The sequence below is a fragment of the Indicator indicator genome, chromosome 4 (genome assembly GCF_027791375.1).
Source record: "Indicator indicator isolate 239-I01 chromosome 4, UM_Iind_1.1, whole genome shotgun sequence".
In the NCBI taxonomy this organism is placed as follows: Eukaryota; Metazoa; Chordata; class Aves; order Piciformes; family Indicatoridae; genus Indicator; species Indicator indicator.
The window spans coordinates 26,141,516-26,285,694 of NC_072013.1; the positions used below are offsets into that span (position 1 = coordinate 26,141,516).

General features: G+C 41.6%; 2 protein-coding genes across 2 annotated transcripts; one reads left to right on the forward strand and one right to left on the reverse strand.

Moving 5' to 3' along the window:
• Nucleotides 1-12,578: 12,578 nt before the first annotated feature.
• On the reverse strand, nt 12,579-77,442 carry AKT1 (AKT serine/threonine kinase 1). The gene is made up of 13 exons (XM_054400783.1): nt 77,363-77,442; nt 45,768-45,896; nt 39,140-39,251; nt 35,772-35,919; nt 33,909-34,040; nt 33,684-33,749; nt 31,955-32,023; nt 31,102-31,227; nt 29,719-29,847; nt 24,938-25,152; nt 18,700-18,787; nt 14,269-14,371; nt 12,579-13,562 (listed from the first exon to the last, which is right to left on the reverse strand). Exons 1-13 carry the CDS (start codon nt 77,406-77,408, stop codon nt 13,483-13,485), a joined length of 1,443 nt encoding a protein of 480 aa, XP_054256758.1. The 5' UTR covers nt 77,409-77,442; the 3' UTR covers nt 12,579-13,482.
• A 38,746-nt stretch (nt 77,443-116,188) lies between these two features.
• Nucleotides 116,189-117,622, forward strand: ZBTB42 (zinc finger and BTB domain containing 42). The gene has a single exon (XM_054400587.1). It carries the CDS (start codon nt 116,195-116,197, stop codon nt 117,620-117,622), a length of 1,428 nt encoding a protein of 475 aa, XP_054256562.1. The 5' UTR covers nt 116,189-116,194.
• Nucleotides 117,623-144,179: the final 26,557 nt, after the last annotated feature.

Below are 144,179 nucleotides of genomic sequence, written 5' to 3' on the forward strand. Positions count from 1 at the left end.
GTTTTGTGGGGATTTTTAGCCAAGGCCTTCGTTTTTTTCCCTAATGCTTCACAGCTTGATTGATCTTGCTATAATTGGATTGCTAGTTTGAGAAGGAAGGAGCTTATTTTAAAATATCCCCTTTATAAATGTGTAGCCCCAGAACAAATGTTTCCAAAACTAAACTTTTTTTTTCATCCAAAATACTTTGTACCATTCAGAAATTATAGCCTCGACTAAAATTGGAAAATTTAGTCTGTCTACAAAGATGAAAGCAAAATGTAAAGCCTATGTGTAAATACAAATCAATCATGGTATTTTTTTCTTTGAGGTTTAAGGTATCAGTGTCATAAACAGGGGTATTTATATGCCACACGATATGTAAGTTGCATCACTCTCTTCTTAAAACAATCCCAATGAAACAAAAAACCTTCAAGCACCCACATTTCACATTTCACAGCAATAAATTAGCATATCCCATACAGATTGCTTCTCATAAAGATGTGAAAGAATATGGTGCTCACTATGCCACAGCAGGACTGTAAAGCTGGGCTTTGAAATGTACAGAACTGTGCTCAGTGAGCAGGCTAATATCATTATAAGGCCACTGTCTGTCACTGTTGAATGGCAGTTGGCCACTGGGGAATGGTCCTGGTGGCTGAGAAAAGGTGAGGGTTATGCCATTCTTTGAAGAGAACAATTTGAGGAATTATAAGCTGATCTGTCTGACCTCAAGTCCACAGGAAGATCACAGTGTGAATCCTCATAAATGCTGTGTCCAGCACTACATCCAGGCACGTGAAGGGCAAGAACATAATTTGGAACAGTCAACAAAGATCTATCAAGGACAAATCATGCCTTTTCTGATGAGATAAGCAGCACCAGATAAGAAGAGACAAACAGATGTTGTTCACCTTGTTATTAGCAAGGTGTAAGGTGGGCTTTGCTGGGCTGTGACAGGCAGGGCAAACCCAAGCAGCAGCAGCATTGCTCTGGGGCTGTTACTGGAACTGATGCTGATGGATGCCTTTGCTGATGACTTGGACTATGGGACAAAGCACAGAACCCTTAGGTGGTCCCTGGATGATGCTGGTGGTTTGGGAGCAAACTCAACATCCAAACACCACAGCAAGCCATGGAAGTGAACTGACAGAGGGACTCCTACATTTGGTGAGGGTCAATGTAGAGCCCTGTCCTAGAGACAGAGTCATGCCATCCATAGCAGATGGCATAGCTCCAGATTAAAACCATCACCCCTTGTCCTATGCTGGGTGGTGACTGACTAGAAAACAGCTTTGCAGAAAAGGAGATGGGTGTCCTGCAGGGCAGGCTGCACCTGAGTCAGTGTGTCCTTGCCATGGTAAACTCGGTGGGGCTGCATTAGCTTGAGCAGAGGCAGCACAGTTCCCCTTCTGTGTGAGGTCCAGAGCTGGTGTAGTCAAAGATGGAGGTTCTAGCTGTCCTGAAGACTCTACAGCATAGAGAAAATCTATGGGACCAGAAGCTTGGCAACTTCCAGTTCACAGATGAGGAATGGTTGTGGCCTTTAGAGTTCGTCAAAAGCCCACGTGTTTAGTAACTTCTCTTGGAATTGCAAGGTTGTGTATTCATGTGTAGTGCTTTAGAACTCACTTAGGAATTTACAGTACTGTTGGTACTCTTCAGCACTCTTAGTCCTGGTTTATTCTTCAGTTCTCCTAAGCACTGATTGCTGGTAGCTGTCAGAAATGGGAAACTGGTAAAAGGAGATGTGGTCTGAATATGTCCACTCTTACATCCTGTTTACTCTGCTAGAACTACTGCTATGATGAAACTTACTCATATCCTTAAGTGTTTTAGTGAGCTGTGCTGTAGAATGCAGCACTTCACCGAACATAGATTCCTCAGCCTAAAGAAATAATCACATTTTTCAACCAAATAGCTTAAAAACAAAAGTTAATGCACTTATGTACCTCAGTCTCAGCAAGTTTCAGTTTAGGAGCTTGATTCTCCCACGTTTTCTTGCACTGAGTAATACCTTGCTAAATGAATAATCTGATTGTTCTGATTTCTCTTTCTGTGATAGCAAGATTATTTACTGCCCCAAATGAAATTTTAAAATATTTTTAAACTGAATAAAAACAAGGTTAGAGACATGGGACTGTAGTCAGTTGGAACACACAGTATAAGGAATGAAAGTATGGTAAAATCCAAGTCTGGAAATACATAATCAGAATGCAGATTTCACAGTCTTCTCACAAAAATGTTAAAAAAAGAAAGCCAACTCAAGTGTTTCCTTTGTAGCTTGTTTCATCTTCTGCAGAGTGGTTTAACTCCAGGTTGTTCTGGAAGTCCTCACTTCTCTGAAAACTAGAGAACTTGGTCTCTGATGTAGTCACATCTGTTGCTACTTCCTAGTGGCTATCTTTGTAAGACACCTGGTGTAAGATATCTCTGCGTTTAGGTCAGATTTTCACATGAATGCAAGAGCTTTCTTAGCCATTGCAGAGAGTGAAGAAATTCTACAGAACATGGCTTCACTCCTGTGAGTTTGTATTGGCACCACTGAACACAAACATCTGTAAATCCTGAAATACCGTGTTCCTCACCTATCCAGTACTGGAGTGCCCTGTCTTAGTGAGACCAAAAATTAGAAATTACTGCAAACCAAGTTAGAAGGAGTTTCCCTCTTTGCTGGTACAAGTCTTCCTCTCCATTTACTCGGTGCATGTTCATATATCCATGTATTTTGTGGCTAGGATTGTTGCTGTAATCTTTTTTCTTGTGTCTCATACTAACTTTGTCTCTACTGCGCTGATGCTACTGATAGAGATAAAGCAAGAGCTTGTGCACTTCTGTTCACCTTAACACTAATAAGCTTTCCATTTGTGTACTGCTGTCCTTGCATTGCTGAAGAGATCCTGAGAGTTCATGACACTGTCCCTTCCTTGCTGCTGGCACTTGTAATCCACTGCAAAATGACATGATTTGAGGATCTTTTCTCTTTTCCTTAGTGCCAGGTCTTTGGTTGTGTTTTACACTCAAGTGTAGCTTTGAGCTGTTCCTGAAAGGTCTGTAACACTAATTCACGTGTAGTGAAGTGAAAACTTTCATACTAATGAGTGCTTCAGAAGCACTGTCAGAAATGAGACTGCCCTTTACAGGTTAGTGGCGTTTATCACCAGGACATCAAAACTAGTTCAACCCTCAACACTTGTTCTCTGTATTTCCTCAAGAATTTCAATCCTTGTGAGGCTTTTAACTTTAGTCCTCCACTCAGAATATTTTTCTTAGTTTGCTTAACTCGTGCTACCATCTGTTGTTCAGTAACTTCTCAGAGCCAAGGTGGCTGATGGAGATCTGAGTTCCCTTAGATCAGCACTTGGCACTGTGAGCTCTTTCACAACCCAACAAGCAGTTCCAACAGCTGCATGCATGAATCACTTAAGTTATAGTACCCTGCAGCACCCTGTAAGAATGGAGTTTGACAATCTGGTCAGATGCCACATAAAGAAAAGTGCTATGAACTGAGCTCCTTGGAAGGTCTGACATAAATTTAAGATCATTATTATGATACCTCTTTTAATGTAATGCGCTCTGAAGTGTCATGGGGGAATACCTAGGCTCCACTTAAGCATTTACCATTAAGCACCAAAAAAATTCAGTAGGCTGGAGGATGGGTGTGCATTTGTTAGAGCAAACCATTCTGACACGTTCCCTATGGCATTTAATGTTACTGAGAGACAGTTTGCCCCAGCAGCAGAACTGCTCTTCACATGCTTTTGAGTCAGTCTATATTTAAACCTGTCTCCAGCAGTATTTTATTTCAGTTGTTTTAGTCTGGTTTGCTTAGCCGTGGATACAGTCTTGATTATGCTGTATGTTTGCTGAAAGATTTGCTATCCTAGAATTGCTTCGACTGGAAAAGACCTTTAAGATCAAGTCCAACCATTAACATGAGTCCACTGCTGCACTATGTCCCTCAGCACCACATGTACACATCTTTTAAACTCCTCCAGGGATGGTGACTCAACCATTTCTCTGGGCAACCTGCTCCAATATGCATGTACTGTTATGCAAACACTACAAAACATCATTCCATTCAGAAGCACTTTAAGATTTGCAAGAGGATAGTGTGGATTCCTTTTTGATTTCATAACAGATAGCTGATTGTACTAACACCAAGTCCAAAAGACTGGTGTAATCAGCCTAGGACCCCTGGGCAAACCGAGCTACACAGCTCAGGATCTCATCCTGCATCTAATGTGTGTTATGGTCTAGTGTTGTCATTACTTGTTTAATGATAAGTATTGCTTTGGCCGAGCATTTAACACAAGGCCATTCACAGGAGAATTTATGGAATCCCTGTGTTTGTATTTTGCTTAGCTGCCTAAATAAGGTGGGGAGGGAGCAATATGGAAGTTACCTTGTCTTGATTTTACTTTTCAAGCTGCATCTGTAGACTAGCTGGAGCCAAGCAAGGTAACTATAGGACGGTACAGTATCATCCGGGAACAGGTGTTGAAACTTCTTGGGCAACTTCCACAGAGCTGCCTTGCAGGACTTCTCCAAGTTCTTCTAAGAAAATTCTATCAGTGGGTATCCAGGGGATAATCCGGTATCCGGTGGATAAAAGGAATGGGTGCCAGAGATGGAAAGTCTCAGTTGTTCTGCAGAAATAGGATGGGAATGGACATGATTAAGTCTTGTGTTCCAAGCGTTTAACCAGTTTTGTTGAGTTGGATTGCAAGCCTTTCACACCACTAGAAAAGTGGTGTGAAACAGGTCTCAGGATGTACGGGCTGCAGGCTGAGGCGGTGACCTTGAGGATGCTGAAGAAGGTTGGTGTTGGTTTCCCACAGTGTAAAGAGTTCTTAAGAGCTTGTAAGAGTTATAAAGAGAGTATGTAAATATCTTACATCAGCAGTTTCCAGTTCCTGTCTTATCAGGGATTTAACTCTTTTTATAGAGAACTTTGGATAGGTCAAACGATAGCTCAGATCACAATGAAAAGATAAACTAAAGGGCAGAGAAATGGTCTACTTTGCATCCTCTGGAAACCCACACAAATATAGGGATGCCCTGGAACAGAAATGGATGCCAGGCAGTGAGGGATGACTAGATCTATTTTTTTCTTTAAGGCAACCAACTTCTAACTCTGCTAAAGAATACGTTGCAAAGGTGCTGGGCAGTTGCCTCCTCTTATCCCAGTGATTTCTAGTGATGCTTCTGCAGCAAAACTGGTATTAAAAATATTTAGAAGATGCACTTTTTTCTTTGGTGAGGCCAGTATTCATGTCAAAATATATCAGTCAAGATTTGTCAGGAAATTTGAGGATGTAGTTTTGTATCATATGGTACTATAGGTTTGGGTCAGATGACAATGTTTAACTTGCCCAGCTTCGCTACATTGAGGAACTGCAGTTGCCAAAACAAGATTTCATAAAGAATGAAATTTGATATTATTAGATAGAATACAGCTAATACATCCATTCCTAAAGTCAAATACTTGATCATTTTCACAATTTTGTATCTTCTAGAAAAGTCACCACACCCAGACCAGCAGCATAGTCCTGACCCACACTAGAGGACTTTCTCTTCGTTCATGTGCTACACCAGACAGTGCTGATAGAAGGAAAGACTACACTATAGGCTTTAACTACCTTTCCTCCTTCTGCTCATTAAATCTGCACTCGTCTGAGACAAGGAAAGAGGGTCTTGCAGCTTCCTTTTACCATTTAAGAGGAAGCTTAACAGTATATTTGGTGTCTGAAGTCTCCACAATGACCCAAGAGTATCCAGCATCAAGACACTACCCAAGAGAAAGCAAATATTTAAAGTAAGAGGTATTGTAACAGTTCATAACACACCCTCTAGGAGGGACTGCAGAAGATCAGAAACAGGCTAAGGCAGGTTAAAGAAGAATGAAAGAAGGCAGGAGAGCAGGAAGGAATCTATTGTTTCTTCTCTGCTGGGAAGAGATGGGGGAAGGAAGATGGTGTCATAAAGAAAAAAACAAAAGGCAAAGATAACAGGAATTCAGACAAAACTGACTGAAAAAAGACAGGACAGGATAGAGCAGCCTGGTCTCTACAGGTAACACCCAGCAATCTGTATCCAACCTCCATACAGCAGGAAAGTGAAAGGCCACCTCCCTGTGCCAGCTTTTTTTCTGCTCCCAGGAGAGGAGATATGCTCTGCAGAAGAGACAGATGGCACTGCCATTGCCTGTGCTCCTGTGGGGGATTTTTCCAGATGGGGAGTTGGAAGCTTCTTTGTGCTGCTACAGCCTTCTTCTCCAGCAGCCCTCGAGCGCTCAGGGCCTCCACCAGTCTGCGTACCGGTGTCATCTGCTGCTCAGGCGTGTGCACATGCATCTCAGCACTGTGAGCATGGTAGAGCTGAACCTGTTAGAAAAAGAGGTGTATTTATAGCTAGGGGTTTCTTCATGTTTGAAAAGTACCCTTGTTGCCTTTTCCTTTCTTGTAACATGTGCCAGTGTTTTTTTCATTATCAAGAGATGGCTAATAAAAACTGAGCTACCAGCAGCAGGCTGAAAAGAAAGATGGCACAGCTCTTGCAGAGAGGAACTCCAGAAAACACTGCCTCACTTCATCAGTCTCAGTGCTTCCCAATGTTGTTAGGATACCTCTCCTACCTCTGACAAAGCACAGGTGTGACAAAGTCCTCAGTTACCTGGAAAATCCCAGGAAGCATCACTCAATGAGCTGTTTACTAGAATTTTTTTAAAAGTCTATTTCAAATAAGGAGCAGCCACCTCCCATCTCGGCTTCCTTAACAGCTGAGCAAATCAACACAAAGTAAAACTTTGGAAAGGTAACATGATTTCATGTTTGACAAAAAGTAGAGGGTGATTCTAAGTTTAATCCCTTTATATTACTTATGCATTAAATTTATAACCACCTCACCCCTGTAAATAAGTACATTTTGTTCTGCTCTCTTATACTTCCCCGCCTCTGCAACTTTACAGTCTGCAGTTGCACCAAATGACCTTGTTCTTTCTACTTTGTTTTTACTATTTCATTTTATACTCCTTCCTGGACTCCTGCCTTCCCATTTAGTTTCATTTTCCCCTAATAATATCAGAATAAGGAACAACTGCAGCAGCTGAACCATATGGAAAGCTTCATCTATGCTGCACCACTCTTAAGACTAGTATTACTCCATTTTTTCCATCGTTAAAAGTTGTCTAAAGGGCTTACATTTACATCTTTCTGCACACCCATAAAGCCTTTAAAAATCATTGTAGCAATTTTCCAGCTACATCAGAAAAGTTCATCAGCTATTTCAGGTCACTCAAATGCTGTGTCACCTCCAGGCTTTTGTGTGAGATAAAGGTGTTGTGATTCTTCTCCAGAGTCAGGTTCCACACTTCACTGAATTAAAAAAGTTTCAGGGTGGGAAGCCTCTACAGCTCAGACCTCGCTCTCAAGTCATGCTGGGGCTCCTGACTGAGGCACTACTGACATGTGGTGAGCTGCTGGATTCAGTTCCATCAGGAGACTCATGTCAAACTGGCATTTTCAACAGCAGTCAGCAAACTGGGAGTAAATGCAAATCCACAGGGCACAGCTGTGCAGATCTAGGTAAAAGCTACCTAAGGGAGCTGACAGCTCCAGCCTGTACTAGAAACAACTTCACAGTGACTTGTGTCGTGCAGGTGAAAGGAACATTAAAGGACTCTTACTTTGGGCATGACACTGTGGAAAGGAAAAACTGCAACCACTAAAACCAAGGAGAGATGAAAGTGCCTGGTGGTGATGTTGTTAATGCAGCCTTCCAGAAACAGCCAAAGGATTCTGTTGGAGTGGAAATTCTCATGCAAAGCACACACCATCCTTCACCTGAAACAATAAATACCACTTAGGGTTTTCACTCCTAGTCATGCCAACAGGAAGCCTAGAGCATCCAGCCTCCCTGCACCCATGTCAAGCAATCCAAGGGCAAGTGCTGGTGATCCTGCTAGAGGAATGCACCAACATCTCCAGTTCAGTAAGTGACAATATACTGGACTAAAATGTGCTCTATAGCCCCAAGGGCATCTCTTACTAACTGCAATAAAACTTGTACAGGTCAACAAAGATACTTACTGTTTTAAGCAAAGTATGTGCAGTGACTTGAAATGACCAGGGCCAATGACAGAAAATGAAAGAATGCAGGATCTGTGTTACTGGCAGCATCTCAAAGCAAGGCTGGTGCCTAGTCACAGTGCAGGAAAGTAGAGTGGTTGTCTCAGTCTGGAAGTATGAATACATACCAGAGATGATAGAAAGAAAAAAAACATGAAGAACCTTGTCCACTGAAGCACAGGCTCACAAATCCAGGACCCAAATAATGAAATACACTCACAGAAAAGGTTTGTAGGGACTTCCAGATGTTGTCTAGCTCAGTGCCGCTGCTTACATATGGTCAGCAAGACTTCCCCAAAGGAGTCCCTTTGTTCCAATTGCTGCACTTCAGTTAGAAGGAGGAAGAGCAGTAGTACCAATTTTTCTTTTTTCCAAAATAATCTAATGTTTAAGCACGTTTTATGATTATTTTAATCCAGTTTTGATGAATTTCCAGGCACTGCTGAAAATCACAATCACTATTTTTTGTTCTGATACTGTTTCCTCAGCACCACACAACAGTGTTTGATTAACAGCATCAGTACCGTAAGAACACAACATAACAAGGAAATAGATATGGTAGAGTTTACAAATAACCGAAAACCACAACAGTTGGGGCAGGGGTTGAATCTCCTCTGTGAAGAATTTCACTCTTGTACTCAAAATAATTATAGTATCTTCGTTGGCGTGAAAGTTATGTATTCTTTAAAAACGTGAAGCATTCAAGAGACCCTCAGAACTCAGAAAATACAGCAACTGCTTGTCTGCAATGCCATTGTTCTCTTGAAACTAACTCAAAGAGCTGATGAAGATGCAAAATGCAAGCAATCACGATAATGCATGAAGAAACAGTGTGAAGAAACTCATAAAAATGGAATTTTAGCATAGATAGGGGCTACAGGAAGAAGTTCATAAGGTCTGTCTCTGCAGAAACAGGTAACGAGCAGTAAACAGTGACAACCACATGAAGAGTCAGCAAAGGACAAACCGAGAACTGAGCTACAAGCACATTAAAAAACCCACAGAGGGAAGCAGTGTTTTCACATACCAAGTCCTTGATTGGGTCCTCAAAAAAGAGCTGACCATGCTCACAAGAGCAGAATGGTGACCAGCAGTTAGAAAAATCAAAATAAAAGTGAAAAAAGTGGCATGCAGGAACTACTGTAACAAAATGGTTTGGTTTAAAATGATTTCAGACACAGAGCAACTAGTCATCACCTGATTAGAATGCAACATATGTTCCATTAGGCAGAGCTACCAAACGTCTGTACACTCAGCTGCACTGGGGATAATAAGCTCCCATTTGCTATAGGCACTGTGTGTTCTTTTCGTTTTACTTCTAGTGGCAATTAACCTCCCTGTTATTAAGAAAATTGAGCTAAAAGTGGAAGACAAACACACTCATTTGCAACACTGAAGAAACTAGATTCTTTCCCATTTACCCATTTCTTCAAACATATCTTTACCTCTGAGGCTCTTTTAGATACAAAGAAATAAATCAAACCTTCCTCCTAAATTATTATTTCGCAAACTTCCCAGGCAGAAAACCCACACAACTCCCACAGCTGCTTTACGTGTGTGGGCTTCCCTTCTGCAACTTTATCTCCTTGGAGTTTGCATTCTCACTATAAGCTGTGGCCTCTGATTTGTGACCTCCCCTAAATCTTGCTACTGGAGATTAAAAAAAAAAAAAAATCTTAGCGTATGATCTCTAAAAAACAAAGGTATTTTCTCTAACAAAGGTTTTTAAAATCTCACACACACTTAAAGCACAGAGAACAAAGCACTCTTGTACTGAACATTTAAATGCACCTAAGCAATGTAAAATAGCAGACAAGACAACTTATCCCCAGTTAAAGCAACGATCTTCCAGTTCAAACAATCAAGGAAAGTTTTTACCCTCCAACCTTTAAAAAACCTTAATTCCTTTCTCAGCTGGGAAACAGGGAACAAATTCAAAGAGCAGCTGAGATACTTGAGGCCTGCATGAGAGCAGTGTAGCAGCTGCAGAGCACAGAGTGGTTACCTGCCAGAGGGGGTGACAGTGCATAAAGAAAAATGAAGAAGGATCAGTTTATTCTACAGTAGAGGGTGAGAGGTCACAGGTTGTGCAGAGCCAGGAATGCTATAAACCCCTGTGATCTTCGCACAGTGTAAAGGCAAAACAACCTGCCATATCCTACTGGGATTGTGCTGGATGTTCTAGTTACACAAGAGAACACAAAATGGAATTTGCACAATCACCTGGCTTTTGACAATGCCCCTTAACCCCAAAGAGCACAGGCAGCAGTGTGTCTGTTTTGACCAGTGCCCAGCTGACCTAATCTTCTGACTGCAATCACAGGCACACAGAACTGCACATCACTTAATTTGCTCTTACACAGGTGTTTTTCTTTTCTCTGTTTTTCTTCCATCCTGAGTCTACAGCCGAGTTCCCTGGCTGTGACATACCAGTGTTCTGCACTCTGGATGCATCATCTTTGCTGTCAGGTACAACACCAGAGCAAGATAACATTTGTCAGTGCCAGAAGGCAGAATGAGGTGACTTTGGCTGTACAGACAGAAAAGTTTGAGGTTTTCAAATGAAAGAGCTAAAAGTACGTGCAAGATTCAAGCAGTCTCTGCATACACGATACAAAAGCAAACCGAGGTGAACAGCACTCAGGTCACAAACTTCTGTGATAGGATTTTCTGAGCTAAACAAAAATCTAAACAATACATTTTACGTTTGCTGGTAGACAGCTGTAACACTGGCAATCATTCAATTAGAGACAATGGACAAGGCCTTTTGAATAATCACAGGTGAAACATCCAGAAGACCCTGCGCAGGTGTGGCCCCACAGCTCACAATACTAAGATTCCCAGACATTTTTGGCAGCTTTTTACAAGTTCCATTTTATGTAAGGGAATTAAAACAAAATCCATTAGCAACAACTGGCAGAAAAGTACTACTGAGAGACATAAAATCGACCTCCACTGAACAACCCAATCCTGCATTTGAAACAGCAGATTTTCCTGAGGCGGATTATGGTAACCTTTGCTCATTTGTGTTGCCTATATTTGGATGCATGAAGTGTGTTAGTTCAGAACTTGTCAGGGCTTGTAGATTTGCAGAAGAGTTCTTTGGACTTCATCCCTTGGGTGGCTGGGAATTCAGATGAAAGGCTTGGAAGCAAAGAAGGAAAGCAGTTAGGAGATCCGACTTGCAGAATGGGACAGGCTGTCCAGCATCAGTCTCTACAGAGACACAAATCCCTTTTTTTTCCCACCTTTTCTCAGAATGTGTAGTAAATTGTACTGTGAATTATAGTTTATTTGAACCAAAAAATGCCTTGGATGTTTAATGGCTCACTATAGTCACAACTTCTGTGCTTAGTTTGAAGCATAATGCATTTTTCTTGGATGTTCTTGTATTTTTCTCTGTATCCTTGTTTGTAAGAGGACATTCAGCCTTGTGTAACTACCTCCTAGAAGCAAGTAATATTAGTCCTTAGAAAGTAAACACAGTTTTATACATTGTACACTGGCCCAGGTGACTGGAATAGAAATACCTTTTAAGATTAAGGCCTGAGTAATAGAGTCTCATTGGCATCAGGAGGATAGCAACATGAGGCCTCTCCTCATTCACCTCAAGACAACTATTTTTGGCACAGGGTCTTATTCTTTCAACAAAACATTTTCCAAAACCATCTTTGCATAATTATCAGCACAGAGATGAAACAACTGAGGAGGAGCAGAAAAGCCCAAGTGCCTCAATGACAGGCACATCAAACTTGAGAAACTGGAGCTGTTGCATCTCTACAAATTCAGAAGGCTCCTACCACAAGAAATAAGAACCTAACTTGTTAAAGCAATTTTTATTTAAGTATTGGGAGGGAAACTTTCATATCATGAGTAAAAATAGTAGAGTTGAATGTCATTAAAAAACATCAAGAAGATGGGCTCTCTGTGCAAAGACAGCAGTTTCTGATGGAAAGGGGAAGTGAGGGTTTCATAACATACTCCCTTTCAAATAAAAAAAATTAAACATCAGTTAACTGCAGTACATGTCAGAATTTTTTATACAGTCAAAAGAATAAAAAACAAAAAAAAAAGGCAAATTAAGAGAATGCAACCTACAATGCAATAAATTCATTCACAGCAGAGACAGAATAAGACTGCTTTTATGAAAATTACAAAGAAACATGATACAACAAAAATAGGGTGTGGAGAATTTTCCACTAGGATTAAAAATGAAGAACAACAACAAAAAAAATTCACTTTTTGAACACCATTATTATTCAAACACATATGAAGTTTCAACCTAGGTTTTTTATCTTATATATGGGAAACACTGCTAAATTGAATCTTCAAGAGTGAGAAGGCACCATGAATTGTTGGCTGATACCTTTAATGCACTCTCAAGAATAAAGAAATGGTCTGGCATAATCCAAAAAAATCATTATGCGTTTATATATATTCATATATCTTTTCATAAAAAAAAAAAAAAAGGTGGCAACAAGTCATTACTTCAGTGCCAAAAATGTACTTTTGTCTGGCTGACTCGCTCATTAAGATAATTTCTCACTTAGACCTGTATGATATTTCTTTATACAGTGGTGAAAGTGGGTGATTTTGTGTCACTGCATTTCATATTAGATTGGTAAATCAAGCATTTTCTAGGTTCTGAGAAGCCAATCCTATGAAGTATTCCTAAATTCTATTCAAATGGAACAATTAAATGCACTGTCTAGAATGGAATACTCATCTGTACAGTGTGGCAATTCCACTGGATTCAGTTTGATATGTAATGTCTTGTAGCAGATGTTATAACAAAAATAACTTTTGCTTTTTGAATTACCTCACTGAGGCCATTAATGCTGTTCTAGAGTTGGTTTTCTGGAGATGGATGACACTTCACTGCTGTCCAAAATGAGTTTGAACCTTAACCCTCCAGAGTTTGTTCACTTTGTTGCTTATATTATTGCACTAGCTACTAAAGTCTTATATCTTCCTATATAAATCTAATTGTTCAGAGTGCAGATTCTATATTTAGATAATGAACTGTATGAAATAAATAAAATAAGGGGATTTTCTGGTCAGAGTTGCTGATATGTTGAACATCTTAATTATTTCTAAAGTAAACAGTTTTGGTGTATATTCTTAAAAACCTATGGTCATTCAGCATAAAAGCCTTGACATAATACTTTAAGAATGGATCTGTTTTCCTTCTCAAAAATGCATTGAAGAATTGGTTTAAATACAGAATCTGTGAGGCTTCCTACAAATTCATCTAAATCATAATACAAACACAGTTTGTAATTCAGATAATATAGAAAGTTCTCTAGTGTCCATTGAAGTAAGGTCCTCAAAATGCAGTCTGTTTTGTTTCTGAATGAGAAAACATTGCAAAACATTAAGCGGTTCCACTGGCTGAATAGGAGAACTGAGGAAAATGAGGTCTTCTCTCGTTATCTACACAATCCATGCTGTCGTCTGGGAAGAAAAAAAAGAAAAAAAAACGAGTAGGCAACACTTGCTAACTTTTTGGGTTTAAGTAAACAAACAGTTAAGATAATGCATGGTAGAATTATTTAAGAAATTTCACTGTCACTTTTTTCTGCAACTCAAAAAGAAAATGGAATAGGAAGTCTTAAATCACACCCCATTCAACAGGCATCACAGAAGACCCTGACTGTTGTATGTAAATAGTTGTTCAGATGTCCATTTAAAACTGCTAGGAGTTGTAGCTGTGTAAATCCATATTCAGTCTTCCGAATTTCTGGAAATTGCTACTGCAGAGCATCAAACATGAAAATAAAAGAAATTTTGATTGAATACAGACTTGAGTCCCTACTCAGTTGACTGCTTGCATATCCACAGTGTATGTATGTATTTATGCACGTGGGCAAAACTCAGGGACAGAATTATTTTCTAGTCAGTATCTGGGGATTTGGGAAACACCACAGTACAAATAATTTCAGTTTCTTCTAAACCAGGCTTTTCATTTCCCAAACTAGAAAGATATGTGGAAAGTTTCACATCAACTTACCACTTTCTTCATCAAATACATATATGGAAACCCAGCAAGTTTAAACTGGTGGGTTTTTTTTCACATGGCCTGCAGAGACCAGGTAATGCTACAGCAAATTAGTTCTGGTGGTCTGGAGAACAGAATGGGAAATGTTAGGGAAAACTTTACCTTGGTCAGGAGGAGTGATTGTTATCATCTGTGCTGTAAATTCTTCATCAAAATATCTTGTGTCTGTCTCAGATGTAACTTGTGGCTTAAACAGAGGTACAAGCTATGAAAAACAAAAGAAAATACTGTCTGTTTACAGGTTCTTGCAGTACTGTTTGAAACAGGTAGAATTTGAAATAGTTTTAAGCCACAGTGCCTATTCCTATGTTCCTAGTACAAGTTTAAAAACCATTTCATAAAGAAGGAACCATAAAGTACTTACTTAGGTGTGCATTTCTTATTTACGGGGGATTTAAGGCAATCTGTCTTAAGGCAAATTATACAAAGAAAAACTGGGAATCCTAACATTTCTTCAAGTAATACATAACATTCTTACAAATGTTTAGAAATAATAGGATATTCAGGTTCCCCACCTAATTATATGGAAATTGTCAACTGCACCTAGTCAGATTTCATGCTTGAGGAGGATGAAAGTGAGTAAGAAAGATACTTAGTGAAACCAAACTGAGCAGCTAGATGTGACTATCACCACAAGGGCTGTAATGTTCACCAAAAATATTCAGCTACAGAGCTCCCATGCCCATGAAGCTCTGACTGCAGCTTGCTGTAGGTATAACCAACCTGGGAAAATTTAGGATAAGGCAGAAGCTTTTACACTAAGCTTTTACACTCCTAGTCCCCCCAAAGCAGTTTAGTATCAACTCTGAACTTAGAAAATCTGGAGTGCTTGAAGAAAACCCAAGCACACTTAGCGAGCATCCTCCTTGTGTTACATCATGAGTTGCACTAGTTGGGATTTATTCCTGACACTCGCTTGGGCAGGCAGGATAGAAATTATCCATGTGTACCTAGGCAAGCTCTGGCAAGAGGAACTCCAGATGGAGCAGAGCTGCTTGACTGGGGCTGGAGGAGGACTGTGTCTAGGCATAGGAGGGTGGCATAGCTGGCTGCATACAGATGCAGAGTTGGAAGACATACGATTTTGGAGGGCAGCAGAGCTGGGATTCAGGCCTTGCTCACCTCCCCGATGCAGGATATAGCAGCAAACAGAATGTAAACACTGTTCTTTGGCCTCCCACAGAGGACATGTAATAGCTCTCAGCACAGGGCTTCAGCTCACCCACCACTGGGGTTAAGCATGGTCATCTTTTAATAGAACAGAGTCACCTCAGACAACAATTTGGGAGCGTGATTGAGGAAGTATATGGCTTCCAATCCGAAACTGCAGGGAAAGGTTTATCAAGGCAAGTAGTAAATCGCTCCAACTGGAATTAAGCAGTGACCTCAAGACTGGCACTTCTGCTCTTACAGAAATAACACCACCAAGAGAAATCACTACCTGGAAAACATCAGCAAATTTTGAATGTACAAAACACCTCTTCCCCACACCCATTTTTTCCTTCAGCCTAGATCTGAAGAATCATTTGCTTGGCAATCTGGTAAATAAGAAAAAGCACTAGCTTCAAGCTCCTTATCACCAGGATCACCTTTCAGATCTGTTTTGCACACCTAACAGAATGTTGTCTTGTCTTAAAAACAGCAATGCAATGAAACCCCGTTTGTAATGTAAAGGCTTTTAAGAAATGTAATATACACATATGGCACTATTTCCAAACACAAAGGAACATTTACTGTTTAAAATCAATCTTTAAAAATTAAGGGACATAAAAATTATGCTTATTATAAGAGAGCACAATTACAGTATAGATTCGTAATCAATTTTAATTACTAATGATCCCTTGTGCCGAAGGCTGGCTTAAAGGAGCCTGGCAAATGTTCCCGTCAAAATAATTAGGTCTTCAGAAGTGGTCTTTATGTCCTGAATTTAAAAAGGAAAAGGAAACAGGATATCCCAAAGTTGAGTCACTCTAAGCCTCACAGCCCTCCTGGAGCTACTGAAGAACAAATTCTTTACATTGTAATGTTAATAACTCTATTCCAAAGCAAGTCACACCAGTACATTATACTTAAAAAGCCCGTGGAGGATGAGCATTCCTTCTTCCCCATTTTCTGTCCTCATTCTTCTTATAGGAGGTTTCTGCATACTCCTTAAAACAAACCTCTGTTTGTTTTAGACAAGCTGTGCATGTGTGTATGAAGTTCTATCTGTTCTTTGAAGCTAATGGTGGTTTTGGCACCTATAATGCTCCCAGTTGCTCTGGCTTGCTGTTTGCAGCACAGTGATTTAGGACCTGGGCACTGCAGCAGACACCTGAACTATGCACATCAGAACAACTCGGAGCAGCAATCCCAAGGCAGAACACATGTGTAATGGGCTCACCTCACACTACCTGTATCATTTTCCCTTTTATTTTAGCAACTGTTAAAAGCAACTTGAGACAGGTTATGAAGCACCCGCAAGACTTTTTTTTTTTCCCCAGCTGTCAAATTCAGAACATTAAGCTGGAAACAGAGGGGAAGCCACAGAAAGCTTTAATGTTGGCTTTACCAAGCAAATATATTGCTTTACTGAAAAGCTGTCAACGGAGTATCTCTGCGGTTCAACTAGCAAAGAGGTGCCACTTGTAGCCTCCCACTGCTGCAGACCACCGTGGTACCTGCAGGCTTACATTAGCTTAAGAGACAAAAAAAAGACCAGAAAAAACATGGGATTAAAGTCTCATTGCATATGGTTTGCTTGTGGGTGGGTGAAATACTGCACCACAGACAAACAACAACACTCATCCAGGAGAGTTTAATGAATATTTTAAATTCTTGGGACAACTCCAGTTATTCAAAACTTATAATTCACAGCCAAGCTATTGTTCCAAAAAGCTTAATTACAAAGTAAGTGTTCTCAATTACCCCAAGCCTACACTCATAAACATTCACCATTATCTGCAGATAGTGAGTAACCAAGCTGAGCGCATGAACACCTCTAGGCAGCTGACAAAATTCAGCTTTTGTCTGCCAGGCTGCATTTCAGGTAAATGCTGCGAGATCCCATTTGGACCACCCAGAATGCAGGCAGCAATTATTCACAGGCTTTCTGAAACCTTTCCATTTGCACAGCATGGCTATTTCAGATGCACACACTAAAAGGACAGGAGCAAAACCAGAAGCTAGCCTCCTTGGCTATGCTAAGGTCAGAAACAGCCTCTATTTGCACACTGTTTTCTCCAAAACATCTAACGTTTGGAATTCCCTGGTCGTTTCCACAACAATCCAAGTCAGTATTCCAATCGGAAAGTTTACGAAGGCTTTCTCACTTCTACTTTTAAATAAATTCCCTTCAGCTTGTGACTTCTCCTCCATTCAAGGAACCAGGACTACCATTGAGTAACAAGTAACTAAAGAACACTTGAACCCCATTACCAACTTTTTATCTTAAGTTGCGAAAAAACAGCAGAACCCCAAGTATTCAGCAGCTTGTCAGCTGGGCAAAAATGGGGATAACCTCCTGTTTGGAATTCAGATACACTTTTCACACTCTACCAAATGAAAAAAAATCAGTATGACTGCCTCTTGCCCTAATGACCACATATGGCTCTCTCTCAAGGGATGCTTTGAAAAGACAGAGGACTAACGTCTATCTAAACTTTCAAGGCACAAAAACTTGTTTTATGATTTTTCAGCTCCCTTTAGCCACACAAGTCTGTGAGGAAGCGAAAGAAGAGAAAAAAACAGAACTCTCTGTCCAGTGCCTGGGTACAATTACAAAATCTTCCCACTGCAAGGTCGAAACCAGACTTGCTAGGCCTGAGAACACAAAGCAGAGCATCCTGGAGGAGTGGAATAAGTTAGCAGCAGTGAGGTATAGACAGATGATGAAACACTCATAGCAAAAAGGCTGGGCTCTTTGGCTGCAGAGGCCTAAAAAACTCAGCGGGTCGGAAGGAAAACCAGTGACAAACGCCATGAAGTGCAGACACTTCACATCAGCCCTCTGTCACCAAAACAAAATATATTAGACTTGGATTGACATAAAAGCCTGCACTTCTCTGCACTTGCCCATTCAGTCTAATTTAATCATTTGAGACAGGAAAAATATAAAGGGAACAAGCAGCCCATCAACTACTACTGCTTCTAGGAATATTTGCTTCAGATGCTCAGGAATCAACAATAACTCCTGGGCTCACAAGGGGTATGCCAGTTAATAGCAAGGAATGGGAACAACAATTACAGGAAAATAAAAAGCTTATATACTGTCTAAAGGCGGAAGCAACTTTGGTTACTTCTTATTTATCCAGTCACAGAAATAGGTATCTCATTGAGAGATACTCCTCTCATTGTGAAAAAACCTTTGGTTCTGAAGTAATCCTATTACAGTGTTTTAAGAAACATGAAGCAATTTAGCCTTGTTAAAAACAATTGCAAACCTCTTCTGTGAAGGACTTCTATGTACCTTACAGATGGCAACACAATTTGAAACAATCAGTATATCCACAGCTACAATTCACCTTGGGACAACTCTTGTATTTACAAAAGTACCTTTTTCTCGTATACGTCTTGCCAAACAATGCCAGCAAAGAATTTGTGCTGCATAATCTCCTTGGCATCATCAGGACCGCCACCTAACCTGTTTGGGGCAAAAGAAGTTTGAGCATAGTTATTTTTCTCATACAAGTTTTATGAAATGCTAATCAAGAAATTGTGACTTTATAAAATAGATTTGGGAGATGTTCTAGCATTTGCTTCAAATTTGTGCTTTGTGCAAGGGCTGCAGGGTGGTCTGTTTCAGGTTTCAACACAGTTCCACAAGAAGACTTGAAAACATGCTAACAGACAGAATTAGAACTTTTGTAAACAAACCAAAAAAGTAACAATCACAATTCAAAAGACCTACCCTTCAGTAAACAAGCTGACCTAGACACCACAGCAGATCCTGCAAGTAAAAAGCTCTGAGCCACACATCCTGCTCTCTTGCTATATTAAAAAGTGACTACCCCTTACAATTTTTCAGAGCAGAGTGATGCCAGCAGGAAAACTGAATTTGATTCTGAAGTGTAAGAGAGGCAAGAATTTTTAAGACAAACTGATTTATGCAACCTGATTTAAATTTCCATTAAACAGTTGACATCTGCAGTGATAATATCGTGTTGTATGCAAATCCTTCCCCCTCCTTGGCTTCACAAAAGCACAAAGGGTGGTTTATTGACTTAAGGTCTATCACGGTAAAGCACTTTTATTCCAAAATAAAACCGTCCACACAGCTTATAGATGCAATCAGTTTAGTTGCAGTCTTTAGCTAACAGATGCTTAAATTTTGCTGTGGAGGCTAAAATGTTCTTGAAAAAGGCTGAACTACATCTGCAAGCAAAGGCATGCACTGAGAAAACATACAATGTACCAAGTAATCAGCAGAAGATGTACTTTCAGGTAACAAGGTTAAGATGATGTTCAGGATTTTAACTACAAGAGGTGCCACCATGTCCATCCAGTCTGACCTCTAGAATCCACCTATTCTCTGATTCTTGGTGCCATTGGCAAGTGAAGCATTATCCTGATTTTGAGAGCCTGGAACAGTGGCTCTACATGATCAAGGCCAGAGCTATACCACTACAGAAAAAAGAGCCAAGGACTGTTCTTTGAACGTGAAGCCAAGCCTCTTAGTCAGGCCTCTTCTGTGTTGCACAGCAGCTGGCCCTAAATCACCTCTGGGCCTCACGGTAACCCTACAGCCCTAGCAGCATGATTATTTGGGGATACAGGGGAGGTACAATGCATAGGCTGTGCAAAAGCCCATCAAAGTAGGGTTTTCACAGGTTGAGACTGAACTGCATGCTCTGGGATGTAACTTGAAGGCACAATGTTATGAGGACAGCATTGGACGGTCATTTAGCACAGAGGGGTCAAATATGGTGACCCGTTGTCCATACTGCCTAAGGACTGTCTTCAGAGAATGCAAGCTGGCAGAGGCCACAGTTGAACCAGAGAGAGCAAGGAGCAGAAATGCTTGGCAGTTCAGAGTCCATGCTTGCTTCCTGGCCCTCTTCCATTGAGTGGCACAGCAACCTAAGGGGTTTGTTCCTTTATGCTCCTTCAGGAAATGTGCAGTGTAACAGGTGCCCAGTCTCCAGTAGCAAAGTGTTGGGTGATAGTCTCCTTCCCCAGGTAAATTCTAAGACAGATGAACTTAGGTTCATCCTAGAGTCCCACAGGCCAAATAAAGCCAGACATGGCTCTTCCAGGTGCCTGGCAGCATGTTACACAGCTGCAGAGCCACCTGGAACAGAGACAAACTCCAGGGCAGCCTGGGAACAGAGACAAAATCTGTGAGTAGTCATCTCTCAGCTAGCTCCCCACAGGTCTAGAGGATTTGCCAAATCTCTACCAGGCTCCATGTTGCTTCCTCAGCACAGATTACAATGGTTGGTGAAGAAGAGGGTGGAGTGGATCCTCTATTCACAGATGTCAACAGACTGCACTTCCACACAAGTTCAGGAGTGACTCTGAGCTAAGAAGAACCTCAATCATGTTGCAGAAGCATGCAGGAAGGCTGCTGGCTGCAGCCACGTATGGGTGCTTTGAAGAATATGTTATCTAATAGGAGCCTTTGTTCCATGAAGGGCAGACACACACTCAGGAAGATGCCAAGAAAAAACCCAGATGTTTTACTTACCTTTTAAAAATACTATTAAACTAATCCATTCAAAGCAAGTAGGAAAATGATAGAAACCTGGTATTTTGGATATGGACTTCTTCCAAAATACATTCCTGCTTTTCAGAATTGTTATGAAAGGACCCTCTCAAGGAGAGCAAAATTGAATCAGCACCTAATGCAAAACTCATGGTTAACCACCACCGAGAAGTCAAAGAGCAGCAGATTTGTCTTCCGTAAGGACATGCAACAACTGAGGAAAAATACTGCAGGAATAAAGTCTTGAAAATATTCTTATAAAATGAATTCTGCACATTTAAGTATTCAGACAGAACTAAAAATAATTTAAGTATATATTAAAAGGAAAAGCTACTGAGATATAGAGAGAAATAGAAGAGAAAGTGTGAAGGTCAAAAGGCGATTATAAAAAAAAACAACACAAAACCCAAGAAACCACATCAAAAATCTGTCTAAATTCTTTAAATCTCTTTAAGAAATCTCTTTAAAAAATACTTGCCAAGCAATTTTGGTTATTCATTTAACTACCAGAGACTTTTGTTTCTACATTTCAGCTAAATCCCAAGAAAATTATTACTGAAGAGGCACATCAATATTAAAACTGAAACTATTTCCACATTTTTAATTTTTATGAAACCATGTATGGCTTGGGAGTTCCTTTAAACCCAGCTAGTTGGGACCACCTCCAGACCCTGAAGTCACCATAACTGTCACCTCTATCTCTTCCAACTCCAGCAGCTATGTAGGTTGCAGACCTGGATGTGTCTGAGAGCATCTACCTTTCCCATAGCAGATCACCACAGGCATGCACCTTAACTACAAATCATCTCCGTTCACAAGGAAAAGAAAACAAGGAGCTTGGTTTTCATGCAGGTAAAGGCTTGACTGACCCTGATATTCCTTGAACATCTGGATGTAGAAACCCCATCAGTTCATTCTCTCTATACCCTGTGTGGCTGCAAGGACTGAGCATCAGTTCACAGTGACTATCTGCAGTCACAAAGCCACCGCTACAACTCTGTGAGGTCATTAAACTTTTTAACAGCTGTGAAATGCTGCATTTTCTTCCTCTCATTCCTCCTGAATGGCAAGGTTCAATAGCACTGCAGACACAAGTACATGAAGCAGCTTATGACAAACCCCCATCTTAAAGAGGGTGAACAACCCTGACCTATGAGAGGACACTAAGACATATAGTGAAACCACGTGATCAAAACTCAGATGAAACCACCCTGAAGTTCTCTCAAGTTTAAAACCTGACAAGATTCAGAGCCTGCAAGATACTGAATTTCAGGTCACATTAAAAGGAAATATTTACAGTATCTATTTTTTCCTTCATAGGAAATTTACAGCTCACATTACAAAATTAATAAAATGATATCAATCCCAAAAGAAACTTCAAAATTCCTTTTATCTTACAAAATGGATTTTACATAACCAAATTCAGAAAACAGTCATGATTAAAAGCAGAATGGAATTTATTGTTCTTCTCATTTCCCCCCAGGGAGTTTGAGACTGAACTGGTATTACCAAACACAAGGCATTAAGACTGCTTCCATGTATCCAGCTCAGGTACAAGAGATAATTTTTAAGGTTTAATTCACTGATTCAGGTCCCAGTTCCCTAGCTCCTTGATAGTTAACTTAAAATATCCTCATCACTGAGCTTCATTATATCAGCCTTTTTTGTTGTTGGATTTTTTTGAGGCTTTTACAGGCAAGGTCAACACCTCCTAATTTCATTTTGCTTGTGATTTTGGCTGTCTCCTCCATCCCAGTCTAAAGTTATCAGAAGTTACTAAATACTGCCAAATCTGATGTTTTCTGCCACAGACAATGTTTCAATGACACCAACTTCTGTTCACCACTGAGCTTTGTGCAAGAGGGGATTTCTGTTGAATTCCACAGTGGCTCCCCAAAGCATCATCAACAGGCTAACTTCAAACAGACTACTGCACATTATTTAACTTTTGACTGAATGTATTTTCATAGCTATTTGATTATTTCCCTTCAATATGGCTCCACGAACTCTCTCTGAGTCAGCCACCAACTATGCCAGGTGCCCACTTCAGGACACAGACCACACAGTCCAAAGGACATAAAACTTCAAGGCCAGGACTCAGGACTTCTACCCTTAGTGATCCCAGCTCAGTTCTCTGTACTACCTGAAATGCCACAAAGTGCAGGGAATTTACAGAACATTCACAACTTCAGTTAGAAAGTTGGGCGAATGATGACTGGTGAGAAACCAGTATTTAAGAATGGTCCATGATCCAAAAAGCTCGGGAAGCACCAATGAGTGTAATTAGCAAGCTGCAGGCATGTGTGTGGGTTTGTCTGGTCTATAGTTATTTCTATGAGCAGCATAAAAATCATCTGTCCAACAGATCAGAGCATCACTGGTTCCAAGCCTGCAGAAGATGCATGTGAAGAAGTGGCTATTTGTATAAAATGAGCATTTTGTGGAGTAATTGTTGGCACTGGAAAAAGCCTTGTAATTAGAAACAAGTGGGTGTTTGTTGTTTGTAAACAAATTGCATTTTGGTTCATCAGAGATGCTCCTTTAAGAACAAATTATAGCAGATGCTGCTTGTGTTTCCACTGATTGAAAGGCCCCACCTGAATAAGCTACAGAAGGGTCACAATTGTATTTAACCCAGCACTTGCATGGACAGGAATCCCATTGGCAGGGGCTACAACAACATTTGCACAGCACAGTACCTGAGGGGAGGGCTCTAATCAATTACACAACCTTCTCCTGGAGGTCCCCTTGCAGGCGTCAGGTTCAGGAGGGGTGTGCAGCTGTTGCCACCTAGTATAGAGCTGGCCATGTTCCTGACTACAACTGTTCCCAGTACCCCATGTCACTGCTAAGTTGAATCCTCTGGCAGTATAAACTGTGGATTTGCATTACAAGACCTCTCAGCAGAATTTTCCACCAAAAATAGTGATGGAAATAGCCTACATCAGTGACAAAACCCCTCGCTACAAGTATCCATGTACTGACAACACCCATTTTCCTGCTATGTGCACACGCACACACAGACTAAACAAACATCAGAAAGCAAGCCAGAATACTCTGCTTGAACCTCACATGAAAGATTTCCTATTTGGGGCTCATTTACAGTGGAAAGTTCAGGACAAGAGACCAGGGCAGATTCACAATACTATTTGTTTTTTAAAGTGCCTGGGTTGACACGATGGTAGGTTTTTAAAGTGATGTTTATCTTTGCACGAAGGTCAACATCCGTTTTGGATCTTGTTCTATGTTCTGTTTGTCAGCCACTAAGGGCTTGGACTTTTTGTTTTGGTTTTTTTTTTCTGTTTTTAAAACAAGGGTTACTTCTAAAATAATACAGCATAGCAAAACAAAAGGAGGAAACAGGAAAAGTAGATGAGGCATGGCATAAACTCCACCACAAACACAGTACAAACACCACCACCTACTGCCCAAAGAAGGACGCTAAATCACTGGTACAGATTTAAACAGAAATTCTGAAAACTGACAGCAGCCTGACACTGGGATAGAAGGTGAAAGCACTCAGCATAGAGCAGCTTGTAACCCAGAGCAGGCATGGGACTCATTATGCCCAGCAGCATGGCTGACTCATTCTGTCCCAGGCTGCAGTTGTGTGCTGACAGCAGCCATCACATTCTGAAGTTCAGCCTTCTGATCACCAGAGCTGCTTCCTGTCACTATCTGTTGTGTCAGCTCATGTCAAAAGTTAAACCAAAAATCAGTAGGTCCACTTGCTGCACTCTTGATGGATTACTTTGAATGGATTAGAAACAAAACTACAATTTTGCCTGAAATACTTTCCTCAACTTTAAATAAATGCCTGGCATGCGTGCATGCCAGAGCCCTTTGTGCAGTACCATTTTCAATTGTTTTTCACAGTGATGGCAATATTGGCATTTCATACGGCAGCAGAGAAATGGTCACTTCTAAGCCACTGGTCTTCAAGACAGTTCCCTTTCATAGACATGGTTCTGCACAGCAGTTGTTTTTTGTGAAGCCTTTAACAGAAAATGTTTTTCCTGCCTTTTTTTCCCCTCTTTTTTTCTGAGAGCATGACTGCTTAAAAGTGCAACTATTCAGCAACAGTCTCACCTTTGCTTAGGATCTTTCTTCAGCAAACCTGACAAGAGAGATTTTGCTTCAGGTGACAACGTGCGTGGAAATCTAATCTCCTCCATAAGGATGAGTTCAAAGAGCTTTTCGTGGTCCTGATTGTAGAAAGGGAGACGGCCACACATCATTTCATACATCACAACTCCTAAACCCCACCAGTCCACTGCACGACCATAGTCATTGTCTTCCAGCACCTGCAGAAATATAAGAAAAGACTTTAGGAGACATTCCCAAACCAGGTGTGAACATAGAACTTGAGAGGCAAAATTTACTCCCCCATTTCACACACCACAACCAAATCGACCAATGAAATATTTGCAGAAGATCCATTTGAAAGGAACTGGCATCCATGTCATGGCACTGTGTGAAGAAAGGGGAAAAGGAGACAGTGGGCAGGCTACAACAGCTTCCTTCTCTTCTTCCTCCCATCCTCCCTCACATGTTATGGTCATGGTAAGTACAACCTTCAAAAGTCCAAAGGCCAAGAACTCTTCTCATATTACATAGCCAGCTGTTCAAGTCTCACTTACTCATTACAGACTGTTCCAAATAGGATCCAGGTTTTTTTAGAAAAACCCCAAATCAACAAGGAGCCAGTATGGGGAGAAAAGAACATCAATCTGTACTTCACAAGTGACAAGTCAAACTTCCCCATCATCTTTGCATCAACCTGCACCGTCCAAAGGGTGGCTCTGACCACTCACAAGTACTAAATGCCTAATCTACATTAAAAGCTAAGAACCAGAACGCTGCTTCTAACATTTGACCATCTGTAAGGCTGTAAAATGACAGCCAAATTGTCTGGAAATGTTTCCCCTGCTCCTCTGCTCCTCTCCAAAGGCTCTTGCTTACTAGCTCTAACACTCCTGCCTCTGCTTGGAGGGCTGCAAACTCAGGAACTGTCAATGGGGTGGACTTATGCCAGGTCTCACAGATGAAGCAGCCTAGTACAGTTCATTCTTTTCTTCCCCTGGGCACTTCTACCTAACAAACCCCTGGCTGGCACAGGGGACTTGGGACCCAGCAGCAGCCTCCATCTCTCCTGCTTGCTCTAGAGAAGCCCTGTCTTAGTGCATTTCTGATCCTCTGCACAGAACGTTGCTGAAGGGAGTCAGGAGTGTCTTGTCAAGTGGATGTTATGAGAACGTCTCTAGACTTTGTGTCTCCTACACAGTTGTCTGTAGCTGATGCCAACAGTCTCATGTTCCAGATTCTGTCCTCAAGTTTTAGTTGTCATCTTCATTCTTTTCACGGGTCTGCACTGAACTGCTTATTCTTTTTAAGAGCACAAACCACGACAGTACCACCATTGTGTTTTCTTGTTGCATGGCATCTGTGTGAGCTTTACATTGCTACAGTTCAGAATATTTCACACTCAAAATTAAAAGGGTGGAAGAGCCAAATGAAGTAGGTCAAGTGTAACAAAACCAGGATCTGAACCTTCCTTTTTTGCACGCAAAAAGAAGCATTGAGACACTCCACACAACAACTACTTGCATTCTGCCTTCCTTTATTCACTAGTTATTCCCCTTAATTATCTGAATGAGGGAAAGGGCCTGCAGTAAAAATCAAAAGGGTGCCAGGTATTAGATTACCTCACTTTGGTCTATTTACAGCATCCCCTGCTGCATGATTCACACCAAACGACAGCTGGCTGTGCAGCTGCCCCGTACATGTATACGGTCGACACAGCTGCCGGCCGGACAGGATTCCAGGAGCCGGCCTCATCCTTCCCGAGGCACCATGGCCCTTCAGCTCTCAGGAGATATTGTGTGACAATGCAGTTAACACTCTCTGAGTCACCTTGTTCAATAAGTGCTTCCTGTTCACACTCCCCTACACTTGGGTTACCTAAAATAAAACAGTCATGGGGCCTCCAATTTTATTTTTATTTCTTAAACTGCTGCAAGAGATGCACTAGGAGAGATTGAAAGAAAAAGGAAACCACAAAGGCCTTTGTTGTGTACGGAGCAAATGATATGGGTGCTTTTGAAATGCAACAAATATTTCAAATGTTACTTTAGTCAGCATATTAAGAGCCCGGATGATAAACTGGCTTACTAACTACAACTCTTCACCTCCATTAATTTTAAAGAGAATATAAAATGCTTATCTCTTCTAAGTTCTTTATCACAAAGACCATACACTTCTGACTGCACAAAACACAGCCATGGTCTTAGTATCAAAAATACACTGTAACAAAAAAGGTATTGCACTCATTTATTGCAACAAGCAGGATAGCTGGGGAGCAGTAAAGTAACAAGGTCATTTCATTTCAGTAAGGGATCATTTCCTAATGAGCAGCTCTAGACTGCTGAGAGACAGAATTTGAAATAGAAGGCAGAACAGCTGTAAACATCACAGCCATCGATGTATTTGACACATCAAAGTTGACATGGTTCAGTCACTGTCATCCATGCACAAGATTCCAGTATGAACCTAAAAACAACAATGCAACAACTGTACAAACACACTGCTGTGCCAGATGCAAGTCACAAATGCAGACAGGATTGAGACCCTGCTTTTAAGGATGTTTGACCTTAAAGGTATGGAGTATCGCTTCTGTGTAATTTCCACATATTTTGCATGCTATCAACCAGATGACAAAAGCCTCCAGAATTTAAAACTCCAACCCACAGATAAGATTTGCAAGTAAAAGAGAGAGCTGGGTTAATCAAAAGGATTTCAGGGTTTTAGATGAGCCAACTCATCATAAATATTAAAAAGAAAAATTATAGCAAATAATATAACAGAAACAACGTAACACCTGCACAGGGAATCCCCACATTCCAAGTTAGGAAAAAAACAAAACCAAAACAATAAATACTTTTAGTCTCCTCATAAAATCCTTGATGAGAAACTGAAGCTCAGCAAGTGATTTTAAGAGGGAAGCTAAAATAAAAACTCTGTTTATGAATACAAAACACTCTGTCGTGCTGCTAGTTACTCCCTGCATCAGTAAATCTCAAATTGTGGTGCACGAACCCCAGTTCAGATTCACTGAAGATTTCTGGGGATCCACAGAGAGCTGGCAGCTATCCTGAGACTTGCTCCATCTCCTTGCTGCAAGCTACTTCAACAGGTGCCCACGTTCTTCATTATCATGAAGAGACTTGGAGGCCCTTGAAAGCAGCTGAGAGTTAAAAAAAATACAAACAAAAAACAAGAGCTTGCTGCCACCACTATGCAAACAGAGAGCGCAAAAGTGCTGGTCAGCAAAGAAATCAGCTCTCAGTAGAAATACTCCTCCTCCGCTCTGGTTTACCATACTTTCTACTTCCACATAGTTCTAAGAAAGGTTTGCAATACCCAAGTCTGCCATTTTGGAGAAACGCTACATCCTGGCTGTGCCAATCATGGAATTGTTTCAGTTGGAAAACACCTCTAAGATTAATCACACCCAACTGTTGATCTACTGCCACTATGGCCATTAAACTATATCCCAAAGTGCCATGTCTACACATTTGATTTTTTTTCCACACCTTCAGGGACAGCAACTCCACCACCTCCCTAGGAAGCCTGTTCTAGTGCCTGACAACTCTTTCAGTGAAGAAATTTTTCCTAATATCCAATCTAAACCTCCCCTGATGCAATTAGAGGCCACTTCCTCTTGTTCTACTAATTGATACTAGGGAGAAGAGACCAACACCCACCTCACTACAAACTCCTTTCAGGTAGTTGTGAGAGCAATAATGTCTCCCCTCAGCCTCCTCATCTCCAGACTAAACAAACCCAGTTTCCTCTGCTGTGCCAACCATCTGTAATTTGCTGTCAGGCCAAGGCTTGCTTCTGCCTGTGCTCCAAGCTAGATGGAAGTTTTAATGCCACAGGTAGCAAAGCACCCACCACAAGGCAGCCAGCCCTTCTGTGAGGCACACCACGTTAGCTCAGGCTTGGTGCCCTACTAACATAGGCAGTCTGCTTCCAGACAGCTCCAAGCGTGGGTAGCGAGAACTAGCGTCTGCCTGCTAAATACCATGTACACATCTATCCTCTATCACACCATTTTGCTTTTGATCTGCATGTAACTAACACAGCTGTAACACCACCTGTGTTGCATAACTCTCAGAAGCAACATTTCCAAGATGAAAGTCGAAAGCACACATTTGCATTTTAGACTTTTTAAAAAAAAGTTAGTAAAACAAATTCCCCTAAACGCACAGTTTGGGGACTGAGATCCCCTGCTTGGATTTATTTCTTTAAAACTAAAGAATTTGAATTAATATTAGTCGTAAAACAGAAGGCACTTGTAATGCACACCATGCTAAATACTGCAGAAAAAGCTCGGTCTACCATGTTTCTGAAAATACATCCCCTTTATACTGTCTTCAAAAAAAGTAAAAGGACTGGAAAATGTTTTTACTTCTTAAACAAAGTCCTCTTGATAGCTTTGAAATAGGCCAACACACAGCAAACAAACTGCAAAACCGTCACCAACCCATGATGTAGCATTTGAAGTGACTTTAGAGGTTTATCTTTAAATTCGATTTCTGACACAGGAAACAAGCACTGTTCCAGTAAAATGCAAATATTCCCTGAAGCACAAAGAAGACACTACTCTGCCCAAAAATTATCACATATCATTATGCTAAAGTTATGTCCCAGAGCATGATGAATAAAATATTCTCAGTATGTGTTGTTACATAATAGCAGTTACTGTATGAACACATTATGGCACAGGAACTGTTCTTCCCATCACTACAGCTATCATGGATGTCATTTCAGAAGATAATTTAGTACAACAGGCAACAAAAACATACCTCTGGCGCAAGATACTCTGGAGTGCCACAGAAAGTCTTCATTGTTGCTCCATCCTTGATGCCCTCTTTACATAGTCCAAAGTCTGTAATTTTTATGTGTCCATCTTTATCCAGCATAAGATTTTCCAACTGAGAAGAAAATCCAAATGAAAGACATCACATATGGCATACACCGTTTCTGAGCAAGGCAAGGAGAAACATGAGTTTCTGCAGATCAGTTTTCATACTCCTTCTCACCTGGGGTCAGAAACACAGTAGCTGCCAAATCACATATGATGTAAATATACACTTACATCACTTTCTTTAGGGAACATGAGGTATGTAGACATTGTATTTATGCTTCTAAAATATTACTACCAACAGAACACTAGTTCTTTTAAAAATATATTAAGTATCCCCTCTCACACAACTTCGTATCTGCTTTTGCTCTAAGTGATTTAAAGAAATACCCTGTACCAGTAGAGACAGCGACTGAAACAAAAATCAAATGCAAGGCTAAGGAACGACTTCCAAAGAGATCTTTTACACCAGAGTTATTTTACAGATTTATTACTCAGCACATGGTATTCATCCTAGCCTGCACCACTGATTTTTGAGAAAGCCATTCAGATTTCAGGATACTATGTACAAAATAAAGCACACTTTCAAAGGAATCATGGTGATATGGAAGACATAATCCCAGCAGGAATCCCAAAACGACTTTGATGGAGCCTGAAAACATTACACAGCATGCTTCATTTTAGATTGCTCCTACATGAACTACCTGTATCCCCCTCATCCTTTCCTGAAAATACTTCTTAGGACATAAAAAAAAAAAAAAAAAAAAAAGTCTTGCATTTTCCTCAAGAATTTCCCAAGTTTGTTTGCCCTGAGGTTTCTTCTTGTATTGTTGTTTTTTTTCCCCTTCAGTGCCCACCAAAAAAGTAAGTAACTTGAGGCTTACCCAATTTTCTAACTGCAAGGAGATGCTAAGGAGATAGTGCTGCACAACACACTGCAATGAAGAGCAACCTCTACACAGTATGAATTTTCATCAATCTAGTAAGACCTGGGTTAAAGAACCCAGGGTTATGTTTCATCATGCAGAAATGCCAGCAAAGTTTCCCATAGAACATAAGCAGACAAGTGAAAATGCAACCCAAGTAGCTCAGCACCCCTTAATTTCTCCAAAATGCTGCTGGGATCCTGATAAATGAATTATACAACCTCTTAGACTATAAAGGTGTTTAGATGTTCTCTAAAGTCAAGTCCAACAGCTGCAATAACTGCTATGTTAAAGTTCATTCAGGAAGTAATTTCTTACAATTAAGGCTCATTTGCTTTTGTGACTACACACAAAAAAGCTTCAACCCCCAAAGCCTATGACATTATTTTTCTTTGTACCTTCAAATCTCTATAAACGACGTTCTTCTCTGAATGCAGGTAATCCAGTGCTGAAACAATCTCAGCTCCATAAAATCGAGCCCGGTCTTCAGAAAAGACACGCTCTCTTGACAGATGGAAAAACAACTGCAAGAACAGTAATTTTTTTACCTTTAAATTGCCCATTTTTTACCTTTAGATGCCCATTTCACACTTTTGAAGCCTTCCTGCTTGGAATGTGATATTACCTAATAGAAAACTCCTTCCCGTCTTCACTCAGCTGTGCCCCCAAATGTGTTTTAAATCATCATAAATTAAACAATTAGACAACTGTATCTCATAGTCACAGATGCACACTGACAACCAGTTTGTGTACTGCACATTCTTCTATATATGGAAAATTATGAAAACTCATTTTGATTGAGATACAATTACATATAGAAACTACAGCTTAAAGCATGTTTTAAAGACATGTTAATATTACAATTTCCCTTCTTGACTGTCTAACAGCAGTTTGCTGTTTCTAGTTCTCCCTCTAAAGTAACATGTGCTCACAACACACATTAAAAAGCATTAAAAGTTTTCTGCAGAGCAACTAGAAAGCAACCTTGCCTTCTTGAATTACAAAATGTCAAATTACAGTATGTTTCTGTCATGTAAAATATGACCCTACACCCAAGAACTCTATTTTATAAAATTAGAGTTAAGAGTCTTAATTCTTAATATTAGTTAAATGTGCAAACAGCTCTGTTTAACTGAAACAACTTGGATTAATTAGAATTGCAAATATGGTCCTTAGCTAAATCATGTCAAGCAGTACTAGCAGCAGTATAGGAAAATCCTAAAGTATTAATCATTGTTACAGTTTCCTTACCTCCCCTCCATTAGCATACTCCATAACAAAACACAAGCGGTCATGTGTCTGAAAGGAATACTTTAAAGCCTGAAACAGATTTAAAGCAAAACTCAGAAGACAGATCACACTGATTTTCAGAACTGTAGACAGACATGAAATTTTCTATTTTAGTGGACTTTTCATCCTTTGATCTTATATACTTATACATCATATCTTAGATACATAAACTCCTGTTGTAGATGAGGACTGACTTACCACCAACCTATTTCATTATAATAATTTAATAAAACTTTTTAAAAAAAATCCCTTATAGAAGCTATCAGTAACACTGAGAATGCTGTGAAACAAAATCCTGGCCCATTGATACAAATGTACTGATAGCAGCTCTGAAGTTTCCTCCCCAGGCCACACACAAGCTCTCACAGTTTCATCTCATAGACAAGAGGTGACAACCAAAGCCCAGAGCACAAGGTTTTACCACACTGACTACAAGCCTTCTGATATAAAACACACATATATTTACTAACACCATCTCCCTGGTGTCTGCCTTGCTACCTGCAACTTCTCCCTGCCGACAGCCTGCCAGAGGATTGAGTAATGCTGTCAATATCAATTTGTGAACAAAACCAGACTGGACAGAGGGTGTAATGGAGCATCACAAGATGCCTTTGTACAGTCCTGTCACATGTATTCCTGTGACAAGAGTAACATCAATTAGTTTGCCACAATTTTAAGTTTTTTGGTCATAACCCAGTGTCATAGCTGCCTTCTCAAGACAGCCCTTGTTTTGGATATTTAAGTTTAGGAAAGCATTAAAAAGAAAATATCACATACAGTATCATCATGTTCACTGCTAGGGTGGTCTAAACCAGTTGTATTTTTGCAGAGTAAGGGAAGATCAGGTTTTAGATGCAGCAACAAACATTTACTGGTTGTAACCAATACAGCCAATATTTATTTTCAGAGGCTATGCTTAAAAGGTCTAAATTTCAGCAAAGCCTTTATGTACCTGGACAAAGGAAACAACTGGGATCCAACACAGGTCCCTAACAGAGCTTATGTGGTTGGAAATAATTCAGAGACAACTTGTGATAAATACTATAAACAAAATCTTGAGGTAGAACTTTGATATCTAAACTCAGCTCAAAGAGATTGCTGGCACCAGATGTCTGAACTCAGAGTAAGACGTCTGAACTGAGAGTACAATTTGATTTTACAGCTAAGCCAATCCAAAAGGAAAGGAGTGGATAAAGCAAAGTCCTGCTCTTTCCTGTTCCATTCCATGTTCTCCCACCATTATCTTTTGGCTGGCATAACCAACACTGATTCTGTAGTGACCTGCATCTGGGAACTTCAAAAAACAACAAAGAAAATCAAAATTAAAGGGTTTTACCCCCACTGTATCTTCCCAAACTTGTTTGTCACAAGATCACGGTCACCCTGATCTCTACCACAAAGAGAAGACCAAGCATTTGGAAATAGCAAGACATTAAGTGAGTGAACCATGATGTCAAACCACACCCTGAAACACTGTCTTCAAGACGTTCTGAGTACATGCTCTGCAAGAATCAGAAGAATTTTAAAAGCATTTTAATTTGTGCTTCCCAAAAATGGAAGAGGTACTAAAATACACAGCCACTCTGAAAACACAGATCTCAGATGCATTATATAAACAACAACAACAACAAAAAAGGAAAGTCTTGGTTGTCACAATGTCAAGCTACACTCAGCAGAAAGAGATCCTTACAGTTAGGAATGGATGCCGTGAGTTCTGTAAAACGCGGTTTTCTGTCAGCGTGTGCGCTACTTCATCCTGCAACACAAGCAGAACGGAGTCAGCAAAGGGATTCCCCAGCTGAGGGGACCATTTAAAACGCTAATTATTTACAAGTACTCAGAGAATCCTTGGTATGACTCTTCCTGAAGGCTGTACCAAGAGTGAACCACATTCCCAAGTTTCCCATCTACTCACCTTTGCTACAATCACTTCCTTCTTCAGAATTTTCATAGCATAATACCGTCCAGTTGCTTTTTCTTTGACTAAAATGACCTTTCCAAAAGTGCCTTTTCCCAGTAGTTTAAGGTATTCAAACTCATTCATGGTCTGTTAACAATAGAGATAAACAAGAACTTAATTACATGAACTAACAACAAGTATGTTACTTCCAGACTAAAATTTCTCATTCAGATGAGAATACATTGCATCTGTGGTGGGTTTTTTAACCCTTTTGCTTACTGCTTAGCAGAATTCAGGACTATACATGATACTTACACACTCCCTAAGATAATCAATCAAACTATTTAGGGAAAAATGTAAGCTTTCAATTACCAGAATACTCTTTCAGATGACTCAACACTCAACTGTGCAAATACCACTCAACACATTATTATTATTAATCCATAGACATTTTGAGCATTTTGTCATTGCAGACACTCAATAGAGGGCACATATTGTCCTAATATCAGGGATTTAACCCATACTTTTTTTTCTCTGATGTTGCCCACCTCTCTAAGAGACCAGCATTTCATGGAACAGCACCAAAACCCAGAGGCAAAAAGACTGCCTCACAGATTAGCGATTCATCTTTGTTTTGTCATTAAAAAAAACACATGGAAAATCAGAATCTTGCAAGCTGAGGACAGTCTCTGTACAGTCATGTCAATGACCACTGCCAACATGGCAAAAGCAAGATTTATACAGCCAGAGGCTACTGTAACCTCAACTGGGGAGAAACATTAAGATGCTCCCAACAGCAAACTTCCTCCATATTCTTCCCTAGAGCTGGATGAGAAAAATTTCTGCTAATTGTTCAATACAGTTGATGCCAGGATCCCAAAATCACTGTTTCAGAAGAATGTGCTTATTTGACCGACAAGGTGGTTCTTGCATTTCTATGAAGAGCTGCTTAGCAAGAGTAGTATCTTTCTCTTGCTGAGCATCTACATTCAATCAAGGCCACAGAAGCCTAATGGCAGTCTAATTCAGACTGACATGTAAGTAACCACGCACATCAGTCTAAAACCATTGACATGACACAAGGATGGCACATACTTTGTGGTGACACTGGTGGGTGGCTTTGTGCTTTAAAAACCTTAACTAGTTTTCCCAAAACTGACACATGGTCAGATAAAGACACAAGGAAACACCTTCATACAATCCACAGGGCCTATGTCATGTTGCCATTTACATGGGAGAAGGTTCTACCAGGTGGGAACACTTTGGAAAATGAAAATCCAAACAGAAGACCATGTGGGTGTAAGAGAAATGAAGCAAGGTTGAAGACAGATACCTAACAGGGCTCCACAGAACAAAGATCACCTCTGGCAGATACTCCTTTCATTGAAGGCCATGGTTGAGACAATGCTGTGCCTGATGCAAAACCCCAAGCTGTAGGAACACTATGGACAGACACCACAGCAGCTGTCTGGGAACTACCTTAAACTCTAAATCCAGAGCAGTTAAATCCACTGGACCCATCCTAAATCCTGCAAATCTACTGGAATATCTTTGCACCAGCCTGCAAAGAATTGACACGGCCACATGGTCCATCAGGAGCTATGATTTCAGCCGCTGCACAACAGGAAAATAGGCAAATAAAATCCAGACCTGAGCTGGCCTGAAAGCCATCCAGTAGGTGCATCTGAACTCAGAACCTCAGCAGACCCAGACAAGCTTTGACTCACACCTGCTCAGTTCAGGCAATTGTTTCCTCCAGAAGATGCATCTATAATCAACTGTGTAATTGTTATGGGAACAGATGTGTCTTGATGGCTATTTCTTGTCTACATTTGAAAACACCTAAAAATTATTGTTATTCCTGCTATGCTCACTTACCACTTTGTGTTTTGGCTTTGTCATAGAAACCTCCATTTCTTCAGCACCTGAATTATCACTGGGAGAGCCAGATCTAAAATCCATCATCTCTTCCTCTTGTTTCTTGAGGCTGTCTGCTACTGTTTGGATGGCTTTTGTCCATTCTTCCCTGGCAAAATACAAGCAAAGACATTCATTGCTTATGACTTGATTACCACCCGCCACAGCAAAGGTTGACAAGAATACAGAGCAACTAACGCTCTCTGATGAATCAGTGCAACATACAAAGAATTCTGTGCATTTTCAAGCACTGTAAAATGCACTTTTTAAAGAGCACTTCAAAAGTATATCATTATTAATCATACTAGAAACAAGAGACAACTGAAATTCTCCCAGTCTGGATACAGTATAAGGTTTTTCAGACAACAGAATTTGTAACAGGGATTCAGTCAGCAGCTCAAGATATGACCTGGTAATACAGAGATTTACATAACAAAACCAAAAAGCACAAGGCTCCCAATGCAGCACAAAGCAGTTAAACACAGCTTCTCCATTCCTGTGGTGCACCAAAACACGTATCCAACTGTTGGGGGCACTATGGCACCTCTTCACACACAGATCCTGAATCTTAATGGCAAGGGTATTCTAGGGAAGCTCAGGATACTTAGGTTATTCCTCTGCTGTAAAGATGATGACAGAACTGCAGCAATTCCTGTGTGAATTTTAGTATAAAGTCAGCAAAAGCAGCAACATTTTATCCTAGGCACAGATCTTGGTTATGAAAAAGTTTCCATAACTGTTTCAGCAATGGGTGCTCTAATAGTGACCCCTCAGACTCCCATGGAGACCACTTCCACTCCAGTGTCCTTCGGGAAATTTCACACCTTTGGAAACTACTGAAGTGGAAATTCTTGGTCTTCACTTCATTTCACTGCAGATTTATCGAACGTAAAGCATACAACTCGTAAAGGCTTACAGGGTTTTGGGATGGACTTTTAAGGAACAGAAGGACTGATGACATGTTCGGTGGACTGTGTCAATTTACCATGTTTTACCATCTTTTGTGATCTGTAGGGAATGGGACATAGTGGTTTAGCGGATGTTTTCTGTATGCTGGCTAATCTCTTCTCCCAGGGACACCCCAGGTAAAATACTTTGCTACAAAACAGGAATAGCCAATGCTAAAAGAACACTATGCACAACCTGCAGTGAAGTCATGCCATCCCAATCAAGGTCAAAATTTTCACTGGTTCTATAAAATCATCAAATATAATTTTAAAATCGTATCTGAACATACAAATTTCACTTTGTGGAGAAGAGGCAGATCATTCCCTAGAGGAAGCAAAGTCTACAGGGAAAAAGTACCCAACATAAGATTCTAGTAAAAACGTCACAAATTGCACATAAGGTCTTTCCTGCCCTGTGCATTTTTTGGTTCGGGTTTGGTCTGCATGTGCACTATCCAACCCCATCTAGGGCAGCAAGGTAATGCTAAACATTCTGAACATGCTCCCTATACTCTCAGCACAGACTACTTCATTCACCATCACAAACACATTCCTTCATTTACTAGTCATTTTTCATATTCAGAACAACTACAAAAGAACTTCCTCTTCTGTATTTTTATCTCTCTTAAAAAACAAACGCTGGTTTTAAAAGGCACAGAGAAAGATAAAGGCATATCTACCTTCACATCTCTTTCAAGATTTGCTACTGACTTGGTTGGGATCTAGGCCATCCTGAATTTAGTACCTTTGATTTTTGGGAAACCAGAATTTCACCCTCAGCTTATATGTCTCAAGTGTACACAACAGAGGTGACTAACACTCTGAGCCCTGAAATGTCACAAAATTGACTTAATTGGCTAGGAGGGAACAAAACAAGATTGAAACACGATCTTCCCCCAAATGGAAACTGTTATTCACTCCCTTTAGGGTCACTGACCACAAAGCTACTAGAAGAAACAAGGATCAGTTCCTTTTTCTTTTCTTTTCATCTGATTTTACCTTCTTCTGATCATTGTAATATAATCAAAAGCTATAAACAAGAACTTCCTCTAAAACAGTACCTGTAAAGGTTACAGAATAAAAAAGCAAAGAATATTAGGTAGAATTTGCTGATTAAAAAAAAAAAAAAACAAACATGCCATTATCACATGTAGGGAGGATAAGGGTTTTAAAATACCCCTTCCCCTAGGGCAATGGTACTGGAATAATTTAAGTTCAGTTCCTGAAGATGAAGTAAATATTTAAATACTCGGTAGTTGTAGAATAGCTGTGCTCAAAAACTGTTCTCTCAGGAGGTAAGACATCAATTCTCCAATGATGAGAGCACAGGATGCATGCTCTTAGCTTTGCTTCCTAACAGCTGAAACAGAATCTGCACCTGCAGCAGATAACTATCACTTTCATTCTCTCATTTGCATAAAACATTAGCAATCAGCAATGATACAACTAACTTTTTTTCTTTAAAAACAAGGTGTCTAAAGACTTTAAAAGGTCAGCATTTTGACACAACTCAACTTTGTCTGATTCTCTATTCCACTTTTGTACATCTTTCCTGAAACTCCCAGAGCAGAAAACTTTCATTTCATGTGCCACAACATTTCCAGTGAGAAAACACGGTATCACAGTATATCAGAGGTTGGAAGGGACCTCAAGAGATCATCAAGTCCTACCCCCCTACCAAAGCAGGATCACCTAGGATAGTCCGCACAGGAACACAGCCAGGTGGGTTTTGAAACTCTCTAGAGAAGGAGACTCCACAACGCCACTGGGGAGCCTGTTCCAGTGCTCTGTCACCCTCAAGTTTCTCCTCATGTTGAGGTGAAATCTTCTGTGTTCTAGTTTGAACCCATTGTTCCTTGTCCTATCACTGTGTACCAGCAAAAAGAGCCTGGCCCCCTTCTCCTGACACCCACCCCTCACATAGTTATAGACATTGATCAGATCCTCTCTGAGTCTTCTCTTCTCAAGACTAAACAGCCCCAGGGATCTCAGTCTCTCTTCATAGGGCAGATGCTCAAGTCCCCTAATCATCCTCGTGGCTCTCTGTTGGATTCTCTCCAGCAGGAGACTGAACCTCAAGTTTCCAGAAATAGCTACCTGAATGCTGGTACACACCTGCACCTGTCCATTTTGGATATCCAACCTGGCAATGATTCGTTTACAAATACTACCCAGAATCCACTCTCTGAAATTCTCCTTTAAGGTACCTTCTATACTGCAATACACACTGAAACTGAGGCACTCAAAAATTATCTGTGGCTTTTCAGTCTCGACATACGTCATCTGATAAATAAGAGCTTCGGCAAAGGACTTGCTATTAATGCTGAACACTTGCATCTGCTTTTGCAAGTAGTTTATGTATTAAATATGAATGAAACATACCGCTCCTCTGGAGTCTCCACATGAAATGTTCTTTCAATTACTGTGGTCCACTGGAGGCATCTAATGATAAATGTGTTTGGTTTAGGTCGTTCTGTCTTCATCAGCTGGCACTCTACCACAATCGAGGAAGAAAGAGTCATGGTACATAAGCAGGTTTAAATAATCATTTATCTTTATTCTTATCTAGCAAACTGTTGCGATTAATCAGCCATAGAAATCTCTGTAAGTACTTCTTTAGCAGACTTGAGACAATTTACTCTGTTGATGAAACCAATACATAGTCTGAGAGAGAGTCATCTAAGCAGCACTGAAATCAAATTCTGCTTTGAAAGGCTCCATGTTTTGTTGGCCCATAGAGGTAAGTAGAAATGTGATGTGATGACACAGAAGATGTTCAAGACTCAGATCCTACATTCCAAAGGTCATCCAGAGCAGAGCACATGGACAAAGACAGCTGATAATGCAGCAATTACATCCACTGAAACTTCCCTGACATAAAACCCTGTCCTTGGCTTTCAAGTTGTTGCTAGGGCTTCTGTTTGGTCATTCTGCAGTGACCTAATGAAAATTAGACTCAGCATTTCCAATTCTCAAACACTAGAGGGAACATCACACTGCAGAGGCACTCCCAGAAAAGACCCCATCCAAAATGCTTTCAGGACAGTCAGTCAGATGCTGTACAGACATGCCACTAAGAGCTTCCATCTTTGCCAGTATTGAAGCACAACCTAAACCACTGAAGAAATACATCTACATCCAAACCCACCACTTCCTTTCACAAAAATGCTCTTGAGAGATAAGCCTTAATTTTTAATTTTTTTTTCTAAATCACACCTACTATTTTAAGCTTCATAGGATGTTTTGAGTGTTTATCCTTCAAATATGGGCCTGTAAGTGCACCTGATTAAAAGTACACTAGCTGTACTAGAAAAAAAAAAAAATCAAGAAAATCAATGAAATAACCACCAAAACTCCATATTTTTCAGATCTGCATTAACAGAAAATCTAATGCTAATTAAAAAGCTCCTATATTAAACGAAAGTCAAATTAAGAAATAAAGTAAGCAGAGGTAAAAAAAAAGAGAGAGAGATAATTGGGGATTTTTTTTTAATTACATTAGAGACTCTTCCTTGCAGTTAATGAAACCACAAGCTTGCTATTATTCGGCCTTCAAGTTCTTAACCAACTTCCAAATAAATAAAAAGGCACTATGAAGACAACAAGAAATTTCTGCTTACTGCTAAAGCTATGAATATCCTTTACCATCAGCACTGTGTAAATTGAAGATAGAATCTCACCAGAGCAACAGCACACATTACTTCAGCTACACTGGCACCACTGGGTTAATTTTATTATTGTGAAAATTTAGAATGCTGAGTTTTAAATTCAAGCTCTTAATTAGCACCAAGATAAAATATTTAGCACCAGTTTTTTGGGTGCTGTATTTTTGGCAATATATTTCATGCCTCATTTGCTACTGGGATTATAAGCTTTTCATAGAGTAGCTTTGCATTTTTCACAACAAGAAAATCTAATTTTTCTTTAATAGCATGCCGAGGTTACACTACATCCAACTAAAGTACTGCAATAAGAGAAAGTTTATTAATGAGTCCTGAAAAGATTTTAGTGTGATAAACAGCACTCCTTCATTCACTGAGATTAAAGAATTTCCACACTGTGCCACTGATGTGCTTGCAGAGTGCCAGATTTAGCCTTCCAAATATCTCCATCCTCTTTCACAGAATGGCAATGAAGGCCGAACACAACTGCACAAGTTGGCTCAGCCCATTCAGTCTGGTTCTGATAAATTCAGTTCAAAAGATCTCATTCCTGTTTCCAGATTGCCCACCTTAGCCTAGCTGCTCTGCTTTGTTGTTGGTTTGCCATCTCTCATTTTTGTCTGCTTAATGGGATTAGATTGTGGCTGGGGTTGTCCTCTGAGCCTGCACAATGCAGCCCTATCAGATACTGATTTGGTCTGAAAACCTAAGGAAAAAAATTGGGCTATTTCTAACCTTGTGCTAATCCAGAACTGTTCTCCTATAGTTATCCAGAAGTGTAGCATTTTGAAGAAATAATAGAGAGGTTTTGCTTACTTTTTAAAACAGATTTGAGATTCATATTTAGTGTCTCAGATTAAGTGCTTTGAAGTAGCAGCACAGATACTTAAACCAGCTACAAACTCTAAATTTTCACCATTGAATTTCAGTGTAATAAACTACACAAGGCATTCATTTTCTGTTATAGAAGGGGACCAACTAAACTTTTCCCCTAAACCAGCACTGTCCATTGATATTTGTTAAAGCTTTGCTGATCCAGCAATCTTTAAGGCATACAGCAAGATGAATAATAGAGATTTGTCAGTTAATAACCACTATAATTCAAGTATGTCACATAGAAGTGTTTTGTTTAGAGAACAATATGCTGTCTAATTACCCTGCTCAATCATAACAGCACATATCAAGAAATACAGAAGGCTTTATTTTTAAATTGCTTTATCAAAATGCTGTCCCGCATAGGTTTCAGAAAGTTTGAAGCTACCATTTAGTTCTCCTCATATATGACAATCACATGGATTTTATCAACAAAAGTAGGAGGCTGAAGGTTTTTTCTTACTTTTAAAACAAATTCTGTACTCCTCACTGTAGCTGGCAAGCTAAAGAAGCACCAAACTTGTCTTCTATAATCATGTATTACAACATGCACCACAACAGCAGAGTACAGATGCAGATGCTGTATAACATTAGGTCTGATTCATGGCATGTTTGGGGGTTCTGCTATGAAAGCATTCACATTTCAAATACAGACTGAGGGTCACTTACCCACTTCCAAGACAGTTTTTCCTGTCAAACAGGCCAACCTAAGTATTTCCCATTTTCAACAAAGTAAGTAGTATAAACAGCAGCCTGTTAAAAATGATTTAAATCACTCTAAAGAACCTCTTGATTCTTTCCTGGCCTTTGGTCTTTTAAAGTAAGTAGGACAGAGAAATTGTTCCTAACAGGAATAGACACCAAGGCATTCAAATGTAAATTACCATTTTGTGTTTGAAAGACACTTAGTATTATCCCAATGACTTTCTAAAATGTCACAATATTTGCTTCCACAGCACTTAAGCTAAAAGGCAGATTACTTGCTATGAAAGTGTCAAACTTTGCTCCCTACATAATGACATCACACCTAAAACAATGTCAAGGAAGAATCCTTCCCATCCCTGCCTTGGTTTCTTTAAAGAAAGCAGTGGGGAGGGAGAAAAAAATAAAAAGAAAGAAAAAAATGTGTATCAGATAAATAAAATTTTATAAAAGCAAGGAGGAATATTACGTTGAGGTGCTCCTTATTTGCTAGTACCATCATATAAATTTGCCCCCAACATCTCAGCACAGCAGAAGCAAGTTACAGACCTGGGCTAAGGTGGCCCCTAGTAAGAGCAGACAAAAAAAAAATCCAGCCACTAATCTGGCCACCCCGTGCCCTCTGATAAACGCTTGACCGCAAACACAGTCCTGTCCCAAAAGGAGCACTCATATTGTTGAACAATTACGTTTGCAGCTGTACAAGAAAACCACTACGGTCCACCTTCCTTTTTGACAGTGGGAGAAATAATCCCTTCCAACAGAAACAGCCTCTCTCTCCATGTGGTTTTTCACATATACTGCTCTTCCCAGCGATATGGTTTTAAAGGCTTATAACCTAATAGACAGACATACATGATAATCCAAGATTATAATCAGTATGAGGGCTACTTATCTCTCAGATTTACAACACAGGTTCTATTGGTTATTTATCTGAAGGGTCACTGGAGCAGAACTATTTAGAAGAAGTAAAAAAGCCTGCACCTATCTTACTAGTGGTGAAGAACATAAATATGACTCAAAAATCTCAATTAAATGCTCAGACACCATTACTTGGACATTTTGCTGCCCTTTTTTTTTTCTTTTTATTTTTAAAAAAATCAATCAGCAATAAGTAACTTCCGAGGAAAATGAACTTATTAAACATATCATTAAATCACAAATATAGATATATGGCTATTTTAAATGGAATATGAGGTTTAATTAAACAGAATTTTTTTTAAAAAATGAACCTCTTTTTACCCATGGAGGACCATAGAAACGAGTTTTCAAAGATGGATGATCAGAACCCTCAGACTGAAAGAAAACAACTAATGTAGAGAAAGATGAGACTGTCAAGCATGTGGAAAGCATGCTATTTATTGGTAATATTTTCTTCATACCTGTTAAGGGAAAGATGGTGAATTAAGTATTTCCTACCTCTCACAGGTTGACAAAAATCACTTAATATGAATTTTACACTACCAGTAAGAAGAGTCCCCTAATCATAAAAAAAAAAAAAAAAAGAATTACATCTCCTACTTGCAAAGATAAAGTAAGTCTACATTATTTTACAGCAGAAGAGGGTAAAGATTTTAATCAGAAACATGGGACCACTTCCAAACAACAGACTGACAGAGACAGCCTGCCATCTCATTAAAAAAAAGAAAAAATCTAGTTCACTAATTAACAAAAAAGTCAGGGCTATCACTGTCTCCTGAAGAAAAAAAATATTATTTTTGACAACACATTTCAGCTAAATTCTCCCCATCTTTCACTGGCAGAAGGCTTCCACAGGCTACCTCTGCAGCACATGGCTGCATTCAGGCCTGAGCCTCCTCCACAGGCAGCTCAAGCTCACTCATGCTAACTTGACAAGTTACCCCAAATGAAAGCATCAGGCAAGCAGGTACAAAGGGAAAGCCTGTGGTGCAAAACACATCCATAAGATACAAATGTGGAAGGTACCCAGAAGGGAACTGCACATCAGGTGCTGGCAGCAATGCATGCCAGTGCCTATATAAGAAATTAAATCCTGGTGGGGCAACAGCTGCTTCTATAAGCCCAAAACCCCATAATGACTTCTGGCAAAGAAGCCCTCCCCTAATCATCAAGGCCTTCCCAATCTGCCACTGGTTCACCAGGGAATGCCACTGCTAGGAACATCTTTCCACCCACCACCCTCACTGCAACCCCTCTTACAGGGGCTACACCTTACTCTGTAGGTGTGTGTTGCATCTTTTCAACAATGCTCTGATGCCACAGTAACAATTTATCTAGAGATGCCAAGATGGGCTCAAACTGCCAAAGAAAGCACACCATATTGCTGTTGTGAAAACTCGTTTAAGTCAACCTATTTTGAAGCCAGCTTGGGCAAAGAGAAGGTCATGGGCACATCTTTTTTGTAATCCTTAGCACTGAGCTGCAGTAAATAATTATCTTAAGTAGTGCAGTTAGCAGCAACAGGATAGAACTGTCCTGCAAAAAGTGCATTTGTTAAAAGCCTCCGGCTGCAGACCAAGTACTGAACTAATTTATAAATTAATGGATTTCTGCTGCTTTTCTTTACCTTCTTGATGCACAAGGCGATACCAGTCTAAAGAGAAAAGTAGTGTGTCATTACTGAAATGAAAACACTACCACAATTCTCTCTAAAACTAGACAAAAAGAACCCCAAAGCACTCTTGGCGTCCTGCACAGAGACACCAGGCAACAGCATGTCCATTACTTAATCCCATCGTCAGTCAGAACAGGTATATGTTGCTACCAGCAAGAGGAAAAAAAAAAAAAAAACAAACAAAAAAGAACAAAAAAAACCCCAAAAGAACATTTGCATTAATTCTTAGTGCTGCCCAGCCCTCTTCTGGGCCCTGGGTGTTGCAAAATAAATCTGTTGCCTTAAAGGTCAACTTCAAAGATGAACCTCACATATTTCAAGCTACCCTGTAATGAAGAGGGAAAGCCCCTATCCTTCTCTCTGTAGAGCTTCACTTCCACTAGTGACCAGGAACACAGCACAAACCGTTGTTAATAACAGGTGCCACAATGATCTATTTAAATGGTGGAACAAGACACAGGCAGATCATGAGAAAGGAAAGATTAAGAATAGAAGAATATGAAAGCTGGAAGTATACAGTGAAAGGCTGAAAACATGAGCAAGGAAAGGAAACTATCTTCAGAGTCTTCTATCACATCCTGTGCTGCAGCACCTGAGCAAAGTCAGAAATGTTTGCACAGGACAGAGTACAGAGGTTAGGAGATGTTATTATTTCCAAAATGCTTTTTTGGCTCCAATAGAAGAAAAATGGTTTTGTGTTCAAGATTAAGAAAAACTGAGCGTGCTTCACTAAAACCAGTGCACACTTTGCATTCTCTTATGCTAACAATCAAGTAACTTTGACCTATGTCAATACCACTTGAATCTAGACCTGGTAGCAGAACAGAAGCTGAAACGCTTCAGCTGTGCCTACTTGCCAAGTACCATTACATGCACCCCGGTTGATTTTCACTTTAAAACAACTTGCTGAATAACAGACATACAAAATATTAACAAATAAACTTGTTTTATTCTCTAGCCAGAAACAATAAATTAATAGAAAACTGCACAAAAAAAAAAAAAAGCAAAACATCAAACCTACACATTGCAGTCATTCCTAAGAAACACAAAATGAGGGTTTAGTGTTTGGACACATGGCTCTGGGCAGATTCATGTTAGTGATGCAGCTTAACAGCACCATGACCACCAAGGGACATCAACCCCCAAACTGGACAAGGGAGCAGGTAAAAACACTTACGAGCTACTGAGAAGTTATTTAAAGGTGATTCCCGCTGGTCAACATCTTGTGGTCGTTCCTTGTAGCCAATGAATGTGCCATCGTTCTTTAAAAGGAAATACCGCGGCCTCCAGGTTTTTATGTATTCTCCTGCAAAGAAAAGATGGGCAGAGGAAGAGAACATCAAAAAACACCCCAAAATACTGACTCATCATTATTTTTTTTATTATTGAAACTACATGTCATCCTGACATAGCAGCGGTTTTAAAAGCATTCAATTCATTCTCATACAAAAAGTGGAAAAATATAGGCACTGAGTCAGATACTGCTAGTGATGTTAACCATAAAAATGTGACTTCACAAAAGGTAAACAGCAATGTTTTGTTCTTCCATCCACTCCAATTTCCATTCAAATTCTGCAACATCTGCCTTAAATGCATTTTAAATTTTTTTTAAAAAATCAGAGCAGATGTCCTATGTATTATTTTTGCTATTGTCATTTTTCATACTGACAAGTGAAGAAATTTTTTTCATTTACATTTTGCAATGCAAGTATTTTAAAAAACAATGGGTAATTTACTAATTAGTCAACTGCTTTATCAAACCAACGCTTTTAGAACATAAAAAGATAATTCTCTGCCTAAGTTACATAACATCACTCACTTCTCTCACAACATTTAAAGCATGATACACAAGATAATATATAACAATATGAAGGGAAAAACGTTAGATGATGTATAGCTACCACAAAGAAGAAAACAAACATCTATTCCTTTGTCAGCAAAAACATTCCTAGCTCACAACTGCTCATCTGAGTAACCTGCACAGGTGACAACTCATGTGACTGTTACAGCCATGTTCAAAATGTCCAGCAGTCAAAAAAACAGAAGTCGGTCAAAACCTCAGTTATTTACTGGATTTACTCAGCTGGGCTTCAGGGAAAGAAGACAGAGATTTCACTTGTAGCTCTCTTGAGTGACTTTGTCAATGTGTCTCAGTTTCCGCCTGTGCTCATTGTTCACGTTGTCATTTTCTCGAGACAATCTCTCCAGAAGCTCAAAGAGCTTTATGTGGTGCTGAGGCAGCCCTCTAGATGCTCAAATATACTGCACTAATGTCTCTGTTCAGCTGAATAACAAACACCTCACTCTAGGTGCTATTCAAATCAGGCTATCAACCACACTTTCCCAAATCAGCACACCCCAAGAAAAGGTGGGTAAAAAAAAAAAAAGTGGTCACTACAAAGCACCCCACTGTTGGACAGCAGCTATACTCTCCTGCAGTATGGTTTCTCATTTCTTTGTTCAGCATCAGGGAGAGGACAAGAGAGCCAAACTTCTCTCTGATCTGCTGGAGAAAGAGCACAGCTGCTCTTGCAGTGGCTCTTGCAGTACTCAATGCTCATGGTCTCATAGGCTAGTGAGCTCTTCAAACAGCTACTGAGAGCAATGAGAAGAAAAGGTTCCCCAAATATATATGGTCTGGCAAGCCTCTGCTACGTTCCTGTTTTCCCAAGTTCCACTCGCACCCTCTTTTCCTGCTGCTCAGCTCTTCTCTGCTGGTAATTTCTCTCCCAGCAACGTGCACCCTGCCTCAGGAACTCCCCTGCAGCTGCTTTGCCTCCTTCCTCTTCCCACAGACCTCCTCTCCTTCTGTGGTGCCATTTCAACCTACTTCAGGCACCAGCTGTGTCATTCCTTCTCAATTCAAACTCATACTTTTCTCTGCTGTGTGGAAGCACAAGAAACTCAATAGTTCACATCAAGCAACCATGGGCCTGTGCACCCCAGGCACTGTTTTCACCTGTTTAGTCCTTGTTCGGTTTTAGTTTTCTAATCTACAGCAAAAAAAAGTAAGAGGCAGTGAAGCGGCAAATAGAGTCACACAGAGTTACCTTTCCCACAGCAGCCATGTCTGCAGAAAATACCCATCTGCACTGATGAAACAGGGCATGGGTCAAGAAAGAGGAGAGGAAAAGGAATAAGCACAAACCTTCTCAGTCTTTTAGAGACATCTGTTACGGTTGTGTTATCCTAACCTATAAGGGGTTTACAAAAATGTCATCGCTGCTTTAGGAATTTCAGAACTTGCCTATAGCTGTCATGGCTTAACATTTATAAGCAAGGCAGTAAATGTAGAAGGTTTTGTTATCATCATCTTTTTAATTCTGACCTTAATTAAAAGCTGAAAACTTTCTGGGATGAGTAGGAGATTATGAAGCCTTTCACATTTAAATTATCACTCCAACTCAGTCCAGATCAGTGAGATTACTCCAGTCTCATTAGTGTTACACCACAGATGCGACTACAGGGACGAGAAGACACGTGGCATGCTCAACCTAGCTCCTGACTAGAGGTTCGCTAGGTAAGCAGGTCAGGGAGGCAGCTGTCCAGACGATCATGATTTTGGAAAGCACTGTTACATACCCAACTCATAGATATTTTCTTCTCTTGCACAAAGAAGACCCAGGAGACCAAGGAATGATCACACACCCCTTACTATACCTGCATTTAGGACTTAATTCATATTGGATGGGACTAAAAGAGGGCAAGACAGAGTTTCCATTTCTGTTACTCCTACATCTATGCTACATGTCTTCTCCGTTGATATTCATAGAATCATAGCATTTCTATTTTTTGCAGATTCTGAAATTTTTATCTGGTTATTTTCAATGAAGTATACGTAATTTTACACAAAATTACACTGTACTGTCACAATAGACTCTTCCTCTTAGATCAGATGCTTATGTTTGGCTCTCATACTTCCTCACAGCTTTATACCACCAGTCTGTTTCTCTGTTTGAAACAAATCATCCAACAGGATTAATCACAATCTTTAAAATGGTGCCTTCCACACATATATAGTATCCTCCTCCACACTCTTTCTTCACTCTTTCTGTGTGAAAAATCAAGGATTTCATTAGCGACATGCATTCTGGTAATATCATTCTACTTGGACCTTCCCTTATCCATTGCTTTACTTGGTTCTGGTTCCTGATCCATCTTTTTAAATTTACAAATAACTTGATTTTCAACTTTTTTTTTTCCTTTTTCCACATCTGGAGCTTAATGAAACTCGTAATATGGCAAGCATAGACATTATTGATTATTGTTCTTGCCAAGGATAGTGTGAGGCACAATGCAGCATCTATAGTATAAATTTTATTATGTAACATACTTCCACATCTTGCAGCAAAGTGGCAAGACACTGCCTGGTGTGTTGACTTCCCAATCAGATAATCTCTAAGTATGATTTTACATTCAAGCCTGAGCAAACTGTCATTCTTCTGTAGAACTTCTGAAACATGGATTCATCAATGGAGTCATCAAGAAAACAAAGTGTTTACTGTTCAGAAACAGGTTTATATTTTTGTGATTACCTAAATCACTATACACTTTCTACAACCTGTGAAGAGGACCACATTATCATAACAGCAAATCTGAGTATTTTAGGCAGAAAAGGAGTTTGCAATAAGGACAAAAAATAATGATGTGGAGCCTCTGGGACAAAGCCAACTGAAAAACATTAACACCTTTCCTATCCTCCAATATTCTCAATAAGATGTCATGCCTGAAGAGTGAACTGAGCTGTTTCACGTTTTGCCCTGTGCTTTTTGTTTCTGTTGTGGTTTTGGTTTTAAGAATCATAAGCAAAAAGTTACTTGAAGTCATCAATATTAGTAGTTACATAGTCACACTAGAAAGAATCATACCAAGTGCAGTAAATTTAAGTATGTGTGGCAAATCCCACCAGACAACACTAAGGAAAAAAAAAGATCCACCATGGAAAAGTGAACAATTTACAAAGCAAAACATTTTTTCCTCTGTGATTCATTGCTTGTGTAATGCCCTGGCACAGCCTTCTTTGTTTTCAGTAACAGAATGCTAACACTGCAGGGACAGGAAAGCAGAAGCATGGGTTATAAATCCTACACATAAAATCCTGCAACCAAATAGATTTCTCTGTAGCTTGCTAGCATTATTATTTAAAATATTTATGTACCATTCTGTTTACTCCAAACAATTTCCAAATTGCAAAGATTCCCAAACTGTACATATCTGGAAATACACATGAAGATTGTTAAAGACCAATTTCCCTTTATTGCCTTGTGTCAGCCCCCACACACTGCACATTAAAATACTTAACACACATTTAGAATGTAAATCCATCTCAGTCCAGAAAAGCTTTTGCACAGTAACATGTACTACAAAGTATACTTACACCTGAATATTTCAGAAAAAGTTAAACACAAAACTCTTCTGGTTCATGAAAAGTTAATTCTGCTGAGGATTTACAACAATGCAGGGCTAGCTTATTTTCCTCTCCTCCCCACAACACTATCTCACCGAATCTGGAGCTGTCTACCACTGATAGAGTGTCTAACATCAGAAACAGCTGCCACTCCCTGGGAAGCTCACGGGGTAAGTGGAGAATAATGAGCAGCAAGCACCAGCAGAACAAAAGAAAATCCATCTTTATTTACCAACTGCTGCATGCTTGTTGCTGCATCAAGCTCATTCAAAGCCAACACCACACCCTTTAATTCAGAACAGCCTATATTTAAGAAGCCTCTGACTTTTTTTTTTGTTTGTTTTAATCAACTCATACATACCTATGGTTTGAAGAAAAAAAATCATTAGGTTAACCAAGTCAGCATCCAATGATACCCTTGATATTTAGAAAAGCACTGGACTGTCCATTAACTTTCTTATGCCCCAGAGTAACCAGCACAAGCCCAGGACCGCGAACTGAAAACAAGGTCTCAGTTATATGAAATGTACTCAAGAAGCTCCCACAAATTTATGGATAAATAATGCATTAAACTTTCTACTCTGAGCATCAGAAGTAGTAACATTAATTACACTTAAGGTCACAACTCAAAATATTAAAGCTTTTGAGTTACGAAAGCCTTCTCTACGTTCCCACACCCTCAGAAGATGTATGACATTCCTTGATTGTGCAGCCCTGAACCATCTGAGGGAAACACGAAAGTTATGCCAATCACAGTGTTAATGTGCCACTGGTCAAAGGCGGAATGACTCATTTCTGAGACTTCAATGGCCGTGAGAAGTGGTCTGCATCCTGTCAGACTAATAAGGTTTCAGTGAAACAGATGCCAGCTTCCTCAAAGACGCAAAGCCTTCAGGAGCTGCCATCTCGTGCGTGCTGAAGAGCAGGACAGGGATTTACAGTTAGTTTTTGCTGCTTGAATAAATAGGGTAGGTGTCCACTTGCTTCAAGACCAGCTGAAATCAAAACAGATTTGGAAAAAGAAAGCAGGGCTTGAAAACTGGCCTTTGCATTTCTAAAGCACTTGGAAGCAGCAAGCTAATTCTGGATCTTAATGACTTGACACCAAACAATTAAGTCTAGAGTGACCCAAATGAAAACCCTGCAGTTCAAATATGTTGGGGCTTTTTTAAAAATAGCTGCACAGACACCCACCAGGCTGGTGCAGCACTCTTCCCTTCCCTCCACAAACTGTCAAAACAAGACATTTAAACACAGTGCCAAGTTTTTGGTAGCTTGGGGAAAGGAGAAAGAAAAGAAGAAAAGAGAAGAAAAAAAAAAAAGAAAAAAGGAGGTTATGCTAATGTCTTTCTCAACACTTGCAGAGAGAGGTGGACCTCTGGTTTGTCTGCCTATTCAGAGGCGCAGCAAAGGGGGCTGGTTCTTTGATTTTTTTTTTTTTTTTGGCCCCTCTCTGGGCGCCTCCTCGCCCGCCTCCAGCGTACAGCTGCGGAGGCGACGCCTGTGCCCTGAATCTCAATGAGGTGGCTGGGCCTGCCGCCGGGGCTGCTACCCAGTGGGGAGGTCAACCCATGGCCCTGGGCCTGCTTTTGCCAGGCCAACACTCCGCAGCTCCCAGCCTCTCACCACCCCAAGGCGGGCTCCCATGGTTGCAGTGGGCCAATTCAGGGCATGGCAAATCTGCTCCTGGGGCAGCTGGACGGTCGTGCGGTGCACCGGCTCCCCGCATGGCCATGACTGATGTGACTGCCAACAGGTTAAGAAGAAATGCCTCCTCCTCCTCGGCTCCAGCTTTTCTAAACCTGCTGCCTTTTCTCACGCTCACAGAAAGCTACAACAGAGGGCACCTGCTTCATTACCATATCTTGGGGGAATTTGAGGAGGGAGGGAATGAAGAGGGGAGCTGGAGGTGGGGCGAAGGGGGACAGCTGAGCGGTTTGGCTTTCCAGTGACAAAGGGAGCCCTGCGAGGACTGCTCCCAGTCACCTGACACCCGACATCTGTAAATCAATTTCAGAGAGCAACACACAGCCTTGGTTTAGTGACGTCTACAAAGCTCTATGGGTACACTCTGTAGAAAAATAAGTGTATTGGAAGCTACCTCAGTCTTTAGTTACACAACAGCGCAGATGGGAAATACCTAACGAAGGCAAGGAATGGGTGCTCTGATTCGCAAAGCTAGGCCAGGGGAGAGATCAGAAGTCAGATGATGGAGAAAGAAAAACAGATTCTCACCCAATTACTTTCTCCATGCAAGGAATGGACAGTTACCACATACTCTGATTCCATCTCTGTCAAAGGGTTTGAGATCATCAGCCAACACCACCACCACAGGACACCTCTGTATCTTTTATCACCATATTTCAACTGTATGGTTATGTAAAACTGAAACATAGAGGTCTATCTTTTTTTTTTCTTTTTTTTTATTGCTGAATTTCAGTTTAGAAGGTCAAAAATGTTGCCATATTGCTTACAGCAATCAATTTAAGCAATACCAGATATTCCCAAGGGAATGAAAGAGAATTAATCAGCATGTAAAAAACTCCTTACTCCTACCTTTGGCACAGCTTAGTCAGGCTAGTCCTAACCTACAGATGTCTCCAGTGGGAGAAGATGTAAATGAAGTTTCATTAAAAGCAGCAGTTTTAAGGATAGCCACATAAATTACAGGAACAAATAAAGTGATTTCTTAAGCTACGCTGAAAAAAACATCTCAGAGTGAATTGCATCTCCACTACCTCACAGTGGGAGCAAAAGAACTCAAAACTACTATGAAGTGTCCAATACCATGAGAGAAATCTTTTCTGTAATATGCTTGCAAGCAGCTACAGCATTTTAACAAAAGCAAACGTTCCTGCAACAGAAAGCACTGTCACAGATTCCTTTCCTTTTAAGAAGTGCCCAACTCTCTCATTTTTATAAATAAGGAGGTGTCAGATTCACTGAACTGAATTAAGCATGCTTGGAACAATTATTTCTCCCCAAGTAATTTTTTACATTGATATTATGATGGAAAATAGCACAAGCAGCGAAACAAGGCACTTAGGCTAATAAAGCCTCAGCAACTTTTTCGGTATCTTCCCTTAAATAAGTAACATAAAAACAGCTGTTCCTCGAGCTCAATCTGAAGTTAATACAATCAGTATTTCTGCAAATCAGGCTCTTAAATACACTGCATGTATTTATGTAAAGGGTGTGACTTAATCCTCCAAAGATTTTATGATCCCTACTAAAAATACAAAGAAAAATAAAACCAAAGAAAAAACACCAAACACACCACACCCTCACATATTTGAATAAGGAAGAGCTTATCTAGATATCATCTAAAAGCTGATTTAATTATTTGACCTCTTAGCATAAGCATCCTTAGCTATGATTCTTGCACTCATCTGAACACATGCCTTATTTCAATAGGACATACCCAGTGCTGTTTTTCAGTAAATCCTGCCTAGAGACGGAGTGTAAGAGGACACGATGCAAAGAAAAGCACAAAACCCAAAGCTCTTACAGAGATTACACAAAATAAGTCTGAACGTACAGTTCCTAGGGCTGCCTACACATAGAGGATGTTCAGGAAAAGCATCATTAATTGATTAAAAAATTGATTTTAGGTCCCTTCCCTGACTCTGCCCCATTAAAAAAAGATTAGGAAAGCCAAAGGCTTAGGCAAGAATGATTTTTATGATCCACTTATTTGCTTTGTGAACATTAAACCTAAAAAGTACTCAGCAGAGGCTCTCCATTAAAATCCCAAAGTTGGCAAAGCTGAGAGGTGAGCTGGTAGCTTGAGGGGGGTGGTAGTACATAGGAGAGGAAGGACACAGCCGCACAGAAAACATCTGCACTGAGGACCCATGAGTCCCTGGCTTGTTCTTCTAGGCGAGATCATTATGTCATTCACAAAGCCAACCTTGAGTTCCTTGGGGAACTGTAAAGAAATGGTGAAAAAAAGGCTAAGGGACATTAGGGGAAATTTATGGAAACAGCAGCTTTTCTAAAACAGATAATATGGACCAACTTCAGAGGCATTTTGAAACAGGAAAAAAGGCTCTATTTGTAAAAACTAAGCTGCAGAACATGGACTTTTTATAAATAAGCAATTTATAGAGGATAAGAAATTAACACATTGTATTGTTATCCTTTAGCTTCTGGATTTGAGTCCTAATTTTCAACATAAATACACAGAGCTGTTGTAGGCTTCTTACAATAAAAGCTCTACCAGTAATTTTGTAATCATGCTGCGCATCAGGAAATTTCTTAAAAGTGCCAAAGGAAGGGGGAGTGGGGGAATCAATGCAGAATTTTAAATATGTTTATACAAGCAGTTACTGGGTAAATATTTCATAGAAAGATGCGTAATGCCAAGTTAAACAAATATTTCAAAGGCAAAAATAAGAAGCAACACAAAAAAAGGAGTGTACTGTTTATATGGCTGAGGATAATTCAGATTTCCTTCTTCATTTTGTCACTATCAAGTCTGCAAAACCATGGAGGAGCACACAGAGACCATGTTAGTTCTAATAAAAAGTTTCCTTTATCTTGAGCCATTTAATGTCCATCAACAGAAAAACTACAAGTACTTCCCAGAAGGCAAGTTCCAATATTTGTTATCATGGCAACCTCCTGGTTACACCTCCAAATTTAGTATTCCACAGATAACTTTTACTGAGTCACTACCCTAAATTCAGGAATGAAAGTCTCCTCCAGATAACTGGAGTGCCTGTCTCAATTCAGAGGAATTTTGCAAAGTAACTTCATTGCATATTGAGAATTTATTGAAAGAACTTCACCACTGGGTAACTTGAGAGCAAACAGCCACTGTAGCTCTGATGCTAAGCTTAGCAGAGTAACACAGGCGTAAGAAACTTTGCCAAGGCTTTTTTGCCTTGGACTGAGGTGTGTTGTCACCATAAATATGAACACAATCAATGCTGCTGCCTCAACAGTGTTCCAGGCTCAGCTAGACACATTTCTGTCACTTTAAGCACTATTAAAATTAATTTATTTTTACAATACACAGTAAAAAGACTGAGTCTCAATATAATCAAACAGCAAAATTCCTTCTGGATTTCAGTGGAACCACAATTTAGCCCTGTAATACTGAAATATATGTATGTACTATTAAAAGCACATACATATAATTGTGACTATCATTTTTTGAAATCCAAAGATCAGCTCATCATACCTCTCCCTAACAGCTCCCGCTCCAGGTAAGATGTATTCCAGGCAGTCAGACAAAAACCTGTTTCTTAGACAAGGAGGAATGAAACAAAGACCCACCTACCTTGACATTGTTACCATGAATTAATTTTCACGTTGCAACAGCATCTTGGTATGCTAAAGCACATTTTTTTGTTTGTTAGTTTTTAAATAAAGCATCAAAAATGAAAGGTATACACAACAAACTAAAAGCAGATGGGCACAGAAAGACAGGAGCTTGAATTGCACTTTCCAGCCTGTGGTGCCCTACTCTGTTGTTTTGGGAAAACATGGCAAAAAATCCAATTTACTCTTCTAAAACTGCTCCAGTTCCCAGGGGAAAACCAAACATCATACCCTACCGCCACAGTCAGCCCTAAACTTACACCAGTTTCCATGGGCATCAAAACTGGCACTCGCCCTGTCAAATTTTCAGGGGTCAGAGACTGCTGCATCAGCCTCACCTTTCCTTCCCACCTGGTTTTCCAAGCACAGCACACCACATCACATGACTGCTCCTCATCATGCATATCTCCTTCTACCACCTGAATCCTAAAGGCCCCATCCCATAACTAAACACAATCTGCTCTCTGTAGTTCACCTTCCCACTCTTACTAGCACTTTCCCAAAGAACAGAAGCAAAAGGAACACCAAAACACATCCTTTGTCTAGCCCAGTTACAGCTACTGCTACCTTTCAAATTTATACAAGAACTTAAAACTATAGCAGCTGTCCAGGAAAGTGAGATACCCACTCCCAGAAAGCTATAAATTAAGCTTTAAAGTCACATGAGATTTTTGTAGTTTATAAAATATTTTTCAAAAAGAGAAAGACAAAAACCCTAGAGGTCACCTGGGGTAATGTTCTTGAAGAAGGTCATCTGGGGCCATGTTTGTGCCTTAGGGACTTCTGCAATGGAAGGTACAAGAAAACCCTGCATGCAAACCACATTTTGTCATTTGATGCTTAGCACACAACTCTGGTTACAGCATTTTCTTCCACTGGTCCCTGATCTGATGCTATCAGCTCAGACGGCAGCTGTTAGGGGCTTCTCTGCCGCCCCAGGGGTCAAACCAAGCAAGGCCACCCTGAAAAACCTGTTGTTGCTGCCAGCAAGGCAGGCAGGGAGCAGGAAGAGAAAATGGGAAGGACAGAGGCACCTTGTGCCAAGGAAGAAGACCGTGGTACACAAAAGCCAAGATATGGCTACCACAATTCTTTTTGGAGTCTGCTGCATCAGAGAGAAGGATGCTGTCAAAGGGACAAACTGAGGCATCCTTGGTGCTGAGGCTTTGCTGGGCAGGGAAGGTGCTGGGCAGCTGAGAACGCAGGCAGTGCAGGCAGAGGTGGCAGCCTGACACCCCAGATCACACTAGCTGTGCCTGTGCCCACTGCCAGTCCTGGTACTGATTCTGTCCCAGCAGCAACAGGGGCAGCTGGAAGGGCAGGTTGTGCCCAGCCCATGGGCAGAGTATTGCTCCCCATTCAGGGCCTCATTCTTGAAACATGGCCAAGTCCAAGCAAGTTTAAATAGCAAAGCTACATCCTTTAAGTACATGTGCACACGTACGTACGTTAGAGCTAACAGAGCCTGGCCATGAGTACACAACAGTGCTGCGCTGACCCAGCTCATTCGCAGGCAGTCACTGCTCACAGTGAAATCTTCTAAACTCAGGCTGGCCACAAAGAATCAGACCATCCTCTGGTCTGAGGAAGCTATAAAGATTATTAGATTATTCCCAAATTAATGATTACATGCCTTTATTCCTGCCGTTATTCCTCCCTTCTCCTCCATACTGTGAGGAAAACCATTTTAACATCAGGATTACAGTTTCAGTATCAAGCCAACAGACAAAAAGTAAAAAGTTTCTAAAAACTTGTAGTGGCTAATTTGTAATTATCTTTTATCCACAGAATACCACATGAGTCTCTGTAATGGGCAGGCCTTCTTGCAAATTATAGTTTTCTATATGAAGTCATACTTGGGTACAGGAATTGGAAGGCACAGGCAAGACCCTCTAAACAAAGTTTTAAAAAGAAAAGAAAAAAGAGAACAAAGGACCCCTGTTAAGAATTGCTGTTTTGGTGCTGCATTTTGTGATAAAGTTGCAGTTCAATGACAAAATTAACTAAGCACACTTCTACTATTGGGTCGCCATTATCAGTCTGAAAATCTGTTTTTCTGCATGCTTTTCTTCTCACTAGAGAATCCAAATTTTCTACTTTAATCATCTTCCCTTTTCCAAAACTAAATGTCTCCATTATTATAAATCCTCACATTGAGCCTTAAATCAACAAGTTTCTAGTTTTAGTTACAAGATTTGATTTTAAGTGATGCTGCTTTGCAAAAGTACTGCTTTCTTCTGCCCCTCCCTAATAAAAATGCAGTCTAAATTGCTATTTTCATAAAGAAAGATGTCCAATATTGACAAGAGTTCTATGAAGAATTCTTGAGGGCCTGCAGAGATTCTTGTACGTAACTCAAAGGTTAAGTTTACCGTAATTCATCATGCAAAAATCAACCGCTCTGCAGATTAGAGCTCCTGCTCCATGTTGCAAGTTGGAATTTCTACCAAACTGTGGGGGTGGCAATTAAATAGCTTCATTTGTAGTCCTCAGTTCTTTGCACCTAATTCACGACAGCACAGAGGATGGAGAGAAAGGTAGTTATAGAACTCTATATACTCTGCATTTCTTCAGATATGCATCCCTGTTCTAATCTTTAAAAAGGAAACTGGAAACAGTAAGCTGCAAAAACATTGATGATGAAAGAGCAAAAGAGATACAGGAAATAAAAGGAATTTTTTAAAATGAGGTTTAGCATTACAAGCATCACTGCCTATTTAAAAGACAAGATCCAGACGTATTTACACCTTCCTTTACACTGAAGTTTAATAAACATTTTCTCGAAGTTACCAATTTTGAGAAAATTGCTGGATAAACACTTGTGTTAACCCAGTTACATGGCTCAGTGCCAAATGTAATGCCAAACTTCCCAGTTGCAAAACGAGCTGTTTTTACACACCAAAGTAACCACGCAGCAGGCCTGCCGAGCCTGAAGACAGCTGACAGAGATGACTGTTGCTGTCCCCCCATTGCACCGACATCCATCCAAATACCAACATCTGCTGTGCTACAATTTACTTTTTACACAACATTTAGCAAAACAGTGCCTCTGACTGCAACATCATTAAGGAAGTAACAACAAATAAATCGCAAAGTCCCATCAGACAGTTGTAAAATTAAAGCATAGTTTGTCTTGCATACACTGAGCTTTAGTTCAGATGTATCCAACTTCAGAAATAATAAGCATTAGAATCTGTTTTCTTTTATTAAACATGCAAGACAAAATTCTGTAAACTGTGGCAAGTGTAATCCATCGTTAAAGTGAAAATTACTATTTTGAGGATATTGACTTGACTCAATAGGCAGAGAAGCAGATGTCTGCAAGGCAGCCTGGCCTGCCTGGTACCATTGCAGCCACTCAGACTACTAACAGGATTACACTATGCTTGGAATCATAAAAGTGCACTCACAACTTAGGCCCTGATCCTTTTCAAACACTGAGAGGGTGTATTTGTGCTTGGCAGGTAAGGAATTAAACATTCCCAAAAACCAAAGCACCTTTTGCTTTAAAAACAGGAGAGAGCACAAGAGTCAAGGCAATGGGAAGCCACTTCACAGAAATGAGGTGGCAGGGCAGGCTCCGGCAGCAAGTCCTGTAACAAATTCATAGCCTGGGGGTTCAAATTGGGATTTAAGCTTCTAAGCAAAAGTCAAGTTTGGTTAGTGGTTCCACTGCACTGCCCAACACACTTCACATCACCGAAGTCCCCATATGATCTCTTGTCCTTCATATCTGCATCACCCAGGATGCTACAAGTCAAAATGGGGCAGCAACGTCATCCTAACCCTGCCACAGAGCTTGGGCTTTCATTGGCACACAACAGAAGAGGAGGAAAAAAGGCGGATTTTAATCTTTAAAACTATGACCACTTTTCAAAAACAATTCTTTCTTCCTCCTATCCTGCAGTATATGAATGTGAAAATAAAAAAAAAAAAAAAAAGAAAAGAAAAAACCCTCACTCTCTTTTGGAAGGCAAATAATGCATGAAAAATTTCATCAAGAGACAATTTGAATTCTGATAAGCATCAATTAAGGGGTCTTCCTTCAGTATTTCTGTTCCTCATCACTTTTAACACAAAAATCACTGAAGTTGCAGAAAATAACTTTTTTTGGTGTGAACGAACACTCCCTCCAGTTTGTCTGACAGGAACAACAACATATTCAACAGTCAGCTCAAGATACAAGAACTTGGCAGGCTGTATCCCAAAGCAGTTTCACCAAAACAATACAGGTTCCCTCAAATCGCTATCAGCTTAGTAGTGGAAGACAATACTATTTCAGATAACACAGGCAGCAAACATTTTGGTAAATTCGTGGGTATGCTTTATCCAAAATGCAGATAAAAACAATCACATCCACCACTAGATTACAAGTCTCTAAATAATTCAGGTTAAAGTCAAGGGGTTAGGCACAAGAAATACTTCTCAGAGTTTTGGCCAGTTGATTTTTGTCAGATTTTATGACAATCCATATAATGCCCATCATGGGACACGGGAAAACGTCTGTGTGCAGAACCCTCCCCAAGCAGGGATTTAGAGGACAGTCTCTTCCGTGCTGGCTACTACATGTTTGCACAACAGGAGTCAAGGTCCATTGGAAACTTATCTAAAGAGCTGCTCCCGTGCAAACTTTAAGCTCAGCCTCCGAGTTCAGAACTGAAACTCTCTTTGTTTGTCCATTTATCCCCTGGCACGTTTGGCTTTTTGTCAGACAGATGTATGCCACATTGCAGGTCGTTTCCCAACCTCTCTGCTCCACCTCCCTCCACACACTCTGCACACACTCTAACCCCTCAGCGAATGTTGCAAGGGAGAAGGAAGTGTTTCTGACAGTTTGCACACTCTTCACAACAATTTTATTGCAGGGTATAATGTTTTCTCCTGCCTCTCAACCCTACTTGTAAGGAAACAAAGCAAAACAAAAAAATCTACCACTTCCCAAACAACTGAATGCCCTAAATCCAGCAGCTGGAAAGGGGAGGGAAGGGATGGAGAAGAAAGAACTGAGAGGATGGATTACACTGAAGTTATTTTTGTCTTGTTTAAGTGGATGGGCAGAAACAACTAAATATAAAATTTATCAAAGCAGGTGAATAAGGAAGATGACATGAGCCACATGTTTCAAGGAGTAAGAAATAAACGAAGTATACTCCTACCTCCCATCTTGGCCCAAAAAGCTTCCTCAAAACACCCTTCAATTTGCATGAGCAAGATCTGATTGAACAAATAGTCAACTCACTCACCACAGCCTTCCCTTTGGACATGTGACAATATAAATGTTAAGCAGATAGGTTTCCTGTCTTTTACCTGCTTGTACTATATATAAACAAGTGCTATGAAGTCCCCTTTGAAATGGAGAAAGGTTTGCACTCTTCTGTGGCATCTTTGGACAGAAATTCTTCCAAAGAAATTATGTTTGTATGTACAGCTGGGTAATTAAGTACCACTTGACATCAAATGTTAAGGAATGTTACGGTGTCAGTGGTAACACAAAGGATGTGGTTTCTACAAAATTTAACCAGTTATGTCAAGGACAATTGCTTTCTTCTGGTCACGCTGCAGGCTGCAGTCCACAGCTTGCTCAGAGTAACTGCTACAGTCGTTTGAATTTCGCAAGTGAAAATCCATTCGTATGTATTTTTAACTCTTTACAGGGTCTGAGTGAGTCTGTGAAATGCACTAAGCAACTGCTGCCAGAAGAGCATACTCCATTCAGTCACTGTGAGCAGCCAATGCTGGCAAACACATGAGTAGCAAGTCTCACCCACGCTCTTGGGCTCTCAGAGCCTGCAGCCAAGGATGCGAATAATAGCATTTAGCAAGGACATTAAGTGCTTTGCTGGTATGCCTCACAGTAATGAGCAAGGAAACATTCAGAAAAAAGACATGGCACCAGTCAAGCCATGAAATCAGTAGAAGCCACACTCAAATCAGTGGTGTAACCTACTACTGGGCTTAAAAAGCAGAAAGCTTTTATGCAGAACATTTCCCTTCTTCCATCTGTGCTCCCAGTTACCACGGTATCCAAGAGCCCCACAGCCTGAGCTGCATTTGTCCTCACAACATTCCTGAGAAGTAGGGAAGTGCCATTATCACCATTTTACAGATAGGGAACTGGGGCACAGCGAGATAAAAATAACCTTATCTAAGATGATCATATAGGAGGAAGTTTTTGTCAGAGCAGGGGAGGGACTGGCTTCATTTGTCAGTTCCAGGATGGTACTCTAACAGACCAGCCACCTCTTCACCTTCTTGATGCTCTGCCTTCAGTTTGACCAATTAACCTATCTACCTCAGTCAAGCATTGGAATAGGCTGCCCAAGGAGGTGGTGGAGTCACCATCCCTGGAGGTGTTGAAAAGCCATGTAAAGCATGGCACTTCGAGACATGGTTTAGTGGACATGGTGGTACCTGGTTGAGAGTTGGACTCATCTTAAAAGTCTTTTTCAACCAAAACAATTCCATGATTCTTTTATTAATTGCATCGCCAGCCCAGCAAAACTGGAAGAGGGTATTGGATGCTGCCATTGTTTGCATTCGGAAGTCCAAATCTGAACAAAGAAAAACTCTGAAATAGTCATGACTATCCTGGTATTGTGGGAAAAGGAAGGAAAATATATCTCGTTTTCAAAGTAACAAAATAATTAACAAAAACAAACGAACAACAAAAAAAAGAAAAAAAAAAAAAACACAACCAAACAAACAAAAAAATCCACAGCAGGTCATAAGTACAATTTTGAAAATAATTATTGAATGTTTTAAGAGCAAATTGCTATTAGACATGCATCCTTCAAGAACCGACCTGTTCTGGCGATTACAGGCTATAAAACAACAAGAATTTTTAAAAAATCCCTTTAGAACTACAGCTATCTCATTTCAGACATAGATCTAAACACAGCTCCAATGTAGTTTCATATAGAGACCTTGTCTCCAGACTTCACACAACAATCTTGTCTCGGATAAAACAAATTCCAGAGGCTGGAGACAGCCCAAGGTTTCTCATTTCTGGCTGAGCAAAACTTCAACCCTGCCCTCAAAAGCTCTCTTTTCCATGTGAAATGTCACATGAGGTCCAAAATTTACTCCATCCTTTGGGACTCCAGCTTCAACCATTCTCCAGTTGCAGCCATTCAAAGTACTAGTTGTGAAATAAGCTTCTACAACTTAAGGGCATTCACAAAGGAGCTGTGAATGTCAACTGTTTGAGGTGACTATTACCCTGGAATGAACAGTGGAGATCCATCACCCTTTGGATCACCTGGGTTATCAAGTCTGACTCCAAAAGGTGGCTGCTCATCGTAACAGTCAAAGGATGACAGACCACTATTAAACTACCCAAAACAGGTTTGATGACAACATGGTCACTGTTGCTATTGGGACAAAGAAAGAAATCTGTGAGTTGGTGCTATCTGAAGGTACCATATCAGCCACGCTTAGCTTCCAGTTTGCCTCTACTATCAACAGACTATTGTGTCAATCACTGCTGATACACTGAACCTTATGGCCCAGGCCTCTACTTTTATAACAGCCTGTCGCTGCAAACTTCAGCCACCATCAATACAATATAAACCTAAAGTACACTGCCTTCACCATGGTCAGCGTTGAGGAACTACAGCCAACCAGCTACCGCTGAAAGTGACCATCAAGGCACCTAATTCAACACCCATCAGTGGCAAAATAACTGCAGCCTTCCTTGGAGACGGAATCCTGCTTCTCCTTCTTATACACCAGGACTACAAAAGGATGAACAAGAAAGGCTGGGATGAGGTTAGAAACATTTCTACTTTCTGACAGCAAGCCTTGCAGCAACAACAGCCAAACAGACAAATGAAAGCAAAACCCCCCAGCAGCTTCACAGCTACATAGCAAGTTGGTAAACCAAAAGTTCTAAAAATTAATGCAAAAACCAACTTTCAATTCCAAAGCACAGAACACTAACAAGTAGTAAATTAGTGGCACATGCTTTGAACCTTTTCCTTGAAAAATCCCTACTTCTATATTTGAACAGATCAGCCAACACTGAGAAACCAAAAAAAGGCTTGTTGATAAGCAAGGAACTGCTATTTATTTTCTGTTTGACAGCCACCACAAAGAATATCAAAACTAAACCCAAACACCTCTACAAATGGGGTTGTTAAGCTGCTTCAAAACCAGTCTGGGCTTTCCATGAGGTTTCCAGTATTAAGTTGGTCAAGAATCACAGAACACCTTATGCTGAAAGGAGCCATTAGAGGTGATCTGGTCTAATTTTCCACTCAAAGCACGGCAATCCAAAATGCTACAAAGAAATCCTAATGCTAATAGTGTATGTAGGTAATTCTGGAGAATTAATAAAGAAAAAAAGAACAGAAAAATACAATTAATACAACTTTATCAAACTGCAACTTTCAAATCAAATTCTAGGAAGAAAGCTTCATGTCTGCTTGACCATATGCCCTCATTTTAATTTCCTTACCTGAAGTAACTGCTTTGAGGATTTGAAGAATCAGCAAAAAGACGAATGTCAATGAACATTCTGTGCATGTACTGGGCACGAAAAGGAGAAATTAATTCTGTGATCCTCCACGTTCTACTTCATCACATGAATGATGAAAAAAAAGCACAGAACATACATGGTCAAAAGTGTATGTAAGGCCTCTGAAGCATGAGCATTTATCTGAAACCACACATCCTGTTGTGTGTCATTACACTTCTAAAACGGTGCCTGAATTGAGAAAAATCTCCAGAAACATGAGTTTTTGCCATAAACAAACCCAGTCTGGTTGTGGGAGTAAACAAACCTCTCCAAGACACCAGCAGGAGTTGTAAAATACCCCACTCTTAGATGCCTGGAGCAGCTCCTGAGAAAAAAGGATTTCTTAAAATGGGAAGAAAACTTCATATATACTGATTTTTGCACATTTCTGCCAGTAACCTGTGAGAGGATGAACACAAAACCAAAAATTCAACAACAAAAGCAAACCCCACATCAAACCCAACTCTCAAAAATGCATAAAAATTCTCACAGTAAATCTGACCTTTCTCTCCCTCCCCATTTTTAGATTTCTATAGCATAATGATCTGTATTACTGCAGTATACTACAACTTCAGATACACATCTGGGAGTAGATCACCTGCTGTATAAATAAAACAAATGAGACAGTTCCTGTACTACAGTTTACTGTCACAAGACAGGGGCAATGGAAGGCCAGACACACAAAACAGGGCAACCAATACTGGGCATCACAGTGAACAGCAGTCTCAGTACTGCAAGTTCATCAAAGCCTTTTATAAGCAACACAAGGAGCAAGAGCTTTCAAAGAGGATAATAAAGCAGTACTGCAGCTGTTTACAGGGGCCATTTCCCAAGTGTGAAAGGACAGCACAAGAAAAAGCACAGAAGTGTTTGCTTGTCTTCATGTTGTAGTCACAGTATAGAGACATATTAGGCTAAGTGGAGGCAGAAGTTAACATCTTAATAGCAAATTAGAGATGGTAAAAATAGGTATGAAAGGCAAAAGCAGCTGGGTTTGCAGCTCAATGCAAGAGGAACTAGTAGATAGCAACAAAGCAGCAGCCCAAAGAACGAGCTCTGCTCTGTTCAGAGCAGCGCTCTGAATGGGACAAGGTTACATGCCAAGCATACAAAGATGCAAGATGATGCAAACCTTAGAAAAGTATATTCCCCTCCTCCATGTTTTGCTTTTGTTTTCCATTTTCAGGAACAACAGTATACTCCAACAACTGCAGGAACTTTGAAAACATCAACTTCTTTGTAGATCAAACAATACAGTCTCTGCAGACGCTCTGGTTGCTGTAGAGCTGAGACAAGTCATTATTTTAGAAAGAAATTTGACCACCTGCTGCTCTAAGCAGAGAAGGCAGTATATGTGTAAAATCACGCTTTTCTCCAAAATTACCACCGGTATTACCCAGGAAACACAGACTAGACTGAGAAAAATGCATTAACTCCAAATGGCACAGTTATGCTGAACTGAATTGTACATGGCTGGCAAGTAGTCTTCACTCAGCTGTCACAGGCTTGCTCATCTTAAAATCATTTTATATTACTCCCAATGAACAATGTATTACAGCCACTTAAGATGTCTGGCTTCCTTTCAAGTCAGAGGTAGACATCAATAAGGCTGGGACATCTCAAAAACTCAGGTATTAAAAAAAAATTATAGCAGCTATTATGGAATGATGAAACATACACAGTACAAAAAGTTCCTACTGCAGCAAGAACAGTACATTCTAACTTAGTAAAAGTAATCAAGTCGAGGACTAGAGCTCACTCTGGATCCTATCAGTCTGTGACAAGGTGTAACTTTTAAGCAACTGAGCCACCGGAGCTGAAGAGAAGCTGCTCCACTGCATCTGTCTTTGACAGGGCTGCCCACTATTTCAAAATGTGAGGCCAGATTTAGCTGCTGTACCTTTGCAGCCCCACTGTGTAAAGGGGAAGAATGACATCAGCTTGTAAAGGCATCAGCTCAAAGGAAAATGCCTTGTTTTACCTGAACATGCTGAATCTGGCATGAGGTGACGGTCAGGGAACACAGAGAACCCTTTAGAAATACACATCATTTATTACACTAGGACAGCACTTTGCATTGCACAATCTAAGCTTTTGTTTCAAGCAAGAAAATGTTTTCTAAATATTTTGTCACCATGACAGTCTAGCCTTGGACTTGAATTCTGCCCTTGGTTACTCCAAAAAGTCATCTGTGTTGTACAGGTCATCACTGAGTCCCACAGTGCCGGAAAGGGGACAGTGCAGCTATCGGCATCCTTTCAGCCCTCTGTGCTCTGCAGGACTCTCTCGTCCCAAGATATTTTTGCCTACCCACAAACTACAACATTCAACATATGTTGCATGTGTGAAAAACAACATTGAAATTAAGAGGAAGATGATTTTGCAATTACAAAATACTAATCATCTTTCGGACAGGTCCAGCTTTATTTGAGGAACACAGGCGAAACAAAAACCATTCCCAAGAGAGCAGAATTAAATATTTTAAACACACAGAAAAAAAGACACATAGGAAAACATCCTGGCTTTGATGGCCTTGTTCCAAATAAAAGCATTTCATTTCAGGGACATTAATTTGGCAAACTAAATCTGAGCAGATAAAGCCTAAGTCCACAGCACAGCCCTGACTGTATGACTCAGGAAGCTCAATGTAGGAAGAGTTCTGCAGAACAAGATCAACAGGGTGTTTATATACAGCCAGCAGCGTCATGTGAACGGGTGGTTCAGTTTGTGAAATGAATGTTTGCATTGTCATTAAAAAAAAAGAAAGAAAAAAAACCCTCCCAAACAACAGCAACCCAACAACCAAAACCCAGCCTCTATTCTGCACTTTTAAGTTTCCAACATTAAAAACATAGCAGGGGAAGGAAGTACTCCAGCAGCCAAAATTTACAAATTCTTACCATAACTTTGGCACAGTAAACTTCTCCAGTGTCACAAAGGCCTATTCTTCAAGGGGCTTGGTTGCGTTTTTGTTGGTTTGGGTTTTTTTTCAGGAGGACTAATCCACATGTGAAGGTTATTAAAGAACACATAAAATGCCAACAGAAGCATAAACATGCACACTTGGTGTGTGCTTTCAAAGTTTTATCTGTCTTTCCTTAAATACAGACACCTAGAAACAGCCTGGAGGCAGGTATTTCTGCATTCTCTCTTTTAGTAGTGAAGTTCAGTATGATTTTTCCTTTTCTTCAAAAAATGGCAAGATTTTATTTGAATTTATTCAGCAACCAGGTTTGAAGAATTTAACAAAGAATGAACAATTGAATATGGAGAGGGGGAGTTGTCTGTTTGTTTTACTAGAAATGAATTCCTGATGGCAATATTTTAATTGTTTGAGAGACACCTTACTAGAACCTCAAAGAAAATGCTAATACTCTTGGCACTTCTGCACTGCAAAAACAAGTCAGCAGTTTTTCCTCTTATTATCTAAAGCTATGTAAAAACCCTACCACATATCTGAAAGAAATACAGCAGAAAATCTTGCCTGATCTAAATACACAGAGCTAAATTTATCTTTCAGTTTTCAAAACACTGCTTAGAGATTGAACATTTAGAGTTCTATTCACTGGCCTAGAAAAAAGCCAAATGGCACACTTTTAAAAACTGACTTTGAAATATTGTTATGAGAACAGGGACAAGCAATGTAAGCCCTAAAATTCTGTGGGTCTTTGTATTCGCGATTATTGTCGCAAACTAAAAGGCTCATATTCCCTACTAAGCAAACATTTACAATTAAATCCATTCTGCACAAGGCATTTGCATTTTGAGATAGAACAGTCAGTTGTTCAGCTGCTGTGATTTAGATGGATTGGTTCATTATTGCTGCAGTTCGTTTTCAGCTACACTGTATAACAAAGGGGTGCCAACGTAGTCTTGAATGGCTTTAAAGCTAAGTATGCTGGTATGCTTCCATGATGATGTAATTTAACTATCTCCCTATCTCTCAGATCAAGGTATCTTGACTTTACAGGATGAACTTCTGTGAAAACGACAGAAACAAGCTGTCACTATAGTGTTCAACAGGCAATATCTCTGCAAGTCAGCTGAAGGCTGTTGCTGGCAAGTTTGCAGTGATTCTCTATGTATGAAAAAGTTATTTTCCCCTAATTCTTATTTAGAATAAATGCTTTTTCTATCATGCAAGTAATAAGGCAGACTCATCTTCCACACCAGGAAATAAATCCATCATATATCTTCAACGGTTCATGCTGTAGTAAAAATGTATATGTATTACAAAAAATAACCTAAACATTTAGAAAACACAAAAAGCCACCTGACATCTTTGCTGTCTGAAACGCATCACTAAATGCAGTATTAAAGCAGAAAACATTTTTTCTGTGAACAACCACATAAAGAAGCAACACTTCCTTTTTTAAAATATTACTGAAGAGAAAGCCGTGATGATCAGTGCCATTTAACCTTCCAGTCTAAAGAATAGTCTTCTCAAGACAATGGCAGAGCAGCACAAACCACACTTACCAGAGAATGGTAGTGGCAAAAGATTCTTACCTTAAGTCCAGAAATCAATTTTCACCTATAAAACCACTTCCAAGCCTCACAGCCAGCACTGCCACAACAGACTATTACAACTAGAGTGGAATAATAAACATATAGCATAGCTAAACCTGTGCAACTAAACGTTTAAGTCAAGTGTTTTTAAGAAACAAATGCCTTCTATTCTCTTGGTGTTCCCAAAATTTTGTTTCTATTTACTGAGGATAGGAGAGCAAGAACTGAAAGTTAAAAATTAATATAACAAAACCCCCAAAATCTGCATTGTAGAGAACACACCTTTCATTTAGCAATAGAATCCTGTTTATAAAAGGTCTACAGACCACAGACGGGTGCAGGGATATGTACAAAACACACACAAGAAGGTCCTGACAATCCATGTCTGGAAGTCCCTGAAAAGCAAATAGGCAAACGAGATGCTGCATGCCCATTCTGCAACTATGAAGCAGCCTGACAAAGAATTTTGAACTATTTAAGAGTTTTGTTCAGCTGGCACTGCAGCTATGAAACTCCAGCTTCGGCGTAACAACAAGAAAACACAAAGCGGTGCACACTCTTGTATTTCAGGTCATAAAACCCTACTTAGCGCAAATATTTTCTGGCATTACGTTGGCAACTGTAACACGGCCTGAACAAAGGCTCATATGAAAACACAGGGCAAAAAATCCTAAATCGTATTTCTCCTCTTAAATCTTGAGATCTAGTTTTACTGAAGTTTGATGGATAAAAAAGCAGTTCAAATATAGTTTCACTTGTGCATTTCTATTAGGCCTGTCAAGCCTCTTGCAGAAAATGCAAAAGTTATTCTTTTATACCACTTGCTTTCTAAAGCGTTATCAGGATGCATTTCTTGATCCCCTCCAATCCTTGCAGAAACAGCAGGGTATACTACTAAGGCTGAGAGTTGAGAAAATAAAGCCACACATTATGAACTTATTTTAAATCCTCTATTATTTGAGATTTTTCATTTAAAGTAATTAAATGGTCCTTTTTCTTTGTGAAAAAGGCACTTGGGTTATACTTTTCAGTTATTTTTCTACATTGTGAGGACTAGCAAGCTCCTCCACTTCAAAAAGAAGGGGCAAAACTTCAAACCTTTGTGCTTTTTACAGTTGGGAACCATTTACAAAGCCACCACAAACAGAAGGGCTGCCCTTAAAACTTGAGAATTAGCAATGATTGCTCTAAGGAGCCTTGATTTCCAGCAGCACCTGAAATCTACTCAAGTAACACTGGTGTTAACCTCATAAGTTAGACTTTCATATCAGCATAAAAACACTTATCTTGAAGACATCTCCTACAAAGAAAGGCTGAGAAAGTCAGGCTTGTTCAGCTGGGAGAAACCAGAGAGACCTTACTGTGGTCTTTTAATATAGACGAGGGGTTTGTCAGAGAGACTTAGAGGTCAGGGCCTATAGTAACAGCACAAGGCATAATGGTTTTAAACTACAGGAATGTAGATTTAGGCTACACGTATATAAGAAAAAAATTCTTTACTCTGAGGTCTTTACTCTGAGGGTGATGAAACACTGCAACATGTTGCCCAGAGAGGCTGTGGATGACCCCATCATTGGAAGTGTACAAAGTGAGGTTGGATGGGGCTTTGGGCAACCTGACCTAGTGAAAGCTGTCCCTGCCCAGAGCAAAAGAGATTGACTAGACAATCTTTGAAGGTGTCTTCCAACACGAACCATTCTAAGACTGGAGCTCCCTCCCAAACAGCTATCTCCTATGAAGGCTGTGGTTCACAGCCAACAGAAAAATCACCTCTCCATGGTCCTCATTAAAGTACATTAGTAAAACACGAGCAAAAGAGACTGATTTCATAGCCTCTGATTCAGATACTGCACTCATTCTCAACGTTGGCATGAAACACCACTGTAGTCATGGACAGAACCACTGACTCCAACGTGTATTTCTACATGCAGTTCACCAAAGGCCTGGGTTTGGACAGCACTTCCAAACATGCTCTCCCAACTTACCCAAGAGACTCAGGAAAACAGTAACTGACTTGCCTGCAGAGTGTGATGATTGTTTACTTCAGCTGTCCTCAAATATGACCATGCACTTCTGAATAAATTGACAAATTTCACAATATTGTTTGACCAGCTATCGTTTTCACATTTTTGGCTCAACTTGGGAGACGTGGAAGAATAATCCCAGAGGTCTGTAACTTGTTTTCCAATTGCACTCAGTTTTAGTTATTCCCCCCATTCAGCTGCAGTAAGTATTTCTCACAGAAGCATACTACTTCACACCTAATATGGTGCTATTCTTTCTCCATTCTTTTTCTTCCTCTTTCCTCACATAGTTTCCTGGTTTTTGTTCCCCCTTTAAGAGGCACATTGTACCTGCAACATAATGCATCTGAAAATAATCATCCCTCCTCTGTCTTCCCCCCATGAGAGATGACTTTTAAAATAAAATTTAACTCCTTTTTTTAGTAAATCAGTTACTTCAATATTTAAAGGGAAAAGAAAACATAAGGTTGAGTTATTTGCATGTTTTCCACAATGCTCTTCTACAATGCATTCAAATTATATGTTCAAACATTAAGCAAATCCCCCTTTCCAGCACATATTAATGTTTGTTTTCTGAATGAGTCTGACACCAACCACCACTCCAATTTTTAAGAGAATTACTAGAAACATAAAAATGGGTAAAAGAGAATATGCTTTCTACGTGGGACCATACACTGTTCCAAGAGCATCAGTCCTTACCAGCTTTTTCAGATGGTAAAGTTCAGGGCTAAGAGTGGTAATGCAGAGCATGTTTAGGCAGGGGAAGCTGCAGGCACTGGCAAGGAGGGCAACTGATGGTGCTTAGGCAAGGTAAGTACCAGTAGGGAACGCTGCAAGGGAAGGAACCTTCTGGCACCCACCCAGGGGCTGCAGGGGAAGACATTTTCAAGTGAGGACAAGGCACCAAATTTAAAATGCATGGCACTGCACCTTGCCTAAAACCACTCCAGCAAAACAATGGGCAAGGTTTACTCTCTTGCTCTCTCTTTACTTCAAAATAGCATGCTCAGTATTTCTTTCTTCCTTCCTAAAACCAAACCTGATGATGATGCCTACTGAAAGAAAAAAAGAACAGAAAACTACATGTGGGCAACTTTTTTTTTTTTGCACAGATTTAGCTTTTTCTTCTTGAAAATGAAGGAACCATGAAAAAGAGGATCAAAGCCAAAGCAGGCAGTTTCTGCATGATCCACTGCATCAAGCATTCCCAGGCTCACTTTAACAGGACTTGCAATGTCCCAGATCCCTCATTCTCAAATCTTTTTTAACGACAAGTAACAGCAATTTATGATGCTATCCCACTTTTAGAGATAAAATTGAGACCTAGTTTGTTTCACTTCTGATGTACAATAAAACAGAATATGAAAGTAAACTTCCAGGACTGAAATAATGTGGACATCAACATCTGAGCTCTTCCTCTTCACCATTCAAAGTAAGAGTGTGCTTGGTGTCACTCACACACAACTTCCAGACAGGCAGTTTACACAATCAGAGGAAAACATCTGACCTAGCATGACTTCTGTAAAGAGCTGAAAGTATTTTGCAAAAAGGTGGGAGAAAGCTTTGGAATAAAGATTTTTTGGGGGACCAATTTTTACTGAAAACAAAGAAACATTTGGATTGCACCCTTAAAAAATGTGAAACTGTCTTAAAGAGCAGGGTTTCCTACATGAAAAAATATTCTGAAATACTTTTCTAAAACAACACTGGCAAGAAACAAAGATGGTCAAAGACCTAAGTAGTTTGCTCAGTGGAAGGAAGATGAGCAACCGCTATGCTACACCAGCTCTTGCAATGACAGAGTACAGTGCAGTTACACTGTACTAGGTAATTTTCAGCATCTGACTTTCTTGTCATCCAAAGCAGACTTTTTACAGTACTGGATCCAGCCCGTTTCCGATGATCTCTCCACAAATAATTTCATCAGATGAGACTTACCCTCCAAAAGTCTAGCTGACTAGCCATTATCAGCTCATATTTCTCCAGATGTTTTGTGATCTCATCCTTTCTTAATATCTCTAGCATCTTGCCTACCACCAAGGTCAGATTTATTGGTCGACAATTTCCTGGTTCCGCCTCAGTCCCTTTTTCCCAGAACAGAACAAGCAAACTGAAAGCAACTTAGAGCTGGCATTGCAAAACTATTGCCCCTTGTGTTGAAAGAGACGCACAAGAAAAAATACAAATGGACATTGCTTATTTTTTGTTTCCAACAGATTTCAGCTTTCAGCTCTGGAAACAGCATCAGCTTCCTTCCCTCTGTTAAAATGTCCCCTCTCCTTTCTTTGTTCAGTCCCAATCTTGTGTCTTACTTTTCCACTTCCTCCTAGTTTTTCCTCAGAAGCAGCTGTGCCCTCTATAGCTGGCATCTTCAGAGTTCAGATGTATCTTAGGATCCTTTGTATCCAGTCCCACAGCCACTCCTTTGAAATACCATGAAAGCCAGACAATCCTTGAACTAATCTGAAACTTGAAGGTTTTGGCTACACGAATCATTAAGAAAGTGAACTGCTACATCACAGAGACAGACAGAAGTCAAGGTAAAAAGTAAGAAACATCCCAAAGTAAAACACACACAGAAAGAGCAGGGAACACAGGGAGAACAGGAAAGAGATAAGACAGAAGAGATAAAGAAAAACAGCAACACAAGAGACTCACTGGCTAATAAAAAAAAAAAAGCAGTTTACTTCTGGTCATACCTCTTAAGATCTTGTTTTGATTAATATTAACAGAATACCGAAAGTATGGACCTCTGCTCATTTTTATACACATGCTAAAGTTCACAGGCTGTGCTAGAAAATTTTAAAAGAGAACAGATCAGCTTTTAACTCCTGGCTTGTCATTTACACGTGGATCCTGCAGTCATTTCACACAATGAAGCTACAGGAAGACAAATCACAATGAACTACTGGTTCTTTATTAGGACATTTGTATCACTCCATTTTATTAAAGAAATAATTATTTAACATAAGTTGAGTAATTCATTTGTATAATTTCTCATTTAAAGATCTCTAATAATTTTGATAAGCTCAGAAGCCAGAGTTCCAACAAGTCAAATAGTTTTACCTACCTGAAGTCCACACAAATTGACATCTGGAGGACATGTTCTGGGTTTCACAGCTAAAATTACTCTGTGGTGTTTATACACTATTTAGAAACAAAAGCAAAAAGTAGCTCTACCTTTGCTGCTAAATATTAATGGATGAATACACAGATCTCTCCTGCTGCTTAAAATTGCTTCAGAGTTCTCAGAGTGAGATTTCTATTTCCTTTTTAAAATGCCAGTGTAAAATTTCTCCCTCCCCCTCCTTTTCCAAAAGACTCCTTTTTTCCATAGGAGTTTATGCCCTAATAAGAAAACCGGACATACTAGGGAGGACAGAGATGACAGAGTATCAAAATGCACAATCCCCCTCTTTGTTAGCCTTGCAGAAAGACTTTAAAAAAAAAAAAAAAAAAAAATGAGGATGAAGACTGAAGACAATAGAAGGACCTTTATAAACAGGGACAAGAGAAGAAAAATCTCAAGAAATCTAGTAAGATCTTTGAAATGGATCAGTAAAGTAAATAAAATATGCTCAGGCATGTACCTCTTTTATCCCAAAAGTCCCACAAGACACAACCAAAATTAAGGATTCTCATGAGACACATCCAAAAAGCCTGTAATCTCAGAACTCAACAAGCAGCAATTTCAGAAGATAATTTTCTCTATTGTCTTCCATATTCATCCACAATTATAGCACCTTTGCATCAACCGATTTCCCTCATCCTTTCTTACCAAACAAACCTTTAATATAACACAACTGGGGACTACATATTCTGGAAGTACATATATAACACAGCACCCCAAGTTTAGAGTTTCTTCATGTTTTCTATGTGTCTGTTGGAACACTTCAGCCACACAGCTATGCAAAGACTGGTTAGTATTTTAACTACTGATTCGGTCTCCACACAAGAGTCTATCGCTTCGCTGCAACTGGAGTAACACCGCTGAGCACTGCCAAAGGGAAAAAGGGGAAGAAAGAAAAAAAAAAAAAACAAAACAACTTCATTCATGAATTCTTCTACTTTCTGCCTGGTTGAGGTTAGACATGTCATGGAGATGACTCTGGCCCCTGCACAAAAACATTTACACTACTGGAAGTAGAACTTCCTGTAAGCAACTGACTGACAGAACTGCCAAGAACTCTCAGCCAGGCAGCAATGTTTAATTTCATTTCTCCATTTGTATTTTTAATCTTGGAAACAAAAACAGAAATGTAAAGCATGCTGACAGAAGAAAACAACCCCTCAGTTCTAGAAAACCCTGCTATTTCCCTGCCAGGCCAAAACACCTGCTCCTGCTAATGATGGCTTTATGCTTATGTACACCTGCCATCCAGAAAGGCTCCAGAGCACTCTGCAGCCTGATTTATACATACACAAATCATTAAAATCATCAAAATTAAGCCACTGCTGGGGTGAGATGTAGCAACTGTTTAACTTCACACAGCCATGCTATTCAACTGTTTAGGAATGAAGTAAGAGACACAATATCCAATCAAAGCTATGGGGGAATGTTAGGTAGAGAGAACATTGTTGCCCAATATGGCTTTTGGCCAGTCACTATTTAAAACATTTCTATGTGGAAAGCCCTAAGATCATGCAGTACAACCTTTGGTTTTATAAACGATCCAGAAGACAAATAATATGCACTTCCTATATCTAAAATCCTTCTTTAGCAATCCCTCCCTGCAGTAATTACTGTTTATGCCTTAACTTCAGAAGCTCACAATATCAGACGTCAATTTTGGAAATATCCTGTGGTTGAAGCACTGGATTTTGCAGAACCCGCAAACTGATAGTGTCTGGCAATAAATGCAGATAATAATAATACAAAAAAATCATCACAAAAAACAAGTACACACAAGTGGATCAATTCCCCACATACACACCCCCAGCCAAAAGAACAATTTCTCTGACTGATCCCAAAACAGCTACAAAAACCATGAGAATAACGGAGCTGACACGCTCACCTGTCAGGCAAGCTGAGAAGGAGAGATAGCACTGATTTCTAAAACCCTCCTCACATGGACAGCACCAGATTAACAGTTGCAGAGTCAATGAAGTGGAATGAAGGTGTCACCACACATACCAAGAAGGCAAAATGGCATTGAGGAACAGGTTAAAAAGTAGGAAACCTGGCGTTCAAAAAAAATGCCAAGATACATTTAACAGTTTGGGCACAAATTTGCAGTCTCAAATACGCAGAATATGCAGAGTAACATTTTATAAATGGAAATACCTCCATCAGATAATATTATTATGAGATTATCTCAAAACCATCACAGATAAAAATCTGTTTCTCTAAGGTAATTTTAAAAGGAAAAAAAAAAAGAAAAAAGACCAGGAGATTAGGGCATCTCTTACTAAGAATTCCTTCAGAGGTCTCCTTACTTGAAAGTAGCTTTGCTATAATCCTAGAAATAACAAAAATCCAATTCTTAAGAGTAAATACAGACAAGCTTGAAATACAACATGACTGGTTTAAAGTTTCAGACACACCACCTCTGAATCATCCTGACAATATAATTCCATTTTTGTATCTTTTAAAATAAACATTTCTCTTCCAGATTTTGTACAGTGCGCCTCAAAATAAGTCCTTATTTCTTATGCACTTAGGTAAGTGCAAAAGTAACTATAACAAAATTGTTAAAAGCAATCCTTACACTAAAACATCATTTAAAACTAAAAAGATATCTTTTGAAGAGTTTCTAGATTGATAAACGGAAATGGGAAGCATAATTCTGTGTTTCTTTCTCCTGTATAATTCTCAAATATTTTACCAGAACAAGGTAGCCTGGGTACACCAGGATTACTAAATTAGTTACTGAAGAAAATGATTGGAAAGGTGTTTCTGAAATAAATCAGTGCAAATAAAACAAAACACTGTATCAAAACATTTTTGTATCAAGCATCAGACACTGTGCTCAACTAAGCTGTGTATCCAGCTGGTAGAAATATATTTTCCACCCTTTTAAAACATGGATTATGAATGTGTTTTCTAAATTGTTATAAATGTCATGTTGTTGCAGAAGAACCATCAGCCTTTATCAAGGTTATGATAATGTATTTCTATTTTCTTCCACAAACAATTACATTACAGCTTTGCACCTTCAGGCAAGTTGCTGCAAACCCTCTAGAAAAATCCTGAGTCTGCAGAACCACATGCGCTTACCTACTGCTGGAGCACACAGATGCTGGTTTTGCTCCAAAAAAATGATGGTATTATGGAAAGCACCTAACACTGCTCTCGTCTTTCCAAGAAACAATAGAATACAAACAAGTAAGTCAGAGTACCATATAGAAGCAATACTGTGGTATTTGAAAACAATCCCTACCTCCAAAAACAGAACTAAAGCACTATTTTAGAAATAAAACATTTAAAAATGCAAAAAGCATGGTGTCATTAGTAGTACAAAAGAAATGCAGAGTGCACAAACTCAAGGCCATTCTTCCTATCTAGGATGCTGGTACCAAGAGCAAACAAAACACAAGTAGCACACTGGTACAAAACACAAACAAACTAGCACATTCTCTAGCAAGTCTCTGCAAGAGCACAGCATTGCTTGCAAAATAAAGGCCTATTTTTCATTGTTCACATCAAGATTCACCTCAAGATTATTCTAACCCAAAAAGCTACAGACCTCCAAATAAATCAAAATAATTTGCTACATTTTAAACTTTAATATTCCAGTTAGGATGTCCTTCAGTTGCTATTTCCTTCAGTCACTGATACAGTTTTCAGTGAACACACACACACACACATACACACTCACACACCCGAAGACATCTATGTGTGAGAAAAAACTCAAGACAAACACACACCTTACAAGCTGTGTCTCATCATGGTGAGCTGGAAAGTAACAGACTATATGAAGATATGCTGATAAAGGACAGATCACCATGCCAGAAAAAGTCAACCCACTGTTCTGGAGGGAAAAGACACTTACCTCGTTTGTGAAGCCACCCTTCCTTCACTATTGCTACTTCATTCATAATGGCTGGAATGTCTCTTGAAAAACCAGTTTATGCCAGAAGACCACTCTTGAAATTCCTGAACTCCTGCAGAAAGCTCCACAAAAGGGACGTTTGGGTTTGTTTCTGGTTTTCTTCTTCTCCGCTATTTCTGAAAGGATCAAGAGAAGTGCACCATCAATTTGAAGCACATTGTGTATGTACAGTAAGGCATGCAACAGGGAGTAGCTTCCATTGCTGCGTTGTTGGTTTGGGGTTTTCTTTATTATTAGTAGTACAAATTCTAAACCAGGGCTTAGCTCTTCACAAGGATTTTTATATCCCCACAGGTGGAGGTGCCAAAATGCTTGTCTGCTGAAGTCTTTTTTCTTCATTCAGCAGGTTGATTGTGGGCAGACTTGCATCACCAGATGCTATTGGGATTAGAAGTAAAAGCAAGACCTTGCCCAGTAGACATCCATCTCTCCAGTAACAGTTCACTTTCCTCAGCAAAGCCCCCTCCCTGATAGTGTATGCTCCCTCCCTGGAGGTGTTCTATAGCAAGCTGCATTAGGCCTTGAACAAACTGGCCTAGTAGAAGGTGTCCCTGCCCATGGCTGGGGAGTTGGAACTAGTTGATCTTTATGGTCCCTTCCAACCTAAACCATTCTATCAATCTACGAATCTATGAATAAAAATTCTAAGATTTCACAAAGTCCGGTTTTAAATATCTCCTGGTACAAAGATTTCCAGAATCACTTCTTGAAGGTTTCGTTACAGCCTGATGTATAGAAGCAACTACCACATAGTCCATCTTATAAAATAAACTTCCAACAGTAAAAAAAAAATTCCCAGTACTTTGCTTCTGATTTCCTTGCCTTCAGCATCATCCTGTTAATTCCTCCCAGATCTCCTCAACTCCATAGAATGTGTCTTTTCCACCTTGGATATTTGTAACTCCTACCTCCCCTAGAGGTATACAAAAAAATCTCAGATAAACTCACAGGTCTTTTTATTATCCTAAATCAACACTTAGAGCATCCTAATGATTGTTTGTCCCTCAACACACCATAGTTTGTTGCCTTCTCACAAAGAAATACACCTAAGTACAACTTAGGATTTTTACCCTTCTGCCTTAGGAAAAGTTCCTATCTAAATATCTCAAAATTGCCCTGTCTTATTGAAAAATATGTCTAGCTCATGGCAGACCACGACAGAAACATTCTGCGCATTTCTGTCCCTCCCTGAAAGTAATCGGTTCCCAAATGCATTACCGTTTATTATTTTCTAAATTGAATCTGATTATTTTCCTGCTTGTGGAAGACATGTTCTCTATTTTTCTTTAATGACTTACGTGCAGTCTGTACTGCCATTCAATTTGGTATTACTTCTGATGATCAAAAAATGTAATTGGTGACAGATTCCCAGCAGTAACCAGGAAGTTTAACAAAACAAAAGGCAGCAGTATCTGTAACTCACCACCAAAGACCTCGCTTTTACTGGACAACCACAGACATATCACATTCCACCTAACAGAAATATCTCTGCATGCATTAGGCATGTGTGCAGTAATTACCTCTGAGCATGCAGGTAATAGCCATCCATTAGAAATTAGACTAAAAAGCAACTAATTCCCTGCAACTCACTAAGATACAAGCCAGGATGGAAGAAACAGGTGGTTACAATGAATCCAACCTAGAACTGAAACCCCAGCAGCAACAAAGAGCTCTGTACCATTCATCACCAGTGCTCTGAAATGGGTAGCCTTCAAAGCAAGGAGGTCAATCCTGAACAAGTTCAATGACTGTCAGCAGAAATGGACTGGGAAAAAGGAGATCCTTCCCCTAATACTTTATCTAGGAACCTTCACTGTGTATCACAGTATCACAACTTTTCCAGTAACACTTTATTTTCTCAATTTTCTGCAGAAACAAGGTGGGGTGCTTTTTTCCAAATTACAAATCTGACATATCTCACTGGTTATAATTATCAACTCCAAGAAACATACAAGATGTTTACCTGAGGTAGGGAAAACACCAAAAAAAAAAATTACTTTGGAACAGGAGACATATAAGAATTCCTTAATTTCATAACTAATGTGAGAACACTATAAGCTGCAGAATAGAGACCAGTAACCCACAGCTGCCAGTTATCCTGGAACAAACTCCTTTAGCTCCAGAGCAACTAGGATAGAACCTGATGAGAATGGCAGGTTTTTGCTTTCCTTCAAAAAATTTAACACACAATAATCATGCAAGTTAGACTTATTTGGTGAAGTTAAAAGGAAACTAGATCTCATTTAGAGGCTTCATTTAAACACCAAGCAATTTGCAAAGCGTTGAACAAAACCCCTAAGATTATCACAGTTTAGGTCTGGAAATACAACACCCAGGTGTGAAAGTTAACGATTCTAACACTGTGCTGTAACAGAACACGAGGCCTGTGCAACCTACCTCTGCATTCTGAATTCAGCAAGTTAGCTGCACTTGAACAACCAATATCCTTTTCAATAATCATATGTAAGAAAAGAAGTCACGAGCCAAACTAGTTTGTAGAAAGGATAATCCTATTATTAAAACTAGAAAAAAAGCAAACAACCAGAATTCTGCAATCTGCAGCTAAATTACTCCCTGTTTTCTGGATTAACACTTGTCAAGGTTATCACTTGGCAGCCTCCCCCTCGTCACTGGCTAAGCTGTCACCCCATAATATGAATTTCAATGACAATACAGCCCAGAAGATCTACAAAGAAATCAAACTACTTCTCCTACACTATGTGGTATCAAAAACATTTGGACTGCCTTTTCCCTACAATTTCCACCCAAGAAACACTTCCTGCTTGCTACTGCAGCCCTGCTATCAGAGATGTGTCTTTACCTGCCCACCTTTTTCAAGGGGAGAGCAGTGGTGGAGGGGTAAGGGGGTATTATAAAGGAGCCCTGCATGGAAGATAGCACAATGAAGTGGGCAAACATTAGATGTTCCCTGACACCAACTTGCAAGGATGGACTCCACATTAGTCCTCGGAGAGCTATGTCAAAAGTGCTTATTTTATATGTGGAACTTAATTTATTTTTTCTTCACGCTATAATGTGCTGGGGATCCCTTCTCACTGTCTGACAAGATGTCCATAGACACAGTTCCAACCACAGCAAACCCCCCCTATCTGGTATCTTTCAAAACACATGTTCAAGCTGTGCCTGATACATGTTTCAGTAAAAGACACTATTCAAGAGAGTGGCAGCAAGAGTAATTTCCCGGAATAGGAGAGCAAGTTAACTGCAGGTCAACATACTACTGAAGAAGCAGAAACCAGAGAAAGTTCCTCTTCCATAAAATCCTTACAGGGGAGGATAAAAAAAAAAAAAAAAAAAAAAAAAAAAAAAAAAAAAAAAAAGGAATTATTAGAATCCTAGTTCATGGCGATCTAGGAATGATTCCCAGTGAGCAGAGGGCATCTGAGGTAAGTATGACCTGGCTGCTCCAGCCTGTGTCTGCACATGACTGAACACTGTCAAAAGCTAAACAACTCTGTATTTCTCTCAGCCTTCTGTTTGTTTGGTTTTCAATATGCATGTCTGTAACACTTTTTTTCAGCACCAAATTGTTCCTAACACAGCTGAAATGCATTAAATTATGAATGCCATGACATCTAGTTTGTTGGATAGGGCTGGGTGATCAGTTGGACTGGATGATCTTGGAGGTCTCTTCCAACCTGGTTGATTCTATGATTCTATTCTATGATTCTATGATCAGCATTGTATCATCATGATGATGGTTTTACACATATATTAATTCCTTAAAAATTATTAACGTCTTCATATATAATGAGATAACTCACTTCCCTAAGCACTGCAGCAGCAAAATCTGCTTTAAGGAGTCAGTCAAGCCAACCTTCCAAGAGAAGATGGAGCGGAACTGTCTTATCCATATTTGGGAGAGTCATCTTAGAGCTGCTTCTCTCATTCTATTTATTATGCTTACTTTCTTTTGTCTCTACAACATCAAGAGATGAATCTATCCTCCTTGTCCTCTCCCCAAGATGAAATTTTATATTCATTTCTACCCATGCTCTAAAGCAGAGCAGGAAGAAAAGCTGAAACCTGAGCTTATAGGATGCAGGATAATCTTACCTTCAAGTGAGAGAATAAGCATGAGACTGAAGGAGCTCAGGCAACCAACCTCAGTCCTGCCATTGTCTTCACGTGGCACATTAGATTGTGCCCAAGCTGTACTAGTTATCCCAGACCAGATAGCAGGTTCCAGCAAAGCACTGGACTAACACCTTGCCCACCACACCGCCAGTTACTGATGCCCACTGCCCCAGTGTGGCAGAGTCCAGATGATCCCAGGACACCACAAGCCCTAACATGCTACATGTCTTTATATATTCTTATACTGCACAGTAGCAGGACCAGGCAAAAAGGATTCATCTACGCATGTTTGCCTACCTTGGCCACAACGCTGTCACAAGAGCAGACGAAACACAGGAACTGGAGCAGGGCAGAGGGGTGTGTATTTGGGCCTATTACAGGCAGTATCATAAGCAACCTAAGCTCTCTTCCCATTAGGTAGCTCCAGCCAGCATGTCAAGTGGAGCGTAAAGATAGGTACCAGGCTTTGACCAGTGAAGTATCTCCTGCATTACGCAAATCCTGCCTTAAGCATTTTGTGGGAGCAGCAGCAGCAGTTCCAATACACTCAAGGCCCTCTAAGCCTGCAGTAGCTTCACACCATGACCCAGTTACCAAATCTGGGCAGACAGCTTTCAAGAAAGCTTAGAAGGACCAGGTTGTACCAGCATCTTAGCTTACTTTACAAAAGTGCATTGTGGGCCATGACTTAGGTGTGATCACTATATTTACTACTGTAGGTTCTGCATCAAATGACACCACATCTAAAATTGTATTTTATGGTAGCAAGTGCAGCTTATCAGAAGGTTCTGAAAGGCTTCTCTGATACTAAGCTATAAAGAAAATGCTAAGTGGAGAACAAAAAACCCTAAAGCCACATCCACTTTTCTTTCAATCTCTTAGCTTAATCTAGGTTTACAAAACTGCAGTTTAAAATACTTGCACTCACATGCCTTTGCTGACCAATAGACAGGACATGAATATTGTTCAGGTGAGGGGCCAGAATTACAACATCCAGCTGTCCAAGCTGCAACCACAACTATAGTTTGATAGGGCAAACTAAGCTATTTCTAAACTGAGTGATGTCAGAAGAGAGACTTCTTCATACCCTCTCTGTCGAAGACACAGCCCAGACAAAATCCTCTTTATGTTCCCAAACAAGAACAAGTCTTTTCAGTTTATGCTCATGTAAGAACTGTGCTGCTCAGCACTTCTGTACCAACTTGTGATGCATTAATCTAAATCCATTTTAAAGTATTTGTAACAGAAGTTTTATTCTGTTCCCAAAAAAATCAAGTCAGTTGTGAAACTATTTAATTTTTAATATAATTACTTATGGGACATTTTTGTAAGTCCACAAGTGAATGCTGGAGCTAAAAGCTACTTGTGGATGCTGGATCAATTTTTAAATTTGATTTACCACCACTGCACACCAAAAAAACTTCAATAAAAGTCACACATAACAAAACTCTTCCTATTTAAAAAAATCAAGGTATGTCCATGATGTCTTTAAACCTGGTAACTCAGAAAAATGTTGTAGCTGTCATCAGGAAATTAAGACTGCATAGAAGTAATTACTAGTCATGCACTATGTCAAATTTATTTACCTGTAAACAAATACTCTTCTGAATTGTTAGTAACTCCCCTTTATAACTGTATTCTGACATGTACATCCCACCTGTGGTATAAATCAAGCAAACGCGCAAATCAGGGATTTGCTTCTTATATGTTAGAGGGGGTAGGAAAACAAAGCAAAAACATTTAAATACTTTCCGCGGGGGGAGAATACCGATAAGGTACAAACTGCTTTAGCATCTCTAAAGTACTGTCAGTAAAATATATTAAATGTCTCTGCACGTTCATACACCTGATTATAATTACATGTTTGATAAAGAAACAAAAGTCACAGGAGTCTCCAAGAACACTTCGGCAACTGCAGAATTTCACCTGGGGAGGCGGGTGGGTATCTGCAGACAGCTGCCTACAGCTCTGCATAATATGACTGCAACAAAACAAAAACAAACAAACAAAAAAAATCCCGTCCAAACGCTGCACAGCCACCTACACATGCCAAATGCCCACGGAGGTAATCGCACACTCGTCGGCACACACTCAGTGGTCCGCAAAGCGGAGCTGAGCCGCACAACGCGGCCACAGAAGACAAGGGAAGAAAATGGGGGCAGGTAAAGTGCGAGAAGGGGGAAACAGCTGGCAACTTTATTTGCCAGTTTTATATATATCTATATATACATATACACATATATATATATACACACACACACAGCCCCCGTTTTCCTGGGGGATGCTCAGGCAGGTCCCAGGCAGCCCCAGCTCCCACGGGCCCTGGAGGGCCGGGGCTCCGCGGGGGCCGGGGCCGGGGGCGGGGGCAGGACCGAGGGGGAGCTTCCCCCCCTCCCCCCCGCCCCACCGGTTTCTGATCCACCGCACCCCGGGGGAGCCAACAGCTTCCTGTCCGCCTCGGGCCTGCCGGTAGGACGCCGGCCGGGGCCTCTCGCAGCCTGCCCCCCTCGCCCTCCCTTACCCCCACCCTGCCCGGACAAGCCGGGGCCGCCACAGCCCAGCCGTGCCCGGTGAGGGCGGCGGGACAGCACCCCCAGTCACCGCCGCGGCCTAGGCGGGTCAACAGCCGCCGCCCGGGAAAGGCGGAGGGCGGCCGTCCCTTTTCCCTTTCCCTGCCGGCCCCGCACAATGCGGCGGGCACGGCGCGGCCGAGCGGAGAGCAGGCCCCGGCCCCGTCGCTTCCTTCCCCCAGCCCTTCCCAGCCCGGGGTGCGGGTCACTTACATGGCTGGAGCCCGGGGAGGAGGTGATGGGAGGGTGGTGGCGGCACGGGAAGGGAGCCGGGGAGGGAGGCAAGGGAAGAGAAGGGAAAGGGGGAGCGAGCGAGCGGGGGAAGGGGAAGGCTGGCGAGGCGGGCTCTCCGGCGGGTGCCGAGCGAAGGCCTCACTGGGCTCCCGGCAGCCGCCGCCTCCTCACCATCCCCGGGCGGCGGGCGGCGGGGCGGCTCCTCCTCCCCCTCTCGCAGGCGCTCGGCCCATGGGGCTCACACGCCCGCTCTGGCTGCCGGCTTTGCCTTCCCCGCCGCTCCGCCTCGCCCCCGCCGCCGCCCTGCCTCCGGCCGGGAGGGGGAGGCCACCCCTTGCCTCGCTCAGCAGCCCCCTTGCAGCCGCCGTCGCCTCCCCCCGCGCCACCAGGCCAAGCTCCCGCAGCAGGGGCCGGGCTCGTCCCACACGCGTCTCCGCGGCGCTCGCTCACATCCTTCGGGGTGCGGCCGCCGGGTCCTACCGCCGCCGCGCCGCTTCCCGCCCGCCCCGCCGAGCTGAGGAGCCGCCCCACTCCGCTCCGCGCCGTTCCCCACGGTGCGGGGGGAAGTGTGGGGGTGTTCGCCTCCTGTGCCTCGCCGCCCGGCCCCGCCTCGCCGGCCTTGGAGCTCCCCTCAGAGCACCGGGACAGCGCTCGCCGGTCTGGCCCGCCTGCCGCCCCCTCCGCCCACCCGCCAGGCTGGCCCTTGGCCCCGAGGGCGGTGTTTCCGGGCCCCCGGCGCGGACTGACCCCGGGCCGCTGGACGGCGGGGTCGCTTTCCCGGCACCGTCCCGGACCTTGACCAGGGCGTTTGGGACGCTACACTCCGCCAGGTGATGTGGCCTCTCCTAACTCGGCCCTGTGGGAAGCCACCAGCTTTAGGAGCCTGGTGCCCGGATCACGGCCAAAAACAGGGGCCTGACCCCACCATAGTGGAGAGGATCGGGCGGCCTTTGGAATTTCAAGTTCTGGAAGGGCCAGGTTCCTGTAAACCTCATGGAGTGCCTCCAGCAAGCTTTCCTAAAAGCGGGGGGTGCCGGTCCAGTTTCCCTGCGCTCAGAGCTTTCCCTTGTTCTCGTGGAAAAAAAAAAAAAAAAAACAACCGATTAAATAATTCAGTCTCTCAGTAGCTTGGGGCATATCTCACATCCCCTTTCTGCAGCAGGAGGCCTGTGTGGCATGGAAAGGTGAAGTCATTGCCCAGGGACTGGAGGCGGTGGAGGGCCGAGGTGGTGATGCTGCTCTTCCCTCCGTTCTGTGTGCTCGAAGCCATCCTGGTCTTGCAGCAGGAACGGCTCAAAACATCACAAATTACTTAAATACAGCTTACGGCCTGGCAATATTTTGTAAGATTTGTAAGAGCCATTCTGCTATGAAAAGTGATGTTCTGGAAGTGCTTTGACAGATTGATTCCAGTGTTTCCAGTATCAAAATTTGCCCCTTTTGGTTGTTAAGGGATTTGCTTTAATTTTTAATAGGCAGTGCCATAAACACTTACAGGGCTGTAAGAACTGATTGGATTTCTTCAGAAACAGCAATCACTGAGGATGTCATTTCTGCAATTGTAAGCTATTTGTAACTTAGAGAACAGCATACCTTTCCACAGGTAAAGGTGCATAATATGCATTTACAGCAGTGACGCTGGGGAATATAACTCTGTCTTTACACTGGTAGCAAACCTATTTGATACAGGAAGAAGCATTTCTGCCACATCATTTGAATGATTGTAGATGTTCCGTGAAATCCACTTTTTTCTTCCACTTTGATCAGCTAGGTCTGTTTAATCATATCTGATGCAAGGGTTTCTTCCTAAGTGTTCAAATGGACCACTGGAATTTGGATACACCAGTGTTCTTAGAGGAGCCAGCTATGAGAGAGAAGAAAGGCTTCATTCTTCTTCATGATTGAGGGTGAAAGAGCAAGACCTCCTTTTCCACCAAGGAACAAACCAGTTTCTCGTGGCAGAGCTGCTACACCAGCATGGTATTTATTTGGCTCTTCTTTAGGTTTCCTGTGGCAGTTTTCAGTACATTTTGAAAAATGTACCATTTAGGCAACTTAGCATAGTAGCTGACCCTGCAGTACAGCCCCAGTTACCTAGTTTAGGGTCAGATCCTCATGTGCTGCAGCTGGTAGAAAGATTTCTTTTGATATCAAGACAGAATGAAATGGCTGTGAGAACTCTCTAAGATATTAAGATAATGGAAAGGAAAAATATGGGAGTGTGATTACATTTTCACCTACCATGAATTATGTACAGAATATTTAGTGTAGATTAAAATCTAGGTAGGCATGAAAGATATATTTCAAATTAAATTAACCATCAGCTCCCAGGCTGTGTGGTGAGCAAGGTTCATTAGGATTTCCTCCTGCAAATGAAGCAGCAGTTTAAAGTACAAAGTCATACAGTTAAACAGTTTTCTGTCCTGAAGAGAAGAAAATAAACCTCTGCTATTTGCTAGAAAGGAAGTACAATTCAAAAAAACCCCAAATTTCAAAATGAACAGATTGTTTAGATTTGCCACCTGTTGATTTATCATGATGAAAGACAAGTCCCAACTAGAAAGCTTGGATCCTGATCTGTATCTGACATTCCCCAAATTTGAGAGGGAAGTGTGATTCAGAGATTTGGATCTCTCAAACCCAGCAAAGTACTGTGGATAAAAATACCCAGGTAAAATAGGAAGTGCCTGGTCTGCAACAAGGGTGACTCTTTATCAACAATGAACAAAAGCAGCTTTTTTTTTTTTTGTCTATGAAAACAATGAAATCACTCAAGAATTTTTATAAATGCAAACAATATGGGTTTTATCACTCGGTTATCATCAATGAGATTATAGTCTGTAAACCCCTAATTTTCAGGGAAGTCCCTAGGTTTCCCTGAGTGCTTCCTCAAATTTCACATCTGCTGACTCTAGTTTATTACATGCTTCAGGATAAGGTGCATCTTCAGTATTATGTTACCTGAAAATAGCAAACGTAGTGGCAGATGATAATTGATTGTATAAGTGCCACACCAGAAGAGCAGACACTCCTTTTAGCATCCATTTTTAACACAATGGCAATGTAACTTTTGAAGTTATTTTAAAATATTGAAACTATGCAGCTGTGGATAAAATTATATTTTTATCCAGTCAGTCATAAGAAACAGTAGCACAGGAAGATGAAGTGGAATTATTAAGTAAACCCCCAGTAGAACAAGTTCTGTTGCACAATTGCAGGTAATGACAGCACCTTTATGGGACAACAGTGAATTTGTTCCTCCTTTTTTTTAAAAGGTGGGCTCTACTCAAAGGAAGAGCTATATGACATTGATTAGAATTACAGAGGTAGTCTGTTGGTCTAGGCGGTAACAGTTTTTAAACAGCTTTGATTTCAGTCAAAAAATGTAGCTCAATAAAAATACAAATTAGATATGTATTTCATGGTGCCAAATATAGTAAACATAGTTATTCTTCTAAAATTGAATTAATCCAGTGTTTCAAGGTGTATTTCACAATAGCAGGCTACCTGGAAAAAATAATAAAAACGTCGCAGTTTTGTTCTTTAGAAATTAATTTTGTGAATAAATAAGTGAATGGTTTTGTTTGTACTTCTCTAATGAATTTCCTGTAAGACTAAATATCAGCTCAACTGGTCATGCAAGGGCAGTGACCTGAATGATGCCTGCCTGCCAAAATATTTCTGGGAGCTCTTCCCAATGGCTTGCTAAAAGCTCTGGGTGAGGTCAGACAGAAGACCTAGGGTGTTTTTTCCAGCTTCTGTACCTGGTCGCTAGGGTGCTAAATCTGGACAGCCCTGGGATGGCTGGGTGCTTTATCCAGTCTTCACAGTCCTATAAAAGAGTCTTTCTGGCTGGGTCACAAATGCTGTTGGTAAACTCCAAAATGAGAGCAGTACAGCCCTCTTCACTAGGAATGATGGTGGCCATGACAAAGGGTAGCAAACACACTATGAGGAATTTGGTATACAAAAAGGAACCAAACTGGTTTGCACAGAAAATGTGCTAGTTAAATATAGAACATATAAAAATAGCGAATCTATCAGTTCTGTGCCATACACCACTGCAGTTGCTTTTGTTGTTATAGTAATAACCACAAGTCCCAGTCTGGACCAGGCACCATTAGGTGCTATAGAGACACATTAGAAGACATGGTCTTTGATCTGAAGGGACTGATGTCTGCTTCAAACCACTTCTTTTTCCCCTTGCTTATAAATAAACATGTCATGAGTTCTTAGTTCTGGGCAGATGCCTGAAAATGATGACAATCCAATGATCTTGCATAAGGAAACATCATGATCTTAACTATAGCCAGAAACGCAAATCCTGTGAGACCAAAATACTGAAGTTTTTAGCACATATTAAAAGAAAATTAAAAACTCTCAGGTTCCTGTTGCATTGCCAACTCTCACACCCTAAATACTGATTATGCTCTTCACCTAAAATTACACAGTACAATGTGGACATGACAACTTGGGTACGATTTCAGTGGTTGATTACCCCTGTAGATCCTCACATGGAAATGTGGAAGAAGCAGCAGTTGTGCTGTTGGATGTTGGCACTGGCACAGAAATGGATTCTTGGAGCACCGGTTCTGGTTGCATGGAGCTCTTGGTGAAACCTAGTGCCAAGCAAACCCATGAGGTTTGCAGTTTCCTAGAGATGCAGAGCTGTGATGCCTGGGTTTAGGCATTACGGTGATGGGCTTCTTAAGATCCTTTAAAGTGTGTATACATAAAACATTTATCCAGTGGACTGGCAGGGGGGTTTATTATTTGTATATTAATGCCAAAAGAGAAGGGATTGCTTTTAATTTCTTCAGTGCATTTTAATGGAGTCTGCACATGTGAAAATCTGCTACTCTTTGAATCAAAATTGTATCCTTTTAAGGGTGGAAGTGACCATTGCAGCATTGTTCTGGTCTGACCCTCTGGTTACTGCAGCCATAAAATTGCACTTAGTGATGTCTTCATCTGTATTCATACCTCCTAGGTAAAAAATGACACTACCATGAATTAAAGCAGGAAAGGAGAGGACAGATAAATTTTTATCTTTGGTGCTCTCTTTACTTAAGAGCCTGCTGCATCCTTGTTGCTGCAGTTGTGCTGATGAGACACCAACAAGAGAGAGGAGTTTCTGCTTTATTTATGATACAAGAAGCTGTCTTATGAAAGAAGAGCCCTGCTAATAAGTTATATATTAGAGAAATATTTTTTAATGTATTTTTTCTATTGTAGCATCTCTCGACTGTAGTTCTTTGATGCCTAATCAAGTTTGAGCTCATGCTGCTGCCTGACTTGTTATTGTCACAAAACCTTTGTGGTTTTCTGCTAGCCTTTGGCTACATCTACAGTTTTTCTTATCTATGCCTACAGATAGCTTTGTGGCTGTTGCACAACATGGCCAGAGTAAGTTATGTCCATCCTGCTTTGAAGGGCAGGGCTTCTCTCCAAGCTCAAACCCTCTTCCTCTCCCCGGGCTTGAAGTTTCCTGTGGGCAACAAGTGGCAATGCCCTTGCTCTGTGTGAGTAGTAGTGGCCCTCAAGGAGTGGTTTTCTGGAGTGAGGCAGTTGGTGTTGAGGACCCTGTCTCCACATCAGTGAAGTGCAAGTGTTTCTGGCTAGCTGTAACAGGATCCTGTGGACTGTGTGCCCAGTGCTGGCCAGACTTCACGTAAACTGGTTTATTAGGTTTGCTGAAAGGAAGCCAAATTCATGCACTTCCCAGTCTGGTCTATGATGCAAACCAAAGCATGGCAAATCAGTGTGATCAGGACGTGTGATTCAAAAGCCTTTTCCTGATTCAAGCATTCTAACGTAAACACAGGCATTGAAAACCTTGCTGCCACATGAGCTGATGGTATCCAGAAGTTACAAAAAAAAAAAAAAAAAGTTTAAGAAGATACTAGGAATTAGAGTCAAGCACATACACAAACACTGCAAAATCCAGGCTAAAAGACCTGAAGGTGTGCTGGTATAGCAAGCACCTATTTGGATGCTTACTCTTCACCATACTCAACACATGGCATTGGTTTTCTTGGACCTTAACAAACATTGCCTGTCTTTCCATCCCAGCCTTGAACAGAATGGCTCAGACATTAAGCTGGATCCACTAAAAGCATGTGCATAACAGGACCATCCTTTCAGGGCTGTGTGGGACAGGACCTGTCTCTCAGCATGTCTACATCAGGTGCTGATCACAGTCTCTGCAGGACCTTCTTGGTGCTTGTCTAACATACACACTAAATATTAAAATATTAAAGGCAACTGTGAAAGGAATCAACCCGTTGACCTGCCTTGCAATCTTCACTGACCTCAGCCTTGTCATCTGCATTCAACTGGAGAACTGGCTGCTCCTCAGCCAGATACTCTTGCCAGCCTGGAAGGAACCAGGCGGACTGTATTTTTCTGCCGCATCCAGCCTGGCTCTCACACGCTGTTCCCGCTGCAGCCCCTGAGCCTGCCAGGACTGGCTGGAAGTTGCAGAAAATGATGTCACCGAGTGGGCAGGGTTTCTTTGCCACTGATAACATCTCAGCAGATGTCCTTCAAACGTGCTCATGGTTCTTCCCATTATAGCATCTTCATTTTGCATTTGTCTTTCACTGTCCCACCTTTTAAGTTAGCAAAGAGTTTGCTCTTTCATAAATTCTGTTTATGTGAAAAAATGGAAGAGAGCTCTGTTGCAGTTGTTTTAAGTGGTTTTGCTTTATTCTTGAGCAGGAAAACTTTGCAATTCAGTGAGACGCCAGTACTCAGATACTTCAAAGCATATAGATATCATATTCTCCCAGAAAAAGTTTATGATGTTCTCTTGTTCATGTAGCCTTTTCCAAAGTAAAACAACTGAGCAGCAAAGTTGCTATACTGCATACTTTGTGCAGGCACCCCTGCAATCCCGTTACCTATAATCTGTATCCAATAAATCCTGTAGGCTTTGCCTCTGCCTCTGCATCTCATCCCTATTGAGAAAACTGGGTCTACCCCAGGGTATCATTCTGGACATGTAGAGTTCCAGTGAAATCAGCAGGGATCTGTTTAAGGACATGCCTGCAGAGAGTATCTGTTACTCTATATTTACACAGTACCCAGCATAATAGGACATGAAACCTGATTAAAGCTTCCAAACGCTACTGCCATAGAAATCAGTCTTTTTATTGACTGATGACTCAACATGTCTGAATTTAGATGGAAGAGGTCTACTTTCAATTCCCAATTCTTTTATAGACTCTTTGCATAACCTAGCCAAGTAATTTAATCTCCATACCTCAGACACTCTTGTATTTAATGCAGAGAAAATCAATCATTGATTAATTCCCTTCCCTCAGCCCCTTCTGTGGATTTTGATTATAGATTCCCTGGGGCAGATGTTGCCTCTTGTGAGGTGCCAGGACACCACACAGCACCAGGGAGCTCTGGCAGTCCTATAAATGATAGAATAACAATCATGTTTAGTAACACAGAAGCAGCTGTGATTGCCCTAATATTTGTCCTCATAGAGTCATTTTTACATTGAAAGCACACCTGGGACAATTCAGTACCAGAAGAGGCTCAACCTGATCCTGGAATGATGGCAACTCCAGAGTAACCTGAGCTATAGGATTGCCTTTAACAAAGTAACAAAAAGTAAAATGAAGAGAGTCATGGATTTTTTACAAAATGTAAAGCAATATGGATGGATTCAAACCTTAAAAATATCGGCAGCCACACAGCGTTCCTTCTTCATGAGAACAGATGTGGAAAGCTATTATTATAATTTGCAAATAATGTTATAGCATACCCCCCCTCCCCCATGTGTGTGCCATTGGAGCTGTTTCATGACATGGTTTTGGCTAGACAGTTTCCTGCATAACATTGTTGCTCTGATTTTATGTCAGATGTAGCTGTTAGATAATGCTTTTCCATGTATAGGTTCTATTAATAAAAAGCTTAGTTAGCTCTCAAAAGATTACTATTTTGAAATTGTGGTGATATTTCCTAGCTTAGAATATTTGCCAAAAGTTAAGCCCAGGAGCAGGCACAGATCCTTGCACGTGCCATACAGTTTGCACCAACAGTCATTATTAATACAAATCACTTCAATTAAAATTGACACAAGCTAGTTAATAGTGTGCTGATTGATAAACAAGATCTCACTCATTTTATCCAGGCATTTGTTAATTCTCTGCCTGAGGTTGTGGCTGACCACTGAGGACACTCTTCTGCTCTAGGAACATAGTGGGATTTGTATGCATTCTAGTTTACTGGTGATTTGCTGTACCTTGAAAAGAGCAGTATTTTTGAGCCATGGGTCATAAAGTTTTGTGTCTACTTGCATCACAGCTGGGATACAGTATGCATCAGTTCATGCACAATAAGGTAAATATTACCTGTCATGTGATGCTACAGTAAAATCTCACATTATTTGCTGACCATATTTTTTTTGTTTCTTCCCTTATTCCTTCCTTCCCCCACCCCGGCCATCTGACAGCACTGGTGGCCTCCACAGCGCTCTATAATAGCAACCACACTGCGACACTGTTGCAGGGGTTCCCTACAGCAGAGCCATTGATCAAGCCACAAGCACTAGTTAAGTAATGCAAGGTTGCTCTAATTCCCTGACTCATCTCCTCTTCCCCCTGTAAATCCTGAATGTAGTGCTGGAAACCAAACTGCAGTCCTCCAACTGCAGCAGGATGAAGTAACTTTGATTGCTGAGTCACCACATTGACCCACACAGCTCAAATTTCTGTTTATAGTTAGCAATAGTCAAAAAAGCTCATTGTAATCTTAGCACGGTTAAAGCACTAGCTGCATGTTCCCTGGAAATGCATTCCCCCTGGCTTTTGGCTCGGGGCTCAGATTCCCCAAATCACTACTCGCATAACGTTTACAAAAACATATTTCATTTTAAGTAGCCCTAAATTATTATATTCCTGGGGTCCTTCTTTTTATGCATATGTCATCTTAGAGCTAATCAGCATTCTGCCCTTGCATTTGCAACTGCTGAGAAAGACAGATCTTAAAAAGCCATAACTCCCAGACAATTTCTGCCTATCAATAGCTCATACAAGCTGTTTGGGAGTAGTAAGAGGTGTGGAAGAAAAATGAAGATCAGATTATTCTCAGGTATGAATTAAATCTATCGCTTTGTAGCTGATGACATGTCTCCTTCCTCTGCATGATGAAATTCTCCTTGTTATGTACTGCGTGCTTTCACAAATGCTGCTATCCTTCTGAGCATGATCTATGTTTCACTAATAGAAATCTGTGTGTTGCTACAGTGGCATCACTAAACACTTCTGATAATGTTAGCTGTGAGTCCCACTGCTTTAGATGCAAATCTTTTGTTCTGGTCCACAACATGACACAGAATGTATTTGGTGTTTGCTTGATTGCAGAGACAAAGAGTAGAAGAACTCGTGTGCCACAGTTTGTTTCTAGAAATTATCTTGACCAGTCAGCATAAAATGCACCGTGCCAATGTGATTGCCATAATGCTCTTTCATTAGGAAAAACGGTTCCCCTCAGACACAGGGCAAACAGGAGTTGAGTGGGGATGCAGAAAAGTCAGCTTGCAATTGAAAGCGCAATATGAAAACAGGTCAATGTAAATAACGATGCAGGAAGAGGAGACTCACATCAGAGAAGATACAAATGAAAAGGCATGTGACCAGTTTAAAATACGAATGAGCTTCTGTTAAAAGAACTCTTTTTAGTGACCTTCCCTGCCATGTGACCAAATTCTGCAATCACACACCATAAAGGAATGCTAAAATTCACTTTATTTTCATTTCAGATAGGGCCACAATAGTGTATACTTGCTGTATTCATTCATTGCCCAAATAATCTCACTTTCTGCTGAAGTCAGAGGGAGTTTTTCTTGTAACCCCGCTCCTGGCTCTGATCTAAGCTGCAGTGGTGCCTGCAACATTTTACAATCCTGAGGGCCTGGGGCCAGCCAGCAAACTGCCCAGGTCAATCGGGGAAGGAAGCAAGTATTTTTGAAGCCAGCAAATGGCTACAGAAGAAAGCTGTTCTCCATGCAAGGTCTTGGGCTGAAGGACAAAGCTCTCTGAAAAAAGCCAGCTCTGGGGAAAGCAGAGGGACCCTTCTTTGGAGTTAATATTTAACCAAGACAAATGTCCAAAAACATGCATGGAGAGGTAGCAAGGTGGGTACCTGCATCTATGCAGCCTCTTTAATTTATCAAAATACCTGCTGAATCACAGACCCAGACCTGGAGGTAGCAACACTCAATTGCACTTCGTGCAAAATGCAATATGGTAACTCCTTCTGCTCCACTCACTCTCCCTACTTAGACCTCCAAGGACCACAAAAGAATTTCTGACATGCTTCAATGCTGAACAAAGCAATCTCTCATCTTAAGAGAAAAAAAAAAACCTTCAGTTTAATACAGGCAACTGACAAAAATTCAAATTGCATCTTATTTTAGCCAAAGCAGTTCACCAGTCCTGAGAAGTGAATTTTAGGCTCCAGTCAGATGCCTAATTATTAATTTCTCCTTATCTCACTTTTAAAATCTTGCCAAAGCTGCACCCATCCCTATATCTCTAGGCATTTGAATACAATAAAGAGGCATCTGAACTCTTTGACAGTAGGCCTGCTTTCAAGTCACCATGTAACCTCTCAGAAACCCCTGTGGATGATATGCTGACAAAGCATACCTTGCACTGGAATAATGCTTCCTCTTACCTGTAGAGGTACCACTCCATCCACCATACTAGAAAGGATCTCTGGGACTGTCAGCCTGGTCTCACCAGACAGGAGCATGCCCTTTTCTAGGGGATGTTTAAGCAGAGCTACTCTCTGTGACAAATAATATCATCATTTTGCTCTAGGCAGACCCCAATCTGTTCCTGACTACACAGCAGGGGCTTCTTCAAATTGCAGAGTCAAAATTGAAAGTGAATTGGGAAGAGGGTAGAACATGCAGGTAGTGTGGCATAAAATTAGACTTTTCAAAAATTCCAGTTTTGTTTTCCTCCCAGATTTCTTCTCCACCCAACTTCCTCATCTTCCATTCCTTCCCCACCCATGTTTTCTGCAAAGTTCCCTTTGGGAGGTGCACCATACACTTGTTTACTCAGAGCTTCATTTCAGTCTCACTGAAGTCTGTGTCAGCCCTGAAGAAGGACATGAGAGGATCACAGCTGAGCCCCAGAGAAAGGACACTTTGGCTTCTGGCAGGGAGTTAATTACAAAGCCAGAACAGCTCTTTTTTTTTCATGTGCCACCTACAATTAGAGAAGCAACTCGAGTGACAGATAAATTCTACAGGCTTTCCACAGGAGCCAGTTTCACCCAGGTAAGGGTTAGTCCCACTAGGAGAGATTGATGGCATCTTGTATGGCTGGAAAGAAGGGCTACATAAGCCACAGGATTAGTTTCTTAGCGTATAATGTAAGAGGATGCTATGGTTTCCTTCATCATCTCTCACTCTTAGATCTGCATATACTGTATCACTTATAAAAGTGATTATGGTTCGTTACTTTTGGCTTCAAAAATGTCCACCTGCCACTTTGGAGTACAGGACATGTTAAGACTGAAATTTATTTCTCTTCTCTTATTGGCAGCTTTAGCATGGGCTTCAGGTTTGAGTGAGGAAAGTTTAAGCAGAATTCAGACTGGCTAATGTCAAACCAAAGGGTCTTTTTTAACCTTACAGACCTTCCTAAAATGCAGCATTTCGTGTGATCCCTGGACAGCATGTGACACCAAACCTCCTCTCTGAAGAGCCTGAGTATGTTTCTCTTACACTTTAGACGAAGCAGGCACCAGTGACATTGATACAAAATTTAGTCACCCCCTTCAGGGCATGTTACATTAGCAAATTCTCTAATTTGCTAGGAATTCATATAGATGAATTGATGATTAAATAGGTGATTAAACTGAAGAACCCAAATGGAGCAGTTTGTTGCTAATTTAAATGCTATCTATGTCTAGACCACTCTCCTTGTTACATTCCAATTGACCTAATTATTTCCAAAAACATTCTTTTTGTTGCTTATTTTGCATTTAGCTCATTCTGTATGGAGGCTGAATGTGGGAGAAGGCCTGTTCTGGTGTATTCCAACAGAAGAGGGTATTTTAAGCAGCAACTTTGGATAGCAGCAACTTTGGATAGCAGCAACAGTGACTGATTATGAAGCTGAAGAATTTCACATAGACCCAGGGAGAAGATTGTGGGCTACGTGTTTGAACTTCACCACTGTACAACCACATTCACTTTTATGATATTTTAAGAATGAACACATCCCCAAAGAGGTCTTCTCATTTTCAGTGATTTCAACATTAGTGCTTAGACATTCAATTGAGTTAGTGTCATTTATAAGCTAACACTTGTCAGCACAACTGAGCTGGGCAACTGTTCTAACTGTGTGCATGCTTCTTCTCTTGTAAAGGCAGTGGGATGACACTTCTTGTTGTGGGGAAAAGCAAAACTGAAATAATGCACAGTTGCTGTAGGGAGCTCTTGTTGCTTGTAGGAGAAAGTATTCACAGAGGTACCACATCTCAGCTGACATGAGGTAGCTTGTTGACTCGCAGTAACTGGATCATACTATCTGAGCCCTGCAGAGACCTGGGTTTCCTTCACATAATACCAGCTAATTTACAGTAGTAAGGACATCAGCTGTTGGATGAAGAAAAGATAAATGTTAAAAAACTTCTGTTCCTCTAAACCCTCTATCTTTAATATCAGAAGAACAGACAGACCACCTGTAGATATTCTGTGTGGAGAACACACAATGGTCACCAGTAAGCTGTTGCATCATCTGCCCTAAAAACACACTCTTCACATTCAAACTGAACTGAAATGTTTCACCTTCTAGCTTCTGGTCCTGTTTTACCTTTGGCGATTGGATGATCACCAAAATTTACATACAGTCATCAGCAGAGCCAGAATGGATGTAATTACATTTAACTGTTCTAGACTGCGCTGGTAGGTATCAAAACACATGACAAAAACATCCTCTTGTTGAAGTGAGGGGGGAAAAGAACCACTTGCCCAATGTCATACACAAAATTGGTGATTGTGCAAATAGGGAAACCTGAATGGCCTGGTTCAGGGATTGTGTCCTCTGGCAGGAACATTTTAACCAAAGTTCACACTATCTTTAGCTTATCCTTTACTGACTTTATCTGAATTACCCCTGGCTCAGGTCTGATGGCTGAGAGAAGAGAATGAGACTTCAGATGCCTAAAAATGCATTTTGTTATCCCTAGTGACTGCTTTGATTTCTCTCAGTTTTCTGTGGCTGCAGACATGTCAGTCAGATGCCATGCCAGATGTTTCTCACAAACTGTCACGTAAATGAAATAGCTGGAGTGAGGTAGGAATGTACCCAATTACCAACCAGATGCCAGCACCCTCTGACTGCATTTGGCCAACCACATCTCTGTTCTCCTTCCAGTAAAACTCAGAAGGCCAGCCCATCAATGAGATCCAGAGCAGGTGGTGATAGCCACAATGACCAGGAGAACCAGGAGAATAAAACTTAAGTGGTTGCCCTAGACCAGGCTGCCCCTTTCCCCTCACTCCCGAATGTCTGGGACCCTTTGGCAGGGGCTGGTTGGTGTGAAAGTCATTTAGTGGCAGTACTGAAGACTTGGGCAGAACTGCAGTTGCACAGCTGTGGACAAGAAATAGCCCAAAGCTTGCTGGTGTGAATGTTCCTGCTCCAAAAAACTTTCCCTGGTAAAGTTTATTTTCCAAATCCAGAGTGCCAGGCAGGTGTTTCCTTCAGACAAGACTATGCCTGGATCTAGGGCTTTCTATGAGGTTTTCAGCTTATGGAGCACTGGATGTTTTCTAATGCATCAAGCTATCAGAAATTTCTGCCATGTACTCATTTCTCAAATTAAGTGCATAAAACAATGGTGCAAGCAGCCAAGTCTAATGCAGACCCAGCCATATACTGCCAAATCTACACATTGCCACTGACCAGTGCAACTGTCAGCCACAAGCACTTTGTTAAATCCAACAACCTCCTCTGGAGCTGGTGCATGATGTGCAGATGAAGAAGGTCCCACCTCCCCTGCATACCACCAGCTAGAGGCTCCACAGCCTGGTCCCCAGTTTCCTGATCCCGTCATGCCACACCAATAGCAGGGAAATGAGTCTTTTCCTTTTCTTGAGACTCTCTCTCTCTTCCTGCCCTTCAATCCCTCAGTTCTTGTGAATTTCATCCAAAACATAAACCCTTTTTTAGGGTATTTAGAGATAAAAAATTATGTGACAACAGCTCTGTCCTTCCAGTGCTCTGTGTGTTATTATTTGCCACACCTTTGGATATATTTTAGGAAGTCTGTGATTTAGGAAAGCAGCTGTAACCTGAAACAATATGCTACATAAACCCTCTAATTGCATCAGTGATCTTTCCTCTGCCCAGACTCCCTTCCTTCTTCTGGTACTTCAGGGAGTTCTTCAGCCTTTTCCAGGTTTTCTATATTAATCCTCTGCTCATTTCCTAGGATCAAATTGCAGATAGATTCATGAGACATTTGCAGACAACTTCTTTTTTTTTTTAACTTCCAGCATGATTTTTCACTTATGATTCTCCCAAAATCTGGAAACTGAAATTCTTTTTATGTGTGCATAATATTTTTATCTAAATAATATTTCTGCATGCGATTTTAAAAGCTCTGATTCTGTATATTTTATAAATAAAGCCTCTGGACTTACATTTAGATTGCAACGATCTCTTGAGCATAAACTATCTTCCCAGTCTCTGTTTATGAAGTGCATAATACAATAGTAACAATAAAGCCAGTGTCATCTTGTTACATTCAGCTGTATCTGGATATCCTCCTTTCATTAGTGGCATGTGAAAAAAAAGATTCCATGGAAATTTCTTACTGAAAAAAAAAATAGTTTTCCAACAAAGAGAAATATTCTTGGAAATTTTCAGTTTTATTAGTTTTGTCATTGTTTTAACTGGAAAATCAGGCCGCTTAAATCCTTCATAAAAAGTTCTGTTCAAACAAAACTCAGAAGTTTGGCGTGTTCAGGTAAAAAAAACCCATAATTTTTGGTTTCAGCCCAAAACTACCAACAACAGGATATTTTTAATTAAAAATCAAAAATTCCTCTTGCTATTCTTTTGGCTTTTTTTTTTTTGGCAAAAACTGCCAGGTAGCATTTTCCTGCCAACTCCAGTGCAAATAGCCTCTCTTCTGGTTTTGACAACTTCCTTGGGATTCTGTTACTCTATTTCAGGTTTTCCTTGTTTTCCTTCCTTTACCTTAATGCAAGCATTGGCACCAAATCTTCCCTTAATGATGACATATGTTCCTCACTCATTCAGAATATGATCTAACTCTTTACATAGAGCATCTGTTTATTTATCTGTGGGACATGTGGCTAGAACATAAACTTGAATGAGCTGTGGGAAAGGCCAATTTTAAATATGAAAAAAAACGGTGTACTTACAGACACTCACAGCTCCCTAATTTGATTACTAGTCACAGAAATAATGCATAGACATTCTCATGACAATCAGTATAAACATTATTCTTTCCACCAGAAAAAAAATATTATCATAGCTGGACAAATAAACTGACCCACAACTTGAAAATGAATGTCATTTCAAAATTGCCTTTGTAGGCATAATTCAGTAGCAGTGCTTAATATTCTCAGCAGTCATCGACCGTGCGGCAATTAGTTTCAGTTCTAATGAATATTTATTTCTATGAACAAGGTAGAAGCATTGCAAATATCATGTGTATTTGACCACAGTTTATGATGATGATATTGTATGATTGCATGTATGTATTCGTTATTATTGCATGAATATTTCATAGATCAGTGTATAATGTAATTACACCGTAGTATGTTTGCTTAATATCAGTGTCAACAGTTTGCTTGAGATTAGCATAAAACCAAGTCATTTTCTCAGTACAGATCCAAGTTTCTCATCTCTGGTATCAAGATCAAGATTTTGGGTATCGTAAATCACAGTAAGATGCTCACAGTAGTTGACATTTTCCACAGCTTGAATTGAGGCATAGAAAACTTTTTCCTCCACTCAAAGGCAAACATAGGAGAGGAGAAAAATCATGTTTAATTTTCTTCAATGTTTCATCCTGGAAGAATCAGAGACAGAGCATTTAGTTACTGAGTGTGATGCAATGATCTCCTGGCCATTTAAAGACATTTGTCCATTGGTCTTGATAGTTTCAGGAAGAATCCTAAATACAAGAAATCTTTGCATCCTGCTGTCAGGAAGAAAAAGATATTGTTTCATCGCATGCTAATACCTAAATTCTCTGTTACAGCAGTAGTTAAAAAAAATCCCATTTGCCTGAAATGTTGGAAGATCTCCATAATCACAAATATCCCCTAAAAATGAAAGATCAGAGAGAAAATAAAGCACCGGTTTCTATTTTTGTCAGTGTTTACTTTGTTCCATTGTTCACATGTCACACATGAAGCCATTTCAGTTTCCTCCATCAAGATAGTTTCTCTTGCCGTTTCAGTATCTTTCTCACATAGCAAGACAGCAGAGAAAACGTTTTAAAAATAGGAAAATGTGATTGTGAAACCACAAACTTTGTGTTTGGTACAGAGGAGAGCTGAAGATAGTCAGAGAGAGCGACTGCACAGAAATCCCTTTAATCTATGTTTTGAACTGACGAAGTCTTACTAAAGATGAAACTCTTCACTTCTATACTCATAACAGCCTTGGTACAAGAACCTGTGCACATTTGTGCGTGGGAGATGATTTCTCAATATTATTCACTACATAATTTTCCTCTTTCCTTGTGATTCCCCATTTTCAGCACCTTTCATTTACTAGTACTGCTACTCCAAATTGTTGATCATTTCTGAAATGCTTCTGCTGAGATCCCAAATCATGAAGATTTTGTTTGATTAATTTGGCAGTGCTGAAATGCCAAGGCAGCACTGTGGGACTCAGCCCAGGTCCAGTCCTGGCTTCGTCCATTTTAATGCTGCTCAGGATTTGTGGGGGTTTGTAATGACAGTGGGGTGGAGGAGAGCATGAGATGGGAAAGAAACCCTTTTGAAGGATAAGTTCACAGACAACTATTTTTTCTTAGCCTCTTCATTGCAAAATCTGTGGTGATATTTTCTACTAGTTTCTTTTGACAATCTCTCAAGTTTCTTTTGACAGTCTCTCAGTGGTGTATATGGTTTAGCTATGGACTTGAAATTTACTCGCCAACCTGTGTGTAAGGCAGAACCTCATATGTTCTGCATGGAGCATATTCCCACCAGCAAAACCTGCTGGTGTTGCTCATAGTCCCCTTCCCCTAAGCATCGTGGACACACAAAACACATGGATTAAATGAGAGGTGGGTGGCAAAGGCACAGGAAGGGCTTCTGAGGTTCATAGCACTGAGAAACCTTGTGGGGGAAGTCATTTGATGGTCAGAGATCTCTTTTGAGGCCATGTATAGTGTACTTCCTTGGTAAAACTGTTGGGGTTTTGTTGCTTTTAGGAAATCATTTGGTTTGGAAAAGTTCTGGAAAAGGAGGCAGGATTTGTCTTTGCCTAAAGTCTTCTAAGTAGTTTTGGTTTTTGAGATTGAGATGTTTCCCAGGTGTTTGGACCAAAACCATCAGCCAAGGTGACAATATGCACAGAGTTTGTCACAATATAATGTGTTCAGTGTGTGGTACAGTCTTTGTAACACATTGAGTTATGGGAAGAGATATTTCTCTCTAAAAGGCCACCACACACCAAAGCTTTGAAGGATACTTGGCAGAGGGTTGACAAGAGCCACAAGCTTTCTGTGCACTGTCGATTCTGTGCACTCCCTGATTCATTTCATGTGGGCTGTTTTTCTTGGTGTAACAGGGTGACTTCAGCACTTTGCTACCTTCTTTCTGTCAGCCACTTCCATAACCACTGAATAGCCAGCACCATTGTACCTTCAGCTGCTAAGCCTTTGGCTCTTCTGGGTTTTAACCTTCCTTTTTCCCTGTTGCCAATCACAAAGATCTATATTTGCAAAGAACGATCCTTTTCTCATTGTGCTACTGCTTGTTCTGCAGCTGACTCTTCCCCTTATGCTTCCCTGGTGCTTTGCACCTAAGGCACAACACAAAGACATGCAATGCAATGTGCTCCCTCCTTATCATTATAGATTGATGTTGAAAGGAGTGCTGCATGTAAGATTTTAATCAAGAAACTGCAGCAAGTTTATGAGCAATATATCTCCCTCTTAATGTGGCCAGCAATGAAAATATGGTTGGCAGGGGAAAAAAAAGAGAACTCCTTCTCTCTCACCAATGTACTTTCCAACATGAAAAAAAAATATTTTGAATAAAGTGGCAATATGGATGCATTTGAAACTGCTAAATGTGATTCTTAATTGCTCATGATTGTCTCTCCAACAACTGGTAGGTTAACCATGGAAGGCTGACAGCCTGTACTAACTGACAATCAATATTGTTGAAGCGCAGAACCTTTGCCTGCGAGACACAAAAACATTTCATTTTCAAACACTACAGGACATCTGCTTCTAGAGAGAAAAAGTTGCTTCTTCTCAGCAATATGCACTGACTTGTAACTTGTTTTTTCTCCTTGCTCGAAGGAAACAAAAGTCTTCTTTATACCATATCCTTTCCACTAATCTGGCAGCTATCCAGTGTGGGTTTAAACAGATGTTCTGGAAAAAAAATATGGCATATTCAAATGAGATGGAATCCAGCAACTCAGTTGTGTATTATTACAGATATAAAATGCAAAGGGCTAAATTCTTCCCAGATACGCATTCTCTATAATATTTGGCACTAGATATAAGAACAGCACACAAACAAATCATTAATGCTCTCATAATAATTATTGTATGTTTAGCACAAAGACCTCAGGCTGGCTCAAACTCTTTGCATTAAATACTGTACAGATGCACATTCAGGCTGAGGAGTTTATTCAAATGGCTGCATGCACCAAAGACTTAGATATCTAAGTAACTTTACTTGTGTGCGTTTACAGGATTAAGCCCCATGTGATTACATTATTGGCAACAACGGGCATTTCTTACTTTTCATGCTGAAGCCTTTGAATAAATCACACAATAACGAACAATTTGATGTTAAAACAGAAGAATTTGAGTCTTGCTGTGTGTAAGTCTACTAAGCCTTAGGGTGGCCACAGGGTTAGAAACTCAGTGGTAGAAATCATATAGACACACACTTCATAAATATATATTACACACAAGGTAATGAAAGAGGTAAAATTATCTTTTTTAATGCTGAAATGCATCATACATTCCCCTGATGTGAAGAGCAACCACCTAAGCCCTGAGCTACGGTAATGGTCCTGGGACATCCTGCAAAAGCAGCTGGGAAGGAGAACTTGTACCATGTGATGGGCCAACCATGAGGTGGGAATGAAGGATGCTGGCAGCTTTGGGAAATGCCCAAAGAACCTGCATTCAGCTTTTACTGATATCATAGAGACAGTATGATCTGATGGACAGAATAATATCCAAGAGCAAGCGTACCTGCATGGTCCACGGAAACCACTGTCCTCCCATGCTTCTGGGTGAAGCCTACATTGCTTCTGTGCACCCTCCTGATTCATATAACCCTCAGACCCATGCAGCACTCATGTGTACTTTCCGCTTCTGTAGAAATGCTGTTGAGCAGCCACACAGAGATGGTTTCCTTACATATTCTTGAGCAACTTTAACAATTTTAACTACAGAAGAGGGAGCTGAATTCAACATGCAGGATGACTGCTGCAGTCTACCGGGTTCTTCTTACAGGCTCAAGAAACCAAATGAAATAAAGCACAAAGCTTAGTGTATCCTCCCTAAGCTAGTAAGCAAGGCAGGTTTAATGGGTTATTTGATGATATTTGACTCTCTCTATGAATAACATCTGCAAATACACTGAGTCTCTTTGGAATTGTTTTTGGTTTATAAGAATTTGTTATTTAGAGCATTTCAATCAGTCACTCCCTAGCTTGCTGAGTTGGCTGGTCACAGTGTCATGTTTGAGCTTTCTCATTGCCTGCCTCAAGAAACATCATTCTCATAATAATCAGGTGTTTATCATAGAAGCCTCCAAAGACAACAGGAGAGAGCCCTGATACTATAAGCCTACTGCTGGGGGTTAGAAATGGGGATGATTCTAAAGCAGGGAAAGAAGACAAAATTAAATGAAAAAAAGATATCAAATTTCCAAAACTCCACTGGCTATGTTTGGATTCCTCAGCAGCAGCCAGCTCAGCATTAGGCTCATTCACATGTGTCCTGCCTCATGTTGGTGTATCCACCCAGCTGCTGTGGCAAGGACAGTGATACCAGCAGCTTTACACACCCCAGCCATCCCAAGGGCTCCTCCTGAACAACATCTGGTCTTTCTAGGAAAGAGCTCTGGCAGAACTGTTTGCCTGTTTTACACCAGTCAAAGCACAGGAAGGAATCAGGAGGACAATACTGGAAAATGCAGTGGACACCACATCTACCTCCGTCATCTCCACCATACCTCTAGAGGGCTTCGGCAGGTGCCACAAGTAGCAGAGCAAAAGCAAGCTTTCTTCCCTGTCCCGAGACAGTAACATAAAAAAAAGAGCTATCCTGGGGCAGACCGAAGATACACCCAGTCTAGTGTCTCTGCTTCAACAAAGAACAGCAGTGATAGGGAGGGATGAATGTAAGAACAGGGTAAGCAATCCATGATGCTTCCTCAGAATATTTTTCACATTGTTGATGGCATGGCTTTCTAAGCCAAAACCAGTGCATTGTGTTTAACACTTTTTGGTGAGTTTACAGACTGTGAAAATTTGTCATGGTCCTTCAAATCCATGCAGTCTTAGCCCCCTGAAGGTACTGTATCAAGAAAAGCCACACCTTAACTACAATCCCATAAAGAATCAATTCCATTGATTCACCCTGAACCTACCATCTTGCCAAGTTGATCCGCCGTCCCTGGTTCTTACCCTGGAAGAAAGGGAAGGACAGATTCCCTGTTCTGATCCAATTCTGCAGGCTCTTGCCATCCTTCCCTGTGTTGCTCTACTGCAGCTGCAAGAGCTATCCCTTTGCAGCGACTCTGAGGCATGTGAGTTGACATCCCATCATCCTGAACAGCAAGTTTGAGATTGGGAATGGTCTTGGACACAAGCTCTGGTCTGGTAAGATCTTAACCCTCACCCAGGCACCATGGCTTAATTCAGCAGTGCCCACAAGGAGTGCACAAGTTCAAGGCACTGCAGGAGGGCCAACAGAGTGGCAGCAGATGGAGCAGCCTGTACCCCAGCCTCTACACGCATTTGGAAGGTGAGCATGCAATCACCATTTTCCCATGGTTTGCTAAACGTTACCTCCTCATTCCTTCACACTTTAAGGTAAGTAACCTTAAAAGAAGTGGGCAGAGGCTAAAGAAGAAAATCCCAGAAAAGACATCTGGGCAGGGAGAAGAGGAAGGCACATGCCCCTATGCACTGTCACCAGCCTGCCTGAAAAGAGAACTAATATAATTTGTGTGGGGTTTTCCTCCTCCTCCTGCAGATCAAAAGGACAGCAGCAATGCAATCTGCTGTTTGTGTAGGAAATGTGTCAGAAGAGGGAAGGAGGGGATACACATGGGAACATCTGCTCTAAGAAGCCGCTTGAAATTTAACCATTTAGGTCCTGATCCAGGAGCACCTGCCTAGTGTTAAGCCTCAATGACACCAGGGCTGTGCACACACGCAGCACCTCCTGCAAAGTTCTGAAGAAGGATGAGGGTGATGAGCAATTCTTCCTCTGGTTTCCTCAGTCTGCCCTTGTGTAGGAAAGTGGAACCCTTCCTGGTGCTGCTGGGAACAAGGGTCACTCTGACAGCTGTGTTGAAGATGTGTGAAGAATCATGCATGGCCAGAGTCACTCATCCCCATCCAGAAACACCTGGACAACTGCAAGGTTTGCAACCTGGCTCCCTGAGTCACTGGTGCCAAGAGCAGGGCACAGGGCAGATGGGACTGTTTTTCACATTTGTCGAACTAGACTTTAAGCACCCAAAAAACTCCCAGTTCCTGCTCTTCTTGTTGCTCTCTCCCTCCTTCTGTATCAGCTGGACCTGGCAGCCTGCAGGTGAAGCCAGGGAGGGGGCAGCACATCCTGGGTTTTCTCTTCTGTCCATTACTATTACAGGTGCCCTGGTCACCCCTTGTGCCCTTTGCACAAAATATTTTTCTCTGAAATAAAGTATTTGCTGATCTGGCTTTGTAAAGCCATCACGTGTAGAGATAAATACAGTGAGGAAAAATAAAAAAAAAAAGAAAAAAAAAAAGATTGCATTCTTTCCACCTTCTGCATATAAAATTAAAAGTCTCACGTTGTCCCAGTGCAACAGAGTTGAGCAGAAAAGGGAAAAAACAGCCCCATGTTGTTCTAGGCCAGGCGCCAAAACAACTTGTGAGAGTTTGTGCTGGCAGCGGTGTTCCTCAGCAGAGGGTCCATGCTCAGCTGCAGCAGAGTCATAACCACTGACTCTGCCTCCCAGGTCACCAATTCACCTTCCTGTTAGCCTTCTGCCACCCTAAACCTCCCACATGCTTAGGCAAAGGGGTTTCTATTTTATTTGGTGCATCCAGTAAATTGTGTCCCATGATGGTTGTTTAGTACCCAGAGCAGCATATTGAGAGACTGCCATCTCTGTGAAAACATCAACCTTAACTCAGTTTTGGACATGGTCCAACAAATCCTTTGCCCACAGAAATACTTTTACACAAGTATTTAAGTCAACAGGATTCCTTGCATGAGTAAGGGATTGTGGGATTTAGCCTTCACCCATCTTATTTTTGCAGTAAATAAAATGTACTTTTTCCCAGCGTTTCTAGAGAACTTCACCATTTTTATCCTTTTCCTGCTCTTCAGGTTTTGTCTGTTTCCCCAGAGCTCCCTATCACTTCAAACATTGTTTAACTTGTAATTTCTTTCTTTCCAATCTCTTAATTGCAAAAATCTCTCTATATTTGCCCACCTTACCTGTAGACATGACTTAAATCAGCAATCTGATCTCCTATTTAGGAAAGACATATTGTTTGGATTTCAGTTTCTGCATCAGAGCCAGTCTTCTCAGTATTGATTCTACAGCACTAGAAGAGCTGGGCAAGTTGAGGTGTAACTCCCAATAACAAAACAAAAGCACAAAATTCCAGGGTTCTTCTATGACAATTGATCTTAAAAAGAAAGCAGAGACACCTTCTTACAAGCTTGGTCTAAATCACAAATTATCCTCCCTCCCCCCTCTTTATTTATCCCTGTGATGCAGCAGAGCTTGAGAGTATCCTGATTACAAAGGTGCAGTTTGAACGTTGCTCTGGACTCAAGCTGGAGGCTATCTGCTTCACTTGGCTGAAAATAAGTACTTAGCCTTTTGGACTATGGAATTAAAGGCAGACATGAGCAGCAGCACATCACTTTGTGTACAATGCTTGCTACACAAACTAAGGTCCTACAGTCACTCCAACCAAATTAACCATCTAGGCACATCCTCAAATCTGGGTCTTGCAGATCAGCCAAACTCAGTGAAATGTAAAAAACACAGTGTTTTTGCCCACTGCTACTTTTGCAACTCTTCTAATCTGATTAGTTTTAGTTTAGTCCATTTTTTATTTTATGCAAAGGAACATTTCACTGTTGTGCCAGTTTCTGTGAAACCCCTTTGTATACCAAGTGGAAAATTCTGTCACCAATCCCATTTCAATGACAGTGATCCATTCATCTCTTCCTGCTTTGACTGGGTGACATCCTACCACTGATGCCTGCAGGTCCTGGGCAGGTGATTACCATTCCAGGTTGTTTCCTTTCACTCATTAATTGTTTCAGACTGACCTCCAGCTAAGCACAGTGCTGAGTGCCTTCTGGAAGCCTTTTATCCAAATGCTTTTTAAGAAGTGTCACTAAATTCACCAGGCAAGACTGACACATTGCAAAAACATCAGGAGTACATCTTCATAAGCTGGCATTTTTTCCCAAGGTTCTGCACATTTTCTGACATTTCTACCATCCTGGTTTGTTTCCAAGAGCAAACTACTAAAAACCTTTTCCTCCCAGGGTGCAGGTAGAACTCAGGCTCTTTGCTGGGCTGCAGGAGGAACTCAGTAATGTAACAGATTTGATCTCAAACTTCAGCCTGGGCCCCTGGTACTGTAAATCTGTAAATTCAGTGCACATTGAGGACATGACACAGGAGCAAAGTCTTTAGTACACAAGCATGGGCTCTGAAATTAAAACTCCTCCACAGGCAGAGGGGTCCACCTGCAGCTAAGTTCAGACCTACTCAGGTTTCAGAGAGTCCCTTTCCCCTCACTACAGCTTCACCTGGGTGCTAAAAAATCATCTCCCCATAGGTCTAGCTGCACAATCAGCTTCACATACCCAACTCTGCAGCCATATTCTGAGGCTTAATGCTATTCACACATTTCAGTGATTCATTAGAATGGGACTTACACTGAGAGCATAAGACCAAAGTTCCACATTCATTTCCAGAACAGTAAAAGGCAAGTTATGTAAATTCACAGCAAGTACTTCTTCTTTTACTAGAAGAGCAAGATAAAAGTATAAAACCCATACATAGGCAAAACAGTAAAGGAGGGGAGCGAAGGTTTTGACAGACAGTATGTAATAGAAGGAAGTCTACAAATATATTTTTATTTGCATTTCTTACATGGCATTCTCTGGACTTCCCCTCCACCTGGAATACATCAGAGAGAAGCAGAGAGACCAGTGTGATGGCTACTATAAAGCTCTGAGACAATAGCAGCTTTTTTTGACTAGAAAAATGGTCTGTCTTGCTTTTCCCATCCCCCAACCTCCCATTTATTTTTCCATCCTGGAGGCTGGACTGCTCTCAGAGACACAGGTTTTGCATCCAGGCTCCCAAAGCCTGGAAGCAAAGGGTAGGAGCATGCCAAGCTCAGCTTCTCTCTGCAGAAAGCTCCCAGACTCACTCCAAAATCTTTTCTATCCAATACAGCTTCTCCCAAAATCCTCATCTCAGCTTCTCTAACTAGACTGAAAACTATTCCAAAGAAAGCCTGAGGCATAGCAAAGAGCAAGACAGATGCCCACGCTGAAGGGGTCTAACATGACAGCACAAAAAGGATACAGGGTGAGGGAAGAAGCAAACATCCAGTGAGGGTATGGAATGGAAATAGAATATGATGCCAAAATAGAGAGTCTTGGAAGTGGAAGCAAGGAGCTTGGTTTTGATTCACTCCTTCATGAAAGGGTAAAGAAACAGTAGACGTGATTGCTGCAGCTATCTGGACAGATTTGAGAGGACAGAAATGGTCATCACTAAGGCCAACAAGAAGACTGTTGAAATGACTGCATGAACTGTGTAGCACATGAAGGTTTTACTATGAGGAATGGAGAAAAGTGAGATGCTTGGGATTTTATTAACTGGCACCTAGATGCATATTTGCTCAGGCTAGGTTGATTTGAAAACCCCATGGAAGAGCAAAAAATCAGCAGAAGACCAAGGCTATATGCCACACATGTGGGAAAATACAAGTATTTTACACCCCAAGATTGCACATCATGAGAATCACACCACTTGTTCTAAGAACATATTCAGCCGACCCCACAAGTTCCAAGAGAGGATCCTGCTTGAAAGACCTTGTACAGACAGTGGGATAGGTACACCAACTCTCTGCTTTACAAAGCTTAAGGTAATAGTTGGAGATAAAATTGATTTATCCTGGGACTAAATATTTTCTGAGGACCTGCTGCTAAACTGGCATCAGAATATTGCTAGCATGAAGCCCTTTATTCTAGGTTATATTTTTGCTTAGCACGTATTTTCATTGTGAGATTTCCCAGTCCTAATCCAGCAAAACATTTCTGCAGTATTTAGCTCTCTTTTCTTCTGGGAGTTACTAAAATAAAGTGCATTGTCAACACAGTGCATTATTTGCTTACAAATAGAGCAACACCAATGAAGAACATCTCCTTTAATAAGAAATTACCAATTTACACTGGACCCTACTAGCGCTGCTTATCTGGGAATACAACAATACATCTGAATTAAAGACTTTTGTCTGGACTGATAAATCTTTTGCCTGGTCCCAAAGCAGACACCAATTTTGTCTCTAACTGGCCATTTGTATTTATGGCCTTTCACTGTCATTGTTTATATATCCTGCTACAAACATCTATACAACTGTTCATTTATAAAGTGGGTTCTCAACTTTCCTTCTTAGAGATGTATAAATAAGTAAAACAAATATTAAAAATGAAATAACTGATTTATTGTATTTTTAGAAGTAAGTATATGTTATATTCTGAACATGACAAAGAAAACCCAAGCAACATTAAAATATGGCTGCCAGAGGGAATAGCATGGGTGAAAAGGGGAAAAAACATCTCTCAGAGAGGAGAGTGTACCTTACCAATGCCATGCAAATTTCTTTCACTACTGCAAACCAAGAAGTGTGCTCCCTTTAAAAAAAAAAAAAATTCAAAGGCTCCAAAAGTACCTTCATTTACCATTTCTGCAAGTCCAGAACAGAATAGATTGTAACAAAACCAACCAGAAGTTGAGGGTTAGGCAAGCTGAGTGAAACTAGGGAAGATGAATAACTGAGAGGAAGCTGTCTCCCCGCTGCTGAGAAGGGAGCTGCAGTACAGGTGTGATATTAAATGCCTGGCTGGTTTGGACAGGGACGTTGCAAGCTTTTGTTGTGGAGCTGAACGTGATCTGTGCCAGCAGTACCTCTGTGAAGTCCTTTGCGCTCTTAATGCATATCACTAGATTGGTGTATCCTTATTGAAAGCCATGTTACAGCAAATACAAGTTAATGTGTAATTTATATATGCAGCTTAGTGCTATGAGCTTATCCATTTGGTAGGATGACTTGACAAGGGCCCTAACTGCTACAATATCTACTCACAAATACTCTGTCGCACACAGCGTCTAATTATCAGGGAGAAATCAGTAGGACAGCCATAAAACAAATACGACTCACATAAGCACACTGCTGAGGAGACTGTCTGCAATACATGCTCTGATTAATGTCTGGAATAGCAATAGTGCAAGTTAATGCTTTCTCAAGTCTTAGATGACGTGCTTGAAAAGATCTTTGGGAAGGTCATGCCCACTTTTATGACTTGACTGCAAACCGAGCAAGCCCTCGAATGCTGACCTTGAATTTGACTGCAGGGTAGGTGCTGCATTAGATTGCTAATTGGGAAAGGTGTGTGGATGTCAATAGCAGCTCCTTCTCTTACCACCAAGGATTCTGCATCCTTTGCAGTTAAATCCCTCCCTGTCCAGGGAGCAAAGTATTTGGTTCTTCTAATGTCTGCTGCTAATGTGTGTGGGATAAGTCAGCCTCTGGAAAAGTTTGGAAGAACTTCTGCAAATAGACCTCACTGTAATAAATTAACTTAAAATATCATCAATCCTGCAAGTATCTGACAATCTCAGACTCTGACTCCCCCTCTGAAACGTGACTGGACTACCACAAAGAAGATGCCCTACAAACACGAAACAAACACAAAAACAAACATGAAAACCCAATCAACATAAAAGCACTGAAATCATGTAGAAACAAACACAAGGAGGCTCCTGCTCAATGCAGTGAGAGAGAAAACAATTAAATTGCATGAAAAACTTGTCACTACCACTTCTGCATTTGGCCAACAATGAGGCCTAGAGAGGCCCCACTCAGTAAATACATACTCTTGTTGGATCAAAGGAGTAAGAATGGAAGCAAGTCCTCAGGCTTTATGGACCTCATCCAGTTGGGTTTTCTACTAATTTCTGTGGGCTTTGGCTGATGTCCAGGCAGCATAAACAACCAGGAGTAGGGCTAGCCTTGTTTGGCAAACGAAAACTGTACTAGCACCAGTGATTTGCACTCTCTCTGCCCTAAACCTGGGCTTTCTGCTCAACTCCATAAGCCTCCATAAGCAGGAACAGGCTCACTGGCAGCCAGGAGGGTTTTAGCCAAACACAGGAATGCATGCTGCTGTACAGGGATGCCTAACATGGTGTTTCCTGTTTTTCCTGACCTCCTTCCATCAGTCCCTTTCATATTCAACCATCCTCATGTCCAGCAGCATGATGGTCACGATCTCCCCTGAGTATGGATGCTGATCAGAGAGTTCCAAATCAGCCAAGTAACTGCTGCTTGGCTCTGTTTCCTTAAAGGAGGGCTGAAAACATAGCCTCTCCTGGATTTTGTGGTAAGGGAGCCTTCAGCCTCCAAATGGCTGAGAGGCCAGGGAGATGAAAGCAGACGGTTTGCTTACCATGTTATGCTTTCACAAAGGCCTTCAGAAACTCAGGAGCTCTTGGAATAAAGTTCTGGGGCACTTCTTCCTGTTGCCTTGGCTTCAGTAAAGACTTCTGGCTTGTTTACATTAGAGAGTTGTACTACCAGTATTTTACACAACTGTAGTTAAATTTGTACAACACCTGTATTGCATCTATCGTTGCTCTGGTGTGAAGGCGAGTATAGTGTTTCTGAATCCCAGACAAGCAAGCCAACAACATGGCACCAAATGGATACCTGCTGTTAAGCTTTCTGACATTTCAGACTCAGTAATGACCACAGACTTACTGAGAAATTGTAATTGGTTTACTAAAAATAAGACACTGTTAGATACTATTCCTAGTTTACAGCACCCAAAGAGGAATTAAAATCCTGGTTCTCTTTTTATCTTATGTTTTCTCCCCTTATTATTAAAAGGATGAGGGAAAATTGAACAAATAATCACACAAAATAAGGGATTTCTACCAGGCAGTGTAACTCATTGCAAGACAAGAGACAGAGACAGCAAAACTCTACAAGCCAATAAATCCACAGAGCAACTCAATGGACACCACACTTGGAACCTGCACTTGCAGTTTGGGGAAGAAATTGCTCCACTTTTGTTAAAACGTGTACTTGCAGGCTGTGACTGCTGGACAAGACTCGCTTCAAAAGGACAGAGAGCTCCTGATTGTGTCTGTCACAGTGGACAAATAGATAAAGCTCTCAGCTTTACTGAACGATGACCAATTTTACCTCAGGACCTTTAACTTTTCGACTGGTGCTGGGGATGTCCAAATTCCAGGCTGCAGTTTCCCAATTTGAATGGTATGGATGATAGTATTACTAAACACCTGAGAAGAGCTTTGTGAGGATGGGGTCATTAATGTTCAAAAGGCATTTAAGTAATTGTGGTCTGTAAGAGAAACACAGCGCTGGCAATACAGACTGCGACTTCTGTGGCAAAGCCTAAAGATGAAATATCAACGAATGGAATTAAATTAGTAGCGAATCATCAATAAACCTCATGTTTTAAGCTGCTAATTGTGCACCGGAAAAGTAATTAAAAAACAGTTGCTGTCGTACAGGTATTATGATCTAGACAAGGCAATCCAGAGAAGGGGGGAGAAGGGAATTTCCCAGCTTTACTTGGTGGAAGGTCAAGCACAGCTCAAGACTCTGGCTGGCAGCTCGAAGTGACCAAAGTGCTCCGCTGCCCCAAACCTTCACAGCACTTTCAAACGCACTCTTTTTTCTTCTCAAGGGCAGCAACCCCCTGAAACATCAACTTCGACCCGGAGACATAATCCATCGCTTCGTGTCCGCGGCCACCTCTGTCTCCCCCGCCCCGGCGCTGCTGCAGCCCGCAGCCTCGCGGGACACCCTACGGCAGAGACGTGCCCCCACCCCGCGCTGGACCAGCTCCGGCTTTCAGCGAGGCGAGGGAGGCAGCCGCGGCTCCAGCAGCCGGATTTCGGCGGCGGCTAGGTCTGACCCCGGGCGCTGCGGTGGGAACCGCGTCCGGGCCCGCCTGCGGGCCCGGGCCCCGGCCCCGGCCGCCAGTGCCACTCTTCTCCACTCCCTCCCTCTGAAGGCGCTCACTTTTGATGGGATTACAGCTAATTAAAATTTAAAATTCAAATCAACTATCGAAAAGGTCATCTTGAAAAATCCGTCGGTATCTGGTATTTATCAGCTGACGCGCAACTAAAGATAAATCCGGGGCAGCGCTTTACTGCTTGCTCCATCCCTGACGCGGAGCAGGAGACGCGCAACTCCCGCTGCCGCGCTACCGGCCCTCCGCGGATGCGGCCGCTGTTCTCTACCGGGCAGCTCGCCCCGCCGCACGTCGGGCTGCAGCGGGCGGGCGCGCCCTCTTCGCGGCGGCGCAGCGGAGTTAGGAGCGGGACGGCCGCGCTGCCAATGCAGCGGCCCGGAGGGGAGGAGGAGAAAAAGGAGGAACAAGGGGAGGAGGAGGAGAGGGGGGGAGGGCGCAGCCGGCAGCGCACACCGGCCGCCGCCGCCGGCGGGGCTGGCCGGGGTGGTGGGGGCTATTGTGTGCACCAGACGGAGACACACACATAGAGTCACTCACACACACACACGCACCCCCGCGGCTCGGAGAGAAAGTATCGCGAGAGCGACCGGCTAACAACCTGCTCCACAACACCGCCGCGCCGCCGGCCCCGCGCCGCACCCGCGGAGCGCCGCGCACATGCGGACGCTGAGCCCAGCCGCCGCCCGCCGGTAAGTACGCGGTGAGCCACTCGGGAGGGCAAGTCCCTCGCCATCCCCACCCCTTCACCCCCCCTAACCCTCGGCGGAGGAAAGTCCTCCCTGCAAAGTTGGGGAGTGCGGCTGCAAAGGGGGGAGGCTCCGAAGAAGCGTCTCCTTGGTGCCCCCCCACCTCGCCGCGCTCTCCACTCCGCGGTGCCCGGAGCCGGGCGCCGGCGAAGGTCACCGCGGCGGGCTGCGGGGAGCAACTTTGCGGTAGGAGGTGGGGTTCGGGAAGGGCGGGGGGGTGGGGGGGGTAGAGTATGGAGGGGGGCGGGCTCGGGGCAAGTTTGTGGGATTTAATCGCGGGCTATAAATGGGGCTGCTGGAACTTTAAAAGGCAGCAAGCTGTGGTTGGCTGGTAGCGAGATTTGGAGTAACATATGGCATTAAAAGGCGCACAGCTGGAGGTAGCATTTCCATCGCAGTGAAGTCAGAGCAGCTGACTCTCCAGCTTGCGGTGTAATTAGCAAACCGAGCACTCCTCCTTTCCTCCCTCCCTCCCTCTCTCCCGCCTGCCTCTCTCCCTCCCTCCCGCCGCGCCTCGCTCGCACTCGCGGCCGCGCTCCCTCCTGCCCGCCCGGCTCTGCGCCCGCGGCCGGCTTCGCCGCGCCCCGCGGGAAGGTAAGCGCCCGGCCGTGGCAGGTAGCCGGCTGCAGCCGCAGCCGTGCCCTTTCGCTGTCCTTACGCCGCTTTTTTCCCTCTTTGGCTTTTAACAACTTTATGGGAAACTTTTCCCTTTATCCCTTCTCCCGCACCCCCTTTTCGCATGTGAGGGCCGGGGCCGCTGCTGCTCCCTCCCCTCCCCGCAAAAACGCCGCTTCCCCCGCGCCCGTCGCCAATGTTTTGTCGTGATTCGGTGCCTAACGACTGAGGAGAAAGTTTAAATGTGCGTGTGTGTGTGTGCGCGACGCGGGCGATAAGCTTTATTAAAAGATGCCCCGAGTTAGCGTTGCTGGGAATACAGACTGGGAGTTTGTGCCTTTTATATACATGTATGCGTGTGCGTGCATCGTAGTTTTACTAAAGTGCAAAGTGCTTAGTGGGAGAAACAAAGGTTGGAGGGGCTGCTGCTTTACTGGCTTTTGTTTACTTGCAATCAAGTTTTTCTTGTTCGGAGCAGGTGTGAAAGGATGAGAAGCATGTTGTGTTGTTGTTTTTTTTTTTTTTTTTTTTTTTTTTCTCCTCTCTGCCTTACCCCCTACCCCCCTCTTTTAATAAAACTATTGCAGACAATTAACAGTAAACGTTATCTCCAAGGCTGTTTCTTTGGCTTGTGTTACCAAAAAGCCGATCTGTTTGTTACAGCTGCTAGGAGGCTTTAGTTTACAGTAGCATTCAAGTTTTTCCTGTTTTGAACAGGTTATGAAGGAAGAATGGAGTTTCCAGACCATAGCCGCCAGTTGCTGCAGTGTCTGAGTCAGCAGCGTCACCAGGGCTTCCTGTGTGACTGTACTGTTTTAGTTGGAGAAGCTCAATTCAGAGCTCACAGAGCCGTTCTTGCCTCTTGCAGTATGTACTTCCATCTTTTCTACAGGGACCAGTTAGACAAAAGGGATATTGTGCATCTGAACAGTGACATTGTCACAGCCCCTGCCTTCAGCCTGCTGCTCGAATTCATGTATGAGGGAAAGCTGGAATTCAACAGTCTCCCCGTTGAAGATGTGCTGGCAGCAGCTAGCTACCTTCACATGTATGACATTGTGAAAGTCTGCAAGGGCAAGTTGAAAGATAAAGAATTATGTTCAGAAGAGAAGATTAATGATGAGGCGACTAGTTTGGAGAAAGCAGAGCATTTTCTAGACGCTGGAGTGCCCCTGGTCCACGAGTTTGACCCAGGAAACAAACAAAAATTCAGCGTTGCAGAATACGAGAGAGCAGCAGGCAAAGAAAAGGTCAGCAGTCACCCCGCCTGGTCCTCTGATCATATAAGTGTCAGCTCTGTGCCGACAGAGGCAGAACCGTGCGCCGCAGCAGCTGGAAAAACAAAGGCTAATGTCAATAGTTCCACAGGACCTTTGTCCCAAAGGTCTGTTAACCATCCCCTGGCCTCGAGTGATGTGGACTGTGCGCTGGATTTGTCTTTCAAGCCTGTGTCGGGGAGAGATTCCTTACACCCCTCCTATGTCTTTGGACAGCTGGCTTCCGACAGCCAGCAGCAGGGTACCGAGCCACTTGTTAAAGATGAACAAGACTTGCTGTCAGATCAGGAGGACAGCGAAGCCAGGAGTCCAGAGAGTCAGCATTTTGGGAATTCAGCCAAAAGCCTAGTGACAGGGTTAGGACACATGTTCGCGGGGAATGGCAGCTCTCATGCCCGAGAGGAGGATATAGATCAAGAGCGAGATGAGAGCGAGGACGACATGGATTCCTCAGACATCTCTTCGGGTGTCCTCGTGCCTCCTGGGCATATCTGCATTTGTCCCCTCTGTAGCAAGGTGTTCCCAAGCCCGCACATCCTTCAGCTGCACCTGAGCTCTCACTTCCGTGACAAGGACGGCTCCCGGACCCGCCTGTCCCCTGATGGGTCAGTCCCTACTTGTACCCTCTGTGGAAAGACTTTTTCTTGCATGTACACATTAAAGAGGCATGAGAGGACTCACTCAGGAGAGAAGCCCTACACCTGTGGCCAGTGTGGAAAGAGCTTCCAGTATTCCCACAATCTTAGCCGCCACGCAGTCGTGCACACTAGGGAGAAGCCCCACGGGTGCAAGTGGTGTGAGAGACGATTCACACAGTCTGGGGATTTGTACAGACATATCCGCAAATTTCATTGTGGCCTTGTAAAGTCCTTGGTTGTTTGAGACATGATGTTTTTTTTTTTTCCATTATTATTTTTTTCCCCCTCACCCTTTTAAAACAAAACAGGACAAGAAGGCAGCATCTGAATTGTAATTTCTCCCCCCCCCAATCCCCATCCCCGGCCCCTTAATTTTATTTTGGTGATACTCACTTCAGGTATATGATCGTTAAAAGATGCAGAGGTATACACTCCAGAGGCCTTGTGATGCAACACTTCCACCTCTCCATCTTCCCCGTTTCCCTGCCACTCTCCCTTCCCAGCACTGTCCTTTAGGTCTTCTCTTGTGCACCCATGTTACATTATTAATGTGAAATGATCTAAGTAATTCTGCAATGATTTAGCATCTGTTTTCATGCTGGAAGTACTTGCTTCACGGTCAGATTTTTTTTTTTTGCCCTGTAGTTTTAAAAAAGATTATCAGCAAATTCCAGAGCAAAAATTGGATTCCATTAAGCTCCCCTAATGCTCTCTTCGTGTTGCATGGAAACATCTGAAGAGGTGTACTATAATTTAAATACATTTCAGTGTAGAGAAACTTGTTTGCATATCACAGTGTAAGCGACTCTATTCTTACTTTATAGAGCTAGACAAGACCTTAAATTGGCCCAAATTATGACAGGGGTTGAGGTTTTCCTGGCTGCATGTTTGGTACTGGTCACTTTTTATTCTCTTTGTTATATTAGAATAATTCTACAGTCAGTCCTAAATTCTGAATGAGAAGTATTTGCTTTGGGACTTGACTTAAATGTTACCCACCCACTCTCCTCCCTGGACTGACCCTATTGAAAAGCTGCTTTTGAGCATAAAATATGGATGGAAAAACTCTTTCTGCCTGCAGCACATTCACTCCTGAAACGTTGAAGGGTGTGCAGTAGGACATACAATAAAATCATAGGATATGTGAATATTTGCATTCCTGTATCATTGCCCAGGGGCTGATCCTGTCCCCATTGAGGGGATGGACAGCACCGCTATAGTGATAACCTGTCTTGATACTGGGCTTTTGGGTTCAAGGTAACTCACACCACATGTGTTAGGAGATACCTGCTATCCTGTCTGAAGAGGTTGCTGCTAAAAATCAGCAGCTCAGAGTTTTATTTAATTTTTTAATGAAGTTGGTGATTCTCTCTGGGGTAAATTCTGTGCAATTGCTGGTGTTCTGAAGGGGCACTGTGTAGATGAACTGCTGGAGGGAAAAATGCCCCAACCTTTCCCCCCATGTCCCACCTCTTCAGGGACATTTTTGGAGGAATTTCTAGTGCCTCCCCTCCTTTTGTTCTTTTTTTCCTCCTTTTTTTTTTTTTTTAAGTTTGTTTGTAAACATGCTGCCTGTAGCTATAACCAGTATACTCCAAGTAACTCAATTACTCACCTAATAGAGCATCCTTTGGTCTGTGCATGTCAGTAAATATCAGATTATTCCCTTCCAGCCAAATTTCCTGTTCAAGGTACACATGTACATGGGACTGAAATACAATAATAATACCTGAGGGTTTTGAATGTTGTTCTGCTGCATTAGCATTGCTTCACCAGCTTTTCCTAACACTCCTGGAGTTGTTTTGTGAAACTTAAGTGTTAATTTTGAAATTAATTTGAAGCACTGAGTTAGATTATTTTTAAAAATTTTGCTTAAAATACTGTATTTCATTTTATGAAGAAAGAATTTTCCAATGCCATTGCCCTCTGGTCTAAAACTGAGCACTACCTACATAAATAATATGGAATTGATAGTTCTTTCTAATTTTAAGTACTTCCTTGTTTAAAGGAAATCAGGATATACTTGTTACAGCCTCTTCTTATTATTCATCTCTTAAACTATGAATGTACATGTAATGTGAAATTTCGCTTCTATTTATAGTTTTGGGGTTTGTTGCTTTCAGTCTGATTTCTTGACTGTAAAATATTTTTGCTGAACCTGTTACATATGAAAGTTGTGGGAGAGTACTGTATCTTGAACATAAGTGGCTTTGGTACTGTGGTCTTATTCTACTTAATCATTTTTTTCCTTTTTGCTGTGATTGGAAATAGCACTGAACAAAAATCTACTAAAATTAAGTTATTTTTCTTTCTACTAAAATAAGTTATTTTTTTTTCTCCTGAAGATACTTGATATAGTATTTATTAGGTTTTTTTTTAAGTGGAATTATTACTGTTAATCTATTTCAAAGCTAGTTAATTTACACTTCACTTTAAATTTCATAACAATGGGCTTTGCATGTTGAACGACATGTAAGGAGTTTAATGTAGAGTCAGCAGTACTGAAGCTGATAACCTTAATTTTGCATTGTTGTGACACTTTTTTTTTTTTTTTGCATTTCAGTCTTCAATTGCTGTTGGCTTGTTTGGTTTTGTGGTTTGTTTTTGGTTTTGTTTTTGTTTTTTATTAGAAGATCATAAAATAGGATGTGCCATAAGAACATCATTAGTGTATGGAGCAGGGAAAAGTTGAAACAAGTTTGTGTCTGATCTTAGTATAGAAATAATTAAACTGATGCTATAAGCATGCTCTGTACTGCAGTGAATATGGGGCAAAAGTTTTTAAAACAAACAAAAAAAGAGGAAAAAAAAAAGACTTTCTCATTCTTGCCTCCATCATGAACATGCTGTTCTCGTAGTCTGGTATTTGTGTTTCCACTCCTCATAGCTTGAATTTCTAAAGTAAAAAAAAAAAATGTTTGCACTTATTTTTGTTCCTAAGGTGACTTTTTTTGGCTATCTCTCTGTGTGTCTCACTTACTTTTAAGTTGCAATAGCTTGGAGCATGTTTTCAAAGTGGTTCATGGCTCTACAAAGAAGTACTAAAACCACGGCACACTTAACGCTTGTCTCTTCATGAACTGTTTCACTGTGGGGCGTTTGCTGTCTCTGTAGGGAACAGTCCTGCTCTGCATTTTAAACACTGGATTTGTCTTCTACAAATACTGTGAAGTTAATGTAAAAAAAATCATTGATATTTTTAATTGTTTTTAATCTTGGTGCAGTTCAGATTAAATATGTATATTTAAAGACACTAATTTTTGTGGAAGAGTTTTATAGTATACAGTATGTAGAAAAGCTATTGGAATGGAATATATTTTATAAAAATGTTCTATCACTGTTTTATAGTGAACTATTTTTTCTTCAGTGTTAGTGTAATACTGTTAGTCTAGATACGACAATCGCAGGAAGAGTGATTCAAGATACTGTTAGTGCTTAGTCGTGTGGAGTTCTATTTGCAACTGTATTGGTATGTGCTGTACAATGTGACAATCGTGTCTAGGATTGTTGTCTTTATAAATTTACATGAAATAAAATGTGCTAGAGTTGTAAGCTTGAGCTGCCTTCTCTTCCCCACTTTAGTGGAAGGGATATGGGTATTTGAGTATTTGTTAATAATACATATTCACTTTTATTATTTATTACTAATATTTCACAGGTGTTTGCTGCTTAGGAAAGAAAAAGTTACTGTATACTCTAGTAATGTCTTTCTTTTCCAGGGCCATGTGGAATTTTAGGCATGTGAGGAGCTGCTGTATCTCAGTCAGTCTGACCAAGCATTTCCTTAGTCACTCGGCAGGACTAAAACCAGAACCACTTCTGCATTTTAGACTATTAGGGAGGTTTGAATGGGCTCAGCTCTCCCTCTGATGCCTTGAGTGAGTTTTGGACCACCCCTGCCCTGAGGGATACTGCTTTACAGCTGCAGGCTGGAAACCAGATGACAGGCCTGTGGATTGCCTGACAAAGGTGCCAGGCATCCCAACACTGTTGGGCTAACTGAATCTGTGTTGGCTAACTTACGTGAAGGGGTTCTCTTTAAGTGTCAAATCTCTCCCACGCTTGGGAGAGCTGAGATCTGACTGGCTAACATCCACCTTAAAACTTGAGTTGACTTCAAGAGGAGCTGGAACTAGGAGGAAGAGAAGCAGCCAGCTGCTGCTTGGGAGAGGAAAATAAACTGCTTCTGCTTCTGAATTACTGGGATGCAAAAGATCCTGGAAGAAGCAGACAGCCTTGAAACGGCGCTGGCTGAGGGATAGGCAAATTACAGTTAATGCTGATGTGGAGGCACAGTTATCTCTTCCCACCAGCTATCATGTAGTTGCTTCTCTGCAATCCTCTCAAAATAGGTAGGTGTTTCTTGGGTTCAGGCATGTGTCCTGCCTCATGGAGCTTGTGCTTTCATCCCTGTCTGTGGGAAGGGCAGAGTGCTGCTGGAGATGCCCAGTGATCCTGCATCCTCTGATTCCAATGTGGTGAAGTGTTAGAAACTATAAATATTTTTCCCCCTTTCCTTGGGGTGTGGGTGTCCCTGCAGCTGCTTATTTGTGACACTCTCTTCATTCTTTTCTGTTGTGAATATATGGAAGAAGATTCAAAGGTGTTTTGTGCTTCCTGCTCCCCAAAACTAACTGTGTCCACATCTGGGTATTGTGCTAGGGAAGGGAGAGGGGGAAAAGGCTTTTATTTCAGGAAGGAGAGCACTCAGAAGCGAGTTTGAAGCTCAACCTAGGAGGTGGATGGCTTGCGAACAGGCTATAAATAACCGAGAGTAGATTGAGGAGAGCAGCCCACATCTACTCTGGCATGGGCATGCTGTGCCCATTTTCTTTGTTGATAGCAATTTCTAATGTGAATTCTGGCACTCTAAATCCTGATGCCTGTTGTTCTGATAACATAATTAAATCTTAGGAATGTGAAATATAAAAAGCTTTGAGAAGAAACCAAGCCACTAAGCGGATACTGGAAAGGGAGGGTGTGGGGTGCATATGTACCAATTAAGCAATGGGATCCCTCTAGGCAGGGTTCCCTGCCTGCTGGTGTATATGTGTGCTGTGAATGATCCTGCCTATCCCTGCAGGAAAGGGGGTGACCCCCAAGGGCATCTGCTGTCCTAAACTTGCCCTGCAGGGGTTGTCATCTTCTGGGATTGCAGTGCATTACGGGCTCCTTAGGTTGGCAAGGGTCAGCTCTACTTATGCCAGCAGCTTGGGTTCCTGCTGCCCTTGCAAAGCTTGGCTCTCCTTGGGGTGACTGTTGTGAAACGTACTTATTTGTTTATGTCTAGTTCTTGTTTTGAAGTGCAAAGTGCAAAGGAGGTCTGGCCTAGGTGCACACAGGGATGGCCATGTATGTCTGGGTGCATCTGGCCATATGTTACCAAATGCCACCATGCATCTTCAGACTGCAGAGGAGTGGCTTTTTCCTAACTTGGGTGGTGGGATGAGTTTGGACTGAGTGCCTTCCAGCCACTGAGGATAGTTCATGCTGACCCATGGGGATGTCATCAGGTGAGGTTTCTGCTATTTGATCTTGGCTGTGAGAAGCACTGTGTGGATGGACCATATTTATTGCTTAGGTGAAACAAGCCTCCAAGCATGCTAATGAGGGAGGTCCCATATGAGAAGTAATAAGGGTGGAAGGATAGAGGGATCTTTGTATTGCCCAGCTTGTTGGTAGTATGTCACCACCCATGTTTTTTTGGTGCTTGGGGTCAGATTGTGCCACCCTGAGTTTTGCTTGTCTATGAGTATCTTTGTGTGCCGTTTTGCTGAGGAAGATGCATGGCAGAACACAAAATAGCAGCTGTTATCTGAAAAAATCAATAGCAGGTGTGACCCAACAGAAACAGCCTGTGTAGGACAAAGCTGGGCTCAAGTGAAATGAAGTTGAGCCTATGGCGCAGTTGGTGTGTGAAAACGCCTTGTCCTGAGAGGAGGCATTGCGAATGGGGCTGCAAGCGACCTGCATAGAGAACATTTTGTCTCAAACGACTTGATGTTTTGCGCCGGGGAGGACCTGGCTGGAATTGCTGCAGATTGAGCAACTGTGCATGAGGTGTCTTTCATAACAACTGGACCAAGGGATCCTGGCTTCTTACTTCTGAGATGTGGGGATGAGCCGCTGCAGATGGATGCCAAGTGCTTTCCAAATATGCACCCTCTGTGTATGGGCCATAGCCCTCTGCATTCCTCCTGACCAGCTCTTCTCATCCCAACTGGAAAAAAAAAGAGAGAGAAAAGAACAAAAAATAGCTAATGCTGTTTAACGAGAGAAGAGTGAGCAAACACGCTGGTTATTGTTACCTGTTTCCTGTTTGTTCTCTTGTACAGCTGCATGCTTCTGTACACAGCTGGCTCTTCTGCCCTTTCAAAACGATCTGTTGCAGAAAAGCAAAGTACTTCACAACCTGGCTTTAAAAACACACACCCCCCTCTTCCCCATCCCTCTCGCCTCCCCCCCAAAGCCCCTGCTATAATGCTCTTGGGCCTTGTATGTGCATCAACCTTCTGTGTGCCTTACTCCAGCAAGACGATTTTGGTGCAGGCAAGGGTGATGGCTGGTGCTGCCAGGCAAAGCAACCTGTGCCACATGGTGCTGTCAGCATTTTCCAGCAGCAAAGGGTGGATTCTAGCATCTCAAGGGATTTTGAAGCTATATAGGTTGTAGACCACAGGACAAAATCACCAAAAAAGGGATGTTATCAGTCGTGATAACATGGGAAACAAAAGTTCAGATGACAGTCTCATCCACAGGTTACTTCTCCTTGGGGATAACTCAGCCCACACACTAGGTACTCTGTGTTCCCCAACCTTCCTTATCTCTTTTTTTTTTTTCCTTCTTTTTTTTTTTTTCTTCCCTGTGCTATCCAGGTGGTGTTACGAACCATCTGCTGCAGTGATTCAGCAGAATCCATTTAGCACTTTCCCAGAGAGGCCAGCATCTGCCAGGCAAGGGGGAGACCATGGGGAAGCCCAGCACATCTGCTGCTGTGTCTGCAAGCGAGGTCTGGGGTCAGCCCCTAACCTTCTCCCAGTCACCCCTTGGGGCACAGATTGTGCAGGGGAGCACAACAATCTTCACCATCTTTGTCATGGTTTGTCTGGCTAGATCAGGGTGGTTAATTATCAAATGGCTCTTTTGGCTTTGGCTGTGGAAGGAAAGAAACTTCCATGCACTTTGTGATGTTCTGCGGTGTTTGCCTGGCACTTGGCATGCACTGGGCTCTATGGCTGGCACAAGATGGGAATGAGTCCGTGTCGTCTTTGTTCCCAAGGTCATACTGAGGGAGCTTGGGCTTGAAAGCAGAAGTGTGAAAACACAGTGTCCCCAACGGGCAGGGGGGAAATAAAGCAGCTCCAAGCCAGCAGGATTTTGCAGAACAGATGTAGGGCTGGGCTGGGTGCAAGAGGGAAGACAGAAAAAGGGATGGCAAATCTGCTTTGGTTACCACAAATTCCACTTATTTACCTTGGTAGTAGCTGAGTATGAGCATTACTTGAATTTTGCTCCAGGATGGAGAGAAGGATGATCTTTCAGATAATATGAAACATTTCATTAGCAGTGCTGACTTCCCAACTTATTGGTAAGACTTGAGCTAATGCTTGGCAGTGACTGCTGTCAAATGCTGAGTAAGTATAAAAAGTAAGTACCTGGCAAGGTGTTTTGAAAGCCTGTACATATTTGAGCCTCTGGCAGGAAACATAATAGATCTAGTGTTCAAAAATCCATCACATCTGTGCAATGGGTTATGGTAACAAGCACTGAACAAGGACAAGGAATGGATTGCAACATTTCTCATGTAGTAGATGCTATCTTTATTTTACAGAGGGCCAGTGATGTTTGAAGGAGAAAAAGCTTCTTTCTTGCTTACTTTGTAAATTAAATAGAAATATTAGTTTTGGTAGACATGAGTAGTCACAGTGACTGGGATTCCAACCCTTCTGATGTTAGCTGTCAGAAGAAGATAGTTTTCTTTTAATAATTTCCTTTGAGATGCTCTTGCAGGTTTAGTTCAGAAAATGGGTTGTAAACAAACCCTTTCACCCTGCTGCCGTCAAAGAACATACACAAAATCTTCAGAAGACAATGGGTAGATAGATACCTTGTCTGGGCATGTGGACTCAGCATTTGTTTTACCGGACAAACAAGTGCCTAACCTACTTGTGGGAACCTTCTCAGGCAATCTTTCATGGTGCCCACCTGCCTCTTAACTTGGAAAGCTTTTTTTTTTTTTTTTTTTCCCCTCCCTGTAATGTCATGCGAGGTCATATGCTCTGATGCTGTTTTCTTTCCTGGTGGATAAGGAAGGCAGGCTCTACTGGCAGCTGTAAAAATGGGCTTATGGGGTGAACTGACCCAGCTTATAAACTAGACCTGGGTGCAGAGTGTTGGGCAATGCACGCAAACTACAGGACAAGATTATTCAAAAGTCCTCTGGGTGTTTTATTTCATGGCCAGTAAAGATACAGGAGCTCCCAGGGCATAAGTGTCTCTCTGTAGGTGGGCAGCATGAGAAACGGGCTGTTGGGTCAACACAGGCAGAGGTGATTTCTGTAAAACATGCAACCCAAGACCTCAGTGCTGTGTTTGTTCTTTGGGAAGCTTCTTGGGAAGCTTGGCCAAAACCAGGCTGTGTTCTCCTTTATCTTGTCTTAGGCTTTTTCTTATGGTTAGAATTTTGATTTCTTTTAAATTAACATCACTGACCTTTTTAGGGGTAGGAGGAAATGACCCAGAATGGTTGGAATGCATCTGAATGTGTTCCTGTGTGATTTGGTATAGGTGATCCTGCTCTGGCAGGGGGGTTGGGCTAGGTGATCTTTTGAGGTCCCTTCCAGCCCCTAACATTCTGTGATCCTGTGAACCTGCAGTTCTGACTTGAGAAATAACCCTGTTAGCCACTTAGTAATAAAACATTTTTTTTTTTTTGCATTAAATTGAAAGGTGAGTGTTCAGATACATCATGCTATGAAGAGGGAGCCAGGGACCAGGCTACACCAAGGCTTATTGTGAGATGTGTTAGGCTGGAGCTGGCCAGTATAGCCTGTAGTGATGTTGGCCACTGAGTATGATGGTTCTTCTTGCATTCTGTCCTGTGAAGTCTGAGCACTTCAGCTGATGTATGTTGAGAATATGGTGCAGACACTCACTGCTGGAGAGAAAAGGGTCTGATGCTGCTGGAGGACTGCAGGGAAACCTAGTCTGTGAGATCTGATGCTGCAGGTACCCAGATCTCTGCTCTGGGCTGATGGAAGGGTTATGTAGGATTAATGCCTGCTCATTGTCATCCCCTGGTCTAGGCAGTGGTTTTTGTACACCTAAGAGACAAACTTTCAACTCTATGTTTCTGAGGGAACTTGGAAAAGCTTGTTTAAATTCAAGTTTGCCCAAAAGGGTTGAGTTTTTATCTGGGGAGCAGATCTGAGGGACCTCTGCTCAATTGTCACTTAGTCCTAGTTTCAATGTCATGTAACTGGAGCACTGAAAGCTGTTCAGCTTCACATCCAGAGGTGGAACCATCAAGCACCTGATATCATCTTGTTAAGGCCTTTGCAAAGATGGGGAAGGAGAGGAGCTGGAGTTGCTGATTCCATTCGGTGCAATCACCCGGAGGTGGCAGTGCTTGCTCTGAGGGATGCAGGCAGAGCTTCAGGCCTTTCATGGCCTTTTGAGACCTTTAACATGCTGTTCCCAACCTTGACTAAGCACCTCATTGCCTTGGGTATAGCCAACAGTGTCTGCAGGCAGTTTTCTATCTCTTCCTGCAAGGGAAATATTTGCCTGAAGAGACAGTGAACATGAGAACCAGGATCTGCACCCATCATATGGGGACAGCTTTGGTGAGGGACAGTTCTGGGATTGCTGAATCAAATGCAAAAGGGGTGATTGGTTTTTGAAGCAAAGTACAAGGCTCTGGGCATGTCATCATCCTAAAATGATGGTAAGAGCACTGCTGGTTCTTGTTGCAGGTGCTAACGGGCCCAAAGTTCTCTGGTTCCTAGTGGCACCAAGCTCTAACAGGCAAGAGAAACTGTGATACTTTTAAAGCACTGTGTTTAACTCCTTGGCATCAGCAGAATCAGAAACTCTTACCTCTAAAATTAGGCTAAAAAGTCACCCGAGACTTGTGGCAACAAAGGCCACCTGTTTTACTGGGCTTGAGGTTTTTAAGCCTTGCCACTTGTAAAACTAGAATTTAAAAAGATCAGACAACACTTTGTTCTACAGTATTTGCCAACATGAAAAGATGCTGAACACCGCTCTGAAGTAAGCTATGAGCACAGTGACTTCCTTGCTGCGTTTCACTGTCCTGCCAGCTGCATACTGGCAAGTTCTCACAATGCTTTATTATCCACCTTCAAATCAGAAGTCCTGGCTTTTGGTTTCATTTACTTCAAGCCCCACAGAAATTGTCAACTGCTTTCAGAATACGGAAATGTAGGAGATTTTTCTTGGAAAATGTTTTTTCAAAATGTGCCTTTTTGTGTGTGTTTTCTCTGTTTACTGAGTCTTCAGGATATGTGATGTGGCTGTGTGCAGTTGATGGAGCACAGGGGAGTGCAGGGAGGTATTGGGAATGTAACGACAAAACACAAATTTGTCCCACAGGATTATCTCAAGCAGCACAGTCATGGTATCTGGATCTCATAGTTCTCCTCTCAAGTTGACATATCTCAAAGTCTCCTTGCTAAAATGTCAGTGCTGGGATTTTCCCTGGGAGAGCCTATCTTCACATCATGACCTGGCACAAACCTCTCTGAGCTTTTAGAACTTCATGGTGTTAAAGGTTTCTGTGGAAGAAAAATAGATGTAGTGAGAGCTCTTACTGCATCACTGAATTTTGGCACTGCAGCCAAAGCTGGCTGACTTGGTGGGGTTTAAAATAAGAGTGCTTGGATTTTGGTTTTGTTATTGGGTTTTGGTTTGTTTTTTGTTTTGTTTTTTTTTTTTTTTAATCTGCTAAGGAAAGTATTAGATCTGCAGCCTTTTAGGTAGAAGTCTTTAGGTTTGCTGTCCCCATAGATTTTCACACAGGGAGGTACCGATTTGAGGAAAATACAACATACTTTCTATAGAAAGTGTCTGGTTTGTTGGCTGTACCCTGCAAAACTCAGTCCTGGTGGGGCAAACTCCAGTGCTGTGGTGCAGACTTTTGCCCACATAAAGGCTGTTGAACGGGCTCTGATGTTGCACAATGTCTAAGCGGGCACAACAGTGTAGGCTACCTGCATGCCTCTCCCTCTTCCTTGTGTACTTTGAAACCCCAAGGGAGGGAGAGCAGAGAATGAGTAAGACATTGTGAACAGATGTTGCCCAGTAGCAGTGAAACAAATATTTTGTGTTTATGGTACTTCTATTCAAGGGTAATGTTAACACCAATGTGTCTGTGTTAGCTTGCCCTTTTCTCAGCATAATCTCTCTGCAGAGCCATTTGAGATGGTTACTAATAAGTGTCTGCTAGGAGTGGGGTGAGAGCTGAGCTCCTGAATATGTGTAATTTGGCTGTTAATTCTGCAAAGCATGTTGGTTATTCCCTTGCCTATGTGTCATTTCTTCCCCTGCCTGACCTGTTTGCTATCCCCCAGCTGCAAGTGACAATTTGCTTTGCATAAGGGGGAAAGACACCACCCAAAAAGACTCAGTATTTTGTTTTACAGGTTTGTGTTGTGTGGTTGGTTTGGGGTTGGTTTTTTTTGTTTGTTTGTTTGGGGCTTTTGTTTGTTTTTTCTCCTTGTTCCTTTGTTTTATTTTCCCAAAGAGACCTGCCTATGCCTCTCTTTGGGCTTCTCTTACAGACGTGATGGGCTTGGGGTGCACAGCTGCCTCTTCATCCCCTTGTCCTCAGCTGAGAGGCACCAGATTCCCCAGCCCTGGAGGATATTATCCCCGTGGCAGCATCTGGCTCTTGGCAAGCTCTGCGGGCAACCGTGCTGGCAGGGTTTGGAGTTCTCTTTTAGCTTTGTCATGTGGTAATCTGTCAGTTGGCTCTTTGGGCTCCCTTGTTCTCCTGCATGCTTTTTCTTCTCAGCAAACCTCTTAATTTGGAGTTGGTCAATGAGAGCTTTGAGAGTGCTCCCTACAATTGCTCTCCAACACACATTTCTTTTCCTTTGTTCCAAAGGAGGACTTTAAGCAAATCATTATTTTATCGCAATAGTAGCAAGTGGGGGAGAAAATCTGCTCAGGTTCCTAGTAACTCAGTGGAGTCTGTTAGTGTCAGCAGACAGGATAATTTACTTAACCAATTGTTCTGGCTCTGATTATTTGCAGCAATCCTAAAAGCATTGCCTCCCTCCCCAGGAAGGAAGCACTGGTGGCTTTAAACAGCAAGAAAATACTTTAAACAAACTGAGAGCAGAATATGAAACAATATTTCTGCTGCTCTTCTTGAAGAGGGGACAGATCCTCAACTGAAGTAAATCCTGCTTGTCCCCAGGATTGTGTCACTGTGCATTGCTTCAAAACTGTCCCCCAAGGATATTACTATTCTTTTCTCCCTGTATGAATAAGCCACTTACAACGCATAGCTGCTATATTACAATTTCAGAAGAGGTGCTGGCATCTGGAGAGATTACATTCCACTGGCCCCTGGGATGGAAAGAATGAATTCAAGAACAAAGAATGAAATCTTCACTTCTATACTCAGAAACCCAATATACGCCAAAGGGTAGGGGCAAGCTGGTAGCTGGACCTTGACTTTGCCCACGCTTGGTGCAACTTTCCTGTTTTCTTCCAAAAATTGGGCTGCACTGAGCCATCCATAAAAATAAACTTAATGCCACTTGGTGGGTGGGAGAAAAAAAAATCTCCCTGGTGAACTTTGCGACACTGAAATGTGTAGGATTAACAGCCCTGCAATCCGGTGTCTATTTGCAGGACTGGCACGGTTCACGCCATGGTCTTGGCAGCCGTCACGCAGCCCCGGCACCTTGCTCTGCAGAGACACCTTTCTGGGTGGGAGGAGGATGCTGAAGGCCTGGCTGCCTGCCAGCTAGCGTTGAACCGCCACGCAAATTGCAGTGTAGCTGCAAAAAATTGAGATCGCCCACTCCTAGCAGTCTGTGCCATCGGCTGTCTGGCAGGATTGATGGTTGTCACTACCGAACGCTGCTGAGCTGGAGCCAAAATCAAACGAGTGGATGTCCTCGTGAGCCTGCTTTGGGAGGAAAAAAAAAAAAAAGAAAAAGAAAAAAGAAGAAGAAAAACCCCACAACTTAAAAAACCCAAGAACTTATTTTCAGTTTAAAAACTAAACTGAAGAGGCATGTTCCACTTTATAATTGCTTCACTGGGAAGAAGGACTGGGAAACATTCCTGCTGCATGCATAATCAGAAGGTCATAGATTTTCAGCTGTCTTTCCTTGGCACTGTTTTGGGATGGAGGAGACTCTGGCAGGAAGGAGGAAGCATCTCTTCTTGTATTAAACTGTCCCTGGGACCCGGAGGGATGTTTAAGCATGCTCTAACAGCTGTGGTGTAATGCTGGTTGTGGCAACAGGGGACAGACTGATGTCCTTTAACGTTTTTCTCTCTTCCCACATGGACAACCAGGCCAGGGCATGCTCTAGATCACAATTGTAGTGGTGACTGATGTGGGTTACCAGTGAAGCAACTGGTTATATCCTCCTTGGTAAATTATAGCATAATTTGGATTGGAAGGGACAATTAAAAGTCATGTAGTACAAACATTCTGCAATGAGCAGTGACATCTTCAACTAGATCAAGTTGCTTGGAGCCCTGTCCAACTGACCTTGAATGTTTCCAGGACAAAAAGTGGGGCCTGGGTTTCCTGAATCTAAGCAAGGGGTCTAACCAAAGGATTTTCACAAAATCCTGGTAGGAACACAATATCAAGAGCTTAGTTTGGCTGTAATGGCTGAATTGCAAAGTAGAGATCAGGTCTTAAAATTCTGGAGCCCTATCATGGGGTTTGCTCAACTTTTGTCTCCAAATTATTCACAAAACAGACAAGGAGTTTCTAGACCAAAAGATCCTGAAGGGCAAGAACAATCTGCACTGATCTCTGCTCCATCACCTCTTGAAAGGGGAACAAAAGGAAAGAAAACAAGCCAAAAAGGACGGAAACATGCTTCCTTTTCTCCTCTGTGTTGAAAAAAGCTTATTCTTCTACCTGCTTCCTCTCCTTCTGGGACTGGGGGTGTTGTGGAGCTGCTGCTCCTTGGGTTGGGAAGGGCTGGGTCTGGTCCTGACTCTCCCATTATTTCCACTGGTACTGGTAGTTTATTTTTGGGGTGCAGATCTGAACTATGAATGTGATGTCTTTGAGCCTGCCTGAGCTGATGAATGTGGCTTCTTCAGAATGTTCCCTGTTTCCATCTAGCATGACTTGGGGTGGCTGATCCCAGTAATGAAGGTGGGTGCTGCTGTGGGGACATCCTAGTGCCTGTGGTGGGCAGCAGTGAGAGGACAGCAGCGTGCTTCTTTCTGTGGCGTTAAGAGCACCTACCTTGCTCGTTCCTGGGAGATGCCAAGTTGTAGAGCTAAAATACACGGTATTTACTGGCTTGGCAGAGAGCAAGATTGTAGCTACACATGCTGCAGAAATTTGTGTATTTGTGATCTTGCTAAGATGCTGAGCTCCAGCTGTGTAGTCCCACCTGGAACAAAACAAGTGGAGAATCAGCCAGAAGGATGCAATGGCAGCCACAAGGCAGGGACTGCATTCCCTGCCATGTGGCAAGCACTCCTTCAGGGTTGTATCCTCTGAGAGTTGAATCTCTCCCTGCTGGCCCAGGCAGGGACAGGAATAAAAAAATGGCTTGGGTGGGAAGTGTGCATAAAGATCATCTAGTTCCAACCCTGCTGCTATGGGTGGGGACACCTTTCACTAGATCAGGTTCCTCAAAGCCCCATCCAACCTTGGAAGGAGCATCCACAACTTCCGTGGCCTACTTGTTCCAGTGTCTCATAACCCTCCTAGTGGAGAATTTCTTACTGATATTTAATCTATATCTACCCTCTTTCAATTTGAAACAGTTACCTCCCATTCTGTTGCCACACTACCTGATAAGGAGTCCCTCCTCATCTTTCCTCTGGGCTGCCTTTAAGTACCGGAATGGAGCTCCTTCCCTTCTTCCACCTTCTTCCTGACTATGGTCCCAGATCCAGACTGGTTTTCCATCTCCACAGTCACCTTCAACCTGAGGGGTCCTTCCATTGCTTCTCTGCCTTAAAGAAAATCAGTCTAAATGTTGTGCCTACACCCAGGAAGGCATGCAGGTTGTTTTGCCACTTGTTTGTACCCCATCAAAGATGACACTTGGTTCAGTTCCTTGTCCCTCCCTTTCCCCCTTCAGGTTGAACAGGTGTCTTTATTTTAAGCGGCACAAGAGAAGAAGGAAAATTTAAACTCATTTAACCTTGAACATAGCCATTAGTTAAGCAATTAAAATTAAAGGGTGAGTTAATGGGCAGTGTCAAACATTCAGAGAAACATCTGTTGTGATAGAAGTCTGCCTTTTAGCTGATGAATAATTGATCCACCACTCCTCAGTACCTAAGCCCAGCCAAGGTGGCAGTGCTGGCACTGCCAGAGCATCTTCAGAGACCTTCCTCAGCCATGAGCTCCAGAAGAGCAGAAGGTCCTGGCCCAAGACACTTGAAAATACATTAGGAATACCATCTACAATGCACCCCCTTGGCTATGCCCAGGTGAGTCTTTTGCTTTCCTGGGATCACACATGCTATTTCAAATATAGAGGAACTGATCACATATTTTTTTAAGTCTTTACTAAGCATGTGTGGATGGATGTGGTGTCTGCCTGGACACCAATACCCGGAGATGTAAATGACTCAAACTGCTTTGAATTGTATCACCAAATTAAATTAACTGGCCTTTTGGCAAGCAGTGTGTATGAGTGAACATCTTCACTAATGCATTCAGGGCCATACAGTAAATATCGACCTGAGTTTGAGGGGTAAGTAGCAGAGAGCATTTATGTCTTTGCTGTGGTAGAACCAATAACGCTGAAGTCACTTCTGCAATACTATCATCACCCACAGAAAGCCCCCTCTTCCTAGAATAACGAGCAGCAAAAGGTATTTGGGTGAAATCTCATCTCCTGTGTACTGTAGGAGAACTGCTGTTCCCAGCAGTAGGATGGGTTGTTGCCTGGGCACCTGGTCCTGCAGACCTGCCTGGGAAGCACTTCCATGCTGTGCAGAAAGTGGCAACAGGGCAAGGTGAGAGAGTGTGGATGTGCTCCATGCACAAGCTGAGTTTCAGGAAAACTGGCTCTGCTTGGGGCTGAGTGTGCCTGAACAGGATAGGGTGATAGAGTAGGGTCTAGTTCTGTGATGGTTTAAAACTGTCTTTTTAATTTTTTTCCTTGCAAAGTTAAAACAGAGAAAGTGAAAGAGTGTAAATAAGTCACTATTGGGTATAAGAAAAGCAAAATATTAGTTCTTCCATTCTTAGTTCTTCCATGTACCTTGCTGCTGAGGCTGGGAGAAGTGCCAGAGCCACCCAGAAATTGAATTAAGGGCATGAAACATTTGTAGTGTGGGATGTGGGAGAAAGAAACCTGGGTCACAAAGGATCGTTGACATGCTGTTTTACATATTACCACTTAATCCCTTAAAAACATCAAACTAGACCTGTTGTGTAATGCCTTAGACCTTCTGTGTGCAAAACTGTGCAACAAAACTGAAATAAGCCAAGCTCAGCTTCTCATTCCAGCACAGAAGGGGGACACTTGGTTATTTAGCAAGCCCAGATGAGTCCCTTCACCCTGGTTTTGGGATGCCATGCACTCAGGTTTCTCTACAGAAGGCAGTTGGGAAAAAGCAGAAGGAAAATGAATTTGAAGGTATCTCAGAGATGTATGTTAACAGAATGTGGATTGTCCCCCAGCCTCAAGCTAAGTCTGGTCATTTTTTTTACCCTTTTAGGTATAAGGCAAAAATATCCATTTGGCTCTTTGTTAGAAAGAAAGATAACAACATCACCTCCACACTGCTAAAGAAAGTTCTATTAATATTTGGTTTTTACATACTGATCCCTTCTTTTTTTTTAATTTGTTGTTTTCCTCAAGACTATCTGTAGAACTTGAATTTATGCAACAGGTCGGGCTTTGTTTGAAATTATATTAATCTATACTTGCATTATAAGCAAAAAGAAAGGGAAATAAACCAGGACGGAAAAATTATCTGCATGTCTTCAACTGGTTTTAGCTGACAAGCAGAACCTGTAGTTCAGTTTCTTCCCTCATCTCCCACTCTCCATGCAGAGGCTGCCTTAGCATCTGCCTGCACTTCTGCTCCTGCTTCAACTTCTTTCTCTGCCTCTTTAGACTAGAGCAGCTCTTTTCTCAATATAAAGTTATCCCTGGATTATTGTCAGTTATTGTTTGATGCTTTGCACTTTTACCTTTCATTAACTCAGCGATATTGTCTCTAATGACATGGGAATGCAAACAGACCTTGCTGTGAAGCTTTTTTACAGCAGGCAACAAATCTGGCTTGTTCTAGAGCTCTGAGGCAAGTTATGTTTAAACAAAATTTTAACTGTTGAGGTTATAAATGGGCATAACTGCCCATCTGAATGTGTGTGGGACTTGTATAGAAAAGATGTTCATGTTGAGCTTAACATGGAAACTTTTTTTAAGCAATAATAATTGTGAGGATGGATAAAGTAGAGTTGATTTTTTTTTTTTTTATCCTAGAGGAATTTCATTTGAGTAAATGAGACCAGTTAAATAAGGAGGTTATATTTAAAACTAATTCATCCAGTACACCTCCACCCTGCAAAAAAAAAAAAAAAAGTAATTTTCAAACTTCAATAGCAAAAAAATCCCCCTCAGAAATGAGAGGAGGAAAAAAGTACCTCAGAACCTTGTTTTTTGAAATTAATTCTGTGTTTGGTATTGTAGAGCCAAAAGTGTATCTTTTTACGTTAGCCCAAAAATGAATATTCATAGCTCCATCCAACCTGAAAATTCACCATTGTCCCTGTGGTGGTAGGAGTGATACTATTTCCATTATAATAACCTAGCTACATTTTCTTAGTCATAAATCTACAAAAACCATAATCGTACTTTCTTTCACCCAAAGATTTTGAATGAAGGATCTGTGAAGAAATCTCTGCTAAGTAGTTCAGAAGCGGTTCCTGTTTATTGATTTAAATGGAAGCAGATTGAAGCTTCAGGAAAGCTGCTGCTCTTCAGATAACTTCCCCAAAACTCACATTTTCACATGTAGTAGCCTGATATGTTTTCTAATCTAGCTGCTTTTTAGCCCTTCTGTTTACATCATGGATAGTTACAGGGGATTTATCCCATACCTTTCTTGCCTCTGATGAGCGTTCGTCCCCCACATGCCATGTTTTCTCAAGGAAGGGAGCAAATCAGTGCTGATGTATCTGATGATGTGGGTTATAGGAACAGCTATTTCAGAAAAGTGGAGTTTATGCACACAAGTAGGAGATAGCTGAGAGCTGCCAACTAATCTGCTGTAAGCTTACATTGTTACAGCAAAGGATTTGGGTGGTAATGCCTGATTTTTAATTTCATTTTTACTAGGATTATCAGCTAGTTATTTCATCCCTGTCAGCAGTGACTGGGCAGGGATGAAGATGAGCACAGCTGTGTGCACAAGGGCATCCTCTGCCTTACCTGGTCTGAACAAACACTGCAGTGCTCTTCCAGTGCTTCCTGACCTACTTGCTGCCCTTTTTGCCCAGCATGACTGGGACTGTGACCAGGAGAGGTCATGGCATAGGCACAACCAGAGATGTATGGCTTGCTGCAGGGAAAAAGCAGGTGGAGCCAGGAATGATGACTTCATTGACTGATGGCCACACAGATGAGCTGGGGAAACTGCACTGGTTTGACTTATTGGCCTTTTGGTGAGTTTGCCTCTTTTAAAGTTATCCTCTTTCAAAAATGGGAGCAAAATGGTGTTTGGAAGCCTGATAATGGGATGCTTGGCATAGCTAGTGCTTTCCTGGCTCTTGAGAGGGCTGGGTTTGGGTGCATGTCCTCTTTTGCAAGGCTGCTTTTGGACTTCTTAAAGGAAAGACAGATGTGTTCCACCCTGCTCCATCCCCAGGGACCACCTCTGGTGCAGGCTGAGGGTTGACTGTCTATAAGGAGGTGGCAACAGGAAAGCTGGCCTGAATCTCTACCTGCCTTGCTATGGCATAGCCACATCCAGGACCCTTGGTTGATGTGGGCTGCATGGTCTGAAGACATCTATAGTCTTGCCATTCTAGCTGTGCATCCATATGAGAGATGGGCTTGAAGCTGTTCAGACTAGATTGGGCTGATGGGCTTGAACCAATTTCTGTTCAGAGTTGCTGCTGCTCCATAGCAAGACCAAAAAAAGGGCACTGCCAGCTTTTCCCTTTGTCCTTTGGTCCGGCTTTTCCCAACATGCCTTCAGAGCCACCAGCCCCTGAAAACACTTGGGAGAACAAAGTGAAGTTGGGGAGAGAGGAGGAAACTTCTTCCCATTGCAAAGATGTCCTGGAGATGCTGCTGGTTAAAGTCAGAATAACTATTGTGTTCATTTCAAACTGAAGATTGATTTGGCATTTTATTTCTAAAAGTTGTTTGCCATGTTAGCAACTACTGAGGCAAAATAAAGGAGTGAGATGCAACTTCCTAAGGCTTGGGTGTTCTCCTCCTAACAGTGACTGACAGCTTCATTCTGCCTGTCATCTGCAAAAAAGCCGAATTGCTCACTGTAAGAACAGTTGGAAGAACCTGGTTTTATAGCCTAGAAATAGGGGGTTGGCCTTGGACTCTTTCGGTAATCTGTTTGGAATTTGCTGTTGGTGATGGTGATCAACAGTTGTTTAAAGCTGCTGGCAGCCTGCTGGTCTTCATGCAATGGCTCGGTGGTCTTGGGCTCTTTCCAGCTCTGTGCATTAAACATTGCTTTCCCATGATGCAAGGAAAAGGGTGCAGTCAATGCTACAAGGCAGAAAATTTAAACCTGATGAAAGGAAATGCTTTTCCACACCATTAGACTTTGGGATTTGTTACCACATGGAGCTGCTTAGGCCAAACATTTCGCACGTCTTTGTGGGAGGAAAGGGTATCTGGGGATTTATATGGAAAACAGATTTTTTCTGAGGAAAAAGGCTCAAATTCAAATGAGGGGTCTGAATTTCAGAGCAGGAGTTTCAGCTTTAGTGCGAGTGATTAAGGTGCTCTCTGGCCTGCATAAAGGTCTCAAACCTGCAGTCCCTGGTGAGTGTCATGACTACTGGTTACACTGTTAATCTGCATTTATAATTAGTTTTCCTAGTACCTGTTCAACCAGCAACATGAATTTCTCCACTGGAGGAGTTTTAGCAGTGGTACAGTTTACCTTCCTCCTTGGGACCATACCAATGCTACTATGGATTTGGCTTGACCTTTTTTTGTGTGGGTGGCAAAGGCATTAGTATCTTCCTTGGTTGCTTCAGCTGATGAGTGACATTGTGCTGTGGGAAAGGTCAAAATCTGCCTTTCCTTCATACAGGAGCAAAGTACAGAAAGTTCTGTGCATGAAATAAGCTCTTCTGGATGAACTGTCAAGGCTGAAGGCTGGAGCAAGCCTTGCTCCTGGGAAAGGTTTCTGCTGGCTGCAACTTTGCAAGTGCTGGGTCCCTGAAGAGTCACCTGAGCTGGATTTTTAGGGTGCTTAAAGTGGACATGGCATCCTCTGGTCACCTCGTGTTGAAAGGAGCGTGGCTTTTTACCATGGGTTTTTATTTTGTTTTGAGAATGCCATGAACACTTTAAAACCAAACCAAAACCAAAACCACCAGAAAAATTGCCCCTGCCCCTGCCCTGGGTTTTCTAGCACCTCCTGGAACTGCAATCCCTTTGTTTAAAATTCTTTTTTTATTACTGGCTTGAATCTCACCTCAGAGTCTGAATTTGTATCCAGGTGTTTCGTTACACTGGATTTGTTCCAGTGCACCACAATGGGCTTCATCCTGCAAAATGAGGGAGTTTGCTAAAACCAGGGCTTTTAGAGAAAGTCTTCCAAAGCAGAAAATAAAAGCATGAAGGCATTATTGCCATTATGAACAAGTGTTTAGTGCAAACACAAATCTCTGCAGAAGTTCCCTTGTTACCAGTAGGAGGGAAGGACCTGCTGCACGTCTGGATTATACATCTCGTCTTGGATCAGTGGGAGCAGTTGGGTGGGTGCTTAAGGGGGCCCTTGAACTATCTGCTGGCCTACATTCTCCAGACTGTTGAGTGAGGGACCCGGAAATACCCTAAGAGTTGCTGGGCGAATGGGGCTCCCACTTGCACGAAGCAGCCTGAGTGCAGAGATCCACAGAGAAGAATCAAGAATCAAGAAGGTTGGAAGAGACCTCAAGGATCATCGAGGCTGGGAGCTCCTGCCTGGTGGGAGAATGGTGCTGTGGTGGGGTGGGTGCTTCTCTGCAGTACTGCATAAATACACAACAACCACAAATTTCCTCCTTTACTTCATTGTTGTCTATGATAATAATTACAGCACATGAGGATTTAGAAATGTCCTTTATTTGATATTTGCCCTGTATTCTCTGTTAAAGGTATGTCCCATGTAATAAATAATGAAGAGGTGATTTTTAAAAAACAAAAAGAAATTATTTGGCTTGTCTAGGTCCTTCTTTGCCTGTGTGGGTATTTTAATCTCTCAAGTGGTAATAGCATTGCAAAAGCAGGGGGGAGCAGCTTTTGTCACTGCTTTTCCATTTGCATTACGCTTTTGTCCCTAAGTGAACGTTTTCTTCTTATCTTTTCCAAGCCTTGCAACACTGGCTAAGCTTTGGTTAAGCCTCCAAACACTTTCTGAACCTCGAAACATCTTGAAGTGCTGCCGTCTGAGAGCAGAAAGCAGCCGTTTGTCCCTCACCGATGACCCAAGAGCATCCTCTAGTGTATATTTAAGGTAATACTTACACGTCCCCTGCCTGGTTGCCTTGCCAAAAAAAGAGGTCGTCAGAGCAAAGGAGCAAAGCCCATGCCTCAAGTTTGTGGTAAAAGGCAGCACAAGATGCTAGCTAAGGAAGCAAATGCAAACACAGGCAGCAAGGACTTGGTCCCGTTGAAGGCTGGCTTGAGAAGGAGTCAACAGCAGGGGAAACCCCATGGGGTTGAGTCTTTTTACATGGCAGTTGGATAGCTCTCAGCTATGAAACTCTGAGCTAAACTGAGAAAACTGAGTGCCAACCATTCCGTAATGTTAAACAAATTGACGTGGCCAGGTATATTAAAAATGGAAGAAGTGCTGCAGAGCTACACCTTAAAAGGAATCAAAAAGCATATGTCTGTAGGGATGTATTTTGCCCATAAATGCATGTTGCTAATTAGAAAAGGTAAGTGAAACCACCTTTGAGGTTGTGGGATTATTTCTTTTGCTGTGAAAACCTATTTTATATTTTTGGTAAGAATAAGCAAATTTCCTGCACTGGGACATTTTGATTTTCACTGCACTGTGAAAAGTGGTGGATACTGAAGAGTTGAGTTAAAGATTTAAAAATAGGCATTACATGGCTATTATGTGTATTTATGCTATTAAGGTATTATATGACACAAATCTAATTCCCCTGTGACTTTTTTTTCTTTTGTTTTGCTTTAAAATGAAAAAAAAAGCTAATTTCCCTGCCTCAGAAGGGAATAAACCTATTATCCTGAGTGCTCAGCTAAAAGATGCTTGGGGGCTGTATAAATATCACAGGTGGGTGGACATGTGGCCAGTGACAACATAGTACCTTCCAATGTCTGGAAAGGAGAAATGACACCATACTTTCCTTCCCTGTCTCACTGTACCTTGGCTTTCCTCAGCTAGCAAACTACCTCTTTCCAATAAAGTCACAGCACCAATTCAGATTCTTCTTGCCATCTCCTTTTGCAGAAAGTCTTCTGTAAGCCCTACTCTGCATGCCTGTGTGCATGTTCACAGAATAGATCATAGATCACAGAATGGTCTGGGCTGAAAGAGACCTTGAGGACCACCTAGTTCCAACCCTCCTGGAGGGACACCTTTCACTAGACCAGGTTTCTCAAAGCCCTGTTCAACTTGGCCTTGGACACTTCAGGGGAGAGGACATCCACAGCTTCTCTGGGCAACCTGTTCTAGTGTTTCAACACCCTCACTGTAAAGAATTTCTCCCTAATATTTGATATACATTCTTTCAGTTTAAAGCCATTACCCCTTTGGTTTGGGGTTATTTTTGTTTGTTGCAGGTTTCTGCTAAAAGCATGTGGCAAAACACTGCTGAAAACTTCTGCTGGAAAGGAAGGCAGCCACATGCTCTGATGTGGAGAATTGGAGATATTAGGACAAATAACACGCTCTGTGTATTAGCAAACTTGAAATGAGGAGAGAGGAGAGGTGAGATCAGGACAGCCACAGGTTAGATTAATGTCACCTCAGTAAGATGAATGGCTTTGAAAGGATAAGTACTTACCAACATGGAAGCAAATAGAAAATGAGATAACATCCAACAGAGCTTACCCAAAGTCAACCATGCCAGCCCAACCTGTTAGCTTTCTCTGACAAAAGAACTGATCTTCCAGGTAAGATCTACTACATCGCTGCACTACTCACATTGTCTCTCAGGCCAGTGGATAAAGTGCAACTTGGGAAATCATATATCAAGATAGGAATTGGTAGGAATGTTTTGGTGGGGAGCTGAAGAAGCCATGGCTACACTGTTGTGCTGCAATGTGGTCCAGGGAGCATGCACTGTGGAGGGAAAAGGGACTGGTTTCTGGCTTCAATGCTGGCACCAGGATCCGTGTTGTTCCATGAGTAGTTTTGGCTGTGAATGAATCAGCTTTTACTGCTTGAAGTTGGAAGAGTGCCTTTATGGGGATGAGTGTTGGAAAGAGAAGCCCAGAGTGATTTTCAAGTTAGAGCCTGATCTGTTTATTTGTGGGGTGTTGTGACGGAGTTGTCTGAGACTAACAGAGGACCAGGCACAATCTGGGAGGTCGATAAACTTCATCATACGCTTAAGGAAGTCTATGCTAAAAAAGGTAAGCGAGGAATGGAAAAAGACCTGAATCACAGAATGTCAGGGGTTGGAAGGGACCTCAAAAGATCATCTAGTCCAACCCCTCTGCAACAGCAGGATCACCTAGAGTAGGTCACACAGGAATGTATCCAGGCAGGTTTTGCTCCTCTTTCACATCTATATCACATCCTAGAAGCGATCATTTGGATGCAGAGGCAATTTCCATTCTTGTTTCTACCTCTAACTATACTGACAGCTATGTTTTTTTAGCATCCAAAAAATTGAGTTCATATTCTAAAAGTTTTTTTAAGGTTGGGATTTTCTTTTGACTAAGCAAACCCTAGCATATACAAATATTTATATATTTGTATTTAAAGCCAATCATTGTAGTATTCATGCAGGAACTTAGAAAGTCCACTATGTGCAAGGGGAATTTTAAAATCCCTTATTTCACCTAGACACTTTTCAAATGGTTTTCTATATATGAATGTCTCTTGATGGGATCAAATATGTGAGTTTCACAGTCTATTAGAGAGGACTGAAACCACAAAAAGTTGATCTTAGTTGACATAAGTTTTATAGGTGAGGTTGGCAGTACTATTTCTAACTTCCTCTGATAAACCCATTTTCACTTAGTTATATTTGGTTTAAGGCTTAGTCACTTGGTTTAAACCCCTCCATTCTCTCTTTGCCTCAGGCCCAGAACTGAAGCCAAGTTTCTCTAGTTATTTCTAAGAAAGACTAGAAGGGAAAAAGAAATACTGGCAACACACTCTCTTTGGAAACTCTAACAATGAACTCTATTTCAACAAGACGGTGAGATCTGGCAGGAGCTTGGTCTTCACATCTATCTCTCTTCCACACCTGAACCACCTTCTTCACTTGGACACACTAACATGACCAAATGGAGATGGCCAAGTCACCACCTATGCTCCTTCACCTGCCATTTCCCATTGCCTAAAACTTCAGAGTAGACTCAATGATCTTGAGGGTCTTTTCCAAACAAAATGATTCTGTGGTTCAACGATTATGAAGGAGCAAAACAGCACCTGGAAGAACCCAGAGCATCTGATTGTGGCCCAGTCCTTATACCTCAGGCTTCCTGCCCCTGTCTATTTTTTTATGCCACTTCAAGCTATGACAAAGCAGGATTTCCAGAAAGCCATCTTCACTGGCACGTGTAAGTAAACTCAATCTAAGGCATGTGCTTAGCATGCAATATTTTAAAACAAATGCTTCCTGTGATAAAACTGCAAGTAACTGAGTAAAGCCCTATGTACTGAGAGGTACTGGTGTATATACTAGGCAAGGCAGGTGGCTCTGGAGAGAGCATGCATAGCTTTAGTAGGCAAATACTGCAGTTAGACTGGATGGTCGTTATAGATTCCTTCCAACTGGAATGATTCTATTCTAGTCTATATGTTAGAGAGAACTGCTGAGCACAGGACAGAATTTTGAGCCTACTTCCTTTGCTGACTTGTGATTTAATCAGGTCATGTAGCTAAACACAAGATAAACATGGATTCAAGCAACATGGATCTTGACAAAATCACAGCAGAAATGTTCATGTGACCAAGGCCACTCTGGATTTTGCTTATTGAAGATGCTAACTGAATTGCAGGTTGCTGAGCTTTATCAACTGATAACTCCCATCTGCAGCTGAGTTGGTTCTGTGCACTGAGAGCATGTGTGTGCCTATCTGGTCTTGCAGGGGTGATTGCTCACCTCCTTCCCTGATCCTGCATACTCTAGGTAGCCTATTGCAATCTCACCCTCAGAGCACACAGGCAGCATTCATTTTATATTGGCAGTAGCTTCAGCAGGACATTAGGGAAAGCAGAAGCATTGCAAGAAATACATATCATGAATAGCCAGAGGTGGGGCCAAATGATGTGTCATTTGGTCAATAGAAAGCCTCTTAATAATATTTGCTCTAGATTGTAGAGCTGCTGCACAACAGTGGTGAGGGAAAGTTTTGCCAGAGTTATTTATCCAACCTCATACAAAATCTTGCAACCTCCTGCCACACCCCATCACGCCCTGCTGAAAAGAGAAGTGGCTCAGCTGCTGACTGAAATGAGTGTTGGATCAGGTTCTGGTGAATGCCATATTTCCTTTGACTCTCTCTTTTAACTGATAATGCCACCTGCAGCACTGACTGCCAGTTTTCTCCCTAGATATTAAGTGATGCTGTTTCTGCTGCCTTCTTGGCATCTCTCTTCCTTCTGTCTTTCTGATCCTGTTTATACCCATCCATCAAGCCTATGATATTTGCCCCATGTCTGCTGCAGGAGGGTGTGCTCCGGAGTCACTTTTATGTTGCTCTTTGGCTCCTTGGCTTCTGTCATTTTTGTGGAAATTGATCCTATCTTCCCAACACCCACCTCTGGCCTCCAAATCCAGCCTTCTAGCCATGCCATCTTGCTTCAGGTCTTAGACATCTGCAAGCTGATTTTCTCTAGCAAAGGAGTTAAGCTTCATTTATTAAGTCTATGGTTGTGATCAGTGCAAGCTTGGCTGCTGAACTTCTTTTAAGCCTCTCCTTTTCCTTAGAAGGCTTAGCAGTTGCAAGATCGTTGTATTAACCTCATGGACTTGCTGAGCACAGCAATTGCAGTGGGAAGCCTTCCAGAACCACATCATCTTGCGCATGAATCAACTCAGGTGAATCATTAATGCTCAGTATCAAGAAATCACAGTAATTGCAAAAGGGCCTGAAGGAAAAAATCAGTGCAAGCTGATCTAGAAGAACCTTCAAATGCAGTGAGCTCTTTGAATCCCAGTGTCCTAAATCCCCACCACTGCTTGGAAGCTCATTGTACCTGAC

Coding starts and splice junctions, on each gene's coding strand:
- AKT1 (XM_054400783.1), bottom strand. CDS start 77,408: ATGAATGAAGTAGCAATAGTGAAGGAAGGGTGGCTTCACAAACGAG. Junction 45,897..77,362: donor AGGGTGGCTTCACAAACGAG/GTAAGTGTCTTT, acceptor TTTTCTTTGCAG/GAGAATACATAAAAACCTGG. Junction 31,228..31,954: donor AGTATGCTAATGGAGGGGAG/GTAAGGAAACTG, acceptor CTGTTCTTGCAG/TTGTTTTTCCATCTGTCAAG.
- ZBTB42 (XM_054400587.1), top strand. CDS start 116,195: ATGGAGTTTCCAGACCATAGCCGCCAGTTGCTGCAGTGTCTGAGTCAG.